Here is a 140,394-nt window from a genome sequence, read left to right on the forward strand (position 1 = left end):
AATGGCAACATTTAACAGGGACTTTTCAAAATTCATATTTTGCTTGCTGATGCTGTCAACACATATTCCTTTCAGCTACAGCTCCACTGGCTCTACATATTTTCATTCCTTTCGGGTGTAAACAGGCCAGGAATCCTGTTTTTCCCTTCAGTTACCTGTATTTCTTCCAAAGTTCCTCTGAAAGTATGTAATGACGTTCAGATCACATTTGCATTCAGATGATGGCATGTTGTTGGAAAAAAACCCTTCAGAGGGGCTGATTAACTTCCTTTCAAATGTTTGGTGTCCCTGACCAAGGGAGCCAAACCAGAACACAGCTCACTGCGTGGCTCATATCTGAGTGTGAAAGCACAGGCTTCTGTATTTTGCATTTTTCCCTCTGAACATTTATGCTCCTTCCAGTTTAGACATGACCTAATGACAGACTGAAGTCCATCTGTTACAATGACTAGCCTAGGACTCAGAGGGAGAGTCCTGTGGATAATTTAGGAGTGCATTTTATAGCTACTTGCAAGCATTTCATTTCAGATCAAGGCAAATATGAGGAGCAGGTGGAAATCTCCTGCAAAAGTACAACCTGACCTACATATGGTATTGTATATTAAAGATATGTATAAAAATAAAACATTAATGATCCATCACAGATGCAACAAAACCCAGATATAAATCTCGCTGCTGGAAAGGAGCTCCATCGCACAAGGCTCAGCTAGAGCTTCATTTGGAACCAGCAATGCTCCTGCCACCTCCAACACTGCTGCCATTCTCCAGCTTTCCTGTGTTTTCTGTAGTTTAACACTCACAGGCCTTTTGCTTTATCACTTGTCTCTCAGTTTCCATGTGTTTTTTGGCAGTCCTGCCTTGTGCTGGCTCCCAGCTCCCCATTACCTCACGCTTTAGGAGCCACGGGCTGCACAGGGTGGCTTGGACAGCACGTGGGGCCACACATGGTCCCGCAGCTGAACTGAATGTCACCAAAGAAATATCAGCCAGCAGACCTTGTACACCAGAATGGCTTCCGTGGATCACAGAATATTCAAAGGAAGCCACAAAGATCATCCAAAGTCCAAACCTTAAATGAATGGCCCTTACAGGGATTGAACCCACAGCCTTGGTGTTATCAGCACCATGCTTTGATTAACTGAGCTACAACACGGTTTTTCTCCAGGGTTTTTTGAGGATCCTGAGGAGGATGGGTGGCAGTGGATGCTGTGAGGTCTGGGAACACACACTTCAGCCCCCCTCAGTACACATTTCCACTATTACCTGACTCACAGGTTGGCCGAGGTGGCTGCCTCTGCTGGGATCCTGCCTATTCTACAGCCTCGCTCAGGCAGTGCCAGGCTTATAGACCTTACAGGGGGATAATGGGGAAGGGGTGATTTGGTTTCATAGAATGACAGAATAGCTGGGACTAGGAGGGACCTCTGGAGGTCACCCAGTCCTGCCCCTGGAGATGGTTTTCTGATCAGGTGACACAGGAACATGTCCAGGGTTTGGATTATCCCAGAGAGGGAGTCTACATGTCCTCCCTGAGCAGCTGGTCCAGTGCTCTGCTGTTCCTCACGTTGAGGTAGAACTTCTTGTGTTTCAGTTTATGGCCATCACTCTTCCTTCTGTCTCTGGGTACCACTGAAAAGAGTCTGGTACTGACTGTCCTTTGATACCCCTTGGAGATTTGCATGGTTTGATGAGATCCCGTCTGAGTTTTCCCTTCTCCAGACTAGCCAGGCCCGGCTCCTGCAGTGTCTCCTCCTCAGGGAGATGCTCAGTCCCTTACTCATCCCTGTTGGCCCTGCCTTTCATCCTCTGAGGGGCCGAGGGATGGCAGCCGCCTCCTGAGGGCACGGCGAGCGCCGAGGAGAGCGGGGCCGCGACCTTACAGAGTAGAAAAAAAACTTTAAAAACGTTTCAGCGCCCAGGCCGTCAGACCATGGAAGGGGCTGCTCAGGGAGGTGGTGGAGTCACCCTCTCTCGGGGCGTTCAAGAGGCGCCTGCATCTGGCGCTGGGTGATGTGGTGCGGTGTTTTAGGGGTTACGGTGGCGGCGCTGGGCTGACGGTTGGAAGAGACGATCTTAAAGCAGTAGATGATCTTCCAACCTGAATGACGCGGTAATTCCCCGTTTCCCTGCTCCCACGGTCCGTTCAGCGCGGGCCAGGGCGGGCTGGCATCACCCCCTTCCTTCCTTCTCTCTCTCCCTCCCTCCCTCCCTCCCTCGGGGGGTAGGGAGGGAGTGGCGCGCGCCCGGCCCCGCCCCGCGGGGGGAGGAGGGAGGAGGCCGCGCGGCGGCCATGTTGTTGTGTCCGTGAGGCGGCGGCGGCGGCCCCGAGCCCGCAGCGACCCCGGCACCCGACAGGACGCCGCGCCTCGGCACGGGCGGGGGCTCCGCGCCATGCCCTGCCTAGCGGTAAGGACTTGCCGGGGTGCCCCTTGTCCCGCGGCGGGGAGGGCCGGCCCGCCGCCATTGGGCCTGGCGGAGCGCGGCCGCGCTGTCACTGAGGGCCGCACACGCCCCCTCGGCTGCGGGTGAGGGGCGGCGGCGGGGCTGGCACGGCGCCCTCGGCCCCGCTCCGCTCCGCGCGGCGCGGCCGGCAGGAGGAGGAGAAGCCGGCCCGGCTCGGCGGCCGCGATGCGGCGGCCTCTTGTCCCCGGGCGGGCGGCGATGCCGGGCGGCCCCGGGCCGGGCCCTGCGCTGAGGAGTTCTGGCGGCCGGAGCAGGGTGGGCTCCCCGGGACATGGGGACTCCTATTGCCCGTGGCCTGTGGGCCTCGCCCGGCGCTGCCGCCCCTCTGCCCGGCTCGCGGGGGTGGCCTCTCCTCGCCGAGCCCGGCCGGGGATCGTCCCGTGCCGCTGGCCGCCGCCGGCCCCTGCTCGGCTGCTCCGGGCGCCGGGGCTGTGGTGTCAGCACAGTTCAGCTGCCTTTGCGCGTGCGGTGCGTGCGGCCGAAATTCCCGTTTTTGTAAGTGGGACTGGTTAAGGTTTTTTATTTATATGGTTTTGGGGCTTTAATTGAGCCTCTTCCCCGTGTTCCTTTTAACAGTCCTGTTCTTTCGCTGGGATATGAGCAGATGTTGCCCTTCCCTGGTAAGTACTTTGCCCCCCCAACATGGAGTTTAAGTTTGTGCATTGAAGTTGTTCCTGTTCTTGCTCTTTTAGAGAGCGTTTTTTGATTAGCAGATGAGAGCTGGTGTTTCTTCACAACTTTATACAGGAAACTGATTTCTTTCCTTTCTGTGCACACTTCCCTTACTGTGGGAAGGTTGGGTGTCATCTTGTAACTCTTGCAGACTTCACGTCTTATAGGCACTTTTCTGAGTGCTTCACGTGTTTGTTTTCTTGTGTGATGTAGCCATGTGCAATAAGGCTTTCTTTTAGAAGAAAAGAACTTGGCTAGTGAATCACTTTAGGTAGTGCTGAGTGGAAGCACAGCTTGGCTTTCTGGGGAGTAGAAAGGCATATTTATATTATTTATATTATGAAGCTGAGTCTACTAGGAAGGGGTGGCAGCATGACAGAAGGAGCTATGACAGGTTTGTTGTAGTACCTGTCATGCTTTGAGCTTCAGATAAAGAACTGAGATGCCTTTTGTCTGCTACTAAAGCATGTGGTATTTGGAAATGAACTTTTTTTGCTGGAGGTTAAAGAGGTTTTATGAAGGAGTACTTGTAAACTGGAGGGGAGGAGGCTGATATCTGATACCTGCTTTGCTTCAGCTGTTACTGATTACAGTGGGTTTGGGAGATAGAAGTGGTGCTTTCTTTCCTAGCACAGGCAATACTAGGCTGTAAGGGTTGAAACTTTGTGCAGATAAGTGAAGGTGGGGCACTAAAATGCTTCAGTGACAAGTGGTTCTGTGCCTGCTTTGGCGCTTGGAGAAGGGCAAAGGCGCACCAACAGTGATTTTTTTTTCTGGGTGTTTGCACTGAAAGGTGCTCTTGTACCACTTGAGTTTATAGGAATGGTAAATTGAGAGCCAAGCTGAGTTCTCTCATTGGCAGTGCTATAGGTGCCTGTCTGGGGTACTGTTAATATCTATTGCATGAGCTGTCTGCACTAGCAATTATTGAAATATCAATGCTAACCTGCGCAAGGAACAACCCATGCAACTCAAAAATGGTACCACAGAAGTGGGATAGGTCAGCTTGACAAGCTCTCATTTTATTTTTTTATTTTTCATAAAAATGGCCATCTGCATCTGGAGGAGACAGAAATGGAGCCTGCCCGGGCTTCTGAAATAGAGGATACAATATTTTATCTCTAATCTCATTCCACCTACGTGCAAGCCAGGATGATGGAGAGAAGTATGTTGTCAGCTTGCAGGAGTAGGAGGAACGTGGCTGTGCAGTGCTTTGCTGGCAAGTAACCTGGAAAAAAGGAGTAACTTAAGGAGAAGGGGATCTTTGGGCTTTTGGAGTAACGGGCAGGAGCCTGGAAAGTCTGATGGGAAGAGGAATTGTCTCTGTGGAGGAACTGGGTTGGCATCCAGCATGGAGTTTGAGATCTTTTCACCTGCACAGCTCAAAGGGCTGTGAAGGCTGTTCCTGCTCTGGTGGCTTCCTATTGGGAATTGTAACTGGGGACAAGAGGATAGGACTCTTCCAGTTGGTATCAGTGGTACCTTCAGAGCACCTGACTCCAAACAGCCAATTTAATGCTAATCAAATCTTGTGAGCAAGAATTAAACATCCAGACACTTAAACATGCATGTATTTCATAGTAGCTTTCACTGGCTGAATCAAAGTAATGGTATGTTTCTCTCAAAACAACTTGTTAGATACTGAATTATCCCAGAAATAATGTGCAACTATTCTGCATTTTCCTCCAGCCTGAGTAGCTGGTGGCATAAAGATCTGCCTGTGATATCCCATGTGGGTTTTGAACTGAGAAATGAGCTTCGTGTCTTGTGACTTCAGCCCTCTTCTAGATATTGGTGCCGTAACTTCCCAGTGCTGTCGGGAAAACTTTAGGGATATTCTTAGGACTCAGTTTGTGCTGTAATTCTTGTGAATAACTGGATTGTTAAAAGGCAAGTATTTCTTTCTTAGTGGTGCTTCAGAATTTCAGGGTAACTGAGAAGGGTTTGCATGAAAGACCTCAAAGTGAAGTTAGTGACAAAGTGAAGAACTCGAAGTGAAGTCAGTGGCAATTCAGGAATTTGAAATACTGACATTTTACTGTGTCTGTTTACTGTGCCCAGCGAAGAGCTGGCACCCTCAGCTCCTGCTGCTTTCCAGCTTCTACCTTGGATGTGTTAGCCCCGAATGGTGCAGGGTTGCTGTGTGCATTGACTTGGAAACGTGTCAGCTGCTTGTGGGATGGGCAGAGGTCACAAACCACAGCCTTCTTTGGTGTCAACTGACCTTATTTGGAGGGCAGCTTTGGCAAAACAGCCCAAACTTTGTCCCTTTGCTTTGAGTAGTTGAGAAGCACTGACAGAATGGACTTGATACCACAGAAATCTGAGGGTAAGCTGGAGAGTGAATAGCCCCGACCTATTCTTACCCTTACCTGCTGAAGTTTCTGGTAGTGGTGTCAAGGAGGTGACCCCCAGTTGGCTGTAGGTTTTCCGGGGGTAATGTGTCATCTCTTAAGGAAGGCCTCAAGTCCATCTCTGCTGCTCAGAGCTACAGGGAGGAGCCAGCTTGTAGTAGAAAGGAAGAGATGCAGCATGATCTTGTTGCAAGCAGGGATATCTCTGACCTTCAGTCTGTTACGAGGTGTCAGGTTGTGCTGCTCTGAGCCATAGGTGCTCTGTTCTCCTTCAGGAAGTACCAGTGTGCACCTGGAAGTGAGGCTTGGGGCTGCAGAGCCATGCAAAGTGAGCTGGGGAGGAAGGGAAGGAAGGCAAACAGGTGGCTTTCTGGAATTTTGGTTGAAATGGGAAAGCTGTTTCTGGAGTCACGAATGTCCAGCAGGAAGCACTGTTTGTAAAGGCTTCACTTAATACACAGTTGCTGATTCCTGGCTTTGACTTGTCTTCTGAAACTCCTCAGACTTGGAATATCTTCATGTGAAGTCTGGAAAGCAGCAGTGGTTTCTGCATGTGAGTGTGGCTGCCGGTTAAGCTGGTAACTGGATGAGTGCTCTGTAGGGCTTCCTGGGGGCCGCTGGATACTTCAGAGGCACTGTTCTTCCTCATGGGTATTAATGCTGAAAATAGTTGCAACAAGGTAACCATGGTAAGATCCATCCAGTGTGTGTATATGCATGAGTGAGGCAGCTAATGATATTGTAGTAGCTATCATGGTGGTGGTGGAACTCTTCCAAACTCTGATAAGAAGGAGGAGGAAAACCCAGGCTCTGCAAAAGACTTCCTAATTAGGGTGTTTTTGGCCTTCTTGGGGGAACTGGATTCCAGAAGACTTGAAGCTGGATGTTCCTTGTTAACTGAACTTGTCCAAGCTGCTGTATTGAATTATTGCTATTTCTGAAAAATTAATACCTTGAGCAAGCTTCCATTGGAAGTTGATTTTGGAGCAATAAATCCATTAGTTTTCATCTTGAGTAGGAATGCAGTGAAGAACTGTAAAGCAGCATTGGTGAGCTGGCTTGGGAACAGGCAGTTGTACATAACCACTTATGCCAGTAATGAAATGTGTTCTCAGTAACACAGCCAGATAGATCCTTAGTAGTATTAACCCCCTTTTTAAAGAGAAATTGAACCAAAATACTGAGTTGTAAATACTTCAAAATGCAATTTTGCAGTTGGATGTTAGTTGAAGAAGGGCAGAACATCAAAGAAACTGAGGCTTGGAGGAGCCCTGGGAGGTGACAAGCAAAGTAAGTTGTCCTTTGCCTTGCTCAGCACATCTTGGTGTTTTTTGTTCATTGTGATGGGCTGACACATGATGATGTAAATGAGGCTGGGATTGCTGTAGGGGGTTTCACCCGAGGTGCTGATGGAGCTGATGCTGTCCCTGCCTTGTGTGGCATTGGTTGTTCACCAAGTGATTCTGCAGTGTGCAAACAGCATGGTGGAGATCAGCTTCAGAGCTGATTCTGTGTCTGATGAGGTATTAGAACTAGTGCTAGATGAGCTTAGCTAGGACAATTTTCCTGTCACCTGTGGAATTAGTTTGAAGCTGGAATGAAATCAGAAACTTGGTGTTAGTCCCAGGCTACTTGGGAAGAGCTGGACTTTCCAAAGGGCAGCCAGAGCAGACCATTCCCTTGGCTGGGGTGCGTTCTTCAGAGGGAGAGCCATAACAGGGAATGTTCAAATGTTTGGGCTTCTGGGACTGGACAGCAGGGAAGGCTGCCATGGGGCTCAGAGCTTCCAGAATGTGGCCTAGAAGGCAGTGAATATGTGGGAAAGGCTTGTAGTCTGTTCCTTTGAAATTTAACTGTCTTCTTCCATCCTGTGTGTGATGATCTCAAGCTGTGTATTCTGTGCCCTCCTCTGTTTGATTTTATTCAAAAAACTCCTGCATCATCTGTAGTGACCTCGTCTTGGGTTAATTTCAGAGCTGAAGTTGTTCTTTACTACGCTGATCTCTAGCAGATATACCAGATTTAACCTCTCAGGTCCTGCTTGGTTTAGCCCTTACTGGAATAAAAATTGGAAAAGACTTTTTCCACCGTAATCTCTCCTTCCTACTTTTCAAGGGAACGTCATTGTCCAAGTAACTTTCCTTCCTGGATGTGTTTCTCCCTTGCTGTGAGCCCACCACGCCCATGGCTAAGCCTTTGGCTTCTACCAAAGGCTCTTGTACCCTGTTTTAAGAAAAGATTTTCATCAGGGAAAACCAGTGAAAATGGTATAAATCTTTCTTTAACTGAGATTTCTGAAAAGAAAGTAGTATGAAATAAATCTCTAGGGTGCCTGTCTGTATGATGAAGTCTTTTGTATATACAAGTCTAATAGTCTCTAAGTATTTTGAATTGTTCTGGTACTCTGAGGTTTAGTTTCTGGAACATGTAATCAGTATGGGGGGAAGTAATATATTTCAGGTTGAATTTGTGGAGGAAGGCTGCTGTATTGCCATAATTAAGTATTTGTAGTTTTTCTTTTGAATACCAGAGATTTGTGCACTGGTACAGACATTATTTATAGAAACACTGGTAGAACAGTTTTGTGTTGCCCTTTTGTGGGCCTCATTTGCTTCTCCAAGTTTAGGACTGCAAACTAAGGCTGCAATCAAAGCATTAATTCTGTGGTGTTACCTGAAAGGACGGAGAAATAAAAATAGTTTCTTTTCCCCTGTACCTTTAAAGGAGAGTTTTGACTTCTCTATCAACCAGGAAAGGGCAGACTCCTGACAAAATGACTCTTGTTTTCTCCAATGCTGCTTTTTCTGCTTGTGGAAGTGCCTGAGGGAAGCTGCTGCCAGGCACCTGAGGGAGGAGAGGACAGAAATCCTGTCTGTGTAGGTTGACATGGAGTCTGTGAGGACAAGATGCACTTGATTGGCTTCTTGAGTGCCCTTGGAGAGCAGAGCAAAGGCAGGACTCGCTGCAGGGCGACTCCCCAGCCCGCCCCGAGAGCAGCCTTTCATGTAGGGCTCATGTGCATCATGAGACTCCCGGGCCCTGTGAGTCTGACTCCTCAGCTCCTCTGAGGTTTGACTGTTCTGGGCAGGTAGGATTGTTATTTTTTTGGGTTTCTGTACAGCTTCAGGATTCCAGAACACAGATGGAAAATCAGATCTTCCCTTGAGTATCTTCCCTGTCAGATAGAGTTTAGCACTGTCTGGGTCAAGGGTAGACTACTAGAATACCGATTTTGGTTTTTCAGTTGCTAGGAGTAGTAATTGAAAGTATTGAGGAATTGAGTGAAACTGAAGGGTGAATTAGAGAAACTGTAGCAAAAAGACTGAGCACATAGAGATTAAAAACAATTTATTTGAACTGCACTGGTAGAACTGTGGCTGTGGAGTTCTAATACCTTCCACATCCTACACAAGATGCTACCTGAGTGAAGTAACTTCAGATACTTTTGAAGTGAGACATCAGTTTTGTACAGGAGATGTCAGAAGGATCCAGTCTGGGGGCTGGTCTGCCATTAAGCTCTGTCCTGTCACTCTTCCGATATCTCTGTCCATTCAAATTGAGTTTAAGTCCAAAGCTGCTTGTGGAAGTGGCTGCCATTAGGTCTGCAGTTGGTGGAAAGTTTCCTTGGTATTTCTAGGATTGGAATGGATGGAAAGCATTTCCCTGGAATATCCTATCCAGTAGTTAGCAGCCTGACTGTCCCTGTTCTCCTTGCAAGTGGATGAGGACAAGGAGGAAGCCAGTGCCTGTCTGATGTCATCTCTTGGAGCCATAATTGACCTAAATGTGTACCTGGGAAAGCTTTGCTTGTTCCATTGCTATCTGCAAGTGTGTAATTGCTATCATGGAAACTTAAAGCGGAGAGACATGAGCTGCTGGGAAGTTGTGCTGGTTCCTGCATCCTTGTTGGGCTGGAGACATTTCTTGGACCTTTTCAGACCTAGTGCTGTATGTGCTACAGCTGGAATTTGTCCTCAATTTTACCTGCCTCCAGCCTTCTCCAGCTAAAATTACTGTTGTCAAAGCTGACTTCTGCTGTTCTGTGGGCCTCATAAGTTCAGGTTTTTCAAATACTTGTATGTCTTCTGACAAAGAACAGATGAGCCAAAATTAGAGGCAGTGTGAAGAAAGCTCTCCTGCTATATCACAGAGTAGCTTGGCTTGAAATTTAATGTGAGCACATTTCACTGAACTCTCTGCAGCCACGTTGCTGTGGTCTGACCAGAGTAGAAACACCTTTCTTTTAAGTGTTTTGACCTGATAGCTTTGATTTTGTTGTTGTTGTTGTATTTGAATTTTCTTTATTTCCTTTTTATTTGCTTGTGAGAACAAATACTTAGTGTAGTGCAGGCATGGTTGAACTTTTGATCCAAGAAACCTGACCAAAATGTCTAAGCAGATTGCATTTCTAAATTGTTTTGATTATTTTCCTTTAATAAATAGAAGCTTGAAAGCAAGTGAAGTGTACTTAATGTAAACTTGCAAATTTTCTGCCATTGCCTGCAGAACTTTTCTTTCCATCTAAACACCATGCATGGTTTTTTAAGAGTGGATAAGCTTTTCATCAAATTAATGACTAATCCTTATCAAACAAGTGTTCATCTTTACAATTAGAGAACAGGAATGCTTAATTGTGTGCTGATTGGTGAACATACTAGTCATGAGTACATTTGAGAATTCAGGTTCTTAATTTTCTCTCACTGCTGGTAGCAGGAATTTGCTGTGAACAGGGCATTATATTCTGGTTGGATACCCATTATAATTAAATTATCATCTTTGTCTATGTTCAGTGAACCTTTCTTTGAGTGACTTCCAAAAGAATGCACCTTTTTGCACTTTGGGAAAATCTGAATTCTCTGAGGAAAAAGGAGGAAGATGGAACAAGGTAAATATTTTGAGGTCTGCTCGGCTTTCCATGTAGGTTTGGCTGGTGGATTATGGTCAAGGCACAGTTGTGTTCTAATGCAGAATACAATAGCTTGCTTGTTTTCTTTTACTTTGGGCTGGAATCTCTTAATCCCTTCAGACTCAAGCATGAGCATCACATGATTTGGAGGTGTTTGGTTAGTGTACTTCACTGCTGCAGAGCATCCCTGGACGTAACAGATGAGTAAATTTGGGCTGCACAGAGAAGCCACATGGAAATTTTCAGTTTTGGAGATCCATGGCCAAGTGTTTAATTTTGTGCTGGGTTGTGTTCTGGCAAAGCCATCTGGTCAGTTAGACTTGTCAGTATGGAAGGATCAGATACCTGCTGTAAAATTCCAAATTCTGTATAAAAGGGATTCCAACTCCAATGTACTAACACTGTACCTGTGTGTTCAGTATCCTACAGTGTTCAAATCATTACAGGGGGATTTGGAGGGAAACCTCCTTGCAGGAAAACTGGTGGTACAACTAATTGTAGGTCCCTTTTTTAGTCTGTGACCACATAGGACATCAGTGGATATAGAGCTATATAAGTAATACACATAAACCCTTGTTAAAGTAAATCAATAATAAATATTCATTAACAGTTAGTTTCAAGAAGCAGTAGCTCCCTGTATAGCTCTCTGATGGTACCAGTGTGTCTGGTCATTGTCATGTTGCTTTTCCCCCCCTTCAGTTCTGCAGGCTTTAGAAGCTGGAACCAAAGTGCCTTGCACTTGTCATACTGGAACTTTGGCTTTTAAATGGCAGGCTGAATGCTGACACTTGATGTGGATGACTGCTAAACACTGACCTGGGGAGAGGACTGGGCAAGGGGTTTTCTAAAATAGAATAGGATTCCCTCAAGTGCTGAAATGTGGGAATGAACTGAGGATGGCAGAAAGACTCCAGTGAGTTAGAAAATGTTGGTTTTGACTCTTGGTGCTGCTTTTTCAGAGTTTGGTCTGTTAAGCACAAAATCAGGGCAGCAGCTTCAGTCCCTGGTTCTACCTGCAACTGGAGGCAGCTGCTTGCCAAGGTGTTCCACTCGCATCAGAAGAATTGCAGAGGTAATTGGGCCACTGGAATCGTGGTGCCTCTATACTTAGCTCATTACTCCAGGCAAATTACCCTTTCCTTCTCCAGTGTTGACTGGCAGGCTGGAGAGCTGTCTAGCTTTCCATTGCTGGGGCATTCCAACTCCTCTGCAGTGTTTTCATTGCACAGGCACTTCTTCCTGTGAACTCTTGAAGGGCTGGTGATAACTGAGCAGCACAAAGGTCTAATGGTGGGAGTTGTAGAGTAATTCACTGAGGAGACAGCAGTGCCAAACCTGCTGTTGTAATCAGCACGGAGTAGAAGGCAGTCTGGAAACATGCTGGGTGCTCTGCTCACCTGTACAGGGTCCTTGGATTCATCACTGCTGGTGCCTGAGCTGGGTGGGTCTGGTGGAGGAGTCAGCCTGGGGAGTTGTGGACAAAGGGTTTTGCTTCGTTTGAGATGTGCAAGACATGTATAGCAAAGACAATAAGAGCTATTTCTTGCTTTCTTTGTGAAGCCTGTTTTTTTACCAAGCTGTTTGTGTACTGTGTATGGTCGCAGTTGTACTCCCCTCCGTGCAGGGTCACACCCAGAGAGCAGCCCCATTAAAACTAATGGTGCTGTTGCATCATGCCCCAGCCCGCCATGGTCCCATTCAGCACTCAGGTATGAAGACTTTTCCTCTTGCATAAGGCACCTTGATTTACTCGGGTCAGGGAGGAAGCACTTGGCAGCTCCCTAAAGAGTAAGTTACAAGCTGCTGTGCCCTGTAGCTTATTTTCTAAACATTAGTATTTCAAGTTATTGTCCAGCTTTCTAAACTGTGCAGGTGCCTGAGGCTGGACCACTGCTCACAGAGGCAGGGATTACCTGAGCAACTCTTGCTGGATACAGATGCTTTCCTGCTTCTAGCATGCTTCTCTCTCTGCTTTGAATACCAAATGATTTGGTATTAGCCCTAGAAGGGCTAAGCCTCATGTATTTGAACATATTTCAAGATCCCCAGGACTGCAATGGCTTAATCTACTTTGTCTCCTTTCAATTTTGAAGTATTTCTAACTACTGTTAATTTTTTTTTTTCTCTTGGTTCTTTCAGCAGAATTCAGCTTTTAGTCTCAACATCAGCCCTTACTGCCATGTGTCAATCCTGGCAAACTAAGTTGCGTGGTAGTTAAGAAATGTTTTTTCTGTAAGTATGCTTTGGGTCTAATAATGTAATTGAGATAAAGGGACTTCACAGAGGCAAGGAGTGGTCAATTAAAACATGCCTAGTCCAAAGAAATTGGTCTGAAGTGACTTAGTTCCTGAAAAGGACAAGAAAGGACTGAAGGATTTTGTGCAAGAAGTGAGCAGGTGGGCTAGGGAGAATCTAGTTTAACTTACACCTTAAAGAAAGGCCTTATGCCAAAACATCATCAAAACCTAATTTGTGTCCTTAAATTCCACAGTTTTTATGCTGCCTCTTGCTGAGACAATTAAGGAATTCCTAGAGCTAGTCTGAATTTCCAGGCTGGGTTTGGAAGGTGACAGCCACTTCTGCAGATGCAGAGAACACTCCAGTCTCTTCAGGTAGGCTGATGAGTCTTGATGATTTCATTGCTGATATATTTGATTTTCAGGTGTCTGGAGATGTGGCTGTGGAGCACATTTGTGGTGCACTTGCAGGTGTAGCCATCTGGAGTTTTGCTAGTTGTGAAAGGTTGACTTTTAAGCTTCCGTGGATTGATTAACAGTAAATTTTAAACTGGTGTTGCAGCACCTGTTTTCTAGAGCTTCAGACTTCCTGTTCGACTCTGGAAAACTTAGGAGTAAGAACTTAGGTCCCTGTGTGGGGTTGCTGTTCTTAATATCTGCTTAACTATTTGTAAGTAATTGAAGTGTGGAAGGTGAAGGAAAACCGTGGGGTCAGTTCAGAGAGGGCTTGTGCAGCTGTGTGAAGATAGTTTTGGTAGGACAACCCCGTGCATCCATCATACCTGCAAAAGAAAACACAAACAGCACTTTGACTGAATAGCTGTTAGTCAGGTTGTGCCATTGTATTCTCCCCTGGGTCATCCTTTGGCGAGAGCTGTTGAAAGCCTTGACTTAGCAGGGTTTGTACATGTTCAAACAAATTTGATGGCTTGAAACTTGTCTGAAAAATCTGCTGCTTGTTAGGTGACTCCTGAAGGGCTGTGACCTCTAAAACTCATGGCTTGGTAATTTTGATTATTTTTAAAATAACATTTTAACCAGAACTCTGAGATTAAACAACAAACTGAGAGTTTATTGCATATAAGAATGTGAAAGAGAGAGTGTGAACCTTCCTGTAGAGCTGGGACTCCATAGATCATGCTGGGTGAGTGACAGCTCAGCTTCTGTATGGAATTCTGAGCATCTTTGCCATGTTAGAAAAAGCTTGTTGCCTGGTGCTGATCTGTTCCTCCAACACTGAGCTTTTTGTAACCTTTAAACTCTTAAGTGTAGGGTAAGAATTTATCCTGCTAAAACCTGCGTTTGTTTGAAGAGTTAACTCCTGCTTGTTCACCTCTGTCCTACATCTCTAGATCTCAGTTATTTAAATACCAAGGTGTGTGTCACTCAAAACCTACCTACCCACCCAGTGAGTTCTTCTTTAGCAGAAAACTAAATGTAACCTGGAGTGAACAAGCAGCTGAGCCTGTCTTGCTGCACCTTTCTGATTCTTCAGTTTTGCTTATGGAACTGCTAAATCAGGATTTAGGAGTTGGTCTGCTGGTGAGTTTTTGTGAAATCCTGGAAATTTCTTCAGATGTTTGCGATAAGTGTCTATCACTTATCTTGAAGTGATATATTTTACATTGTATCTGATGGCAATTTTACAGGTGTGCTTTTTGGGGAGGAATGGGGAAAAGTCCTTATTAATGTCTCATACACAAAATAGGCTGGGTGAATGCTCTGCCATATGCTGGGTACATGGAATATCTTAAAAATGATGTAGGTTGGATGGAAGGGTCTGAATGCTTCAACTCTGAAGTAAGGAATTAGTCTTCTGGTTTGTCTAGTTAGATGTGTCCTGTGTTGAAGCCTCACAGAATTTTCAAGAAGTAGCAGATTTGTTTGGTGTTACATAGTAGGCTTGAATTATATCCTTTTTTAGTACTTTGAGATAGCTTGGTGCAAACCTTTTGCAGAACTGCTGCTCTTACTGAGCTGCTGGAGTGGAGTGAAGTTCATCACAATTCCAGTGTTGTTCTTTCTCTTCCTTCCTTCCAGTGCTTTAGCTCCTTGTCACAAGTGACAGAGTGACAGTGCTCCTTGCAGACCCATTTGAGGTAGAAATCCACAGATCCACCTGTGCTGTGTCAGCCCATTGCCTGTTCAGAGTTCAACACAAAGTCTTAGTGCTGTGCTCAGCATGGCTACACTGATAATCTGAAGGGGATTTTAACCCTTCTAGACCAGGCTTGCTGCAAGTAAAGCACTTAACCGGTATTTTTGCAGTGCTTTGCTGTGTTTCTATGGTAAAAGGGTACCTGTGCTGATGGTGCTGGCTTTGAGCAGCCTTCAGTGGGCACAGATCTGTACCTTGGCATAGGAGCAGGGTAACAGGGCTGCTCCATGCATCCTGTGACTCTGGGGGCTTGGGCTGACCTTCTGGCACAGAAAGGCCTCAATACTGAAAGGATATCCACTACTGGTAATTTCAAATTATCCTTCAAACATGCAGCTCCTGAAACTGTTTTGTATTGGAGGTATTGCTTCAGATGTACTTGAGATTTATGCAGGAAGTGGAAGCAGATGCATTCCTTTTCCTCAGAGCTTTTATTAATTTTATTAACTGAAGCAGTTGAATTGCTGGGTTTTGTTTAGTATTTTTGGTAAGATTTGATACGTTGCTTGATAAACGTTCGTGTGATTTGCACAGATAAAATGTGCTTGGTCCTTGTGGGTGCTGGCTGTTGGATTTGTGGATGTTAAGATGCTTATGTATTTAATTCAGCAGTGAGAGCAAATGCACTGAAACTTCATCCTGGAGAGTTACTTAGTAACGCTGTTTGTCCCTGAGCCGCAAAAAATAATGTGGAGGAAACGAGCAAGGTTAAATGGAAATTGTACAAAACAAAATGTATTTATTTTTGAGCCTCTGGTAGAGATAATAAAGCCTTCAGTGGTTACTGTGCTCAAGTACAAATTTCTCTTTACCTATAGAATCGGGACTTGCCTTTCTTTTCTCTGAGTTATATTTGATCTTGGCTGTAAGCAGAGTGATTCCTCTGAGCTTCCCATCAATCTCCAAGGTGTGATTCCCTGCAAAGCTCTGTCAGGGAGGGCAGAGCATGGCTGGGTGTGCTGGGTGTGAGTTTCTGCAGAGCTCTGGCAGCCCTCTGCCATGGGATCACGTATCAGGCCGGGAGGTAAGGCCACTCTGCCAGCACACTTAATCTGTTTCTGATTTGTTGGGATCTCAGAAACAGAAACAAAAAGCACTTTGTCTTGGCCAGTCTGGAAGACTGACACTTGAATGGCTCTTTGCATTGTCTGTTCAGTGGTGTTGGAGCACTGCTCTGCTGTGAGCACATTGTTATGTGGCACTCACTCCTCTGGCCAGTTCACAGCTTTCCTGAGCATCTCAGAGCAGCAGCTTCACACGAGCCACTTGTTTGACCAGCTCCAAGGTCAGCCTCACAGCGGAACTCGGGGAGACTTCCATGGCAACTGCTGGCCCTTCAGCACAGTGAGTCTGTTCCAGGACTGACTCTGCTGCCTTCATCACCCCCTGGCTGCTGGAGCTCCTGCCCCTCAGTGAATGAGAGCACAGTATCACTGCAGGTACTTTGTCATGGTGCTGAAGAAGCTCCATAGGATCTCTGGAGGTGTGCTGGTTTCTCCAGAGAGTCATTTATGCTTTATTGCTGGGATAATACGACAAAATATTCTGGAAATGTTGCAATCTATGGTCTAATTCTTTTTTTAAAATATTATAATAAATCTTTCTTCTGCGCTTATTCCAAGTGTCAAGATACAAGAAAAATCCCAGAGTCTTTACCTCACCATATAGTTTTCCTGTGGCCATTTTCTAAAACTGTGATTGTCAGGGCTTTTAATTTCTCATACATATGAGAGCCGTGTGAGAATTTCCCTAATACTTGCAGGTGATCATGAAGTATTTGGTTTATCTTTACATAGTTGAGCTGGGTTTCCTACTGTTTATTCCATGCTGTTTAGGTTTCTGTTTGCATTTATCTAAGTTAAACAATAATAATTAACTCAAAGCACTGAACTGATGCAGTTATCGTATTGGGAGAACAAACCAATAGCCATAATGCAATAAGCATTAATGCAACTTCCTGGTAATGAAAATTCCAGTGGCAGAGTACTTGATTTAATTTTTAAGCTTTGTGAAAATAGTGGTTGTGATAAAATGACTTTAACTGACTTTCACTTAGCAGCTGCTTAATGCTAGGAAAAAGCTTGGGGTGTGAGGAAGATTGTTGTGGTTTGATTGTCAATAGAGGGAATGTCTGAGCTCTTGTTCATATTTGAACCCCCAAGCTGCAGTGTGCAGCTGTATTTTTAAATGACTGATACTTCCCCAGACAGTCTGCATGACACTGTTTACTCCCTTCTAGTGAGTCTAGTGTTTTTAAGCTGGAAACTGCAGAATTAAAGACTCTTGGATATTGCTGCCCTGTTCTCCCACCAGACCACGCAGCTGAATCAAGTGTGTGTCTGTCTGCTGAAGTGTGTGGTCAAAATAGGTAAGAGCTGTTCATTGGGGGATAGAATGTGGGACTGCTGAAAAGAGATAATATCTGACACAAAATCTGGCTGTTGGTGAGGAGAATCTGCCTTAGGGTCCCAGGGGCAGTTTTTGTTTGCAGTTGCTGTGGACGTGGCACTGAGGATACTTCCAGGAGGGACCAGCGTCTCTTGACACTGCGTGGCTTTGGCAGTTTCCTTGGCAGGAGAGGCTGGTTAACCAGTACAGCTGCAGCCTCTGAAGGGCCTGCTGAGCAGCCCTGAGCAACTTGGATGTGTTGTGTAAGGACAGCTCTGACTCAGAGGGGAATGTAAGCACGTGGTTCAACTTCAGCAGTGTCAGGGTACAGGCCAGAACGAGAGCTCCCAGCCTCAGCAGAGAGGCCATCACTTCAATCCTGTTACCCTTTTAGATGGCATCACACCTCGGAAAGGTTCCTGCCTTGTTCTGTGCTGTTGTGCATTGGTTGTTGAGTATTGAGGCACCGATAGCAGCTGTGTGCTCTGCTGATCAGCTGAGGGGTGAGAGGGCACTGACTGCTGGCTGAGCACCTCGGGGTGACTCAAAGGCTCAGGCATGCCTGCACACAGATGCTCCTCACAGGGCAATGCTGCTCCATACCAGTTCAGAAGCTTCTCACATGACAGAATGTTGTTCCAAAGTCAGCTTTTCATAGTTTATTGCTGAATTTTCTTATCAGTTTTGCAGATACTGCCGTGAGATGTGTATCTTAAGTATTGGTGCTTTGAGCAGTTATTGAAGAATTGAAGTTGAATGTTTGTGTAACAGTAGTAGGTTTTCCAGCTGGGATATAGTAACAGTATCATGGAATTGAACCATAGTATTAACAGAGCCATTCTAAATATACTGCAGCATTGCAATCCTGACAGTGATTGTGATGCCAGGCCTGGACTAGGAATACATCCTCCATGTGCACACTCATGTGAGAGTGACAGGACAGCACGTGCTAGGCTTGAAGATAGTGTTTCCTTCCGTTTGATAAGGAGTGCAGCACGATTGTCCTTTTGTTTGTGACATGTCACACAGACTCGGTGCTCTGGGGTTGTCCTGGGGTGAGTGCAAGCAGCAGGGTGTGGGGAAATCTTTCCCTTGAATGAGAATTTCTGCAGTCCATGGAGAGAAATCTGCTTCTCTTGGGCCTTTCATTGGCTATGACATGTCAGGGAGATAGTTCTGGTTTTCATCTGCATGAGTAAATCCATCTAGCTTTGGCCTCCCAGGCTTTCCAGTTTTTTCTTCTTGCTTAGGTTTTTAGCTTGCTTGTGTAGTAGTTTATTTCTCATCGGGCAGGTTGTTAGAGAGGAACACCTGGTAAATAATACTTGTAGGCTCTGTAGTGGATTGGTGTGAGCTGTTCAAATGTCTGCTGCTTTCTTACTCCTGACTGCTGCTCCTAATGTGAAGGAAGTGTGGGGGTGTTCTGGACAGGAACATGTGTCCTGAGAGCCAAACTACGGGAAGGGCACTGCAAGGCATAGCTGTCCTGATAGCAGTGAGGACTTCACAGTGAGGAAATCAATAAAATACCAGCTCTGAACACCACCTGAAACTGCCTGGTCTTTTAAAACATACAAACTCTTCAGGCAATCTAGAGCTGGTTTGTTACTGCAGGCAAATGATGACCTGAAGTACTTTGATCTTCCTTGGAGCTGTCCTCCTCACCATCAGCGCTAGCAGGAGATGTTTGTTTTTCACAGAGGAGTGAAGATTTACTTGTACCCACAATGCATAAAGTTCTGTAGTGAAAAGCATTAGTTGAACTAAAAGCGAAAGTGAGGCAGGCTGGAATGCCAAAAGATGGAATTGCCAGTGACTGCTGAAGGATCTAAACCTTCCTTCAGACTTCCCTTTTGATAGGTCCTGGGGTTCTGATGGAGTTTAATAGACAGGTTGACTTAGTAGTGGAGACAAATGCTGAGTTGCAGTGGGGTTGGCACTGTAAAAGAGGAAAATGCGAAGAGCTGACATGCTCTTGCTGCCTTGCAAGCTCGTACCTGTGCAAGGCCTGCACATTAAATGTGGGCTGCTAGAAATCTCTCCCTTCTGTGGTAGCAGAGTGACAGGCTCCAGTTCCTCAGTCCTCCTGCTTGAATTCCTGATTTCTACTGGAGCAGCCTGCAGCCTTGCTCTGGGAACAGCACTGCTGTAGCAGTTGAGTGAGCAGTGGAAGCCTGAGTAAGTACCACTGGCTGTTTCTCAAGTCTGACATCATATCCAAGAATTAGATGGCTCTCTCTCACCATGGGGATAATGAAATAATTCCTGCTGTGTTATTCATTAACTCACATTTCATTCAGTGGCTCCTAAGAGGATAACGAGTACGTTAGAGGTGAACTTGCATAAGACTTCTGACATCCTTTTGATAAGTTAAGTAAGAGTTAAAGCTGTGGCAAAGTGTGGCAGTGGGCCCTCACTGAGGCAGGTGGCCTGTGCTCTGTTACACAAACTGACTTGTGAGCTAATTTAGTGGCTTTTTTTGTTAATGGTGTCAAGAATATAGCCTGCTCTGAAGTTACTGCAGAAATAGCTGGTGCCCAGAGCCAGGTTAGCTGGGCTTCCTGGTACCAATGGCTGTGGCATTTGGTGAAGCTCCCATGCAGCTGGGAGTGCTGGTCTGTTCTGAAGGCTCACCAGGGGTTTGCCTCCCTCCCAAAGAGGTTTGTCCGTGCTGTGCAATTGAGGCAATAAACTAATATAAATAAAAATTAGGCTGTTTGTGGGAAGAATGATGATTGGATATTCAGGTGCCTTAACAATCTGTCTGATCATGTGAGTATTGCTGTGAGTTTGCTGACATCAGTAGTTCATCCCCACAAGTAATAACTGAGGTAATTCTGAACAGAGGCTGCAGTAGGATGGGACACCTGAAGAAATCCAGAATTTCCAGGTGGCCCAATAATATTTTAAATTACCTGGTATTTGTAGAAGCACTGGGTGAGGTGGCTTTATCTGGGAAGAAGTTGTAGGTGGTGGTCTGGTGAGTCAGGCCAGTGCCATCCTGGAGAGGCAGGTGTGTCCCTGCCTGCTTGTGGGTTGTGGTCCTGGCTAGGAAGTTGCTGGGAACCTTTCCAGGTGTGTGTAGAGTTATGGTTTGGGTGCTGAGTACACAACTCCAGGGCTCAGTGCTTGAGTCTGCTGCTCAGACCCCTGGTGGTGGAGTTGTATTTCCCAAACGCAGAGCAGGAATACTATAAAAATTAGGAGCATTCAAAAAACTCAACTGTGGACACCTGTTCTGGGCACAGAAGATGCTTCTGATGGCTTGAACTCTTACTGTCCTTAGTTTCCCAGCTTTTTAAAAATCCATTAACACACAGAACAGTGTGGGAGCACTTGAGTGCTGTGGATCCTTAGCAGAAGAGGTGCCATAGAAGGAGCAGTGCAGGTGGGACTGACCTGTTTCAGGACTCCGCACTGACTGACTGCAGGGTTTCAGAAAAAGGACTGTGTGAAAAATTCGGGGTTCAGGGAGTTCTGTCCTCCCAGCTCACTGGATGAGCATTTATGGGAAGAAGAGGATGGAGGAGGGAATTAAGAATCATACATATTCCAAGAGAGGCTTAGCAGAAGCTTCACAGGTGATCACAGTGTTTTCGTGTAACCCTTCACTCCATGATTTCCAAGTTGATTTCCATGGCATATATGAGCAGAGAAAATACCTGCTGGGTCATTAACACAGGGCTTGGGCTGTCAGCTTTGCCTCCCTTGTTTACTCGTCATGCATTTCCATGTAACAGCTTGGGCCAAAAATCCAGCACTGACCCATGCCAGCCCGTCAAGGATCCCTTGCCTTACAGCAGCACTTCCACACCAGTGCTCTGACTTCCAGAAATATGTGAAATAGTGAAATACCAGAACAGTCCATTCTGTCCTATCTGTTCTTGGAAGATCTGTTTTTCAGCACCCAACCCAGCGGCAGCTGGAAAAGAGAAATCTTTAGTTCAAGCTTCAGGTTGTTCAGGCTGAGCATGGAAGTACGGCTGTAAGTGCTGGTTCATGGTGGCATTTTTATTCTGGAGGCCTCTCCCATCAGGGGAATTCTCATGGAACACTTCTGTCAGCTGGGCCGGGGCTGATGCAGAGATGTGGCGATCACAACTCCAGGCTAATGACACTGAAGTGGTACTTCTAGTAAACAAACATACCTTGGATCCTTGTCCTTCCTTGACAGACTCATCTAAGCTTGCAGCTGAGCTTTCCTGCATAAAAATGTAATCCTCCATCCAGGAGAGGAGTTGGGCTATTTTTTGGGCATTTTTATCTAAGTGAGCAAAACTGTGCAGGCTCTGAAATACAAGACCTGAATGCTGAGGTTGTTCTTGCAGAGAGCTGTTATTTATCTAAATTACAGATGCTTTTTCATCTCAGCTCTGAGCATTTGCTTCTAGATTTGTCTTCACATGTAGAGTTGTGTTACACCAGCTGCATAACCTGCTGAAATAAAGGCTTACAGTAAAAGCAAGGCCCACTTAAATATTCTGAGCATTGTTCTTACCCTTGTTCTGGTTTTGCTCAGAGCATGAAGGGTTCCTTTGCCTTCAAGTATTTCTCTGAAGTTGGTTTCAGATTCCAGCTTTAATATTGGAATTGATTGTTGGGAAAGGATATGCCTGGTGATCCTCAAACCTCATCTGGATGAGCCAAAGAACAACTTGATGGAATGGAATTGTGCCAATGGGGGCTTGCACTCCCTGGTGTGCTGTTCTTCACTCATTCCAGATTGCTCTGGATTTTTTTGCATATTTATTGATCTCGGTTCTTTGTTCATTCCCATTTGCACTGGAAGGAGCAGAAGTCACTTGTGTTTGTTTTGTAATTGGATATTCAGCCTTGGTTCTGTGACAGATCTGGTGGGGAATTGGCGTCTCTCTGAAGGAAAGCTTTCTGGGAAGTTCAGTCCCCCTGCATCTGTTGGCAAGTGTTACTGCAGGCAGCCTGGAGAGTTACAGGAAGGGAAGAAATTCCTGCCCTCTCTTGGTTTGAATTTGGACCAGAGATTGCACCTCATAAGATGTTTAAGCAGGTCCTTGAGTACCTGAGCAAATGGAGGCTCAGAATTGTGTTTGTTCATTTCCAGCAGCTCCATCCTGTGTGTACAGCACAACTCGGGGTGTCAGCTCAGGTCAGGGGCTTTTGCCATTTAATTTCAGCAGAGGAAAGGCAGTAAGGCAGGACCCAAACCCCAGTGTTTATTGCTCCTTATCTGTGTTGTAGCTACTTTTTTAAACCAAAATTTGCCAGATTTACTTTTTCACTCCAAGCAAATGCACCTTGAATATTTTGCCCTTATGGTTTAATGCAGATTTCTCAGAGTTCATGTTCAGTAAGTACAGACTTGGTTTTGCTACTCAGGTGGTTACCAGAGGGTGCTTCAAATGGAATGATAGAGACCAAAAATAGATTGATTTAGTTGATCTTAATTTTTACTGTGGAGTGCCACTTCTGTGTGTTTAATTGAAGCTTGAGAGCTGCGAGTCACAGGTGAGAAATTCAGTGTTACAAATGTGACTTGTGCTATTTTCATGTCATTAGGAAAGCTCGTGGATTAATACACACATTCTCTTGTATGTTTTTCTAATGTGCAATTTAAAGGGGACGTGGTAAATTCACTATAAGGATTGTTATAAATCTTTCTATTCTTTAAAGAAAGGTTAACTCCTGCTGGTTAAGTCCTGATAATGATTTAAATGCAGAAGTTGAAATGGATAACTGCAGTCTTCTGACATACATATTTTTTAAAATCTGGAATTAAATGAAAATTACATTCCCTCATGCATCAATAACAGAGTGAGCTGTGAACTGCTCTGACTTCTGCAATGCCTATGGGAGAGATGTGGATGTGTTGCGTTTGAGTAATGTGCTGAAGAGTCCAAACCTTTGTTTCTTTAAAATGATGATTTATCTCTTAATTGCAACCAAGTCTTTCTTAGTAAATGAGGTTTGTTTTGAGTCACATAGGGAAGGAGTGAATGTTCTCTAAAGGAAAAATCTCTTACATGATTACTTACATTCTTTGTACTATTATTCTTCCTTCTCAGAGTTTGTTGTATCTACCAAAAGGACTGAGTTTCTTTAGGGAAAATAAGTGAGAGAGGTTTTAAATAAGTGTTTGTATATACTAATTAGTTGTGCTTTTGCAAAGGTCATTTAGTATAAAATAGGATACTGGAGGAATATCTCTCTTAGGTGAAAACTGATCTGCTGTAGGGAACTTGGTTTGGTCTGTTTTAAGTGAGCAGGTGGGAAGGGAAATCTTCCTGTTCCCCAGAGAAACTCATTCCTGTTGGAATCGCTGTTTGGATGGCAGGATTAATCAGAGGAGATACAGGTACCCTATAGAATTAATTCCCTTTTCCACATCAGCCAAGTATCTGCTGTTATCCTTGTTGGGAGCTTGGACTTCAATGGATTTTAACTTTAAATAAGATTGTGGCTGTTGAAGCTCTGTCAAACCTTGTTTCTCTAGCAGAGCTACAGTCTGTTGCAGAACTCAGTTTCAGTTCTAGCTGAAACTCTGTTTTGATACACATCCATGCCTCAAGCAACCACAGGCCTTTCTTTGGTGTCTCTGAAATGCCTAAATATATTTAACTTTGGCTTCGTGCTGTTTAGCTTTTTGGAATAAGCATATTCTGTTAATCCAAGTAAATTCCTTACTGGCACTGAATGGCTGTGCAACTCCAGTGTAAGGGAGCAACCCTGTGTACTTTCAATATTATGGAAGTTGTTGTAGAGAAAGTATTTTGGAGATTTGTCCTGACTGAACTCAGCCTCCCTGGGCAATCTGGAGAGATGACTTTAGAAATTGCAGTCGTTCTTGCCTTTGACATACTCAAGATTTGGCTATTGCAGAGCATATACCTTGATTTAGTTGATAGCTGGAGGACTGTTTGGCTTAAAGATACATAAAAGTGGAAAAGTATCCCTTAGAATCAACTAGGTCTGAAGCAGCACTGTTGTGTCTCTAAAGGAATGCATAGTGCAGTGTGACAAAATTAACTGCTCTATTAAAGACCTGTGTACTTCATACCAGATACTGCTAATGTGTGTAATTGATCTGCCAAACCAGCTACGCGAATTGAAGCGCATTAAAACAGTTCTTGAGGCGATCATTAGAGTTGCAGGACTCCTCCATGGGCCTTCTGCCTCCCACATCAAAGGGCTGTGCTGCTTCAGTCCCTGGTGGCTGCTCTGCTGAGGCTTTGAGGAGTTTCACTGCTCCTCACTAAAGCTGGATACTCAGACAGCTCTGTGTCCCTTTCCCGTGTGCCTTCATGGGCAGAACCCTCTTTAAGATGCTTTTTCTTTGCCTGCTGTTTGTTTGAGGTCCATCTCCAGCTCTTATTTAAGTGCAGCTTGTGAGTGGAAAGCAGTATTTTCTGTTACATTTCCTGTTTCTGAAATTAACTGTGACTTTCCACAAGTGGAAAAAGATAGGAATAAACAACTGTCTTAATACTTGGAAGATACTGAGGTGATTTAACTAGAGGAGGGAAAGTATTTGCTTTTCCTTCTTTTTCTTTTTGCTCCAGTGAACTGAGGAGTTCTAAGGCCAGGTTGGATGGGGCTTGGAGGACCCTGGGATAGTGGAAGGTATCCCTGCCTATAGCAGGGGGTGGAACTGAATGGGCTTTAAGGGCCCTTCCAACCCAAACCATTCCATGGTTCTGTGAATCAGCTGACCAGGGAAAAGGCCAGGGAGCAGCACGTGTGCTGGAGGCAGTGTGCTGGTACATTATCCAAACCAGTTTGTCCCTTGTGATATAAATGCAGAAATTAAGAGGAGAAGGTGTCAGAGTCCTTCCTGAGAGTGTCTTAATTCCTGTGGCGTGCCAGAGCTCCTCACTACTGTACCTGGCTGAGGGCAATGCCACTGGGAATCTTCTCCCTATGTAGGTAACTTGACTGGAAACTGCTGAAAGCTTGGAGAAGCTGGAACTGGAAGTGGGCTGATGGAAATGCCTGGTTGTTCTCCCTGGAAGGAGTTACTGCTCAAGTGCAGGGAGGGCAGGACCCTGTTCTGGTAAATCCTGGGTGTGCCTGGAACTTGCTGGATAAGTAGGACCCAGCAGAAAGTGATGTGCAGTCCCTTGAGCTGCTGGGGTTTCCTGACCCAGCTCTTGCTGATCCCCTTATCATGGACAAGCACACTTGGCTTTATCTCCTCCAAATTTGACTCTTGCAGTATTTGCACACGCGGAGCCTCTGGTGAACGGTGAGTGCTCTTGGTGTCTTGGCAGCCTCGTGGGTGATGCCCAAAGAAATGTGTGGAGTGCTCTCTAGGAAGCAGCTTTTTGTGAGCCTAGAAAAGCTACTCTGATCCTTGATTAGCTCCTGAAATGTGCAATTTAGGGGGTCACTTCATCAAAAGGAATCTCTTGTAGCTGAATAAAGCTGTCTCTTAACTTAGGTCAGCTCTTCCACTATGGTTATTTTGTTCTGTTCAGGATTCTTTTGCATGGACTAATAAGGGAATACCTGAACTCAAGGCTTTTCTTGGATTGAATCAATTACTATTTTGTATTGTAAGTAATGCTGTGATCAAACATACTTGTCCCCTGCCATGGTAATTGAAGAGACTTGGAATGGAAGGGCTCTTTATCCTCAGGTTCACAGAATCTGGCAGAAATACATTATTTACTCCTAAAAGCCCCTTCAATTCCCTTCAGTACAGAATGTGTGCTTGACAGCTCTGAAGTGGATCAGGGCTTTGGGAGGGTGCTCGGTGTCTGAACTGTGAACTCTTCCATTCAGACTGAAACTACTTGAATATTTTGCAAAGAAGTGAGCAGGCTAAGAGATGAGCAAGCTAACTGATTAGTTCTCTAAAGAAATGTAATTTCTGCAGGAGCTGAAGTGATTCTTAAGCTGCCTCCAGTTCACTAAATCTGAAGTGTCTTGCAGTTCTTCGGGCTGTGCTGCTCTGGAAGCAAACATCTTCAGGACTGTAGAGTGGTGGTTCCATGATCTGCTCTCTGGGTTAGTTTTGACCTGTATCAAGGAGTTGGAATATACCATGATGGTTCTGAAATGCTGGAGTTGTGTAAAGTAAGGAAGGGAGATGTTTTTTTGGGAGGAGTATGGGAGCAGTACCTTTTCTACTGGCTCACTATGCTTCAGGGAATAGCAGCAGAGTCTGTTTTAAACCAAAACCACCTTAATACCACATCAAAAAAGGCATTTTTGGAGTGTGCCAAAACTTTACCAAGTGCTGGGTTAATTTGAAATATTAACTTTCCCAGTTACATAAAGGTGATCCAGTGCGAGTCCTGGAACATGGAGCCTCCCAGTGGCTTCTATTCCTCGATGAAGGCAGGGAGGGTGGATGTGGGGATCTTCCATGGCCTCCTTGACAGGACAGGTCTTTTCAATGCAATTGAAAAGTTAATGGATTAAAGCTTTACCCATAATTACAATGTGCAAGGTGTGCAAGCAGAGAAACGGATGCCTTGATAACGGCAAAGAAACTTTTGTGTCCTGCCTGTCCCAGGGATGTGTGGCACAGCAGTGCTGGATAAAGGCTTTTGTCAGAGTGTGGACACAGGGAATGGCTTCCTTCTGCCAGAGGGCAGGGCTGGATGGGATATTGGGAAGGAATTGTTCCCTGTGAGGGTGGGGAAGAGCTGTGGCTGCCCCTGGATCCCTGGAAATGTTCAAGGCCAGGCTGGACATTGGGGCTTGGAGCAGCCTGGGACAGTGGAAGGTGTCTCTGCCCATGGCAGGGGTGGCACTGGATGGGCTTTAAGGTTCCTTCCCACCTGAACCATTCCATGATTGCTAGGCCTCTGTGGGAACCAAGGTCCCCCTTAGGAACACCTTGTAATAACTTAGGCATTTATTTCTCAGAGCATTAATAAGTTATTAATAACAGGTATTTGCTATTTCAAAAAAGTTATCTTATGACAAAAGCATCCTGTGGCATTTTGTTAAAGAGATTTTCAAAGTTTTATGCCAGAAAGAGTGTGGTGAAAATGAGGTCAGCTGAGAGCTGTGACTCTGTTGTCCTGAGGAAGTTCAGGGTGGGAGAGGACTCTCATGGGAGTGTATCTTGAAACTCCAGAGCAACCTTCAAATCACATTTGCATATTGAGTCTTCCTATTTTCAAACTTTTTTTCTGTTTTTTATTCCTTGTCAATGTTGGTAGTGTTGCTGTCAGGAAATCCCAACAGGTGAGGAGCTGTCCTAGGCAGTGTGGGATGTTCCTCTGGGAATGGCTGCTGCCCCTTCCTACTGCTGAGGCATTTACAGGAGGGTCTGAGCTACAGCAAGATGTGACTGGAGGAGGGAAGGGGTTTGAAGAAGTGTTTTGGGAGGATGAATAAAATCTTGGAGACTTTGATTAACAGCCACTTCTCTGTGTTTGCTGCCTTCCTTCTAGAGAGGCAGAAAGAGGGGAGGGAGTGTCACTCATGGCAAATGGGCTGTGAGGACCTTAATGGAAAAAAATGGGAACTGTGAGGAGCAAATTATTCCCTTCTTTCTCCATTATGCCTTTTCAAATGGAAGTTTCTGCTGCCTGGTCTAGCCTTGCTGTTTGCTTTGTAACTCCAGTCTGATATTGCCCTGTGTTTCATGGCTCTTTGGTTACCTGTTGGCATAAATCCCCTTCCCTGCACATCTGGTCACCTTTCCAGCTTACAATCTCCACAAATCCACTGGGTCTGTCCTGTCAGCTTCCATGCTAAAATCCAGATTCAGTTCCTTTCCTTTCTTGGGTTTCTCCCCAGTTCAGACTGATCTGTGTAGCTGTTGGTCCTTGGGAGCTGTTCCTCTTCTGTCATGCACATAAAACAGAGGAATATGGAGTAATTGAAATTAAAAAAAAAATTACAGACATGGTACAGAAGATCTCTCATCAGTAAATTGTATCCTGGTTTATGTAGGAATAATTGCAGCCTTTGGATCTCAGGGTTTTATCCAAATGAAAAAGGAATTAAAAGAGAGCCTGAAATTTTGTAAGAAAGTGACATTTCGTTGTGGATTTTGGTTTCAAGCTTGCTGTAGTCTTTTAGCCTGGGTTTTGAGATCAGTGAAGGAAAATACTGCTGTAGAGTCTTTTATCTGGGAGCACTTTCCTAAAAAGCCTCCTTTTTCTGAATAATTAATGCTGTTTTCCCAGCTAAGTATTGATTTTTATTCTTGACATCAATTATGGAAACAATGGACCTTTCTTAATGCAAAATCAAATTTTACTGTACTATCTGTTGCTGTCAGATCCCCAGAAGTGCTTCTCTTGCTTTCCTCTGCTATTCCAAACTCTTTCCTTTCAAGATGTTTTATTTTTTTCTTTAACTTTGAACTGTTGCTTCTGCATTTAATTTCTGAAGAGTGCAAGAAGTGATCTTTAACAAATATGCAAAGATAATCAGCTTAATCAAAATGCTTTAAAAGCAGATTAATCCCACTTCTGAGTGGGAAGATGAAGGAAGCCCAAATGCTGACCTGCCATTAGTGTATGAGTCAGTGCAGTGACAGATGTTGACAAAACTTTTTTGATGCTTTGGACTCTTATAATTTATTTTATTCTTCACTCATAAAGGCAGAGAGAAGAGAAAGTGGAATGAGATCTTTTCAAAATGTTCTGATGCAGGACAGTTTTATCTGTGCTGTGGGAACATGGGATGTTCCATGTAGCTGTTATGCTCTCCCTGTCAGGTGTTTGAGTGTTGCTGTGTGCACACCTTCATATCCAGCTGGAATGATGTCATTTCATCCAGGGAATTGGATGAACTGGGGTTTTTCAGCTTGAGGGTAAGGAGGCTCAGGGGGACCTTGTGGCTCTGCACAACTCCCTGACAGGAGGGGACAGCCAGGGGGGTCGGGATCTGCTCCAGGGATCAGGGACAGGAGGAGAGGGAACGGCCTCAGGCTGGGCCAGGGGAGGTTCAGGTTGGTTATTAGGGAAGATTTCCTCATGGAAAGGGTTGTCCAGCCCTGGCACAGCTGCCCAGGGCAGTGCTGGTGTTGAATCCCTGGAGGGGTTTAACAGCTCTGTGAATGTAGCCCTTGGGGACATGGGTCAGTGGTGAACCCAGTGGTGCCAGATCAGTGGCCTTAAAGGTGTTTTTCAGCCTTAAAGGTTCTGTGACACGTGGCACTAAAAACCAGAAAATGCCTCCCTGAGGATCAACATTCCTCCTTCTCTAAACCGTGCACAGTTCAGAACTTTCTGTGAAGGAGCAGCCTTGTCCCATCCTTCCTTGGGAGCAGCTGCATTCCCAGTGTTCTCATCCCTCTGTGGTTTCCAGCTCAGCCATGAACTGAGCACATCCCCCAGCTGGTGGGCAGCTGATAGCAGCACTGTGTTCCTGCTCCTGAGCACGCTAAGAATTGTGTAAAAATAGCAGGGAAGGGAAGCTCAAATCCACCAGGAAGAACAGATAAAGGAGAGAGGAGAAGAACAGCAACCTGTGAGCTAAAGTGAGCAGGATGCAGCCAAACCTAGAGGTGATGAAATAAATGGGGGGTGTGTGGTAATCCTGTGCAAGAGAAGGTTCCCCTCATGGCAGAACTTGGGTATGTGGGAGCAGTGATATTGGGAAGTTCAAAATGTAAACAGGAATGCAGAACTTCTCATCAAAAACCACACTTGCATAATGTTAGGTTGGGACATGGTATGGCACAACCGCTGTGGAAATGTTGTATTTTGGCAAAAGGAGGGGAAAATGCATCTTCAAAATAGTCAATTAACAGGAAAAAAGCTTCATTTGGTTGTGTTTGTTTACATCTTTATGAGGATACTGGCAGCAAGAGAAAATCTGGTTTTGTTTTTCTCCCCAGTTATTTTTCCCTTGTGCCATTTCCATGCTTATCAAATCATGGCTCTCCTGCTTTGGCTGATAGAACCTTTCAGCAAAGAAACTGTAGAGACAACTTTCCAATCACCTAATTAAACAAACATGTTGATTGAAACTTCTCCAGAGTGCTTTTCCTAGCGATTTGCCAATGTTTTATTAAAATAAATGTAAAGAAAAACACTGTCACAGGCTAAAATAATTTAGATTTTGGAGTTTCTGTAGTCCATCACTGTTCAGAGTAGGGCTGACTTTGATGTTTCATTGGGTAGCCCTTGGAATTCCAGTGGTTGGGTTATGGCCAGGGATGAAAGTTTTACAGTTTGGAAACCATTATTTGCAATTTCCCCCCAGCTGGGTTATTACTTGTGTTTCACTGTATGATTGATATACAGTGCAACTACTCCACTTCTCCATAACATCTTCCAAGAAAAAAATGCCATCAGGAACTGGTGTTTTGGAGATGGCCAGCAGAACTCATAGCAACATTTCTTTTACAGGCAGCTTTCCCCCCTTATTTTGGCAGAAGTTGTTGACTTAGGAAGTGATAACATTGGAGGTTCTTATCAGAGCCCAGCAGCCTTGCAGCAGGAATGCTGATGAGCATGTCAGGGGGTTTGCTGAGCTCTGGCAGCAAGAAAGCGGAATTATTAATGCTTATATTGGAACATTTTTCTCCTGTTTTTGAACTTCTTGACAAAACTCTTGAGATTTGGTGGCTTCTTCCAAGCCTCATTAAACTCAATAAAAAGCCTGTTGCAGATTTTGTGAAGGGCTCTTTTTTTTTTTTTTCCCCCTCTCGTTTGGACTGAAACCACACAAAATCAGTCCAGCTCCTGCACCCGAAATGTGTATCTTGCCTTTTGAAAAGCAAATCTGTGGCTAGAATACTGTCTCTGAGGAGTCATTCTAGAATTGTATAGTCTGCCTTCAGAGCTTTTTTTTGTGTGTTTAATAAACTTGCTCCATATTCCCCTCAAAGGTGACTTTGTATCAATAGGCAGCTGTGAAGCTGAACTTGTTGAATGCACAAGCTGGTACCTCACAGTCAAACTGTGCCCATTCCCATCTGGCTGCTGGGGTTGATTATGGACCCATAAAGTTATTGGGATTGGTGTTTGGCTGTTGGCTGAGAAAGATTTTGTTAAAAATAAAAACAAAGTTGACCTCTGTTGCAGGTAATGAAATGTTGCATTTAGAAACTCTTTTATGAAATGTTAAATGGAAATTTAGCTGAGGTTTTGGACAGCTGGCATTGACACAGGGCTTTTCTGTTAAAGCACATCCTCAGCTCCTTGTTTGTGTAAATATGGAGATTCCATGAGATTCCCTGAAGTGTCCAGCATGTGACATAGTAGAATTCCTTCTGGTGCATCTCAGTTTGTATTAGGATCTTAGAATCATGAAAACCCTTCATGGGAAAGGTTCACCCAGCCCAGCCCCTGTCCCTGCACAGACCCCCCCAACAATCCCACCCTGTCCATCCCTGGTGTCCAAACACTCCTGGAGCTCTGGCAGCCTCGGGGCCGGGACCATTCCCTGGGGAGCCTGGGCAGTGCCCAGCACCCTCTGGGGGAGGGAAGAACCTTTCCCTGATCTCCAGCCTGAGCCTGCCCTGGCCCAGCTCCAGCCATTCCCTGGGTGCTGTCCCTGTCCCATGAAGCAGAGATTGGAGCTGCCCTCCGGAGGAGCTGCTGCCCCTGAGGGATCTCCTCTGCTTCAGCTGAACATTCCAAGTGCCCTCAGACCCTCCAGAGCCTTCCCCATCCTCGTGCCCCTCCTTTGCTCGAACAGCTTTAGATCCTTCTGACATTGTGGTGCCCAAAGCTGTCCCTGGCACTCGAAGAGAGACCACCCCAGAGCAGATTAGGACAACCCCTCCCTCACCCAGCTGGTGATGCTGGGCCTGGGGCACAACTCTTTGAAATGCACCATTTTTGATGCACAACTTTGTGCACTATTTCTTTCTGCTCTGTCAGTCCTGAAATTGTATCTCCTTTTTCCACGTCTTATTTTCCCTGCCATAAGTCATAAACTGAAGGACACAATGAACACAAAATAAAAAAATACTTTATTTCATCTACCAGAATGTGAAAATTATCAGTAGTTGTGGTACATCTAAGTACAGACAAACTATTTCCAGCAGCAGGATTATACACTGGAGACATTAGACTTTCCAGGCACATCCAGATGCAGTGTGCTACTGGGAGAGTATCCAAGTTTCTGTGAAGAGCAGATCTTTGGATACAAGGGAGTGGTGTCCCATCAGTTTGGCTGCTTGTGTGCTTTGGGAACAACTGGGTTAGTCTGGAACTTTTAATTTTAGGGTTTGGGTATTTTAGTGTTAAACTTTGTCTTTCTGATACCATAGGGGACATCTCTTGGTCCTTTGGAGTGACTGTAGGAATGAACCAGAATTTCTCCATGTAATTTTGGAAAAAACATGTATATTTCTGGCACAATATCTCATTTTTGATGCCACAAGTGTTTGTACAGCACTTGAAAATCCAGAAAAAATGTCTTGGCAGGAGTGGCCTTGTGAGCATTGCTGGTCCCTGGGATTTTTGCACCATTGCACATGGGCAGTAAACACTGTTTGGGGGTCTTCATTGGCATTCTTGGGGCCAGAAATGCCAATTGCAGTGTAAAATTAAACTCACTTTGAAGATCAGTACAAATCCACTTGGAAAACTTTCTCCTATAGCTCGTATTGTGGAGTAATTTAGGCTTTGTTCACTCATTTATGAAATTCTGAATGGCTTTGTGGCCACGATTTCAGAACTGCTCCTTGCCAGAAAAGAGGCTTGATCCACATGTATCCATGGCAATCCAGTCCTGGAATTCCCTCTCTGGGCATGTTAAGCTCTTTTTACAACTACAAGGCACTCAGACCTACTCTTTTTCCTCCTGAATTAATCCAAACTCCCCTCACAGTGGAGTGTCTTGTCTAGGCTGCTGGTTCAGAAGTGGTTTTCTCAAGGGAAGTTCATGTTTTAAAGTGTTGTCTTTGTATTTGCAGCTGCCAATGTGAAATATCAGAAGAGAACAGTTGGAACTTTCTGGGACAAGAGAGGACTGTTCATTCTCTCATACTTTGGTAAGAATTGCTTTATTTTGGGAAGATCAGCTGCTTGTTTGTGGATTCTGTGCTCATCATTGATTATTCTCTTAGTTAAATAAAGTGTTTTCCAGGATCTTAGACAAAAATTAGTATTTCACTGAGATGGAGTGTGCAGCCTTTAATTATTGAAAAAGAAGGTTCTTGACTCTTTGTTGTGCCCAAGCTTCAGACACGATTCTTTGTCCTGCTCCTATTCCAGAATAATGTGAAAATATCCACGTTGTCAGCTGCTCTCCCAGTAAATCCTGGTGAAAGTTACTGAGTCCCTTCAGCCTGTGGTGTCAGGAAAGAGGAGAAAACTTCCTGTTAGGGACTGAAACAGGGGAAGTTGAGTGTTTCTCCTTATCTCAGAAATTTCCTTCCATCTGCCAAAAGGGGAGAAGTATTTTCAGTTTGCAACAGAAGCATCTTTTGCTCAAGGTACAGCACATTCCTGAATGTTAAATTCTCAAATTTTCTAATGTTCCTTTGTCAAAAAACTTAAATTCCAAACTCAGAGAGCAACTGTGCTGCAGTATATAAACTGCTCAGGGGTCAGCTCAGTCTGATTTTGATATTATTTTGATATTTGAAATTAATGGAATTCAGTCTGGATGGGGAAGGTAAGGGAACAAAGTGAAATGCTTGGATTCCTCCATTTTCCTCTCCAGTTTTTCCTTTTCCTTGCTGAAAGTCCAACTGTGTTTAAATATATGTGAATTTAAACGTTCCTTTATTTAGCTAATCTTTTTTGTTTAGAATCACTGGCAAACAGATGGTTATTGCTACTCTTAATTATGTACATAATTTAAACCAGAAGGCACATCTGAAACAAAAGGTAATTAAGATGTTCCCATGGAGGCTGAACAGAGTCTGAGGTTACAACCTTTGCTCATCATTTATCCTTTTAAGCAGAATATAAGGATGGGGAATTAGCAAGACCATTCTCTTTTTTGACGTAATTTAACACACATGGAATTGCAGGTAAAAAAGGCAGACAGTGAATTGATAACATCACCTTTTTTTGACCTCAGTCCTGACCAAACCCAATATTTGTACCAATAAAACCAAGTTTCACTGCTCTGTGTATAAGCTGGCTGCTATTTTTATGTGATCCTGTTGATAAGGAGGATTGTGAATTTAAGGCTGCTTTCCTGGCCAGGTTTTCTTATCTGAGCTGTGTTTGTACCTTTCCATTTCACTTCTGGAAATGGGTTTTACTGTCAGGGCAGAGCTGCGGTTGAGCAAAATGAGAATTCTCCTTCCTTTCTGCAGTCCCAGAAGTGATGTGGATCAACCTGAGGATGGGTTTGTGCAGCCCCTTGGTGCTGGGCTGGCTTTGTCCCCAGCTGTCCCTCGGGGCAGCACGGTGGGGAGGGTTCAGGAGTGCTTGGTGGAGTTGATGATACGAGGAATGTTTTTACTTCCAAGGCTTCTAAAGCCAGAAATACCCTTTGAGGTGTCAACAGTCACTGGGATCCTCCTTCTGTTCTCATGGAAAGAGTTTGGTGAACTGGAAATGGGTTAGAAAGCTTTGGCATAGAAAGAATGTGGATTCAGGTGTGGTTTGGGCAGTCCTGAGCAGTATGTGGTGCCTCCCTGTTCCCAGAGCTGTTCCCTTTTCCTTTTGCTCAGCCCTGTGACCTTGAGCTGCTGAAGGGAGTGGGATCAACTCATGGACATGATGGGAAAGGAGTGATTTCTCTCCAAGTATTCACTGTCCATCAGCTCAGAGAGCCTTATTGTAACAGTTCAGTCTTCTTGTTATTTCTGTCAGCAATTTTCAGCACTCCTTTGATGGCAGGGAAGTCACTGAAGTGTTTCACTGATGCCCAGCAGCAGCCAGAGCCAAGTGTTTGCTTTAGAACCAGTCCTATAACTACTTGTACCATTTATCTTGGCAGCATCACCCTTTGGATCTGAAAACCGTGATCCAAACTGAAACAGGCAGATTTTTTTCCCTGCACAGCTTTCCCAAAATTCACCTTAAAAAGGAAGATTCTCACATGGAAAAAGCCACTCTGTCACAGTGTGATGCTGAAGACAGGACTTAGACTGAAACTTGGTACTTTGGGTGGTCTCTGCTGGAGGTTTTTGCTGGATTTTTAGGAGCACAGTTGTAAGATATTTAAAAAGACCCAATTTTCTAGGCTAATACTGGTTTTATTAATATGTAGGTAATTATATGATAAAGTTATAAATGACATATATCTAATTAAATTGAAGTATGAATGATTTTTTTCCAGCATAGTGCCTATTAAATTAAAACTTCCTCAAGAGATACTAAGCAAGCTTCAAATTTGTAATAAAGCAAATTTTAAAAACTAAGTTGGTGTTTCTTTGGTAATTGTGTGTGAAGCTGAATGAGTTCTTTGAAATAACAAGATATTTTTTATATCCTACAATCCTGGAATGAGTTAGGTTTGAAGGGCCCTTAAAGCCCATCCATTCCCAGCCCTGCCCTCTGGCAGAGGGAAGCCATTCCCTGTCCCTCTCCAGGTCTCCCAGGACTTTGTATCTACTTTTTGCATTAATTTTTAGTGAATCCAGGGCAGTTGGAGCTCGATTCTGCTCATAATTTCCCCCTTTTATGTAAATATATTTACAAACACATACTGAAGATATTTGATGTGCAGCTGATGCTCCTTTGCCCTCTGTTAATATTCCATACCATGGATGTGTTTAGGGCTCCCTGCTGTGCTGGGAGCTGATGGATTGAAGTGGTTTTCTCTGTCAGCCACAAGACTGATAATTTGAAATACATTTAGAAGTAAAGTGAGATGTGAACTTTGGATGCGAACTGAGAACTGCCTGCACTCGTGTGATGTATTTTCATTTGTAAATTTTGTGTGCCACGGTCTGCAAACCCCATAAATACCTGAGTGAATCCCTGTTGAGTAGAAAAGGGAAGAACCTACCTGGATTTAAAGAGTTGAGTGTAAAATCAATCTCAAACCCAAATTGTAACTCTTGTATTCACTTCAGTCATTAAATTCATAATTGGGTGATTTGCATAAACCTCAGGACTGTGTTAATATTCTCAGAAAATTTGCAGATGATTGAAGTTTTGGGGGTTGTTGGAGAGAGCAGGTCCCCAGTGTAGTGGTCTGGAACTCCTGGAAAGGTCAGTGCAGGGAAATGGATATTTTGGTCTATCCATGGATATCCAAAATGAGCCATAAGTGTAAAATAAGGATTTTTATCCTAATAAGTATTCCAGTTCATATGCCGTAGTTGAAACAAGCTTGTTCCAGGAGGATCCAAACCCTGTGTTTCACACCAGATCAGCCTAAAGGATCCCAGCAATCCCTTTGGATTTGTAACCCACGGGTTTCTGATTCACCATCTGCAAACAACTTGGGAGAAAATTCCAAGGGATCCAGAAAGATGAACCTGTTTTAATTTAAATTATATAAACTCTGGTCTAATTGCTGTGTTCACACAGGTGTTCTCCCAGCAGCACATCCAAAGATAATTTTTCAGGATGAACAGAAGGAACCAGACACATTTTGAAACAATTTTGGCTCTCAGGAGAGGGAGCTTGTATGGATTTCGTCTTTTCATAATTACTGTTTGCTCTCAGTTTTCTAACAGCTACATTTCACAGTCTTTAAAAGTTAATTTATTTGCCAAAAGAAAATGAATCTTATTTCATAATTATACTTTCCTGATTTTCTAGATTTTAATAAGCAAAGAGCTCAAAGTATTGCAAGTAAAGACGAGGATTCCTCCTCCTGCCCAGGGCCTGTCATGGTAAGCAAAGGGGCTTTATAGGGTCAGTGACAGAGCAGAAGAATTTAAAATGGGAAAAGCATTAGGGAATTAATGTTTACATGTGGGATTGTTGAGTTTTAGGCATAGTGCTAATGCTTTTTGCCTAATGCTGCTATAAATCTTACAGCTTTTAATGACTTTATTAATCAGGCTGTGGGAAGGAAAACTGTTGTTAATGCCAGATTTGTTGTCTAAGGGCCTGTGTTGGAGAGTTTACAAACTTCAGTGAGTTACTGCTCCTGAAATTCTCTGTACACCTCATCCTGTGGGAGCTTTTCCTTGGCTGTGGATGGTTGGGGAAGGTGGCAGCAGGTGCCAGTGCTGCAGGTGACTGTCAAACTTTGTTCCTCAGGATGAGGAGACTCAGCACAGCCTTGAATGCATCCAGGCTAATCAGATTTTTCCCAGGAAGCAGCTGATCCGAGAGGATGAGAACCTTCAGGTAATCACCACACTGCTCCTGTTCACACTGCCTCCAGTTGGTTATGGAGTCTCCTCTAGAATTTTAATTCACAGCACAGAAAGTAATTTTCCTCTTAAATGCTGCTGTGCTGTTGGTAGGACAGAGAACTTGGGCATGTTATTACGAGAAGTTCAGTAGTCTGAAAAATATCACTGCTACCTGTGCACTAATTCCAAGGGTCAGGTTTTACTCTATAGTTTAGAGCTCTGTTTTGGAAAAGCAACACTATGCTGATTAAACACTGTCTTTACATTTGGTTGTTGTGAAGCCAAAAGTCTTCTGTTGCACAAAAGCAGATATTTTAAAATTCCTTCATTTTCCAGAGATGTTTTTGAAATCAGTTTAGTTCAGATGATTTACTATAGAATCATTGAGTAGTTTGGGCTGGAAAGGACTTTAAAGCCCATCCAGTGGCACCTCTTGCCATGAACAGGGTCACCTTCCACTGTCCCAGGCTGCTCCAAGCCCCAGTGTCCAACCTGGCCTTGGACACTTCAGGGATCCAGGGGCAGCCACAGCTGCTCTGGGCACCCTGTGCCAGGGCCTGCCCACCCTCCCAGGGAACAATTCCTTCCCAATATCCCATCCAGCCCTGCCCTCTGGCAGTGGGAAGTCATTCCCTGTGTCCTGTCCCTCCAGCCCTTGTCCCCAGTCCCTCTCCAGCTCTCCTGAAGCCCCTTTAGGCCCTGGAAGGGGCTGTGAGCTCTCCCTGGAGCCTTTGCCAGGTGAGCCCCCCTCCAGCTCTTGCTGCCTGGCTCCCCATGTAGACACTCTTACATCAAGTGAAGAGTTTCTTTGTAATATAAGGTGTTTTTATTTGATCCAAGCTGCTTTTGTGTAAAACCAGATCACTTTCAGGTTGAGCATTTACACTTTCCACCCAGATCAGCTAAACTGGGCTTAAGTCACATTTTTAATTAACCAGGGACAATTTCCATGTGTGGTATAATGAACTGCAGGTTTCTGACTTTATGAAGTATCAGCTTTTGTGCATTTTCATATTTACTGTGAGAAATAGGGAGCAAACAGCTTGATTTGTTCAAGCTCAGCTTTGTAGCATTTAGGGATCCAGCCTAGGCTGGTTACCTGGACTTGCTGGGTGAATAGTGGGGAAAGAGCAGGGAACATTATTCATCCTGGATGTTGTGCCTGCTTTACGATGAATTTAATAACATTATGGAAATGCCACTCTCCATTAAGTAAGGAATGAGAACATAAATCAAGGGCTTTGTCAGCCTGCTTGCCAAAATGTGGGGATATTTTTCATAAAAATTCATTGCTTTCCCTGATGGGGCACTTACTACTGAAGAAAAGTAACATAAAATAAGAGATCATTTCAGAAAAAAAGCTGCAATTAACCTCGGAGCCAACCTTACCTGATGTTCCTCCTTAGCAGCAATAACAGGGCTGAATTCTCAGCAGGCTTTGTTTGATTTCTTGTGCTGCAGGAGGGGACAGGTTTTTGGGAAATGGTCTCTGTAATCAGATTCTTGCTGCCTTCCTGCAGGTGCCGTTCATTGAGCTCCATGGGGAGAGCACAGAGTACGTGGGACGAGCAGAGGATGCCATCATTGCCCTTTCCAACTACAGGCTCCACATCAAATTCAAGGAATCTGTTGTGAATGTAAGTGCTTTCAGGTGTTCTGATCTCAAGGGAGATAACAGAATTTGAGATAAGAGTACAGTGATCCCCCTTGTTAAGAATAAAAATATTTTCTGATGTTCAGATGGATTTCTCAGGGACAATAAATATGTATTTAGTCACCAAAGGGTGACTCAGCAGCTCTGAAAATCAGATGTCATTAGGAAATGTCACATCCTTCAACCTTCACTTCATATCTGGCTGTGTTAGCCACCTGTTGTCCCCAAGCTCAGTGGGGAGAAATAGTCCGCATTCCAAGGGCCTTTTGGAACACCTAAACCTGATTTAGAAGCTTCAGAAGGTGGGAGTGGGTCCAGCTGCTGAAGTTCTGTGCCAGATGTTGGGTGGTTTGAGTGCAGTCTTTGATGTAACAGGTCAGGAGTGGGACCTCACCTTCAATGCATTTCTTTAGGGAGTTTTATTCCAAGTGTCCATTCCTTAAAATGGTTCCATCTCCAACTGCTCTGGTACCAGATGCAGTGAAATGGTGTTGGACAGTCCTGGGCAGTGCTGTGATGCTCACACAGACCAGTCTCACCAGCTGGGACACTTCCAGTGTGGAAATCAAGAGTGTCCTGAGGAATGCCAGGGAATGATGGAGTTCCTTTATTAGAGAAACCATTAGAGCACGAGCTGCACTTCCTGTCCTTAGGAAAATTAGGGATATTACTTTATAGGGTTTTTCAATTCAGTATTTTTGAGCATAGCAAGAATTGATGTTTTTCTCAAATCACATTCCTTGTGTTCGGGGAAGAGTTCACAGAAGCTTGTCAATATTCCCATCTTAATTTTTCTCCCCTGACTTTCACATGCAGTGTTCTGCCTTCTCATTTTGTGTGATATCTCATTACCATCAGCATGATTAACTAGAAATAATCAGAGTATGAGGTAGAGCAGTATATAAATCATTCTTTGTAACCATATATATTGCTAGCAAACTTCTATGAACCCCACTGAAATCCAGGGCTTGGGATGTCTTTAAAGATAAAACATTTTTCAGTAATGAAGAACCATATTTAAATTGTTAATTTTTGGCAGTAGTAATCCTTTTGGTTATTGTTGACCAAAATTCTTGACCAGATGGTGATTTTCCAACTCAAATCTTCACTGAGTACTTTTTGATTAAGTTCATCTTGATTCTTTCCTGCTGTTTTTATGCCACCACAGCTGTTCAGCAAATACCTGTAAGACATTCTTCATTCCTGGGGTGTGGCTTTTCCCTCTTGTTTGGTTACAATTCCCGGGCTGTGAAAATGGTGCTGTGACACCTCAGTGAGCAGCACAGAGCTCCAGTTCACCTGGGCTGGGAAATAAATCCATTCAAAGTTGTTAATGTTCCCATTGCAACAGTGCAGAAAAGGGCTATGTGTGGAGATCTTTCCCATGGATAATTTCCTAGATCACAGTGCTAATAGGAACATGGTGTTTCAAATGCAAAAACAAAAGGTCCCACAGACCATGCATAAACTGGGGGATTATGACATTCAAGGGTGTTGACTTACATTTATCCACAGGATAAAAGTGCAGACTCAACAGGGATCTCTCAGTGCACAGGGGAGGTTTGGTTCCCAGGCCCAACTCTATTGATTCCTTAAGAAAATTTCAGACTTTGCAGCTGCTGAGTGTTTCTGTCTAATCACTTTCCTCCCTGTAAGCTAATTGCATTGATGGGAGAATTAACATTTTAGTGGAGTTTGTAGAAGCATGGATTGCATGTAATCTCTTTCCAATGGTGGATTTTGGACACAGTACGGAAGAAAAGTCATGATTGGGAGGCTTTGATGTGGAGGTGAGTTGTAGTGTGAGCTCTCTCTTGCTTGGACAAATGGTTGGATTGCAATATTCCTCATGTCTATGGGTGTTGTGGTTCATCCCTGCTGGAGAGTGGCATAATCCTTGTCCTCAAGCTATGCTGCCCAAATTCTTCACACTCAGAGCACAACAATTGTGAAAGAAGAGGGGGCTCAGAGGTGGCCTTCAAGACAAACCCAAAGTGTCATCAGCTGTAATTAAAAGCAAAATTTGCTTCAGACACTCTTTGTGGGTTCCATGAAGCTGGGAGGGATGCAGCTCCCTCCACCCTGGAGCCCTTCAGAGGTGTCCTTGCACCCTCAGTGCCTCCATGTGCCACCTCATCCCATGCTCCAGGACACCCAGTCTTGGCCTTGTGCTTGTTACAGCCACCAGCCTGCACCATAACCCTGGCATTATTCCAGCTCTAAGATGGGAAAACAAGGAGGAAATCCCAATTCCAGCTTCCAGGGCCTGAGTGCCACAGGAGATCCTGGAGAGGTTTAGGCCAAATGGGGCACAGGGAGGGTCTGTAGCAGGGTCACTGGTGCTTGCAGCAGCCTGGCCATGATCTACTGCATCCCACTGGGAGTTGTGGGCATGGTTTGGGCTCTTGGGGGAATAGTTTCAGCACTGAAAATGTAACTTTTGCTTTTGCTAACTACAGAGCTGTAATTCTCTAAATATATCTTCTACTGCTCTTAGATAACAGCTCCAGTCATCAAAACCGTTTTGAAAACCCCTCAAAAATAAAAAGTTGAAGTTGTAGAAGGTTGCTGTTATTTAAAATGAGATAATTTCAAATAAGAGACAGTCGGGAGATAGTGCAAGAGCAGAATGCTCCTGTACTCCCTATAATGGGATGTAATTTGCCTCAGATAACAATGCATGTTTATTCTTATAAAGGCAAAAATGATGGCTTCTCCCTGCCTGTTTCCATGCCATTATTAGAGGGAAGTGCCTGCAGATAGAATTGATGGCTCTTCCAGGAATGGGCTCTGGGTGTTGGACTGGCAGCAGCCTGAAGGATGTGCAGTGGAAAGGGAAGGTTATCAGGGAGGGAATGATGGGAGATAATTCCACAGAGCTCTGCTGGGGAAAGAATAATGGCCAAGAAGGAGATTGAAAACACCAGAGGACAGATTTTTATGACTGGGAAGGAAAATTAAAAAGATTAATGGGTAGGTTGTCCTAAAGAAAAAGCTGCAGATAGTGAGGGAATCACTGGTGGGCTGCTGGACGGGAATGGATGGCTGTGGGGAGCAGAGGGCACAGGGAAAGGGCAGGAAACAAGGAGTGACTTTGGAAGAAGGAAATTAAAAATAACACAGGAGGAGAGGAATTAGTTTGTCATTAGAGTGCAGACAGAAGGAAGAAGAGCCACAAGCAGAATGCCAGGAGGCGGGAAAAGGTGGAGAACTGCTTAAATGAAGATGGACATGGGAAAAACCAGACTAAGACAGGGTTTGGGGAATAAAAAGATAACAGACAAAGCAGCTCTGGACTTAAAAAGCAAGTCTGAAATCTTGACTCAGCTGGGAAAGATGCCTTACTTTCCATGTTGGTGCCATTTAATTCAGTGGTAGATTTAAGTAAGTTATTCCAGAATCATTTAAATTGGAAAAGCCCTCCCAGGCTATCGAGTCCATCCTCTGCCCAATCCCCACCTTGTCCTCAGCCTGGAGCACTGAGTGCCACATCCAGGCCTTCCTTGGATACCTCCAAGGATGGAGACTCCAAACCTCCCTGGGCAGTCCCTTCCTGTGCCTGACCACCCTTTCCATGAAGAAGTTCCTCCTGGGAATTATTGGTAGGTCTGTGTGGGGCTGTTCAGTTGTGAAGACAGACTGGAAGATTCTGCAGTCTGAGCTCCATTCCTGTCCATTGATCAGACAAAACTTTGACCATTTACCTGCCTGGCAGACTGGGGTCAAGCAGGTCGAGGCTTGAAAGGAATGAACATGTGAAATACAGGGATCAGCTGTGGAACAGAGCACTTGGTGTGGTCTGTGCTGCACTTGAGTCCTCTGCTGCATTGGTGGAGTCACCCACAGTCAGCCTGAGCTTAGGGAGGGACAGAGGGGCTCTCACAGGAGGGATTCCTCATTTCCTGTCCCCTTCATGTCACTGATTCTGTCACAGATCTCAACCAGTAACAGTGTTGAAAACATGGACAGAATTCAAATTCCAGCTTTATTTGAAATCCAGATTTGAAAACCCAAACTACTGGGCTGTGGTGTCAGACACCCTCTTGCCAAGTCCTGTCCATGGATTTTCTGTCATTTCATGTGCAGGTACAACAGGAGCAGAGTAACTCCAATGTCCCAGCCTTGCTGGGAGCAGCAAGGGAGGGTTGGTGGCTCCAGAGCTGCCTCTGGTTGTGGTCTGACATGGGCTGAGCATTAAAAACTCCCTGCCTGTTGTATCTGGGGGCTGTGAGCTCTGGGCAGTGATTTGAGAATGCTCTGGGCTCTGTCTGAGCTGTTGCCCTGGGCTGTGCCTGCCTTCCCCACAGCCAGCAGAGTTCTCACCCCTCTCCTGGGCACAGCATTTGCCCTGAGCTTGCTCCAGGCATCTTCCTGCTCGGAGGAGGTTTTCCCTTGGTTCATATTTTTGAGGCATCTCTTTTCCTAAAACCTGTTGGTTTTAGTTCATTTCCTTTATTTCTTTCCACCAAAATGAGATACTTTTTAAGTTTTGTGGTGCCTGAGAAGATGCTGTCTTGATTCCTTATCCTGGAGCTTTGATTCGAGGTGACCTTCAAGAACTTGCCCAAGCATGTGGAGAAGCCCTGGCTCTTCCAGCCACATCTTGTAAGCCCCAAGCCAGACCTTAAACTGCTGGATCTTGGTCCTGTGATGGCAAAAATCAGAGTATTTGAATGTTACTAAAGGATAGCAGAGGTTTTATTGCCTTGTGCAATGTCTGTATATTCTACTAAACAGTTCAAACAGCTCTGTGCTTCACATCAATTACCGATATTAGCTAAATTGAGGCAGTTATTTATGACTTCTGTTCATTTAAGGCAATAGTGTACATTTGCCCAAAGAAAGTAAAGTTCCAAAAATAATATTGAAAATTAATATTTTCGTCTTGTGGGTTTTCTCATCTTTAAAGGTACTTGCATATGCTCTCATGTGTTGCCTGACAAACCTGCTGCTGGTTAAACATGTCAGAAAACAGAAGTGTCTATAACTCTATTTCAGCTGGGAAAGATTCAGCATTATCACTCTAAATTCAGCTGCTTCCATTACAAGTGTTGATCTAAACAGGCCAAAGGGTTTTACTCTGAGGAGGAAATATTGGATATTACCATAGAAAAGCATCCAGACTGCAGCAGTCTGTTAAGGGGATCTTGCTTAGCAGTTCTTTTTGAATACTATCAGCTAAAAATATATTAAGATTCCTAAATTTGGACCTATAAGAGAGAAAGCTGCTTCAATGAGAGAGGAGCTGGGGTGTCTGCTGCCTTTACTGCAGCCTTCTCAGCTGCTTCCATGGGATCTCTTCAGGCTTTTGGACTACACAGGTCTGGAGCTGGAATATGAATACCTGGTACCAAACTTAAGAGCTGCTAAAGTAATTCTACATGGATTTCCCTCTCTGCAGATTTCACGTAGCCTACAATAAATCCTTGGGAGATAGGAGAAGAAATTGCTGTTACTGCTGCTTAAATGAAATAATGTGATGTGTTTAATTGCAGGTCCCGTTGCAGCTCATTGAGAGTGTGGAGTGCCGGGATATATTCCAGCTTCATTTGACTTGCAAGGACTGCAAGGTTATAAGGTAGGAGAAGCTCAGTGTTAAAGGGGGGGAATTTACTTTCCACCTACCATGGGCAGGGGGGATGCTTGAAGGAAGTGGGGTTTCTTACTTGATTTCCCTCAAAAGCTTTTTATTTTGTCTGATTTTTATACAAGGTGGACTGTGTGTCTCATTGTTGTGGTTCAGGACAGCATCAAACCTTGCTCTGAGCCCACTTGGCTGATCTTGGTTTTATTCTGAAACTGATTTTAGTCTCACTGTGTCTCTGCTTTGCAATTAGTTATAATACATTGTTTCAATATATTATTGATACATCAATGTCTCCATGTCAGTAGGTACAGAAGTCGATAAAGCCACTGATACACACATTACAAATGTGTTTAATTAAGCTTTGGGAGTTGGAGGCTTCATCCACCCTGCATTTTCAACACCCTTGAGGGTGTTGAAAGTCACTATTCTTGAGGCATGGTAACCTCCTGGAACAGAAAATGAGGGAATAAATGAAGAGAAAGTGAAGGAAGATGGTAAATCCAGGTGTGCAGGCAGCAGTAACTCCTGGCTGTCCTTACCCAGACTCCAGACCTGAGCCAGGGCTCTCTGAGCTGCCCAGACTGAGCTGCACCTCACTGTTGTTTTTTAACTTTTCTGCTGCAGAAATTAATTTGATCTATGAACTTTAATTAAGAAGGGAACATTTATTTTTGATTAAATGTTTGCTGGCTATACCGTTTGTGTAATGAAAGTAGCCCCAGCCATCTCTGAGCACTCAGAATGTTTAACAAGTCAGCTGCTTCCTGAAAGGTTGTTTTTTCACCAGGACTGATTTTACTTCAGAAGTGATATTTAGTTTAATTTGAATTCAGTGTTTAACTTCCTCTTCACTTGTAGCTCTTGACATTTAAGAAAGTCACCCTTCCTCCCTACATTAATTTATTTCCCTTCAGTAGTAGAATGGATACAAATTATTTGTATTTTTGCCATCCTTATCAATTTTCTCTCAAAATTGCATTTCCAGGACTGAGGACTTGATGGTGGTTGGGAGATGGTGAGGTCTTGGGACTGAGACAGGAGAGCTAGAATATATTCTTGTTCTTTTTCATGAGCAAACTTTGTATTTTGAGAAATAGAATCCAAGTGGAGATAATACTTGTTATTTACACCACTAACTTGAAAAGAATTTACGAAGAGTTTAGGGTGAGATGTATCTTGTCTGAGTGTGGATGTTTAATAGAGAATTATCCTGTCTCAGTGAGTAGTCTGGGCTTGCTTTACAGTCAGTGATGGGAAATAAACACCTCAGGCTGCAGTGCCTCACAACTCTTGGGAGATGTTGGACATGGCTTTTCCTTTCCACGGTGTGGCTCTGCGCTGTTTGCGGGTAGGGGAGATAAATCTGCCCCCAGGGAATGCAGATGCCATCATTAACCGGGACTGAGCCGAATGGAAATACCAGGGCAATATTTAAAAACTATAAAATCTTAAAGAAAAACGTCAGAGCTAAATAAATCACTGGTTTATTTATACCATTTTATTCTAAAGAGTCCAGGAATCCTCTTTGAAAAGAAAAGCTAATGTAATTTTAATACACTGCTTTGAAGATTGGTTTCTCCTGTGCAGGGAATATTTTCTCTGCTTGTTGTTAGTCTGTAACATTGGGCAAAGCTCAGTCTGTGCTTCCCAACAAAGCCAGAAAGAGAAGGGTTTAAAAAGGACCTTAAAACTTATCTCATTCCACCCCCTGCCTTAGGCAGGGGCACCTTCCACTCTCCCAGGTTGTTCCAAGCCCCAGTGTCCAACCTGGCCTTGGACACTTCCAGGGATCCAGGGGCAGCCACAGCTGCTCTGGGCACCCTGTGCCAGGGCCTGCCCACCCTCCCAGGGAACAATTCCTTCCCAATATCCCACCTAACCCTGCCCTCTGGCAGTGGGAAGCCACTCCCTGTGTCCTGTCCCTCCATCCCTTGTCTCAAGTCCCTCTCCAGCTGGAGCCCCTTTAGGCCCTGGAAGGGGCTGTGAGCTCTCCCTGGATCCTTCTCCTCCTCTCAGGTGAACCCCCCCCAGCTCTCCCAGCTTTTTCTTGTTTACAGGACTGTGGTTATAGTTATATTATATTAGATTATAATGATATTATAGCAGATTATAATGTGTGGGATAGTTTTCTCAGTCTCCTCCTGATTCCAGCAGTCAGAAGGGGCTGTAGCACATCCCTGCCTTTGACTTGAATGATCTCCCCTTGATTTCATAGGTAACACATGGAGCAATGTCCCCCTCATTTCTGGCACGGCACACCCTGGTTATTCCCAGTCACAGAACATTGCTGCTCAGGCAATCCTGACTCCCTAAGTGTTATTCCCCAGGTTTCATTTCACTGCCCATTAGGGTGCACATGGCAGGAAGTTGTCAGTATGGTGTTTATCCTCACTTTGTGCTCTCTCAGAGCTTTTCATGTTCAGTCTGTCACCTTCTGGAGTGATCTCACTTACCGAAAGTCGCCCGTGCAATGTTTGTCCCTGGGCCAGGTGTCAGTTTTCCACCTTTGAGCAGTGTCAGGACTGGCTGAAGAGGCTGAACAATGCCATCCGCCCCCCGTCCAAGATCGAGGACCTGTTCTCCTTTGCCTACCACGCCTGGTGCATGGAGGTGTACGCCAGTGAAAAGGAGCAGCACGGGGACTTGTGTCGGCCAGGTACGTGGGAACAGCCTTGGGATCACCAAGGCAGCACCTGGATATCCCCAGAAATTAATGGGATGGGTTTGATTCAGTCAGTCGGGTGTAGAACCAACAGCATTTTGTTCACCATGGCAGCAGCTTTCAGTCTAAACCGTATTTTGCTGATTGCCATGTTTTTTGTCTGGAACAGTGGTCTCCAAGATGGATGCTGGGGAGGAGAAGGGAGCTCCTGAGCTACTCCTGAGTTTCGGTCACAGCCACAGGCAATGATCTTTTTTAGTGGAATACCATCCTTGCTGCAGAGCTTTAGAAGCCCACAAGTAAATAAAAGTTCAAACTTGCCATGCTGGTGGTTGTAGCACTTGGTTGAATATAAGAAATCTGATTTCCAGGCACTCTGTGATCTCCTGTCAGACATGATTTACTGCCTCAGGGAAGTGTCCCAGTTACCAGGCTGAGAGATGGTCCTGGGATTCTGTCCTTGCTGCAGAAGCTGCTCTGGAGCTGGGCACAGGCTCTCATGTGTGTGCTGTCTGGGGAGGAGCAGGGATCACACAGTGGGAGGAGGAGCTCCCTGGCCCTGTTCCTTTTCACACAGTTCATCATCAGCTTCTGGAAAATGCCAAAAAACTCCTCAGAGCAGAGTTTCACACCCAGGGCTTTTCTTTCCTAACTGCATTTGGAAAATGGGAACTGGCAGACCTGCAGAGGGCTTGCTGAGTCTTGTCTTCCTTGTTGAAACAGAGGGACTTCAGCCTGATGCTAGGTTAGGATAATCCTGGAATCATGGTTTGGATTGGAAGGGACCTTAAAACCCATCTCATTCCACCCTTTGCCATGGGCAGAGACATCTCCTACTAGACCAGGTTTTTCCAAGTCCAGCCTGGCCTTGGATATTTTCAGAATAAGAAGCAACATTTACCTTTTCATTAACTTTTATCAATCAATTTTTTTTCTTGCAGCTTTGTCTATCAAATAATTTTCTTTACTATAACTTTATCTCCCTGTAGCTGCCTGTGGCTGGGGTCAGATGTTCTCCTTCAAAGAGCTGAATTATAGCTGAAATAAATAAATCACTGTGAATGTGGTTGAAGAAGTCAGTCCCCAGACACATTGTCATTTTTCTTCTATGTCCAAGGAGCCCATTACTTGGTAGATACAGACAAAAGTACTAAAGTACTTCAAAATCCATCCAAGTGTCAACAAAACATATTTTCTGGGAAAAATTTGTTAGCAGTGTCTGTAGTAGTGATACAGGCTCACAGGGTCAGCTTTAATAGGAAGCACAAGACCACAAAATACCTAGCATGTTTGCCCTGGGATTTTGAGAGTGGACTGGGATGCTTCTAAACATGATCAATGTTGGCTCTAAGTGCCTCTTAAAATACCAGCAGTTCAGGAGAAACGAAGAAAATATTAATATTGAGGTTTTGTTTCCAAGAGGAAAACCTGTGGCTTCACAGTAGCTAAAAATTAAGAGGGAAAAATCAAACAGAATATTTGATTTCCATGTAGCTTTATGTGTTTCTCTTAAAACCCACCAGGCTGAGCAGCATTGATTTGGGATATTTCTAGTATTCTTATTTGCTATCCAAAAAAATCCTTAAGGATGTAGCACAACTTTTAAGGTGCAGCTGATGGGGAAGCCCATCCTTGTGGTGCTCCAGTAAAAGAATTAGTGGGATTTTTAAATTTAAAAATCACTGCTAAGGACAAACCTGGCAGAGATTGTTGCCTGGAATGTGTTGTCTAATTCCACCTCTGCTCTTGATAAAGGATCTTTATAACATGGTAATTAATTAAGTTCTGTAATTAGGCTGCTGTCTGTATTCTTAATTTACCTATTTATATTTATTTCTAATTGTTCTGCAGCATGGCATTAAAAATCATTCCAGACATGTGCATTTCATCTTGGAATTAAACATGTATCTACAGATGTCTGGGGGATTGAAAGTCTTAGAGGGTTTTCTAAAATATTTAATGGAAATATGTAATACTTAAAGCATTAATTTTTCAGCAGATTTTCTCCCCCTTGAGTGCTGCTCTGCCTCAGGATTTAATGATACAGTAATTTAAAGAGACAAGCAATGGATGGACTTTCAGACTCGCTTATCTAGTGCTGCTCACATACTCATTAAATTTAGCACTTTTCTTAGCCCTGGAAACCTGGAAATGGTGTCTCATTTTCCAGACTTTCTGTCTTCTTTTTTTGCCATTGTATATTTTTCAATTATATTTTGAGACTTTAAAACAAAAGTGTCTAGGAAATAAATGGGACTCATTCCACTACCTTTAATGTATTAATCCAGTAGTTTGTGAGGCTCTTGTGATTGACATTTGTGTCAAACAATCATTTATGCATTTTACCTGTCTATTTCCACATGACTCACAGAAGAATAATGCCCAGTTTATGTTGGAAAACTGAGATGCTGGATACATGACAGGACTTGCCTGCAGCCATACAGGAACCTGGGGCTGCAAATGCGTATTCAATGGATTGCCCACATTCCAGGGCACATTCCAGGTCTTACCCTTTCACCAGTGCTTCACATTCTTATTGATGAAAATTGTTCTGAACTTCCCACCATCCCACTTGGATTGCTGATGGATCTCAGTTCCTCTGCTGATATCCTTGGTTCTGGTCTGCAGCATTGATTTTTAATGCGAATTTCCAGAAGTTGGTAATTTCAGGCAAAAACTCCTTGTTGGACTCTGGCATTTCTGGAGAGTTGACCAGGGAGAGACATCAGTACAAATGTCAGAATGAGAGTGTGAAATGGAGCTGGTGGGTTTGGATTGAGATATGTGCTGGTTTTCTCTGTTTTGCAAAGTAAGAATCTTAATTCCTGATTTCCCATTCATTTTCCTCCTCTGCTCTTTTGATCCCCAGGAGAACATGTAACTTCCAGGTTTAAGAACGAAGTGGAGCGGATGGGGTTTGATATGAACAATGCCTGGAGGATTTCCAACATCAATGAGAAGTACAAGTGAGTGCTGGGGCTGCTCCTCCACAGCCAAACTGCATCTCAAAACACTCCATTACTGAAACTTCTTTCAACTTCTACAGTTCCCAAGAAGAGACAATCAGAATAATGAATTTTTTGTTGGTTTATAGAAAAAAAATGTGCTTTAAATTATTTAATGTTTTATTAGCTGCTACAGTTTTTTTAGGCTTGGAAATACCAGGTTTTGATGTGGCTTATTAGAGAATAAGCATTCTAAGGGAGATCTTAAGTGAGCAAAGAGTGGAGTTTGAACTTTCTAAGACATTTTTTGTTGTTTCTTATTCTCTAACTTATTACAAAGACATGTATTTAAGAAGAAACCCACACAGGTTTGGAAGAGTTAAATTTGTAGATGAATAATTAAGAGAAAACACTTTCTAAAGTACTCAAAGTGCAGACAAAAGCCCTTTTCAGGCTCTGGAGCAGAGGAAGGTGCTCTGTGATCCCCAGCTCTGGGGGCAGGGTGTTCTGGCTGATCCCTACTCCAGCTCAGAGCAAACCCAGCTGGGATGGAGCAGTCTGAGTTCTCTGCCTGTGCAGGATAATGACTCCCAGCTGGGGCTTGGTGTCCCTGCAGGAGAAATTCTCTGCTTTGGCCTCTGCAAGTCCAGGGATGAAGAAAGCCATCCCTCCATATTTAATGCTGGAGAAGGGGAGTTTATTAACATCCAGGGAGGAAGGAATTAGCAGAAGGGCTGTCAGGTTCCCCCAGTGCTGCTTTTTGCTCTCTGGGAAGTCTGGAGGTGCTCCACAGGCCTGACTTTGCTCCTTCTCCCCAGGCTGTGTGGCAGTTACCCCCAGGAGATCATCGTTCCTGCCTGGATCACGGACAAGGAGCTGGAGAGCGTGGCCAGCTTCCGCTCCTGGAAGCGCATCCCTGCTGTGGTGTACAGGTGAGGGGCAGCTGCAAGAGCCTTCAGCAGCCTGGGAACAGCAGTCCTGGCAAAGAACAGCTGGAATAAGTCATATCTGGGTTTTTTGGGAGGTGCTCAGGCTGCTCTGGGTAAGGCAGATGCTCCACTTGGGAATAACGGGTTGTATTTGGAATTCCAGACACACACTGGAGGAGCACTCAGCATTTGCATCTCCTGCAAATCATTCCTGGGGCAGTCACCCCAGTTAAGATTGATTTTTAACTTTTCTTAATATGAAAATGAAAAAAGAGAAGATGAAGACATCAGAGGAGAACTGATAAATGGCCTCCCTGGCTGAGTACTCCTTTGGCTTTTCCCTGACTCATCTGGCTGATTCTCAGACTGCAGTATGAACAAGGACAAATACCAAAATTACTTGAAGGAGATCTAAAACTCAGATTAAAAATTAATATACAGTTTAGCTCTATCTTCATATTTTAGATCGTTTTAATTATACAGACCATTCCTTAGATTGAGTCCAACAACTCTTCATAATAAAACTGCTTGTCTGAGAGACTGGGTTTTGGCAGCTTCTTTAGTAAAAATACATTTCAGCATCTGTTTTTTTCAAATATTTTGAATTTTGTGGATATTTGGTGGCTGCCCCATCCCTGGAAGTGTCCAAGGCCAGGCTGGACAGGGCTTGGAGCAACCTCATCTAGTGAAAGGTGTCCCTGCCCATGGCAGGGGATGGGATGACATGAGCTTTAAAGTCTGTTCCCACCCAAAGCATTCCTTGGTTCTGTAAACCTGTCATTTAATACCATGGCCCCTTTGCTGGGCTGGTTATCATCCCATAAATCTTTAAAATCTCTTTTAAGACATCAGATGACAAAGGCATTGAAAAGATAATTAATATTGATATTACCTAAGCCTCAGCACCCATTCCTTGTGAACATGGAGTGCAGGAAAGCTGCCAGGTCCTTGGAGCTTGCATTGGAGGAGCCGAGGGTGGGAGAGCTGTAGGCCACAAAACTCTATTTACTGAGCTTAAAGGTTCTTGTTCTGTGAAGGCAGAACAAATTGGCTCATGGCAGCAAACCATTATCTTTAAATCCTCCTGTCTTTCCTCCCAAACAACAGAGGGGTTTAGTGTGGTCTCTTTTGGAATGGTGAAGGAGTTGTTCTCTCCTCTGCTCAGCTCTGGGAAGGAGAAAATGCTTTCCAGCTTATGCTGACTTCTAAAAACCTGGGTATTTTATTGTTACAGTACTCTGTGTGTGTGTATAATATAAATCTATAAAGGAGAATAATATGATTTATGTGTGGGTTTGGGTTCAGCTTTTGGGCCTTTTCTGCAGTTGTCCCATACTTAAGGGACTCCTCACCTGCAAACACACTTCCCCAGGGCAGCACTCCCCCTCCTGTCATCACTGCACAGAAGGAAAGCACTTTGTTCTCATTTCTGGGAACACCTTGCATTCCAGGGATTTATAGAAGAGCAATTTAAAAGTCAAAAGACCACAGAGACTGAAATTGTTCTGTCCCCATGTTCAATTTTTTGCAGTTCCACTGAGGCTCTGGGTGGTAAACTGCACATGGGATTTCATTGCTGAGCTTCAAATCAGGGAGAGAAAAGTGTTTCTCTTTTTTTGCTTTCTTTTTCTTCCTTATCTTGGCACTTAGTAATAGATTTTTCAAGACATCCAGTTCATCACTCTGGGCTGTTGTGGAGCTCACAGCAGTGAGAGGAAGAGGGTTTCTAGGTTGGAGTGGGCTTGGAGCATCCTGGTCTAGGGGAAGATGTCCCTGATCGTGGCAGGGGGTGGAACAAGATGAGTTCTAGGGTCCTTTCCCACCCAAATCATTCCAAGATTCTGTGATTGGAACTCCATATATAGTTTTATATATGTGTATATGTATATATATATATACATAACCCCAGCTTTTTTTCTTACTTTGATGGAGTAAGGGGCAAGAGCTTATTCAGTAGTTTTTATCCATTGAAATTTTTTTGGGACTTAACCGATTTTAGTTTCAGTATTGATCACATTACTAAACCTCTTTTTGCTTTACTTCCGAGGAAAAAGACTTAATCACGACTTTTAAAAAATAAGTCAAATCACTTGTCTCAGATACAGGACATTGTGACAGAGACCAGAGACAGAGGCTGGCAGCAGGAAATTCATTGTCCCTGTGAAGCAGTCAAGGCTGAAAAGCCCAGCGGGCTGATGTGGAGACAAGCTCCAGGACTACTCCATGGGGATTGGACTGTCAGAAATGTTGCTTCCATTCTTATGGTCAGATTTCTAAAGAAATCTCACACCATACCCTGCAGTTTTTCTTTCCTATTTTTGAAACCTTTTCACATATTTCATAGAGTCACAGAAACAGAGATTGGGTTGGAAGGAAACTTAAAGCTCATCTGATTCCACCCTCTGCCGTGGGCAGGGACACCTTCCACTATCCCAGGGTGCTCCAAGCCCCATCCAGCCTGGCCTTGGGCACTTCCAGGGATCCAGGGGCAGCCACAGCCTCAGCCTCTCTGGGAACAATAATTTATGTATAAAAATCTGGCTCCAGAAAATCAGTGTTACAGAGGAGGCTCTTAGAATTGGATAGACGGTAGAGAGGGCTTCCTACCTAGTAGAAACAGCATCATGAGAGCAACCATGGAGCTTCTCTGTGTGGAAGTGTCCTTTAGCCTTGCACTGCTGAGGGCGAGTCCCCACACAGGCCCAGGGATCCTGTAGCACACGGAAATTCCGTTCCTGCCTGGAGTTGCATCCCTGACCTGCAGCAAAGGGATTTCCATTATGGTGCTGATGGTTCAGAAATGCAGCACAGGGAGCAGTTCACCCTTCCTTGCTCTTCCCTGCTGTGTGGTTACAAGGACTCGAGGGATTTATTGTTGTACTCCAGGGTGGTTTCAACATGGGGAGGATGAAGCCTGTGCAGATGTGTACATGCATCCTGCAGCTGTACAACAACATGTAAAGGGCTTTAGAGTTACCTAATGCTGATTTACTCTTGGTTTCTGCAGGGGGCTGCAGGGTTTTTTGTCTCCAGGGAATTTTCCATGGAGGTTTTGCTTTAAGTTCTTTGAGTCGTTTTGTTTTCTGAGTTCCGAGTGATGCCCTCTTATCCCTGGGGATCTCAGCATCACACTGGCTGCTCTTTATCCCTGTGCCCAGTCCAGCTGGAATGAGTGGAATTCCTCAGCCCTCCAGCGTGCCCCTAACTAGAATTGTGTGCTGATTTCTGGTACCTCTGGATGTGGCAGATTTGTGCAGGGCACTGGTGGGGCTGCACAGCCACCAAAGAGCTCATCTTCTGGCCTAATGATTCTTCATTATTTGTACAATGAGAGGCAAGGACCTGGAGATGAAAATATAACTCTTTATGAACCTATGAAAATTATTCTGCAGCAGGTAGTAATGAAATCTGGAGAACATATGGAAAAATAAATGAGCTGCTCTGTTCAAAATAGATTTCTTAGATGTATAATGATGTTTTATTTTCTTTTATTTGTGCAAGCGTAGCGGGGAACTAGGTGGCCTTTCAGTGATTGGCACGTATTTTTCCCTGGACTAATTTGCTATGGGTAGAGCTGTTTGTGGAAGACTATTAATTCCAGCAGAAATCCATTTCCCTGTGCCTGCAGTCAGCTGGCACCTGGTGTAAGAGCCATGGCTTCACATCGCTTTTCCTTTGCCTTGCTTAACGCAGCGTGTCAGTGCTTCCTCTCACTGAAGGGATTTTATATGAAACAATTATAAAAGAGCTATGAAAAATACTTCAGACCCGTATCCCAGCCTCTTTGATCACTTGGAGGCTCTGCACCATGGAGCCTGTCCCTGTATTGCTGTTGGATGAGGAGCAGGAGGCAGCGGTGCCCACGCGGTGCCCGCAGAGACACTGCGGAGGAGGTGCCATGCAGCACCCGGGGTGACAGCTCTGACAGCACAGCACAAACCAGCCTGTCACACCTCCAGAAACATCCATCACAGTGCTCAGAGCCAAAAAGTCAACACTGGCTGCTTTGGGTGGGCTGGCTTCCTGTTCAGGGCTGAGACTGTTGAGATTTGTTTAAAGACTAAGCTGACCCTCAGCATTCTGGGCTCCCTGGTTAGAGGGAAGTGAACAGCTCCTGATTGCCCTGAAGCTCAGCTGGGCAGTTTGTTTGCAGGAAGGCTCTAAAATTTTTTCCTGCATTATAACATACAGGAATTGTAATGGACAGGTGCATGCTTTGGAAATCCAGGGTTCAGGGGGGACTCCTGGGTGAGGAAAGCATTGCCCAGAGACACCTCTGCTTGAAAAGCTGTTATTCCCAAAAATGCATCAGCACCTGGACTGATCCAACAGCATGGGCATAGGGGAGGGGGAATTCTGCCCTGCTCAGGGGAGACCCCACCTGCAAAGCTGCCTCCAGCCCTGGAGTCCCAGCACAGGAAAAACCTGGAGCTGCTGGAGCAAGTCCAGAGGAGGCCACAGAGGCTCTCCAAGGGCTGGAACCCCTCTGCTCTGGAGCCAAGCTGAGAAAGCTGGGGATGTTCACCTGGAGAGGAGAAGGATCAAGGGAGAGCTCAGAGCCCCTGCCAGGACCTAAAGGGGCTCCAGGAGAGCTGGAGAGGGACTAGGCTCAAGGGCTGGAGAGACAGGACACAGGGAATGGCTTCCCACTGCCAGAGGGCAGCAATGGATGGGATATTGGGAAGGAATTGTTCCCTGGCAGGGTGGGTAGGCCCTGGCACAGGGTACCCGGAGAAACTGTGGCTGCCCCTGGATCCCTGGAAGTGTCCAAGGCCAGGCTGGACAGGGCTTGGTGCAGCCTGGGCTAGTGGAAGTTGTCCCTGCCCAGGACAGGAGGTGCCACTGGATGAGTGTTAGGACTCTTCACAACCCAAACTGTTCTATGATCCTTCGACTTAAACAGAGAGGAGCCATGTGGATGAGTGCTGGGATATTTCAGATGTGCCATGGGACAGGGATTAAACATTTTGAGGTGCCCCAGAGCCTGTGTCTGTGCTGCTCTGGCCCCTCAGCCTGCAGTTCTCTGCACCCACAGCTGGGCCTCCTTTCTCCATGGCTGAGCTCCCTGAATTCAGGGTGCTGCAGGGCAAGGTCAGGGAGAAGGTTTGTCCTGCCAGCTGCAGACATTTCGGTGGGGAGTCACAGAGCTGGTGGCAGCAGGGGGATGTGCCAGAATAAAGGCAGTGAGTGGAATTACTGTGATAAAACATTTCAGTCCTCTTTTAATAATAGATTATAGGAGAGAGTCTTCAAATCTTTTTCGGAGTGTGTTTGCAATGGTTCAGTAAGTTTTAATTATTCTAGATCTGTTCTTTATGTGTAGTACAAGAAGCCAAGTTAGATTTAAGGAAATAACTACTTACTCTTCAGGCATGTGAAACAAAAAAATTTTTTTTTTAATGTCACCTCCCAGGATATGACAGTTGTGTCCAGGTTAGGGTGTTCTCGGTTATCCCCCAGCCATGTTGAATTCCTCTCTCATGCCTTGGCTGCTGTTCCAAAACACTGGCCTGCTTTCACTGGCTAACAGGGCACAATATTGAGCAAGAAGATGCTTTGTTTCGTCTTCCTGACCTTGCTTTGACTTTCACCTGTCAGTGACTGTGGTCACAGCCATCATTCTGTAGGGAAGCTGAATCCCAGCCTGGAGATAACAGAATGATGGTCCCCAGTGGGAATTAAGTTACTGGAGCACTCCAGTGAATTTTTTTTGCCCTCTGTGCTCTTCATCCTGATTGTTGATTCTGTATTCCCTCTGTTTTCAGGCACCAGAGCAATGGGGCAGTGATCTCCCGCTGCGGCCAGCCCGAGGTGAGCTGGTGGGGCTGGAGGAACGCTGACGATGAGCACCTTGTGCAGTCTGTAGCCAAAGCCTGTGCCTCAGACTCCAGGTCCAACAGTAACAAGTTAATGAATGGGAATTGTTCCAGAGATTTTTCCAACGGAGGAGACCTCTCTGATGTGGAATTTGGTAAGGCCGTCACCGTTGCTTTTCTGTCAAGGGCAGAGCTTTATGTAAAAGTTTAATCTCCGCTGCTGGAACAGAGTCAATCTGTTGTATTTAGTCCCCATTCTCCAGTGCATGTGCATTATGGGACTGAGGGAATCGTGCTGTACCCAATGTCAGAAGGATCCTCTGAGCTCCTCACCCATTTCCTCCTCTCCAGACTCCTCCATCTCCAATGCCTCAGGAGCAGAGAGTTTGGCAATCCAACCTCAGAAGCTTTTGATCCTGGACGCTCGATCTTACGCAGCAGCTGTGGCCAACAGAGCCAAGGGGGGTGGCTGTGAGTGCCCAGGTGAGAACATTCCTCCTCAGCCTTCCAGGCAATCACTCAAAGAGATCTGCTCCAGTGTGATTACCCTGACACCCTTCAGCACTACCTGTACACTGCTCATCTGTCTGAACATTCTGGATCATGGCAGCCCCCACCCAGCCCTTCAAAGGGCAGGTTGAGCTGTTAATTAGTCTGTTCTCAGGCCATTAACCCAGCTGGCAACAGTGCTCAGTAAATGCTGAACCCTGTGGAATCTGCTGAAGAGCTGTCCCTTGCTGAGTCAGATGTATAAGCTAGAGAGAGACAAAGGTGTCCAATGTGTTCATGTCTAAAACCCCTGAACTTGTAAAACCCACTGGCTGCAGAGGAGAGAACTATTCTAGAATGGTTGTGCAAAATACAACTTCTCAGCAATTCCCCTAAAGCTGAAGCATTTTTCAGTATTTATATCACAGCAACTGCAATCCTGTCTCACCTTGTATGTGTAGTACAGTTGCAACACCACTTTCTGTATTCTTTGGCACTTGTGAATTGGTGGTTTTATAAACAAGATATTATTTATGGTCACTGTTGGGTATGAATGCAGCCTGTTAAAATTCCATGGGTGGAGAGGCTGGAAAAAAATCCGAGACAGAAGAACTGGAGATAAGATAATGAAAGCTCTTTTGACCATTTATTTTTATTTTGGTCTTTGCTGCAATAGCTGCATTTTGATTTGTAGCCACCAGTTAAAAAAATGAAGTTTATATTTAGCACCTCAAAACTACTAAATAGTTCTTCATCAGAGAGTAAAATTTCATAACAGAAAAGCAGAGTATACAGAAAGTTTGATTTTCTTCCTGTATATTGTTTTTTTAATTCTATGGAGGAGGTTTTCAGACAGCTTGTCACCTTCAATAAAACCTGTATTGCTTTTTGCTGCTAAATTTTCTGCAGATACTGCCAGGTCTGCTTCATTCTCTGTATAAAAATAGCTTATTTATGTTGTGCTTTATTTTAGATATAATTCAGTAAAAATACAAAAATCTCTGAAGCTGTCTGAGGCTGCTCCTGGAGTTGCAGTCCCTTATTGTGTTTGGCCCAGCATTTGTTGGGCTGATAGATTTGGGAAATCAAATTATACAAAACAAGACTGGCTCCTGAATTTTCTAGTGCAAGCACTTAGTGTCCCAGATCCTAAATCCCAATTATTTTTCTCCTGTAGAAATGGTCATTTTAGTTACTGTGTGTTCATTCTTGTGCAGACTGAAGCATCACAGCAGAGGGAAGACTAAATCTAGGGAAAACTACTGAACTGGTATTTTATGGCTCTCTTTAGGTGCTCCCTGAGCACTGGTCCTGTCTGTCCAGGCCTCCAGTGTTGCTTGTGCACATCCAAAGTAATTCCATGTATCTTCTGTTTTCCTGAGCTCCCAGTGTTTCTCACATGTGTGATGCTTCCACATACAGTTCTCTTCAGGAGAAAGCAGTGGATGAAGTAACCTTTCAGCCTTTTTGAGAGCTTAGGAAAAGTAATCTGGAATCTGTCTAACTTAAATCCATAACTTACCGATTAAGTATTATTTATGTTTCATATCTTTTGATGTTTGTCAGTCTTTTTGCAAACATTCTGGAATCTGGAGCATGGAAATAGCCCTATTCCTGGAGGTTTGCACTCTGCTTTTTGTAACCTGAAGTGAAACATTTGAAATAAATACAGCAGGACTTTGCTAAATGCTTCCTGTTTTGCTGGGCTGTCATGGCTGGAATACCCAGCAAGCTCCAAGGATTTACAGAATCTTTGTAAACAGATTATTTCATCTGTCCACAGCAACAAAGGGTTTTCTTAACAAAAAAAAAAATCTTCTTTTACAAAGGTAGTTGTTACTTTCTTCTCTCTATCTTGCTCTTTCCCTGCAGAATATTACCCCAACTGTGAAGTAGTGTTCATGGGGATGGCAAACATCCATTCCATCCGCAAGAGCTTCCAGTCACTGCGTCTGCTCTGCACACAAATGCCAGATCCAGGAAAGTAAGTGGAGGTTTGGGCCTTTGGTTCCGTGTTTCTGCACCCACATTCTTCTGCTGGTGATTTTTAAATTGAAATTCAGTGGATTTTCCCTTGGTAATAGTGCTAAGCTAAGTTTTTCCATTTTCATGGAAGTCGCTAGTTTATTCTGATTGAACATAGAAAATTAGTTCTGAAATTAGAGTGTAACCTTGAATATTGATACCGGAATGTTGTTTCTTCTGATGGGCTTCTGAGCACTCACACTTAGGTTGATCTGCTATTCCCAGCTCTTTAATCCTCACCATTGACTCTCCTTTGGAAAATTGTGGTGGTGTTCCATGTACTCCACTCATTTATAATGTCATTTCAGGAGAATACTTTAGAACCCTCCAGTGCTGTGGGGTAACTACCCTGTAATGGCCCCTCACCTTGGGAACTTCTGAGCTTGAGTCCTCACTGTAGTTACCCCAGTCCTGTTTTCCCTCCCAACCCCTGTTTGAAATTTGCTGCTAAAGCCTTCCATGGTTTCAAAGTAGATCCAAACCTTCAGCTCATCCCAGAGTCTGGCAGTTCCTTGGGTTGGATGAAAGTCTTTGTTGCTTCCTCCTCTAGGACAGTGTTAACAAGACAAAAGTGAAAAATGCTCCAGAGTGACACTCACAGCTTATTAAAACAGGAGGTTTGCCGTGATAAACTCAGATGTCTAAACCTGAAAGCATTTTAAAAGAGCAAAAACTGTCTTGCCTGGTTTCCCTCTAGTTGGCTGTCAGCTCTGGAGAGCACCAAGTGGCTGCAGCACCTGTCAGTGCTCCTGAAATCTGCGCTGCTCGTGGTGCACGCCGTGGACCGGGACCAGCGGCCGGTGCTGGTTCACTGCTCCGACGGCTGGGACCGCACACCCCAGATTGTGGCCCTGGCCAAACTCCTGCTGGACCCCTACTACAGGACCACAGAGGTGGGTAAAGTAGCTGGGAGTCATTGGGGTCTTTGGAGGGAGTCTGGCTGTGAAATTATTTCAGGTTTCTCCCCTGGCAAAGGCACTGAAGCTGGCAGGAGTTTGTCACCCATAGTCTGCAGTTACTCCCAGGTGTCGGTACATCTGTAACTCAGGAGTAGCTCACATTCCCTCTGCTGTAAATGCACAGTCATGGTCTGTGCTTCCCCATATTTAGTTTAGGAATATGGAGTACAGAGTGCTGCAATTGCAGCTTCTGCTTCACTCTTGCAGGTTCTCAGCCAAGCACTGATAGAGAGCCCAGCTTTGCTGCATTTCCCAACTGCATGGTTTTCCAGTTTCACATTTTCACTGCCCTCTGTCAGTTATATTTCTCCTGATTTTCCCCTGTTCCATCACTTTTCAGCACTGTGGGATGTGTGCTGGCTGCCTTCCATCTGCCAGCCCACGGGCAAGATGCCTTTGTTGTCCAGAACAGAACTCTGTTTCTGAACACTGCTGTGAGCTGCTGCTTAAAGCCTCACACACACTAGGAGCAGGAGGTGGACCTGCCTTTTGGATGAAAATGTGAAAACTTCCTGGATCCTTTTCTACATGGATTTTAGAAGCTGGCATTCATCAGGCAAAACATGCTGCTCTGGGCACAGGATCTGCTCCTGGTCCTCCAAAGAGTACTGTCCTTCCTGCCTGGGGAGCAGAGTTGTGCTATGCACACTCCGGGCCTTTCCTGCCACCCAGAGCAAACCATAAACTGTAGCTGTCTGTACCAGAAACACTGAGGAAAATGAGTTTTCAGTGCTGTCAGATTTAAAGCTTTTCAGCTGCCAGCCATTATTTTGGCTCTAATCATAGGCTTTGACTCAATAAACATTCTCTACAATTTTTCTTTCCACTAAGAACCAAAACCTTCCTGCTCTTTGATGGATTTCAGGTTCTGTGAGACAAGATGTGACATTCAGCTGCTCACCCAGGCACTGTTTGGGAATGTTCTTTGCCCTTTTCATGAAAAATCACTCAAGTGAACCTTTAATCAACCTTCTGACTGCTGTATGCACAGGCAAGCACCTGCTCTCCCTGAGCTTGGATGTCCTGTTGTGGATGGATGGTTTTCTTTACTGACAAGTGGATCTGACCACCAGTTTCAAGAGAAGTTTTTATATAACTTGTCCAAATACTGGATATCATGATCCAGAGGCTTTGGCAAGATGAACTTCCTAGTTTTCACTGCCTGAATGAGATAGGGCTAATATCAGGATCCTCCCTGCCAGTCACTGAGGACTTAACCTGCCTTATTCCCTTTCCTGTTCGTGTAGTTTGGGAATCCTTATCTGTCCTAATTCCATTTCAGAGCACGGGGCATTAGGGAAAGCAGTAAAGAGAAGTGATGAGCTCAGTGCTGAGGGGAAATAGGAGAGAGGACCCAGTGATTCCCACAAGTCTCAGTCCATCTCAGAAAACTGAACCAAAGAAAAATAGGAGTTCTTCATCTCTACTGTCCTCTCCTCCCCGCAGGGTTTCCAGGTGCTAGTGGAGACAGAGTGGCTGGATTTTGGCCACAAGTTTGCAGATCGCTGTGGCCACGGGGAGAATTCGGACGACCTCAATGAGCGCTGCCCGGTGTTTCTGCAGTGGCTGGACTGCGTCCATCAGCTCCAGAGGCAGTTCCCCTGCTCCTTCGAGTTTAACGAAGCATTCCTTGTGAGTTGGGAGACTGCTGGTTTCATATACTGCTGCTAAACACTGCTGCTAAACACTGCTGCAGAGCCTGAGGGGTGGATTTCCCCACCTTTCTGTGACATTCTGTGTCCAAGGCCAGGTTGGACAGGGGTTGGACAGCCTGGGGTAGTGGAAGGTGACCGTGCCCAAAGCAGGGGCTGGAACTGGATGGGCTATAAGGTCCCTTGCCACCCAAACTGTTCCATTGTTTTTTATATGTATGTATGAATATGTTCTATACATGCTCTCACCTGATAAAAGGAACAGGAAAACTGCCCAGATACAGGAGATAAAAGCATTTGTTTAACCCACAGGGTCTGTTCACTCTTAAAAGCAGGAGCCTTAAGGACTTATTTTAGTCCTTAAAGAAATAAATTATATTAATTGAATAGTCTCACCTAAGAGACGTAAAGCATCCACACAGCCTGAAAAAAACTCTGCTTACTACCAATGCAAACTCCCCCCTGCTTGGATCTTGTTTTGACTTGAATACTACTCCTCTAAAAACAACCTGCTCAATTAATTTTTTTCAGTTTCTTCACTGAAAAGATGTAGGATATAGGAGCTGTGCTTACCTTCTTTGGAAACAGACAGCATTCCTATTAGGAATTCACTCAGGATGCTCTAAGTCAGTTCTCAGATCTCTGGGGAAGTGGCAGTTACAGACTGCAGGACCAGTAGTCTGAAGAGTAGAAGTTTTTATGAAGTGTCAGATCCGCTGAGAGATTTAAGGCACATTCCTGTGATTGTGGCTGACTGGAACTACCACTTGCCAGCTCAGCCGTGTAACTGAGCCCATGTACAGTCCCCAAGTAGCTCAGTTGTGAAATGAGATAGAACAGGTAGTAACTGGCTTCACAGCACATTGCTAATCTCCACAGGCTGGGAGAGAACATACCCGTGGTGTGCTGGCCTTTGTAGAGTGAACCCCTAATTTATTACAGTATTGAACCACTTGTCTTCATTTAAACATCTGAATAATCCCAGGGAAGTCATTGATATGCCTGAAGTTAAGCTGGTGTTCGTTAGGCTGGGCCCAGCACGGAGTGATTAATGATCAGCATTTCTGTGCTGCATGAATGTTTTGTAGCAGAGGAATCGTGATTCTGCTTTGCCTGGCCCGCAGGGCAATGACTTTGTATCAACATGACTTTATGAGGAACAAATATTTTGTCTTTCTATGTTCCATTTTTCCCGAATTTGTTCAGTTATGATTTTAGAAGATTCCGCTGCCCTTGCATTCCTTTGCAATTGGTTTGTAAGGAAGTATGTGAGAAATGCCGTGGGTTGGTGTGGGGCTCTGGGGAGGGGTTTGGTCCAGGAAGGGAGGTGAGGCCCATCCCTTGTGCCAGCTGACCCTGTGTGTGTGTGGCTCTGTGCAGGTGAAGTTGGTGCAGCACACCTACTCCTGCCTCTTTGGAACATTCCTGTGCAACAATGCGAAAGAGAGAGGAGAGAAACACACTCAGGAACGGACCTGCTCCGTCTGGTCTTTGCTGCGGGCAGCAAACAAAGCCTTCAAAAACCTGCTCTACTCCTCCCAGTCGGAATCTGTATGTACCCCAGTCCCCTCCTGTGGGAGAGCCCCGGGGAGCTCCCCCAAACAGCATCCCGTAAATGGGGGTGTCCCAAGAAACACCGCAGCAGTGGGGGATGGTCACCTGGGGTTCAGCCACAGCTGAGATGGTGGCTGCTCCATCCCTGGAGGTGTTCAAGGTTGGGTGGGGCTGGGAGCACCCCGGGCTAGTGGAAGGTGTCCCTGCCCATGGCAGAGATGGCACTGCACAAGCTGTAAGGTCCCTCCCAGCCCAAAGCCTTGTGTGGTTCTCTGAACTATCACCATGGACAGAGAGGTGATTCCTGACAAGCTCAGCTCTCCCTAATGTTCACTTTGGAACACCCAGCTCAGGCTGATGTTTGAAGTCTTGAGTTCATTTTGCTGATATTTGAGGAATGTCAAATGCCACCTCAGAAATTTCTCTGTGCTGGAAATGTGCTTTCTGTGACTAAATATTTTATTTTTTCTAACAGAAACATTTCATTGTTTGATAAATAGACCTCTCTGGAGAACTGAGCTGTGTCAGAGGAGTGACACAAAATTGCCTGCAAACCTAGACACTGTGTCTAAATTAATTTTAAATCTAAACAAAAAAAAAAAAAAGGCTTAGATTATCTAGTGTATCTTTGTTTCTCTTGATACCTTCAGGTTTTCAGTTTGGCTCCTCCATGGTAGGAGCTCACTGAAGTTTCTGGGAAGAGGCTCAGTTGTGTGTTTGGTACCAAGGTCATGTGAGGGATTCAGGGGTGCAGAGCATGGGCAAGAGAGCAAACACCAAATAAGACATCATGGTTAGGACTGCACAGACTTGTATAAATATTTAAACCCTTTTATTTATTGAAATATCAGATGTCATGAACTGAACTGTAAGGACTGTGCAGTGGCTTTGTACATGGCGGATGTGGCTTTCATTTGTTTCTTAGAGCAAAACTAAACCATGACTAAGCAGGAAGGAGTTTTGTGCCCACAGTGGTTGTAAAAAGATGAATTTTCTACTTCCTTGAACCCTCCTTGGCCAAGTGTGCCCTGGCTCTGGGCTGCCACTGCAAGGAGCCCTTGGAGCCTTCCCACCTGACACTCCTGGGGAGAGTTCATGAGGCAGAGCAGACACAGCCTGGGGGGATCTTAAAGCTGTAGATGCCTCTAGATTTCCATTAAAATGCCAGGAGGAGCATAGGAAGGGATTCTCACAGTAACTGTGTGGACAGATCTGTACTTGGGCTGACCTTCTATGCTCTATCCCACTTGGCTCCTGTTCTCAGGAAATACAAGGACACTTCTGCACATGGCAGTTTGGGTAATTTCCTGTTTTGGGTCCATTTTCTTGTGGTTTTACTTGAAGCTTTAAAATGTGCTTGTGATGCAGCTGCACATCTTATAGAGCCAGAGCTGTTTAAGAGCAGCAGCCAACCCACAGCCCTTCACCAGCTCATGCCAAGCAAGCAGAGCATTCAGAGAATCACAGAATATCCTCATTTAGGAAGGGACCCACCAGGATCATACAGTCCAACCCCTGTCACCCCTGTCTCTTCACAGGGCATCCCAAAATCCCACCCCATTCCTGAGAGCACTGTCCAAGCACTCCTGGAGCTCTGGTAGCCTTGGTGCTGTGCCCATTCCCCAGGGAGCCTGCGCAGTGCCTGTCTGGTGGAGCTAGCTATTCCTCTGCTTTTCCATGGGAAAGTTGCTTGGAAAGGAGTGGAATTGCTAAAATGAGCCCAGGTGTTTTTAAAGTGAAGCAGAAGGCATATTCCACAATCAAGGAATCCCTGTAAAGAGCAAGCTGCCTCTTCAAAGAACTTCTGCATGTACACTGAATGTGTACCCAGGAGTGCCTCCTTGGGAGCCAGGCTGGACTGTGGTGGATTGGGGTCCATGGAATGAGTTTAGCTCTGGCATGGTGTAACAACACACCAGAGAACCTCAGCACTCATAACGAGCCACTGAATTCCATCAGTTGTGAAGGTGTAGATTCACAGAGAGCTCATTGCAGGAGTTCATTCAGGAGGAGCTGAAGGCCGGCATTGTTCTGCCTCTGACAGAAAAGGTCATTCTAGCCCCAGGTGTGGCTGATGAAAACCTGTCACCGGTGCTTGGCGTGGTCCCAGCTGAGACCTGCCCAGTGAACTGACCCCTCAGAGCTGAACTTCTCCTGCTGGGAGGCAGCAGCTGACCTTCCCATGTGCTCTCCCTGCCAGGTGCTGTATCCCGTGTGCCATGTGCGGAACCTGATGCTCTGGAGCGCTGTTTACCTGCCCTGCTCCTCCCCTTCCACACCCGCTGACGACACCTGTGCCCCGTACCCTGTGCCAGGCTCTAGCCCCGAAGAGCAGCCTCTGGGCAGGTGAGCCTAGAGCCCAGAAATCCCGTCCTGTGAAGTAAGATCAACAGGGAATATTGGGGGATGTGAAAGGAGAATGTTTGGGTGGGAGAGCAGAATTTCTCCGGGTGTATTGGTGGGACTGGGGTAGGTTTGGAAGCTGTCACATTTCAGGGCTGACAGCATGGCAGAGAGATGCTGGGCAAATAGAGTTAAATTCTGGGTGTCACATAGCCTTCTATGTGAGAATTCCTTCTATCCTTGTGGGATATAAGCTTTCATTGGTTATCTTGAATTTGAGTTCTTTTTCAGTGTTGCATAACCATTTCTCTGTTGTACAGTGACTGAGCACATGTTAATTAGGAGGTGTGACCAGGCTGTAAGCACTGGGGCTTGCTGGTAGAGGGATTAATCTGGGAATGTTTGAAGTCTGGTTGAACATGTTTTCCTGATGGCAAACAAAGGAAGTACTGAAGCAGCTCTGCAGTACAGATGGTTGGAATGTTCTCCTGGATAATACTTCCCACAAGTCCATTAGCTGGCAGATTGTTACTGTCCTAACTGGGGGGCTGGTTTTAAACCACAGTAGATCAGTGCTGTACAAACATCCTCTGACTTGAGAGTGGGATTGTTTGTCCCTTTGCAGGCTACCAAAGACAAGGTCCTTTGACAATCTGACGACAGCCTGTGACAGCAGCGTGCCTACAACCAACCGCCGGAGCAGCGACCCCAGCCTCAACGAGAAGTGGCAGGAGCACCGGCGCTCCCTGGAGCTCAGCAGCCTGGGTCCCCCTGGGGACGACCCCTTCGAGGGGGATGGGCTGGGCAGGCAGAGCAGGGCCCCCATGGGGGCAGAGCTCTCTGTGGCAGCCGGGGTAGCAGAGGGACAAATGGAGAACATTCTGCAGGAGGCCACTAAAGATGATGTTGGGCTGGAGGAGCACTTGAGGGGTGGCCTGGAGGCAGCAGGGAGAGGGGATGAGGTTGGCCTGGATAAGGAGAAGAGAACTGACAATCTGTGTGGGGAAAAGGCAGAGGTTGATACAGGTACCGTAAGGAACAAGCCCACAGCCCACCCACACCCAGCCTCACACGGTGCTGCTGAGCTGAAAGGACAGCAGGACGAGCACAACGGCCCCAGCAGCGCTCTCCAGAAGGCACCTCAGGGAAGAGGACTGCAGGCTGCTCCTTCCGAGGGCTCTGGAAACAGAGATGCTCCAAACAACACGGAGGAGGAAGGTATTGGGAAGAGTGAAGGAGAAGCGGAGAGCCCATACGGCACGGCCCAGGCCAGCCTTGCCTTCCCTTTGACAACCCTGATGGAGGAAAGGACATCCAACATCGAAAGCTCCACAGAAACTTTAACAGAGACCGAAGCAAAGCCTGAGCTGACGCCCAGGGCTTCGTGCCACAGACCTCACCCCTTTGACAACAGCGCTGACGAGCTGTCCCGAACTCTGGAGAACAGGCCAGAGGGGGAGTGCATGATAGAGCTCCAAAAACTGGGATCAAGAGTGCATAGGACTTCTGGTAGCAGCACCACACACCTCCCGATGCCTTCCCCTTGTGCCTTGCCTCTAGCAGACCACAAAGATGAGCTGATGTATAACGGGGAGCTGGAGAACAAACTGGTGGAGAAACCCACGGGACTTACGGCCCCAAAATTCCCCGCCACCAACGGACACTGCGTCAATGGCGAGGATGGGCGCATCAAGGCCTCGCTGAGCCGGCAGGTGTCCACGGCCAGCTGCAGCTCTGCTCAGCTCCACCTGAGGAACTTGCATCAGAAATGGGTGTTGAGCCAGCTCGGGAAGCAGCCGGCCAGCAGCCCGGACCAGCCGACCCGCAGCCACCTGGACGACGATGGGATGCCCGTCTACAGCGACATCATCCAGCAGCGCCTGCGCCAGATTGAGACGGGCCATCAGCAGGAGGTGGAGACCCTCAAGAAGCAGGTGCAGGAGCTGAAGAGCCGCCTGGAGAGCCAGCTCCTCAACAGCTCCCTGCGGCTCAACGGCGACTACGGCGACGAAGTGGTGAGTGAGCGTCACCGGGCTGGACACGGAGCTCACCGAGCCCTCCGCTTCCAGCTCACGGCTCAGGGCCTGGCTTTTGGGCTCTTAGAGACCTCTCCTGTAGAGGGCATACACTGCCTGAGTACTCGACCGTGGCAGATGCTGATGACTGATACTGTCGCTGAACTTCAGATTGAGCAGAATGGTTTATTTCGAGATGGGTGTTGCACAGCAGCTCACACACCGCTGGCCATACCTAAACACCTTCCTTGGCCTTGGTAAAACCAACCAAATACCTGGTTTACCAAACCTCAAGAAAACCAACCAAACCCTTGGTTTACCAAACCTCAGTAAAACCAACCAAACCCTTGGTGTAGCAAACCTCAATAAAACCAACCAAATCCCTGGTTTACTGCTGTGTTCGTGTAGGGCAAAGATTTTTTCCTGTGCCGTTTTTGGGACAGCAGCATAGGATGATCCCTTGGTTCTCTACAGGTTCCAGCTTCACTGGCAGCTCTGCGAGCTCAAACCCATCAGGGTCACACCATCAGATGCTCCAGGTTCAATGACTGAAATAAATTTCTAGAATTCTAAATTAACTGAAATAAACTACCTGAGCTTTTGTGGCAGCTGTATTTCAACAAGGGTTTTTCTCTCAACAAGTTAAGATTTTTAAGGGAGCTTTAAAACCATTTGCGCTTTTATCTGGAAGTGTTTAAAGTTGTAGAGAATTGTGCTTTCCTGTGGGTTTGAGCACTTGCTGTAATTCCTGAGGCTGTTGCAACATCCATCAGAAATTTCCTTTTTCTGCATCATTTATATGCCTGCAAAACTGGGAAAAAAAAGTATTTGTAGGAGGTTCCCAGATCCTGTTTGTTGAATTCACTGTTTAGAAGTGGCAGAGGTGCTGGATAGTCCCAGGTACGTCTGTTGTGAAAAATCCTTGGAGCCTTCTTGGCTCTTCCCATTGGAGATGCAGCACAAGGTGCTCATTTGACTCAGTGTCACTGCTAAAATCTTGAATTCCTTGGAGAAATTGGGTGCTTTGGCTTAATGGATTCTGCTCCCATTTTTAAGGGCCTTCAGAAGCTGCAGTGTAGGGCTGGCAGTGCCTCCAGAAAATTCCCTATTTTTAAGGACCTGATCTCTACCTTCCATTTGTGCCTCTGCAACTTTGGAGTTGCAGGTTTTCCTCCAGAACTCCAGGACTGTCCATTCCTTAGGCATAAAAATACTTTAACTCGAGATTTCTTGCTATTTTGATATATTTAAAGGGCTGGCTGAGTTTTAAGTGAGTTAAAATCCACCTCTACCTGGATGGACTATATTAAGAAAGTATTATTCCCAAAACCTATACACAGAATATACATGGCTCAAATTCTTAGTTTCCCATATGCAATTTGGCTTGTATTTTCCAGAATCTTTGCCAACGAAAGGATAGCTGTATTACTAATTATAGTTTTGAAACACCCTTGGAAAGGAATCAGGACCCTTGAATTGGAACTGTGGGGAGCAGGTTTTGGTTAATCACCCAAAGCCTTCCCAGAACTCTGGAGCAGAAACTGGATTCTCAATCCACTCTGCCTCACATCATCCCATTTCTAGAGGGTCCAGAGCTGCCCTGTTGGGGTTTCTGGGTTTTATTTGTGTGGAACAGGGATCTGGGGGGTTCCATTCAGCTGTGTTTGTTTGCCAACAGACGTCTATTCCCGACTCGGAAAGCAATCTGGATCAGAACTGCTTGTCTCGCTGCAGCACAGAGATTTTCTCTGAAGCCAGCTGGGAACAGGTGGATAAACAGGATACAGAGGTACAGACTAAATCCCTGTAAATTGCTCATTCTGGGATAATCCTAATTCAAATTATCCTCTAGCCTTTGGTCACGTGCCACTTCTTGGGAACTCTTTTCCTTGTGTTCCGCTGGTCTCACACCTGACGTGCCAGTACCTGTGCCTATGAGCCCTCTGCTGCACAACCTCTGGGAGCTGGGGAGGGGGCTCAGCTCAGGATTGTTGCCACTGCCCTGTCCCTGACGCCGTGGCCGTCCCCACAGGTGACGCGGTGGCTCCCGGATCACCTGGCCGCGCACTGCTACGGCTGCGACAGCGCCTTCTGGCTCGCCAGTCGGAAACACCACTGCAGGTAACTGGGACAGGGACAGGGGATTGGGCACTGCTCCTGTCCCTGCACAGCACAGACACTGCTCCTGCCTCAGGGCTGGGGGCTGGAGCAGGGATGTGCTGCCCAGGGAACAGAACACCTCCCGCTGCTCAGTTCAGTCTGTGCAGGGAGATATTTAAAAGCCACATTTGGTGTCTGTTTTACTCCAGCCAGAACAGATCCCACCTTCCTTTCCTCAAACTGGATTTGGAGGCAGTTTAGATTTATACAAAGCAGAGCTTTGTCGTCCCGGCATTCAGAAATACAAGAGTAACATGAAGTACAGGAATAGCATCTTATTTCCATTGCTGGTTGGAAACCTGCTCCTTTCCTTCTCTAACCTTTCTCCCTTTTTCATTAACTTGCCTCTGCAGAATATGAACAGAGCACCTGTGTGAGATTAAGGTTTTTTGGATTATTCTTTGCCAGACCTGTTGCCACAGAGGCTGCAGCAGCTCAGGCAGCAGCAGGGGCTTGATGAAGAGCAGAGACCACATGGCTCAATATGCTGGAGTTAAAGACAGAGAATCTCCGATTTCCAGTTCTGTTTCAAATAAATTCCTGTTCTTGGTTTCTGAACATGCAAAAACTATTACAGGAACCATCATTTAAATAAATCTCAGTTACCACATTTTGAAGCTCTGCTGCTTTTTGAAGTTGCAAAGACTTAGGGACATCGTTTTAGGTTTGTGTCTGGTTTGTATTTTGCTCCATTTAGTTTTGTAAAGTTAACAAAACTCAGGGAAGAAGGAAAATAATCTGAAATCTATTTTTTTTTTTAACCATGCCCATTGTGTTTGTGCAGATTTGTATCCCCAGGGCGCTCAGTTCCCTAAACCTGAGCTTGGGACAACTCCCAGAGCCTGCATCTACACAGGTCACCCACAGCCCCACAAGGAGTTAAAATGGACTCAGGGTTTCAGATCTGGCTAAATCTCCCTGTAGGGTCTTGGCTCCTTTGGCTTCCACATGCTGCAGTGACCCAGCTGTTGGTGAGGCCAGCACCACAAGTATCTCTGTAATAAACATTTATACCCCTCCAGGAGTGGAAATGAGTTGAACCCCACAGTGTAAGGCCTTGAGTGGGGCAAATCTTCCAGCTTCCTTGTTTGCCAATGTTTGCTCCCTTTGCCTGTTCCCCTGAGCTCTCTCTCCTCCCTGCAGGGACACTGACCGAGTTGATCAGCTCTGGTGAGCATTTCCAGCAGCCTCTGCCCGTTGTCCGTCTGCCTTTCCTGGGTGACTTCTCCCAACTAACTCAGCTCTTCTCCCTCTTTGTTTCTCACTTGCCTGGAAATCACCAGAACTAAGCTGGGGGTGGCCATCACGAGCTGCTGGGAATTGGATCCATGTGAACAGCCCTCTGTCCTCACAGAAGGGCTTTTAGGACTTGGCTTTTGGGAGCTTAACTGGGATATGGCTCAGACTAATACTCACTGTCAGTCCATGTGTGTCCTGCTCACTGACAGGAGACTGTTCTGCAAGTTTTATGTTTTATTTTCAATAATTCCCCTTTTTTTTTCTACATATTTTTGGGAGAGGGCCACGTGTTACCAAATAATTCTAGTATTGCTGTGCAGGGTGTTGGCAAAAACCTGCCACTTGTTTTAGAAGGACTGAAAATCCCATGGCTGGAACAGGTGCCACAGAGCTGGTGGAGGGTCAGGATAACCAAAACTGGATGAATATCTGAGATAAGGGATGAGGAGGAGGCATGGGGAGTGTGACTTTCAGACCCCCTTCCTCAAACAAGCAGCATTCCTTTTCCAGCCTGGTTTTTTATGTCTCTTTTTTTACTCTCTGAAGTGAAGCAGGGTCCACCGAGATAGAAGGATGAGCTGTCCAGAGCTTTCCAAAGTAGTGTCAGAGCACCATTGTCTAGGATAAAACAACAAAAACCCCAGCAAATGTTAGGAATGGTGAGCTCCACCAAAGAGATCCTTGTTTTAATTCCTCTGGTTAGTTTTCCACTCATCCATCAGTGAGCTGCTCTGCGATAATCATTCCATGAGTAGTGAGATGGGGCTGTGGGAGCTGTGTGGCACCTCCCAGGGCTGTTCCCACTCCTGCAGGTGCTTCTGACAGGGATTTCCAGCAGGGCCCTCCAGTCTCCAGAACCTCTGCAGAGAGGCTGGTCCCTGTCAGCCTTCACGGGCCAGTAGTGGGGGGGATGTGGAACTGAGGAAATGAGCTCACTGAAGTGGGAAATGGGATTTCTCTGCTGCCTCTCTCCCCATCAGTGACCAGCAGCTGGAAATCTCCTTTCTTGGCAAGGAAGGATTAATCAGAGCTGCTGGGTGTCAGCAGAATTCCCCAGTAGTGTCTTGGCAGCAGCAAATCTCCAGTAACAATAGTAATGGGAAGGGCAAAACCCAGGTCCCTGGAGTGCTGCTCCCTGCTCCTTGTAGGAATTGAGGACAGGGCACACAGGGCTCACAGGTTTTGAGAGGGGCTGCAGAAGGTAATTAATGACTCTGAGCTGTAACGAGCTGCATGTGCCGGTGCAGCTCCGCCAGTGCCGGGAATGCTGCGCGTGCCCACCTGTGCATGGAACACCTGCCTGCCCACCCCGGGCCTTGCATGTTCCTCCTTGGCTCAGTATCCTGGATACAGGAGTGTGGGACTGCTGGAGTGGCTGTGGGGGTAATGGGAGGGTGGCAGCGACAGAAAGCTTTGATATTTCCATGTTTAAACTTTTCCAGCTCTGAGCAGAGCCTGGGAGCAGAGTTTGACTTGCTCACATCCCTCCTGTGAGCCAGGGCTGGACGAGCTGTGTGAGCAGGGCCGGAGCCCCCATTCCCAATGTTCCCCATATTCCCCATGGCCTGGCTCAGCCCTGTGCCTCAGCGTGGCATTGGCACCATGCTGGAGACCAGGCAGAACAGGGCTTGGAGCAACCTGGGACAGTGGAAGGTGTCCCTGGTCATGGCAGGGGTGGCACTGGATGAGCTTTAAGGTCCCTTCCCACCTAAACCATTCTGTGGTGAATGGCAGAGAGCTCTCTGTGTGACAAGAGGGCACATCTGTCCAGCCTGGCTCAGGGCAGTGCTGAACAGAGGCATTTAATGATGTGCAAGTCCGCACTGCCCCTGGCTCCGTGCTCCTTCCTGCACCCACTCCCTGGATCTCTACTCCATTCTTAGGAGGGAGGAGCACAGGCGTTGGAGCTGTCCTTGCCCATGCCCTGACCTGTAGGGAGGTACCTCCCCAGTCCCAGCACTGGGAATAGCTCATTTTACAGCTCAGGTAACTTTGTCAAACTCCTTCTGATGTTTTCCATTTCTCCTCTGTTCCTGATGCAAGGAATTGTGGCAACGTGTTCTGCTCCAGTTGCTGTAATCAGAAGGTGCCCGTTCCCAGCCAGCAGCTCTTCGAGCCCAGCAGAGTCTGCAAATCCTGCTACAGCAGCCTCCACCCCGGCAGCTCCAGCCTGGACCACGAACTGGACAAGCCTATCACTGCCACGTCCAACTGAATTCCTGGCCTGGGAGCGGCGGGGGAGCAGCCGAGCCGACCCTTCCCCACGGACACGCGGATCCCGGGGGGCCGAGGCTGGGAGGCTGCGCGTGGAGGCGGGACAGACCTCGAGGATGTGCCGCTGGATTGTGGGATTCTCCTTTGTCCAGCTCTTCCCCCTTTCCTGCCTGTCCTGTCTGTGTGTCCGTGTCCCCGCGCGTGCGTGTATATATAATAATATATCTGTTTGTTTGCGGGAGGGAGCTGGTGCAGAGCCAGGATCCCTGTGGGTATTTATGTGTCCCACTGCGGAACTGCTGCAGGCCGAGGATTCTGGGGAGCTGGGAGCAGAGGGAGCTGGGCCAGCCAGAGTGCAGAGCCTGAATAGCTGCAGCCTCCAGTGCTTTCAATCACTCCTGTTATTCCAAACCTGAAACTGCTGTTTGGGAACCTGTTGCTGCTAGAAGAGGTGGGGAATCTCCTTCCCCAGAGACCTTTTCCCTCTCTGTTCTCACAGTGGGCTGCCCGAGGGGGTCTCAGTCAGGTTCCTGTGCTGATGGCTCCATACCTGCACGCACAATCTGTGAGGTCTGAGCCCTTGGAGCGGGAACTCCTGGAATGCTGGCTCAGGAATGCATGTGCTGTTGGTGAGAGCCAAGCCAAGCATCACACCGGGCTTTGCCAGGGGTCTGACCATGCAATTCGTGATTCAGTCCAACCAGGACAGGAGCAGACCTCTGCCTTGTCCTTTCCCCATCCGTGTGAGATTCCCTCTGGAAGCAGAGCATTGCCATGGTCAGGTCCTGGCTGGTCACTCGCACTTTACTGGACGATCCAAACGATGGAAGGTGGCCAGGACCCACCAGTATTGCCAGGCTCAGCCTGTGCGGATTGTGCTGATGCTGGGTACCCTCCTGGGGTGCTCCTCCTTTCCCAGGCTGTGTTCAGTGTACTTCAGATAGGAAAAAGCTGCCTGAGGAGCTTAAAACAATCCAAAAATGCATTATGGATTCCCCTTCCTCCTTCTGTCCCAATCAGACTTGCCTCACTGCAGGGTAAAACTCCCGAATACCCGTTTGTAACCAACTGGTAGGTGCTCATCCCATTCCCTTCCCATAGATCCTGCTTAGTGCAATCCGGTAAGGAGGAGAGTAGGTCCTGCTCACAGTGCAATTCCTAGGCAAAATCCCAAATTCTCTGTGGTATTCCCAAGAATCCTGGAGTATTTGAGAGTTTGAGATACAACAGCTCAAAATCCAAGAAACCTTGGGAAAGGAGCATTTTCCTTTCCTGGAATGTCACAATCACATCCAAAGGGAGGCTTACATGGGGAAACCATCTGCCAGAGCTCAGTGGGTGAGGAGAGATGGTGAGGTGGTTGGACTGTGCCCTTCCCACCCTGTCAGGATCCGTGCGCTGGCGTTGAATGTCCAGGAAGGAGGAGGCTGTGTCCGTGTGGGAAAGGGGTCTGGGAATGGACGGAGCCTCTTGGGATCTCTCTGGCACAGGTCTAGAGAAAGAGACACTGAGGGAAAAGCAAAGTGAAGGATGGGGTTTCCAGCCAAGGCATGTTTAGGATCCGTTCCTAACCCAGTGGTGGGGGCTGGAAGAGAGGTACAGGTGTGGCTGCTCCGTTGGAGCGGGACAAGGGAATGTCCGGCTCTTCCCAGGGTGGCGAGGGGGAGGTAGCAGGGCCGGAGTGGGGGGGACACCCTGACCTTGTGTGGCTTTGTGGTGCAGAATCAGCCAGAGCCTCTGCACGTGCCAAGAGGGCCCGCTCCGGGCCGGGGCTGGGATGTACAGTGTGAATAAAAGCTTGCAGCTCTTTAGGCTTTTTTGGATCGATGAAGCACTTTTTTAATTAATATTATTTTTCTTTGTTTGTAAAGGAGGAAGCTGTCTCTCTGTAGCTGTGTACAGAAATAACCCTTCTCTCCACAAGAGAGTAAAGTGCTCCTATATTTTTCATTTTTGTCAAAAGCGAGAAGTAAATACTTTAGAATTGTTAAATATATAAATAAAAGTGAATAAAGTTTAGACTTTTGCATGGGAGCATTTGCTAACACATTTTCTAATTTTTTTTCTTCCCTGTCCCTCGGAGGGGATGTATTGGATGCTCAGCAGGAACACCAAGGCCTTGGAAAAGGAGGCTGCAGCTGCTGCCCTTGGCTTTCTGTTCCACGTGTGTCTTTCCAAGGAACACCAAACTGTCACTCCTAAACTTAAGAGAAAAAATTAAATCTTAGGCTTGGTTTTCCTGGTGCAGGAGTCCCAGGAAGGAGGAAGCGCACAAGGCACACATCCTGCCAGGTTCTGTTGGCACAACCAGCATTTTTTGCCAGGATGGAGAAAGGTGCTAGAGTCTCAGCAACCTCCATATTATGTTTTTGTTTTTCCCCTTGACCATCACATTTATTTCAGTCTGATGATATTGCCCAAATGTAGGAGTAGCCTGGATCTCCATGGAATTCCCCCTGCTCCCAGTGGGGTTTGGCAGTGGAAGCTCCATTCCCACTTGCCTTACCCTGATGCTGGATGGTGGAGCTGTGGCTCTTTGGGAACAAACCAAACTCACTCAGGTTTAAGATCGCTTTTTTCCCAGAAGGTGGAAAACTCAACTGGTCTTGGCTCGGCACAAGGATTATTCCCATTTTCCAAGCACTGCCTGCTCATTCTGGCTGTGCACCGTCATGTCCCCTCAGGTCCCCACCATCATTCATTTCTTCTCTTACGTATTTGAGGATTTGCCCTGCATTCTCAGGGGTCTGAGCAGCTGTGAGGCATGTGGGGCCAGACATGTGTCATCACAAAGACTTTTGAGCACAATCGCTCTGTGATTTGATGGTGTTCATTAAGTCAAACCAGGTTGGGTTTGAAACCAGAGTCACTGGTGGGATCTGGAGTTGAAAAGAAGCAGGAATCATGTTTGGTGGTGTAAGGAACAAGTGTTTCAGTTACGCCTCACAGTGGGATTTCCTACAGCTCCTCATACTCGAGTTTCTCCTGGGTGCTTTCTCAGGAGCTCGTTGTCCTGCAGACGTGAGCCCTGGGCACGGCGCTGACAGGAAGGTTTTGATCTGGGAAATGCCGAGTGTGGTCTCTGCAGGGGCGTCAGAGAAGTTCTGAGCTTTCCCAAGGTGCAGAAGGGCTCCTGCCAGGGGCAGCAGCTCTGCCTGAGAAGAACGTGTCTGAAGGTGTCAAAGCTCATTTCCCCATGATCAATTCTTCCTAAGGAGCCTCCTTCCCTCTTTCCTTTGTTCTGGCTCTCAGACAGTCCATGAGCCTGTCAGGACACCGGTGCTGCTGTCACAACAGGCAGCTTCAGTGTTGCCCCCTTGGGCTGTGGAACAACCTGGGATCTCAAACAGCGTCAAGAATCACTGGGAACTGAGAGCTCACATCCCAGGTTCGACAGCAACAGGGCCCCTCCTGCCAGGGCAGAGGGGAGGTGGCACTGGAGGCAGTGGGCAGGAGGGGTCTCTGGGACCCCTGGGAGGGCTCAGGTCTCAGAGCTGGGTACAGGTGAGGGTGGCAGTGGCAGGTGCAGGATGGAAAACAACGGCTCTGCTAGGGAAGGAAGGGGAAGAAGGTGTTTGGGAACTGCTCCACTCCCTGGGAAAGACTGCAGGGGTGGGATGGAGCCTGGCCTGGGAGAGGTTTTGAGGTGTGGCAGGCTGCAAAGGGCAGTAACCATGTGCAGGAAGTTGAGCAGGTTCAGGGCCTGGAACAGAGGGGTCCTGGAATTATCCAGGATGAGGTTTGGAGTCAGCTCTGCCAGGTGCAGGCCAAGGTGTTCCCCAGTCCTTGGAGCTGACCATCTCTTCCCACAGCGCAGCTGCCAGAGCTCCCATTGTTGCATTTTGGGATTTCAGCTCACTGTTTTTTGAACTTTGACATTTTAAAAATGCTGCTAAAGTTTGACTTTGTTATTTAACAAATCTGGGTTTTAAACCGATTTCCCACAGCTCTGTCACAAAATGATTTTTAGACCTTGCTGTGGCAGCAGGTGATGGGTTTGATTATCCTCTTTTTGGGTAGGATTTATATTAAAATGACATCTGAAGTCTCAATTACTTAGTTGAAGCACATGAAATATTTGAAACCATGCCAAGCTCTGAGGGCAGAGCTGTTCAGCAGCACTGGAAGTGTCAGACCGTCATGTGTATAACAGCCTTTATTTCACTGTAGCCTCAGAGTGAATATTTAGATCTTAATAAATTTGTCGTTTTCCTACATTTTCCTAAGTGATGAGTTCTTAGTCCCTTGTTCTCTGTGTTGGTGCATCTGCAGAGCTCCCAGTTTGAGGGGCTTATTTGTAGGCAAATTATAACTCATATATGAGAAAAAAAATAATCCTGATGTTCAGAAATGTAAAATAGGCTGGGAAGAGGGGAAGCCTGGAAAGGCAGCAGTTGGAGATGAGCCCTTAGGGAGAGCAGGGGATCCCAGGTGTTGATCAGCTCTGCAGACACTTCCAGCCCGTGGACTTTCCCTCCTGGGTCACATCCATCTCCTGCTGTCAGGCACATCTGAGGTTGGATGTTCGGCCATCGCTCAGAGCCCTGCATTGCTCCCTCACTTTCCTGTTCTCCTGAGTTTTACAGGGCACAGCAGCTCCTGTGCATTGACCCCTGTGAGACCTCCAACACCAACCTGCAGGGCCAGAGTCCTGGTGCCAGGACACAGGGAATGGCTTCCCACTGCCAGAGGGCAGGGCTGGATGGGAGATTGGGAAGGAATTGTTCCCTGGGAGGGTGCGCAGGCCCTGGCACAGGGTGTCCAGAGAAACTGGGTCCCTGGATCCCTGGAAGTGTCCCAAGGCCAGGCTGGACAGGGCTTGGAGCAGCCTGGGACTGTGGAAGTTGTCCCTGCCCATGGCAGGGGGTGCCACTGGATGGGCTTTAAGGTCCCTTCCATCCCAACCCATTCCATGATTTTGTGATTCTGTGATGTAGGAGATTTTCCAAACCCAAACCCAATGCTCTTTGTTCCCTGCAATGCACAGACAATAGCAGCCCTTTGCTGCTGGGGCTGGTTCGTGGCGTTTGGGTGATTTCAGGGAAGCTTTGCTTGGCTCAGCCTGGGATCCCTGTGCCAGGACACAGGGAGCCCATGGAGCCTCCTTTCTTATGTCCTGTTGGGTTTACTCCACTCTACTCCTCCCCAGAGCCACCCTTTGTGTCCTTCTGGCCCTGCCATCTTTGAAACTCCGGACAACTCCGATCTCAGCAAACAGCTCCTTCCCCCTCTTCCCACTCAGTGTCTGGCTGCTGTAGCATTTCCCAGCTGTCTTCGGTCTATTAATGCTTTTCTTCTTCTATTAGTAACTTCTTAATTAAAAACTTGTAGCCAGCAGGGCAATACCAAGCAGGTCAACTGATGGGCTGAAGGGAAGGAGAATCCCACAGCCAGTGCTTAGGTGGAGAATTACTGGATTTCAGTCCAAAACTTATGTAGAATTTATGTCAGGATGGATTGAAGCATCATTAGGACACATGCATAGGGAATTAATCAACATTTCGGAGGCCAGAGAGAATAAAAATCCCTTTTTTCTTCAGAATGCTGCAGTTCCTGAGAAGGTCAATGTTTGTGGCCACAGTGGGTAGAAAGGCCTGCCCCTGGAACAAACCCCATCCAAGGGTGGATGTCCATGGTCAGCACTGGAAAGCAGGAAGGTGAACAGGGAAAAATGGTTGGTTTCTGTATTTAATCATTTTCAGATAACATTCAGTTTTATTTTGGTTGGTTTTCTTCAAGAAGTCTTGGCACTTGAAGAGCTGCTGCTTCCAGCTCCTCTCTGGATTTTATCACTGGGGCTTTTCCCAGTGATAAACTGTGAGAACATTCCAGCACCTTGCAATGACTCTCGGGGCTGTGTCAACATTATGAAACCTCAAAACCGTGGATTTCAGCCCGGGGCAGGTGGGGGTCACTCCTGAAGGATTTGGTCTGGCCCCTTGTGGAATGGGACATTCCACCACACCTGAAATTTGCAGGTACCTGAGGATTTGGGGGATTTTTTGGATTGCAACCCACCTCGTGTCCGTGCCGGGGCGGCGGGCGCTCAGAGCCGGCTGCTCCCGAACACCAGGGCGCTGTCCTGGAGCACTGCCCCTCCCCCATAGCTGCCTCTTGCTGACTCCACGGCCACCGGACACAGCTCCTGGTTGCACCACCTGGATGGAGAGAGGGATGGGCTGCGCCAGTCCGGCCGCACTCACGGGGCTGATGCCAACCCGAGCCGTGTCCAGGTGGGATCCTGCCCATCAGTGCGGGAATGGATATCGCCCAAGCAGAGAAAAGCGCCGGGGTTGAGAGAAACTGCTGGTTATTCCCAGCTGTGCTCGTGGGTCTGGCCGTGGCCAGGGGTCGGATCAGTCTGGAGGCGGAGCAAAGCCTCTGGCACTGCCCATGGAATCATCCAGAACGCACAGGGCGGGCAGGGCTATGCCTACCTCAGGGCAGCGCAGACGTCTGTAGAGGAAGCGTCAGGACGAGCAGCGTGTTCCATTAAAAGAGCTCCTGTGGGGGAGTAGGAGGTGTCAGCATTCCCAGGCTCCTGCCAGAACAGCCAAGGGCTCAGGAGAAAAGGGTGGTGGTTTCTTAGCAGTGCTTGAAGGCTGAGCTGCTTCAGCATGAAAGGTGGGCACTGAGATTTAGAGCTCCACCCTTGACCGAGGTGTGAATCAGGTGTCTATGGCAGATTCCCAGCCCTTTCCTGGTCTGGAATCCATCAGCACAGGAAGGACCTGGAGCTGCTGGAGTGAGTCTGTCTGCAAGAGGCCTTGGAGATGCTCCCAGGGCTGGGGTCCGTCTACTCTGGAGCTAGGCTGGGAGAGCTGGGGGTGTTCACCTGGAGAAGAGAAGGCTCCAGGAAGAGCTCAGAGCCCCTTCCAGGGCCTAAAGGGGCTCCAGGAGAGCTGGAGAGGGACTGGGGACAAGGGCTGGAGGGACAGGACACAGGGAATGGCTTCCCACTGCCAGAGGGCAGCGATGGATGGGATATTGGGAAGGAATTGTTCCCTGGGAGGGTGGGTAGGCCCTGGCACAGGGTGCCCAGAGCAGCTGTGGCTGTCCCTGGATCCCTGAAGTGTCCAAAGCCAGGTTGGACAGGGCTTGGAGCAGCTGGGATGGTGGAAACACCCATGGCAGGGGTGATACTGGATGAGTTTTGAGGTCCCTTCCCACCCAGCCCATTCCATGGTTGTGTGATTCCTGTCATTGCCCTGCCTGTGTAGATCCGTGCCAGGCTGTAGGAGAAGTCTCTGGCTGCCAGCTCCATGGTCAGTGCCTTCTCTGAGCCCACGCCTGCCGTGAACTGCTGGAGCCTCCCGATGGCCTCCCGTGTCCTCTGCACAGCCGGGGACAGCTCCTCAGTGCCTGAAGCCAGCTCCAGCTTTTTCTGCAGAGAGAACAACCACAGGAAAATTCTAGTGTGCCAAGGAAGGGGCTGCTGGGACCCTGAGCACACCCAGCTGCTGACAACAAGCTCAGATCTAGGTGGCTGCCACTGGCACAGGTTGAGCAGCCAGGGAAGGGGATGTGCCCAAAAGGAAGGTCCCAGCCTTGCCTTGGGCATGGAGAATTCCCTGTGATCAGAGCCAGCAGGTCACTGTTTCCATTTTGGCTTCCCAGCTGCATGTGGAGACTGGCTCTCATGCCCAATTCTCTCTAACTCTATACCTGCATCAGGGTCCAATTCTCCCAGAGTTTTATTATTACTTACACAAATATGCTCAAGCTGGGTCCAGGCAGGAAAATTCACATTTAAAGGAGCTTTCCTCTGCAAATTGTGTCAGTGGGAAAGGTCCCAGGACAAGAGGAAATGGTCTCAAGCTCCACTGGGAGAGGTTCAAGTTGGATATGAGAGAAAATTTCTTCACTGAAAGGGTGGTCAGGCACTGTCACAGCTGCCCAGGGCAGTGCTGGAGCCCCCATACCTGGAGGGATTTAACAGCCATGTGGATGTGGCACTTGGGGGCAGATGGGTCAGTGGTGGCCTTGGCAGTGCTGGAGAATGGCTGGACTTTATCCTAGAGGGCTCTTCCAACCCAAAGGATTCTGTGATTCTGATTTAGATTAACAATCTAGCTGTGCCAACAGCACTGCCTGATAGCTCCCCTCATTGAGCCAAGCTTCTGTTCTGCCACATCCCAAATCCCTTGTGAAAGCATCAGGGAAACTCTGCTGAGAGAGTCTGGAATTGTTGTTCTTTGGGCACAGCATTCCCACACTGTTCATCTGTGGCTCCTGTGTTATTCCCTGTTAGGAGGGATGGGACACTGCCTGTGTTTGGGGCTGGCCCTGCCTCATGGGCTGTGGTCCCATCTTTTCTCACTCAAACCTCTCTCTCTGAAGCAGGGCTGAAGGATCAGCTTGGAGAGCATCCCCAAAGGATGGATGTGAGCAGCACAGCATGGTGGGAGGTGCTGTTCATTAATTAGCTCCACCAATAACCTGCAGACTGAAGCCTGTGAGCAGCAGCTACACAGAAGGAATTTTTTATGTTTCTGAGGCTTTCAGTGCTGAGGTGATCCCGCAGCTCCTCTTACTGGACCAGAAAATCATCTGGGCTGGGCTGAGCCCAGGTTTGCTCTGTGTTCTCCAACTGCTCAGACCCCAAACTTTCACACTTCCCAGTGCTGCAGAAACACCCCCAGCATGTGCTGGTCAAATACAAGAACAACTCTAGTACAAACATAAAGCCCATAAACCTTCAAGTCCATGGAATACTAACGAGGTGTTCTAAATCAGCTCAGAGGTTGTTGCTAATGAGAATCGCAGGTCCCAAAGGCATCGATTCCCACAGTTTGGGTGGGAGCCAGCATGGCACTGGCTGAGCACAGGGACAATGTGTGCTGCTTGTGGCTGGGACACAGACATGCTGCCACAGCTGGAAGGTTTGAACACCTGGAAATATGGATCAGGAATGTAAAAACATCATTATCCTTAAGGGATGAAAAAAGACCTTGTATTTTCTTTGCTCGCCAATAATTTACTTTTTTGTTTTTGTTGTTGTTGCAATTGCACTTCCTCCTTTCCTAACCAAAAGCCCTGGATCTCCTGGAAGGTTTCTCCATGCTCTCTCTGCACTTGAAATGGAGAGGCTGGGAACTGCTCCAGCAATGCTCGGGGCAGGAGCAGCTCCTGTTCTCCCCTGGTTGCTCTGCTCCAGCTCTGGGAGGAGGCACACACAGCATCACTGCCCCACTATCCCTTACCACCTGAAGTGATCAGCAAAGGAGCTTCAGAGCTCCAGCAGTTCTGATTCCCTCTGTTTTCATGGAGAAATTTTAAAATGCTGCTCATTTGTTTGCTCTCACTGGCTCCCAAGCATTGTGGTCAGAGTGGTTTTTACTTACAACATTAATCATGAGTCTCTAAAAATACAGTGACAGGAGGAACATCCCAAACAGGGCTAAAAGCACAATTTTGTGTCAATGCTTGGAGCGAACACAAGGCCCCACATCAATAACCTCGATTTGTTTCCTGCTGACTGAAAATTGGGGTTGTGGTCTGAAAAGGACCTGAAAACTCTGTCACATGTCTTGAGATTGCAGGGCTGATTTACAGCCTGAGTTACCACCTGAATTGCAGCCCTACACAGAAATTCTTGAGGCAAGAGTTGATTCTGAGCCTTGCACAACACGTGTGGGGCTGGTACTGATACCCTGTCCTGCGATGTGCCCGAATTTCACCTGAAGTGACTCAAATGAATAATCAACAAAAGGCTGTGGGCTATTTCAGAGGCACTTTCCAGACTGTAATTGAATTTGAAAGTACAGCCAGGGCTTTGGCTCAAAATTCCAGCTAATAAAATTTTAGTACAACATGAACTGACTGGCCCTGTGCAATATCCACCTGAAATTCTCACCACAGCAGAGCTGGAAGTCAGGTTGTGTCCTGGACTGATCCCAAACTATGGACTGCAGGGGATGGTGGATTCTGCCCCTCTTGCCCCACTCAGGTGAGACCCCACCTGCAGAGCTGCCTCCAGTCCTGGGGCCCAGCACAGGAAGGACCTGGAGCTGCTGGAGAAAGTCCAGAGGAGGCCACAGAGATGCTCCAAGGGCTGGAGCCCCTCTGCTCTGGAGCCAGGCTGGGAGAGCTGGGGGTGTTCACCTGGAGAAAACAAGGATCCAGGGAGAGCTCAGAGCCCCTTCCAGGGCCTAAAGGGGCTCCAGGAGAGCTGGAGAGGGACTGGGGACAAGGGCTGGAGGGACAGGACACAGGGAATGGCTTCCCACTGCCAGAGGGCAGGGCTGGATGGGATATTGGGAAGGAATTGTTCCCTGGCAGGGTGGGTAGGCCCTGACACAGGGTACCTGGAGAAACTGTGGCTGTCCCTGGATCCTTGGAAGTGTCCAATGCCAGGTTGGACAGGGCTTGGAGCAATATAGGATAGTGAAAGGTGGGATGAGATGTGTTTTTAGGTCCCTTTCATCCCAAATTGTTCCATGATTCCATCCCTGTCTCTCACACTCACTCTTCTCCCCAGGACTTCCTGACTCATAACCTCTAGACAAAATTGTTTGTCACAAACTCGCCTGTGTACTAAAAACCCTCAAAATTCAGTTTCTTATAGTCACATTTTGCAAGGATAGGGAAGTTCTCTATTTCCCTTTTCCTGAGGATAATTACAACTCTTGGTTCCTGCTCCTCATCAGAGCCCCAGCAGCACTGGGCATCTCACCATCAGTAAAAACGGATAGAGAATAAAAGCAAAACCTGGAATTACCCTTGAAATGACCTTCAGAGAACCAAGTGCTGTACAGGTACTAATGCTGCTTTTTGCAAAGCCTCTGACAATGGGCACAAGTCTTGCACACTGAGAACCTTGATGGACAAACATAAAATAAATTGTACTCAGTTTGTGTGCATCAATAAAAAGGAAATGGATTGGAGCAGTAAAAACCCCTTTATGGTGGGTTAAATTATTTCCTCACTATACAAGATTGGGAAGGATGTTTCAAAATGAGCCAGACTCACAGACTGAAAGAATTTGGACACCTGGAGCTCAGAAAGATGTTGTTTATCACCTGTGAGTGAAAAACTGATTCTGGGATAGAAACTCAAGCACGTTCCTGCAGAACTCTGCAGACAGAAATCCCTCCCAGGCTGCCTTTCCAGCACCTGGCTGCCCGAGGCATAAAGGAAAAGCTTAAATTGGCCAGGTCTGTTCCATCCAGAACTGGAGCATCCACACTGCTGAGCCCGACCCAGCCCCTCTCCCTGGACATTCAGCAGCCGCAGTGTGACATGGAAGTGGCATTACTGGAATTTGGAGACCTTGAAGCCAGAACTCACCCCCCTCCAGCGTGATTGATGGGAGCACTGGGGAGCTCGTTAATTAATGAATCTCTGTACTCGTGCTCCTGCTCTGCAGGTCCCTGCTCTGCATCACGGTGCTGTGTTCCTTAATGCTTCCATGATTATCCAGTTGTTGAGCAGCTGGAGGGGCCGTCCCAGCTGCACCAGGGAGGTGCTCCAGGGTGCAGCACAGCACCTTTGTGGGGGTGTTTGTTTAAATTAGTGTTCAGTGTAAGACTGTGGAGGCTGCTTCTTTCCAAATTATTTTAGAGCCTACCCACAGTTCTTTACTTCCCCATCCATTACCTGCAGTGTCAGCCTAAGCAGCTGTTTTCCAACAGCTGGATTTGCCCCCAGCGGATGTGCTCAGTCCTGCACCTGAGCAGATCTGGCTTCTTGTTTGGTGGCCAAATTGTCTGAGGTATTTCTCCTTTCTCAAAAATTGTCTGAGAGGATGGCAAGGGGACCCTCTCCCCTGGTCAGAGAGGTGATGTGTACAGAGCTCAGCTAAACTGGGGAGGTGAGATGGGACACAAGTTGCAAACTGCAGCCACTGTGAGACCTACTCAGGCTCTGGAAAGCTCTGGAAAGTCCAGTTCCCAGTGCTGCAGAAGAAGAGCGTCCCAGACCCTTCCCTTCTCACATGGTCTGGGTGGGAACATGAAGGCTGCACACAACCAAATCCAGCACTCCAGATGCCCAGGATTACCTTGTTGTGCCTGGGCTAACGAGATCTGGACTGCTGTGTCTGGATTAATGTCACCTCTGAGACAACACCCTCTGATCCTGCCTCCTGTCTCGCTTTTTGGGGACACACCAAGCGAAGTGATGCTCCTTCAGCTTCATGAAACTCTGAGCTGCTTTGAACTCTTGTCATCTGAACAGTTTTAAAAGTAGAGCCAGAGAACAGCAAATCCAAAGAGGCAGAAATGGAATTCCTTTGTCTCTTCCCATCTTTTCAGGGAATAAAAATAGAAAGTCATAATGCAATAGATAGCCCTAGTGAGGTTCAAAATTCAGCAGTCCTGTAGTGATTTTCCAGTTAAGAAACAAAACCACAAAATTATTTTGGATTCAGGGAGGTGAGTCACATTAAAAATACACTTATTTTGGTAGCTGTCTTGAGGAACTCTGACAGTGCCATGCTCCCCCCACTGCTGAGCTGAAAGTATCTGCTCACAAGGATCCCAGGATGAGCACTGCCTGCATCCTGCTTTTGGAAGAGCTATTTAAGGAGCAGAATTGTAATACACCATTCCAATTGTTGGAATGCTTGTCTAAACCTTTCACTTTGGGCCTATTCCCTGCCAGTTTCAGACAGGAGCACAAACCCCAAAGAAGGCTCTGCCAAGGTGGGTGAGTCAGGCTGAGCAAGGCTGCAGCTGGGGACTCACCTGCACTGTGGACAGGAATGCAGCCATCACCTGCCCTTGGCTCTTGACGAGGGATCGAAGCACATCCAGGGACAGGATATTGGTTGTTCCCTCCCATATGGACAGAACCTGTGGGGAAGAGGAGACTGTGGAAGAGCATGAGGGAGCCTTTGCAGTGACTGCAGCAAAGAAGGAGAGTGTGAGGGAGCAAAGACACAGGGCAGAAGTAAGGGATATCATGGATATCTCCAGAGATATCTTGTCTCACAAGTGGAAGGGAGCAGTGGAGCTCAGCTCCACTGCCATGCTAGGGAACAGCCTCAGCACCAGGAACACATCCTGTCCTTCCCTGGGGGTGACTGGGCTCAGCAGGAAGGCAGTGAGGGAAGAGCTGCCACACCTGGAGTGAGTCTGGAAGGGCTGTGCTCCCCCTTGAGTGTATCTTTAGCAGGGAACCAGAGTGCTGTGCAGGGGACTTGGTGACACACAGGACCTTCTCCTGCCACCCTCTTACCAGAGTATCCCGGAGTATGACTGGCAAGCCTGTGTCCTCCATGTAACCTTGCCCCCCCAAACTCTCCATTCCCTCAATGGCCACGGCAGAAGCCTGCAAAATGCAGAGAGCTGGCATGATCCACAGTGCCCAAGGGGAAAATCCGACCTCCCACAGCACACAGCAGCTCCTGCTGGGATGAACAGGACCCAGTCAACCTATCTCCTGAGGCAGCTTGGTCAGCTCCTACCTGCAGGAGGAGCAGATGGGGATGAAGCCTGAGTGACACAGGGAGGACCTGCAGGAGCAGCAGCCTCCAGAGCAGGAACTGCTGCAGGTCCTGCAGGTATCCCCTGTTCTCACTGCTGTCACTCACTCCTCTTCCCGGCTCTGTGGCTTCCACACTCTGGGCTAATCAACCTGTTCCATACCTGCTTCCCTGTGTACAGTTTGGCCACTGGGATGAGCAACCTCAGCAGCAGCTGCTCCTGCTCACTCGCCAAGTTGGTTTCAGCCAGGCCCAGCAGGCGAACAATCTCCATAAGCAGCAGAAAGGCCCCTCTCACCTGCACCTGTGAGCAGAGGACAGGGGCATTCACTGGCAGGGATCTTGGACTCTGCTGACTCCAGAACTCCATGCATGAGATTGCCTCCAGGGTAAAATGCCACCCCTGCTTGCTCGGACCCGCAGCTTCAGAGACCTCTGAGCAGCCAAGGCACAGGTATGAAATCTTAAAGGTTCTGTGCCATTCTTGGACACTATGATGCAGTAAAGGGGCAATGTATTTCATCAGGCCTACCTGAGCCTTGACAAAGCTCCTAAAAGGCATTTAGGCCCCAAATACACAACCTTTCAAAAGGTAAGGGTTATGAAATGATGGTCAACCTCTAAGCAGCAGGAGCTGCAAGGTCCGTGACAGATTTCTTCCTGAGCAGCTTACTTCCCTGGCAAGTTTAGATATGGGAAGCATCAGAGTATGGAGTTCTGTGCTGTGGGATCTGCCCTTCCTTTCAGAGGGGAAGTTCTGGCCACAGGAAATGAGATTCTGGAGCCTGAAGTCATGTTTGACAGATGTGGATCACCTTCCCCCATTTTGTAAGAGAATTTTTAAATACTGTTTACAGCCCATCTCCTGGTGCTGGAGCTCCCCGGGAAGTTGGATGAGTCCATACCAGTCTTGGACAAGAGTCAAGTGACTGTGGTGTCAGGCCTGGATTCTGAGCCAAGCACCCAACTTCAGAGGTCATGGATTATCATAGTAAGGGCACTCCTTTCTCTCAGGGAAACTCCCAGGTAATTGTTTAGGATAATCTGAAGTCCAGCAGAGGAGCTAGGTCTGTAATCAGATCAAATCCTACTGGAGAACAACAATTCCCTTGCTGGATCCACCTTGCTGTAGCAGGAATGGCCTCCTAAATCTGAGTGCAGGCAGGCTGGCTGTGCTCACTTACAGCACAGGATTTCTGCCCTCTTTCCTTCCCAACAGGTTCAGCTTGGCTCCCAAAAGCCTCACCTCCATCCGGGCTATTGTCTGCATGTGCAGGGGATGGTCCTTGAGGAGCTTCCCAAACGCCACGCGCTTGCGGGCGTAGTCCCTGCTCAGACTGATCATCCTGGAGGGAACACACACAGGGAACAGTTACACCAGCAGCTTTCCACTCCTGAGCATTCCCCTCCAGTCCCCTCCACTGCAAGAACCCTGCTCAGCTGTACCACAGCTGTAGAGGTCACCCACCCACAGGCCATCCTGCTCCAGCACTGTTGGCTCCAGGCCTGTCCCACAGAGGGGACACTCGGCTGCAATGCTGAGCCCTGCAAAGTCCCCTTGTCCTGACCAGCTGCTCCTCCAGCCCTGGGGGGATCCATGCTGCCTTCACCTTCTCATGGAAGCCACTGCACCAATGACATTGTGGATCCGAGTGATGTTCAGCATGTTGGATATGGCAGCCACTCCACGACCCTCTGCAGAGATCTGCAAGGAACAAGGGCTGATGTGAGCATTTCACATGCCTTGGATAGGGATGGACATGGGAATGAAAATCATGTCAACAGACACATGGACAGGGGCTGCCCACTCTGTCCCAGTCTGCCCTCAGGCACCCAGAGACCTGCTTGTTTAAAATACATTTGTCTCATTTCAGCCAAGTCTGTGGTGTGATATGGATGTGGCTGCCCCATCCCTGGAAGTGTCCCAGACCAGACTGGATGGGACTTGGAGCAACCTGGTCTCATGGAAAGTGTCTCTGCCCATAGAAAGGGGTGGAATGAGATGAGCTTTAAGGTCCCTTCCAACTCAACCTATCCTGGGATTCTGTTTCTATGACCAGAGAAGTGGCTTTTGGAGACCATGTCAGCATGATCTCTGATCATACCTACCTGCACACTACACAAACAGTCCCTCAGCTGGCTCAGGAACCAGGATTAGAGAAATGACCACCCTAAAATAACTCTTTTTTGTTGTCTTCTCTCACATCTTTTCCTGAACTCTTCTGAGCTCTCCCCCACACAGAGCCACACCAGTGAATTGTTCTGTGATGTGGACAGCTAAGCCACAGAGGTGGAAGAGAGGAACTTTTTCAGTTGGGGTCTCAGCTGAAAGCCCCAGGAGTGAGTGCCATGCCAGTCCCCAGGCAGGGGAACTCTTACACACCAGCTCTGCTCTGGCTCCTTGCAGCCACAGCTCTGCTGTTGCCATCTGCCTCGTGCCCAGCTTATCCTTTAGCCTTTGCACCTGGATGCTGTTCAGCTTTCCCTCCTCATCCCGAACCCTCAGGAAGAACAGGGACAGACCTCTGGAGCCCTGGGTACACTGCAAGGCACACCGAGAGAATTTCATTACAATGCAACAAGGAAGAAAAAGAATGCCCCTGCTCCTTCCCCACCCCGTTCCCCATCCAACAGAACTGGCTTACCTGTCCTTCAGCATCTGCTATCCTGGCCAGGGTTAATGTCATATCAGAATCAGCTGCTGATGTGAACCACTTAAATCCATATAGACGATAGGTGCCATCTGGCTGCTTCCTGGCCACCGTCTCCGTGCCGTTTGCTGAAAAAGAGGGGAAAATTTCCTGGTCTTATGGGAACTTCTGTCAATCAACGCTGATTTTACAATATAAGCACCAGCTCCTTTAAGACACTTCTTGCTATGAAGATGGAGCACAGGTTAGCTGTTAATCTCTTTCATTGACTCTTGATAAGAAATGTAGTGTGTATAATTCAGTGCCTCCAGTTCTTTAGGGGTTACCACAGCCAAAAGCACAAAGGGCTCTGTGTGCACAACAGGACAGAGATTGGGTCTTCTGTTGGTGAAAAAGCAGACCTGTGCAGAGGATTTGGATGATTTCTGCTAAAGTCCTAAATCAGCTCTCTGGTTTTTTAGGTTCCCCACATCCTTTGTGTTCAGTTCTCACTGCCATATCTGTTCCCACCCCAGAGCACGTACCAACATCTGAGCCACCCCTTCGCTCAGTCATCCACTGGCCAGAGGTCCAGAACTTCTGGGGGTCACGGGATGTCAGATGATCAAAAGCATTTTTCAGAGATCCAGGAATACCCAGTGACTGTTTGAGGGGAGGGAAAATTAACTGAGATGATCATAACACAAGCTGACATTATACAGTCACCTTAACTGGTATGTTCAGGGCTCAGACAGGCCAGTCTGAAAGCCAGGTGGGTGTTCTGCACTGCAGAGCACCTGCAGGTGCTGCTGAGAGCCTGTGAGCCAGCCCAGCTCCTGCAGCACTGTGCAGAGAGAAGGTGCAGACCAGTGTTACAACACAGAGTCCTGAGCATCCCTATCCCTTTGGATTTCTGGAGAGACAGGTCTCAAATAGCTCACATGCCAGGTTCAAGTACTCTGGATGTCACCAGCACCCAGAGAGCTGCAGGGAAGAGGGAACTGCCCTGTGCTGCTTTAAGTTTTGGTGAATAAAAAGTCCCAGGGTTGGCTACCTAAGGGATATTTTCCTCTAAATCCTATGTAGCCACTGAGGCAAAGCAAAGGGGGTCACTAATATGCAGAGCCCAAAATTCCAATTGGTAACGTCTTGGTGGTTTGGTGAACTTATATCAGGTATGGATCTGGCCTATTATGTCTAACTGCCACTCCACACAAAAATGGGAAAACAAATTATCTTGTAGTAAAAAACATATCATAAGATCATAGAAATACAGAATGGTTTGGGTTGCAAGGGCTCTTAAAGCTCATCCAGTCCCACCCCCTGCCATGGGCAGGGATACCTTCTACTACACCAGGTTGCTCCAAGCCCTGTCCAACCTGGCCTTGCACACTTCAACTTGGGACACCTTTCCAGCTACCTGCACTGCCACAGGTGCCACTTTGTGCAGCAAAGGCCTTATTGAACACAGTGCTGTCAGTGAATATAAAAGCTGGCATGGTCACAGAGGCTTCATCCCTAATGGCGAAAGGCAGTAGGAGACAGAGCTGAGTCACAGAGCAGGGAAGGGCCATGCCCAGAACCAGACGAATCAGTGCTCCTCCATTCTTGGCCAGGGCTCCTGCCTCTAACCAGCAGTGTCAGGACATGGGCTGTGCCCTCAGGGACCAGCCAAGCTCATACCTCAATGACTTTGGCTGCCCCATCAGTCATGGCCAGTGGACAGCTGAAACCTCCAGAGGAGCTTGAGAACAAGTACAGTTTGACAGCCTGGTACAGGCGGCTGGGAGAGGGAAAACAGATGGGTTACACAGCAGTGCAACAGCAGGAGGATAAAATATCTTAACTGGGAAGAGAGGGAAAATTACAGCCAGGACAGGTGAGGATCAGACCACTCATTTCTGAGAGGGCAAAAAATTGTACCAGCCAGGAAGAGGGAAGAGGAGCAGCAGAGTCTCAGTCCTAGTGGGACAGCTAGCAACAGGCCAGCTTGTGAAGCTTTTAACAATAAGAAATGTGGATCTGTCTCCGTGGTCTGGAATACATAAAACCTGCAAGTGAAATCCCACATCTTTAGCTGCATTACAAGTAACACACACAAAGCTGGAGTGGTGCAGGGAACTGCCAGGCCCCACAATCAGGAAGGTGACATCAAAGAATATTATGATCAACTGTGGGCCATTAGTTATGGCTTATCATTGGTGAGGTGGAACATTACAGTGGACAGACAGAGCTGCTGGGGACAGCAGGAGGTGTGCTGGTGTCCATGCAGCATCTGCTACCGGTTACACAACCAGCTCAGTCCTGCAAAACGCTGAATAAACCTTGCTAAGAACAATCAGGAAGGCACTGAGTCATTCCCCATTTCCCCTAGTTACCTCCAGTGTGAGTATCTTCTCTCATAGGCCTCAGCAATCAGCCCTTCTTCTGCTGAAATCTCCTTCATTCTCCTCCACGCTGAGCAGGTGTAGATGTGATCCACGCGCTGCCCCCAAGCATCATACTGCTGGAACACGGGGGGGTTCAGCTCACATTCCCAACTCAGAGGTTGGATCTTGGTATGCAGACGGTTTCCAAACCTCTCCAGGTCCTGATGCACCTCCTCCAGGACCTGTGGTGCAAAAAGGAGAGACCTTCTGCACATCCCAGCCTCAGTCCCAGCTGGAAGGGCAGAGGACTGACCATGTTGTCCTGCAGTACCAGTGGTTTCTTGTCTCTTGGCCCTTCCGTGCATTTCACAACACAGCACAACAGCTCTCTCAGCCTCTGCTGGCACAGCTGTGCTCTGCTGTCACCTTTTCTCTTTTTCCCCCCAAAATCATTTTTTCAAGTAACATTTGGCAGCATGTCTGGATTTCACAAAAGACAGAAGCACTTTAGTGTCAAGGCTGAGAATGACACAGATGCACACAAGCAGGGGGGTTGGACAAGAGAGTCTCCAGAGGTCCCTCAGCTGCTCCATGATTTACTGCTGGAGAAGAATGCCAGGGGAAGGGCTGCCAAAAACAGAATGCCTTCATCTGTACAGGAAAACTTCCAGTGGGCTCAGCAGCTACCTGCCTGTCAGATTAGAAAAGGAGGGACAGAGCAGTTTTCCCAGCTTCAGCCTGCCACACAACATGTCTAGGTTCATATTCCCACCCTTCACCCAGCTTCCTGAAGGATTTGTGCACCCTCGTTTCTGCTGGGCTTGGCTGACCTGGATGGAGAAATATGTCCATAGTTAATGGAGGGAAACCAGCACTCACAGAGTGACACATTCCAACCCCCTCAGATCCCTATTTCAGGGTGACAGGAATTGCCTTTTCCAAGTTCTCTTGCAAGTCTATGAGCAAAGCCAAGTGAAGTTACTCAGATTTAAATAACCTAAATAGTAGATTATTAAAATCAGGCAAGGAGGACCCAACCTCCAACTCTGTTGGACCTCACTGGCCTAAACACATCCAAGACTGTGTTGGGGGTCAAAGAAGCACCTGATTTTCTTCCATGAGAGGAATATTTTTTGCTGTTCTCTGCCTCTCCAGAGATGCTTGTTCCCTCCTCAGTAAAATAAAGGAGACATAATTGCTGCACCCAAAATTGTGCACTTATAAACTCCATTAACTTCCTGTTGATGAAATACAAACATGACTTTTTCCTTTCCCTGCCTATCCCTGTATTGACCTTCCATTAATCTACATCCTGTGTGATTGATTCCTTCCTCCCTCTGCCATTCCATGTGTATGATGAGGATCAAACATACATTGTCCACTCCACAGAGAGGTACTCAGGAAGTCTCCATCCTCAGACCAGACAGTTTTCCTTCAGCAGAACAGTGAAAGAGTGTTAATAATCACAAAACAAGGCAAAACCATGCACAGGAGCCTGGCAGCTGCTCCAGCTCATGCAACATCTGTATTTACCACAGGCGCACACCTCCAATCTTTATCACAGCATGACAACAAATCAAAGGTTGTTTTCAACGCATAACCCAGGAATACAAAGTTCATGAAAGCACAAGAATCTTTGAACTGTTGTCATGGTGGGTATTTCGTGGTCAGAAGAACATGAGCCTACCAAGTAGATCTCTTGGTGTGAGTTCCTACAAGGAAATCATGCAATGATCCCTTCACCATCATCCATATTTTCCAAAACCCTCCAATTGCCTCACTGGGAGTTCATGCCCTGACCACACACAGCCTGACAAATCACTGAATTAACAAAAAAAAATATGTGTTTATTTCCAAGGTGAAACAATAAAATCAAAACTCCTACACTTGTGACTGCTGAATGTCATGTATGGCAGCCTCAGTGCTCCAAAGAATAATCACTGGGATGTGGAGAGGACAAAATCTTTTGGGTCAGGGCTGAGGCTGCTGGGTGGTCTCATTCACACTAATCTCTCCTTTGATGTCTCAAGCATGAAGATATGTGAAATGTGCAAATTAATGCACATTAGGAGTGCAAATAGCTATCTTTTACATTAAAGGATGTGTTTTCAGGGCAGCAAAGCCTGATAGATCCCTCTTCACAATAACAGCCAGAAAAAGCAGCTGCTTAATTTTGTCTTCTCCTTAAATTACCTTAAAACAGATGAAGAAAATTTTTATGCTATTTCAAGAAAATTTCTGTGTTTGACATGGAATAGCCCAACAGGAATCAGCCTCCAGCTTGGGTGGGATACCAAAAGCTTCAGGGGTTGCTGCTGTCCTGGAGAGGAAGGTGTTCCCATGGAGAGCAGGCTCTCAGTGCTGCAGCCCAGGCTTTCCTTTCCAGCAGTGAGGCAACACTGCCCCGCTGGGACCAAGTGCAGAAACGAAAGGGAGATGCTGCTCCCAGTTCTCTGGGAGATTTTGTAGACACTCTTCTCAGTTTGGGGAACGAGTGGAAGCAGCCTTGTTGTACTAGGAGACCTGAATCATGCTTCTTCCAAAGGTGCAGATTAGGAGCAGGATCTTCATGGTTACCCAAAGGCATCCTCCTTTCCTGTCTTCTCTTCTGGCAAGAAAGCCACAGTGGTGCTTAGGGAGACCTCATTTCTCTCTTTTGGGATGGCTGTGGCAAGCTCCCAGCATTGCCACCACACTCTTCCCACACTGTGTCTGCCAGGCCTCACTGACCTGGAGAGCAAACAGGGGAAGTGGGAGCCTGATTGAAAGCCAGGTCCCCTCCCCTCTGTTCACCTGGTGGATTTAGAAGTCATGGCATTGCTTCTGCTGGAATAAACCATGGAGAGAGGTCATGCTCTGCTTCATGAAAACTGCTCCCTGAAAGGTGAGGAGCACTTACGGCCCTTGGGGTGATGGCAGAGGCCCACCAGAGAGGTGAGACACCTCCTCCCATGGATGGAGGACTGGAGGGAAAAGGGAACTAGGAAAAAGGGAACTAGGAAAAAGGGAACTAGGCAAAAGGGAACTAGGCAAAAGGGAACTAGGCAAAAGGTCTTTGGAAAGAGATCAGAAAATGGCCTGGGAAAACACAGGTACTCCAGAAACACTGTGCTCTCCCCTGTCAGCTGAGCAAATGATCATAACTGGACAGACTGGCATTTTCTGTGGGGCTCAAGCTTACAGCGCAGACATCCAGAGCTTGGGCCTCATCCCCCATCTGCACCCCTGAAATCCATACAGAGCCTTTCCTGGCTGATAAATGAATCCAGAAAAGCCAATGACCTGTGCTGAGAATAAGCAAGCCCCAAGGGGCCTTTCCACCCTTTTGAGTACTCAGCTGAGAACAGCCCCAGCCCTTAGGAACTTTCCTTAAAACCCCTTTCCCCAGGAAGAGAGGTAGAAGAACAAAGCAGAGTTTGGAAACATCTTGGTTTGATTCCTCTCTCAGAAATTCCTTTCTCTACATGACCAGACAACAAATGCTCACACTAACTATCCCCAACCAGCATTGCAACACCCAGCCCAGTCCCAGGAGCCCACTGAGCCACTTGCTGTGTGTGTCCTGGCAGTGTTTGTCACTCCTGCCCTCAAACACACGTTTTGAGGAATGCTGATAAATTCCCTCAAGTTAAACACTCAAAGGCACAGAAAGTCTCAGACAACTATTCAATTCAGAGTCTGAAGCAGCAACTCGGCAGAGTTGTGGTGGGTACACACAGAAACACAAACAGACCTTGGGAGGAAGGTGCGTTTTCAAGTAACTCTGAAGTAAAGCGTCTTCCAGGTACTGGTTCCCAGTCTCAGGCTGCTCGTGGAAGAGGGCCTCTGTTTCACTCCTTGCAAGGGGCATTTCCAGATCTTCTAACTCTTGTTTTCCCTTCAGGCCAGCCTGCTGCTCCTGCCCCAGAGTGGTGTTGATTCCTTTAATACTCAGCATTTGGCAGCTGTTCCAAGGCAGAAAGTGACCTGATTGCTGCAGCTTGCAGGTGGCACTGAACCTCCACAAGGGCAAACGACAGGCAAACATGATCCAGCAAAGCCCTGGGGGGTCACGCCTTCAGCTCTCACTGGCAGATCCTTCCTCACAACAGCAGCACCAGTCCTGGTTTGTTTGGGTGTTGTGAAGTTGTTCTTTAAAAAATCAATGAAGTCTTCTCTCCTCCCTCAGGGAGGAGCTTTCCAGCAGCTGTTGTTCAGTGAACTAGGGAAAAGGTCTTTGGAAAGAGTTCAGAAAATGCCCTGGAAAAATACAAGTACTCAAGAAACACTGTGTTCTCCCCTTTTCATAACTGGACAGACTGGCATTTCCAGAGCTGGGGGAACTGGGAACGGAGCGGTGTGCTCTCACCAGCACCCCCCTTGAATTGCTTGAAGTACGGATGAAAAGGAAAACATATGTTTCCTTATCTGAAGGGAGACGGGAAAACTGGTTTAGGCAGATTATTCTGTAAATAAGACAAGAGTGAAATAGAGAACCCATCCTCCTTGCCTAGGTTATGACACTGGCTCCAAAATACTCTGCTCCTTGTGAGTTCTCTGATGCCTTTTAGTTGGGATGGTACCAAGTCTCCCTTTCCCTAGAAAAGTACCAGAGTATTCTAACAACATGCATTCTAGTAACTTAAAACTGCACCTCCTTTGGAATTGCATGCTGCTAATAAACCCAGTATTTTACTATAAAGTGATTTTAAACAGGTATGATTACACTACTGCCCCTGCCACGGCCGTGCTTTTGCAGGACCTTGTCCTTCCCGAATTCCTGGGACAGGGCAGCAGGGACAGGAGCAGATACAGAAGCGAGGACAGAAACAGGGATGGGCACAGGGACAGAAAGAGGGGCAGAGCAAGGGCACGGATAGCCGTGGGAACAGGGAAAGATGACAAGCCACGAACAGGGTCAGGCGCAGGGCAGGGTCACGTCTCCGCCTCAAGGGTGGGGCCGCCCCCGCCCGCCCTCAGCACCGCCCAGGCCCGGGGGTCGGGCGGCAACGCGGCCGAAGGAGCGCAGCCGGGGGTGACGGTGCAGGTACGGGAAGTGTCTGGCAGGCCTGGGGCAGGCCGAGGCTGCGCCTCAGGGGAGCCCTCTGTGCCCTAGAGGATCCCTCAGCTCACTAGAGGGGCCCTTAGCGCCCTAAAGGACCCTTCAGTACCTCAAGGGAGCCCTCAGTGCCCTAGAAGAGCCTTCAGCGCCTCAAGGGAGCCCTGAGCGCCCTAGAGGAGCCCTCAGCACCTCAAGGGAGCCTTCAGTGCCCTAGGGGAGCCCTCAGCGCCTCAAGGGAGCCCTCAGCACCCTAGAGGATCCCTCAGCACACTAGAGGGGCCCTCAGCACCTCAAGGGAGCCCTCAGTGCCCTAGGGTCTCCCGTGCCTCAGGACTCCCGCACTGTCCTCCAGGGGCTCCTCAGGGAGCTCCTTACGGGCCTCTCGGTGCCTCAGGGGGCCCTGGAGTGCCTGAGGGACCCCTCAGTGTCTCAGGAGCACCTCCCGTACCTCACAGCACTTCCCAGCATCTCAGGGGACCCCAAGTATGTCAGGAAGTCCCTCCCGTTCCCCACAGGACCCCCACTCTGCCTCTGTGGCTTCCTCCCGGCCTCAGCCCCACCGACCCCTCTGGGTCTCAAGGGTTCCTCCTGGTGCTTCCCAGTGCTGCTGTGCGAGGGGCAGGACCCGCCTGGGCCTGTGCTTCTACTCATGAAACCCCCAGAAACCTCCCCCAACAAAGAGGAGCCACGGCTGTTTTTTTAAGGGCTGTGGTGCCTCACCTTTCCAACATCAGGCACAAAGGGTAGAGTCAGGGGCGCAGGGCTGTGGGTGTCAAGGGAACAGTGGGTTCCTGAGGATGGCATCTGTTTTTTTCCCTTTTAATACTAATTTTCTGATATTTTTTGATAATGTGTCTGCAGAGTGGGGGAGCATTGGAGTTCCAGGGCGATTTCTGTCCTTCCAGCCCTGATGAGACACTGATGCCAGTCTTATACCTTGTACCTGAATAGCTGGGCCATAATGGGTCAGCTTGGTCTCAGTGGTGCTTCCTCCTCCGTAAATTAATATAGATGTGGTATGGTTTATAAAACATGTTTTCTTATATCTTTGTCTCACCTAAATCAGCTTTATGTAGTTAATAACCTCATGTTGTAATTACAGCACCTTTGTCTGCTTTGATTGCATTTCAGTCCTGTTCACAGTGCCTGGGTAAAAAAAAAAAAGCTACTTTGCTAAAGTATTTAACACGTTAAAAATTTTGCAGGTGTGTATTTGTTTAAATATACTTTTATAGCTGTAATCTGTCCTCATTACTAAATGAAGTGCTAAATTTAGCATAAAAAGCTGTCACCGTGTTCCAATCAACATGTCTTAATGACTGCCAACAAATGGAAATGAGGCTTCCACAGGAAAAAAAAAAACGGCACAAAAGGTGCAAATGCAGAACAAGGTTGGATCAGCTGAGTTGATAAAAGGCTGCATTAGGTCAGAAGTTTAATCACTCTGCCGTGTTTCTGCTATTACTTTAATTGTTACTGGGGAAGTCAACTGGCTGTGGACACTCTGGCAGTGTCCCTCTGGGACCCGTTGGTGGTGCTTCCTTTCATTAACATCCCTGTTTACAATGAGATGTGAAGATCTCCCAGCAAGTCATTTTTCAAACCAGTTAACACAGGCCTTGTTAATTCCAGCTAATGGAAGTTTTTAATCAGTATTGTCAGCTGGTGCTAAATCAAGCACCTCACTCAAGTGAGAAACATGGAATATCCAACATTATTGCCTGTATCAATCAGTTCTCCATTCTGGTAAAAGTAGTATTTTCCTCCTCAATCCAGGCTTGTCTAACTGAAACAATTTGGATTCTCCCTTTTTTTTTTTTTTTTTTTTTTTTTTAACCTTTCAAGGTGTCCCAGAAGAATCATTCCCTTATTCCGGCCAAGACCGATGTTAATGTGTTTCCTGCTTACCCTTGCTAAAATATTAACTGCTATTGGCAGACCTCCAGTTCTTTCACATTCCCCCTTCACTTTTTCTAATGGTTGTAGGAATTAACGTTTGTGGTTTGGAATATGAGAAATGCATTTTGAAGTGGCACCAACTGACACCAGGTGCAGTTGTGGCCCTGAATTTCAAACATTATTGATCGTTTACCAGTGAGTATGAGTTTTCATGCTCTGCAGGCTCAGTGCCATGGAGTAACCTTGATTTGCTTTGCTTTACCTGTCCTGCCTGGCAGTTGGCTTTCAAACTCTGAAGAATCTCATTCTTACTTTAATATTGAAGAGAAATAGCAGTAACTGTGTTTTCTATGTGTTTCATACTTTCTTTATTTTCCAGGGCTTAGTTACAAGTGGAGGGCAGGTCTTTGAAACACAGAATGGCTGCTCAGCAGCTACTCAAGCAAAAGAAAAAGCCCTCTAAGGTAAAAAATTTAAGACATGGTGGTGCAGACAATCTTAGCTCTTAGGTTTGGGACCTGGCATGCCTGTCGCTGTGGAGGTAGGAACATTTTCTGTGGTCTGCACTGTTCTTAGCTGGATTAATTCCAATTCAGTGAGAGGCAGTGTGGGACTCTGACATGATTTGACTGAATAAATGTAGGCTCATTAGGTGTGCACAGAGGTTTATTAGCAGGAATAGCAGCAATAAAGTACTAGAGGAACTAATTTTAGTTCAGTGTCCACTGCATTGTTCGTGTTGGCATCACACAGTGTGTATTTACTGTAGCTCCAGGTGCTGTTTTACATCTTGGAGTCAAAATCACTCTGTTGGCGACTCAGGCTGCTGTCAGAGCTCAAAACAGCAGCCTCTGGTACAGCAGTGGTTGCCACACCAGCCCTGGCATTTGTGTGACTCCACAATTAAAACTGCACACTTTTTTTTTGAGGGTTGGCTGTCTGTTAAGTGGCAGCATTGGTGCAGTGGAGGGGGTGGGAATGTGATGAAGGGGAGGGCACATCCAACCAGTGCACTCTGCGTCTGAGTAATGATGTCAGATCTATTGATCTCTACCCTTAAATCATTTAATCCGCCCACCTCTGACACGAGTCTTCCCTGCCTAGCTTAAACACCCGAAAAGCCTTAAAATTGCCTTTCTGAGTTCCCCCTCTTCCCACCTGCTGAGACTTGTTTCTAAATATAATCTGTGTTACCCTTAAGAAGGTGCTATTTGTGGTTGTCGCCATGCTTTTCCAGGAAGCAGTGCTGTTCCCTGAGAGCATCACCACAGAGCAGCAGTCCCTGGTGCTGGTGAAAAGGCTCCTGGCCATCTCTGTGTCCTGCATAACCTACATGAGGGGGCTGTTCCCAGAGAGCTCCTACGGCACTCGCTATCTGGATGGTAACACCTGCAGTCTGTGCTCTTCCTACTCACTATATTTTACCTATAATCTGCCTAAATCATACACATGGCTGTATGTGTGTGTGAGTTCACTTTGGGTGGGAGTTGGCTACAAATTCTCAAATCTTCTCAAGTCTGGGTGCAGACAGAATTTCTGATAAAGAGCATGGAAGGCAGCCTTGAGCTCCTGGCTTCTCTGTTGGTGTTCCTCTTGGTTTAGTCATTCCTTGCCCTCGCCAGCCCCATGAATTAGGTCTCAGAGCCAGGAGAGTGATTTAAAACTCAGAAAGTTTTAAAAATTTACTCTTACTGAAATGTTTTGGGGTTGTTCTGTTGTTTTTTTTTTTTTGGATCGTTGAACCCTTGAGGTTCACATATTTAGTTTTTATTCGGAGAATGAAATTAAAGTTGTCAGTTTTCATAGAATTGTCGAGTGGTTTGGGTTGGATGGAACATTTTAAAGACCATCAAGTCCAACCCCCTGCCATGGGCAGGGACACCTTCCAGTAGACCAGGTTGCTCTAAGTCCCATCCAACCTGCCCTTGAATATTTCCAGGAATGGAGCATCCACCTTTTCTTTGGGCAACCTGTGCCCTTGTTTTACCACTCTCATTGTAAAAACCATACTTATGTCTAATCTAAATCATCCCTCCTTCAGTTTAAAACAGTTTCATTGTTGGGATTTGGGGTTTTTTCCATGGGAACTATCTCATGTGCTTTGGAAATCGGAACTTTTTAAGGGAAAAATCTTTCAGAACCAAACATGCCACACCTTGTCACATGATCCCAAGAATTAGTGGTGCTTTGATTCATTAATGTCTTTCTGATCATTTGAAGTGTGAAATGTCTCCATGCATTCCAGTCTATTTCTGTGTTGCCCCTTATGGCAGTAGTTGCCCTGAAACACATCCAAATGTACTTTGTATATTTGCTTGAGGTCACAGAAATCCCAAATTGGTTCTATGATCCCCTAATCCCAAAAAGCCACTGGTCAAATGTCTGTCTAGTCCTTTTTGATGAGGGGCATTAACATCTGGCCTGCTCATGACTTCAAGAGCCCCTTGGTTGAATCCTAAGGCATTATTAATCCTCCTTTTCACCTGTAGGACAGGTGTGCCTTTTGCTATTTGAATGCCTGGAAGCACAGGTAGAAGGAGTTGTGTGGAGAAGCTTCACAGAAAGTTTATTGTGAGCACAGTCATTGGGTCATCACTTCACATGGATGTTGGTGAAGTCTGAGTGCAGAAGGGAAGGTGTTGGGGATGGTTGAGGATGGAGTGGAGGAGGGAGGAAAGGATGAAGCTGCTGGTGTTTTGTGATAAAGCTGTAACTCCATCCCTTCTGGGAAAGCCCAGGGCTTCTAAGGAAAGCTCTGACATTTGCAAATCCAACAATAAGCTTGTGTCAGCCCACCTGAGACTCGGTGGAAACCCAACATTTCTGCACAGGAAGGACCTTCAGATAAAGCTTTTTTCCAAAAAAGGGAGGATGGTCTGGCTTAGTTTCAGTGTTTGCCCAAGAGCTGTGATAAGGGTTGTAACTATGTGCTAAATCTGGTTTTGCAGACCTCTGTCTAAAAATTCTCAGAGAAGATAAAAGCTGTCTGGGATCATTGCAGATAGTCAAGTGGTAAGTGAGTAACAGCGAAACCAAGACAAGATTGTGCTGAGTAGCAGACATCTGCCCCTGCATTCTTCTTCTTCCTGAACTGGAAAACATTGTGCCCTGGTGCCAGGGGAGTTCCCACTGCAGCTGGAGCTGCTTGGCCCCCTTGTAAGCAGGACAGAATTAGTGCCTGAGACCATGTGGGTTCAAGGTCTATGGAAGTGTGGGCTGCAGTGAGGTCATAGTCAGGCCCCAAACCACACGTGGCAGCAGAAGTGCAGAGAGAGTGTAAAGACTATCATGAGAGCCTCTCTGTTGTGTTTAGTGTTTTCTAGTTTCACTTTGATAGGGATTCTTGTGCTTGTTTTTCAGTATGTACAATGTTTTATCTCCCTCTCTTAGAGCCCCACCATTTTCTTCAGGGTGTATTTCACAGTTGGCATGTTCCCAACAAGCAGAAAAACTGTCCCTGATGTGCTAAGGAGATACCTTGCTGCGCATCCTTTGACTCCAGGAGTAAATATCTGGCCATTGCTGCTTCAAATAATATTTACTACTTAGAGAAAATCCATTGCTGTAAACTCTGCATCAGATAACAAAGATTTACAAGACCAGACATGTTCAGATGGAGCCGAGCTCTGTACAAGGCTGATGGGAAAAGAGCCATCAGAGCTCTGGCTGGGGAACTGGAGCAGAGCACTGAGCAGGGACACACTCAGAGCCAGCCTTTTTTTCTCCAATCTTTGTCTATGTCAGGATTCAAGCAGGCTCTGGGCTGACAGGATAATGTCCCAGAAGTATAAACAATGCACAGATGCGGAAAGAACGATGCTGCCTTCAGGACTGACCTGAAAAGGACTTCACAAGCCCCAAATTGTTTTTGGTTGTGATGACCCAGTTCCAGAAAAAAAATGCCCTTTAACCCACATCTAATGAGTGTGTTTACAGATCAGGAGATAAATACTGCTGGTTAGTATTAACATGTTTTTTTTTTTTTTTTCCCCTGGCAGGATTCAAGGTTGTTTTGATGCTTTGGAGAAGCAGTATGTAAGTGGGTTTTTTTCACTTTTTAATGGTATGTCCTATTTCTTCATAAAGTAAGGACAAAACTACCCTTCCATTCCTGTTGTATTTCTCTTGTGATCTTTGATGCACACAACAACCTTTACAGCTGTGAGACAGGGGGGAAGACCCTGCCTTGAGTATGAGATTTGGGATTTTATGCCTTGAGCTCAAATCCTGTCCACTGTCTCTAGGCTCTCCTGTCCATGGTGTGGGAACCAATTTGCAGCCTGCAGTGGATTTCCCTTAATTCTGTGCTCTACATTTGTGTTCTCTGATAGAGACCCTGCCAGGCATAGCTGAGATCTGGATCTCCTGCCTGTTTCTGTTTTCTTGAGAGAGATTCTGTACTTCTGCTGTCTTTCATGTCCTTTTCCCTGGTCTTTCCCCTTCATCTCATGTTCTTTAAACCTCCTGGCTTTTCTCTCAGGCTCAGAGTTCATCCCTTTTTTTTTTTCCCTTAATTCACCCAATAAGGTATGTAACTACTTCCAGGGGAAAAAAAAAAAAAAAAACAGCTAGCAAATGCTCATATTCCTTGCTGATTCTCACCTGAAAATTGCCCTGCACAGGGAAAAGCACCAGTTACTGTCCTCTGTGTCAGCACAGTTCACCATCCCAGCTCCTCCAAACCAGGTGGACCACTGGTCGTTCTGACACTGATGACCTGAGTGTTTCTCAGACATTAGTACAACTGTCAGTGTGCTCAAAATAATTAACAGTGGTGTGAACACAGTTTAGTGCTCGCTGACAGCCCTAGGAGGTATTTTAGCCTTTGTTATTTATGAGAGACATAAATTAATTGTCTGACAAGGATTAAGGAAAAACTGAGGGATTTAATGCATGTTTTAAGATTGTTTTTAAGGGCAGTCCCATGTGCAATTCCATGGCAGAGCATACCCTGAATACCTTTGGGGAATTTCCTAGCAGAAAGCAAATATTAACCTTCAGTAGGGATGGGTGCTCTTGTAAAGAGTTTTAAATCAGTATTTGGGGTTTTGTTTGAAAGGAGTCCCAAGGAAGATTACTGATTATAGTGTTGTTTATTGGGAAACTGTGAGTGAAGCCAGGCGAACTGGCCACTAGGTGTTGCTGATGCTGTGCTGGGAAGAATCTGCAAGAAGTGTTTTAACTCCTGGTTTGTTAAGTGTATCTATTCCTTCTCCTTGTGTAGGCAGTGGGGGGTTGATAGGACTTGCTTTTCCTTGCTCACTAAGGTATTGATTTTGTGTTCTGTTTTGATTTTCCCTCCTTAGCTACACGTGGCTGTCCTTGCAGTAAGTAAATGAATACAAAGTGGTTTTCTCTCCCCTCCCCTGCTTGAAAGAGATACAGAGTCAACCCATTTGTGTCTTTAAGGAGAAGCCAAAATGTGTATGATTTTTAATAGAGCTGTGACCTTTCTTAGATACAGTAAATGTGGAGTTCCAGGCTGCATGGGAATGTTTTTGTCATCATGTCGGACTTCTGACTGAGGCCTTATTTGTGTCCTTAAACTCTGAGAGGTCCTTGCATGTGATTCCTGTCATGGAAGCTGCCATGTCATCTCCTTTTCCCCCTGCAGAAGAGTCCTCCTTATTAATCTGATGCTGGAGAAACCACACACTGGTGGTTCCATAGGCAGCTATTGGCCCCAGCCCCCTGCAAAGCATCAGGAGCTTTGCTCACCATCTACTCCGTGCATCATCTGAGCAGTTAAATCCCAGGCATCAATAGCTGCCTGTGAGGGTTGGGATGGGAATTAACCTCATTCCCCCAGTACCGAACTCATGAATGTCTTCTACCTGTCTTTGAAGTGGTAAGTATTGACTGCTGATAGAGGAAGGCTCTTTCCCAGTCATTCCTTTCTCTGATCCCACATTGAAGATAGCAGTCTCTGCTGTAAACTGAAAATATCCTTGTTAGTCACTGGTTCCAGTTGTCCCAGTGAGAATGCCCTCACTGTGCTTTCTTGTAACAGATTTACACCAATCCCGAGGTAAGAAAGAGTCTTAATTAATCTTTGAGGCAGCTGAAGGCATGGGTGAGTACATTTGTATTCAGAGTGGAGGCTTAAGTCCTATCCTGACATAGCTCCTTGGTGACCCCATTTCTGTTCCTGTGCCTTCGCTCCAGAGTGCCAGCTCAGTGAGCTGCATTGTGATCAAACACCCAGCGAGGGCCCACCAGGGCCTCAGGCAGGGCTGTTAGCAGACAACTAATGGGCACGTTCACAGTTTTGTTTTAGTTTCCCAAAGAGAAAAAATGGGAAGTTCAACATTACTCATTTGCAAACCACCTTTTTAACAGCCCTGATGAAAAGAGCTGGTTTGTCATGCAGAGACATGTAGAAGACAGGAATCCCTTCAGACCTGGATGTGTTGTGTAGTGCCTGTCCTTGTCCTCTCTGTGTTCCCTGTTGTGTTCCTGTTTGGTTTTATCTGGAGGGTGTGATCCAGGAGTGAGGGTCTGCATCCATGCTGGAGATCTGAGAACAGCTTCAGACCCTCTGCATCTGAACCTGGTTCCAGTTCTGCTGCATGGCCCCTCAGAGTCTGGGGACAGAGCAAGAGCTGAGCCATGCCAAGGCTAGGATTTGCAAGGAAGGCTCAGAGTTAAGAGCTCAGCCCAGCTTCTACTAATCTACCTCATTGTCTCTGGAAAAAGTGCATTATAGGCATGGAATTGGTGTACAATAGACCTTTTCTCTTGGGGGGAAGCTGTCTGTTCTTCCTAATTGTTTTATTCTCTAATTCTTTTAAATGGCAAATCATCCACTATTTTTGTCTGCCTCAAAAAGACTCCAAGACCAGTGAAATCCAGCAACTTTTTCCCATGCAAAATTGTTTGTACTTCCCTGTGGGAAGAGTCCTCCAGGCCTTTGTCTCCATATAGAGCACAGGGCCAGGTTTCCTTGTGACACTGATCACCTGTGCAGCTTCCCAGTTTTCCTTTAGCAAGGGACACTGGGAGGATTGGCCAGCTCTGGAGCCTTGCTAGAGACTGAAGCTGGAGAGCCAGGCCCACGAAGGAAGTGGAAGGAAGAGGCAGGAAGTTTGTAATTTTGTTGTGATTCTTTCAGTGCCAGGTAAGATGTAGCTGCTAAGAGAATTTGCCAAAGCCTGTGCAAGCAAAAATAGAGTTAAAATTGTCAGCATGTCACTAAATTAATGCTGTGCTCTGGCAGAGAGTGTGAAAGGACTCTCCAAGCTCAGGACACATCTTATTTCTCAAAGTGATCAATTTCTGCTTCTCCTCTCTCTTGTTACATCTCTAGACAGTCACTGAAATGTATCAATTCAAATTCAAGTACAAAAAGAAGGTGCCACAGATGGACATCAGCAGGTAAGGATTTGGGTTGATTTCTCAGTGTTACACTAAAACTGTGCTCCTGAAGCATTAAGACGCTGCACTTTATGATTGCCCAGAGAGATTGTGGACTCCCCATCCCTGGAAGTGTCCAAAGCCATGTGGAGGAACCTGATTTGGTGGAAGGTGTCTGTGCTTATGGCAGTGGGTGGAGCAAGATGAATTTAAGGTCATGCCAGCCCAAACCATCCTGTGATTCAGTGATTTGAGCAGGACCAAGTCATTAAGCAGCTGTAAATACCATCAGAGTTGAGTATATTCACCTTACAGGGTATGAACTGCTGGGAGGATGAGCTGAAATGCTCTTATATAGTACCAGGAGGGCCTCAAAGTATACCTGAGTCAAGGACAGTTAACAGAAATGGTGCCTCATTAGGGAAGTGATGCAGAAACCAGCCCAGTTTTCCAGCTTGCTGCTGTCTCAGCTGACAACAAATGTTCTTGCTCTTCCACCAGCCAGCCTCGTGCTTTCCCATGAAGCTTGCTCAGGTCTGAGCCTTTTCAGCATGATCCTGTGCCCAGGATTTTTTTTCCCCTTGAGTATTTGCATACATGTGTTCTGCTTGAGCAGCCCTGTGTGGGTGACCTGAGAGAACTTTCACTCAGCCCGAGCTGATGGTGCAAAACATGTGGCAGGAAGTAGCAGCTTTGTGCCTCTTTTTGGCACTCTCAGTTAGATATTTAAAGCTGTGTTTAGTAGGCCATAGTCCTATGGAGTTTCAAATAGATGCTATCAAAGACATTGGCTATAAGCAAAGCAAAGAAAAATAATTAACCTGTTTTCACTTTGTTCTGCAGTTGCCACTGGTGAAAGATGGATCTTGGAACCTGCCTGGACAGCAAGAGAGCTCTGCTGTCTTGTGTTCTCCTCAGGAAGCTCCTCCCCAGCACTCCTGGAGTGTGCCCTTAGCTGCTCTTTCTCTAAGCACATCCAAATAATTTTTACCATAAGGCAAAATTATTTTCTTTTGGGCAAATCTGAATTATTTCTGGAATGACCTTTTGGGTGTGCCCTCCATTTCTGCTTCAAAGCTGCTGTTCATTGTCCTCACACTGAGGGGTAGAGGAGACCTGGGATTTGAAAGATGACAGATACTCCTTGAGTACTTCGGGGTTTTAATCAGCCTTACTCATTAATTCCTAGAAATAAGGACAGTCCCCACATGGAGCTTAAGTGTCCATTGTGTCATCCAGGGAGAGGCCAAGCCATCTTCACATCTTGGATGTGCTCTGAAGCTTTCCTCGGAGATTGGCAATGCTGTGACTGGCACATGCACGTCCTGGCAGTCTTTAATAATCCAGAGTTCTAGCCCAGATCAGGGAATTGTGTCATCTTTGCTATCAGCTCCTTCAGCTGATAATGCTGCTTTTTACACCTGCAGCGGTTGTCCTGTGCAAACTTGGAGTTTGCTCTGGGAGCAAACTCCATCACTCTGGGACAGATGTTTTGTGGGGCTGCAGCATCACTTCCATAGACTAAGGGGAAACTTTCTCCTAAATGGTCCTTGCCTTATTTTAGGTGGATTTTGGGGAGATTCCTTGCCCCTGATCCTACTCCTTCCAAGATTCAGTTCCTCATCTTCTGCTTTTTGACTCCTTCCTGCATCAAATTCTCAGTGTTATTCCCATATTGAAGCAGCGCTTGACCTGTTAATTCCTATGGACATCTAATTTCTTTTTTTCTTATGAGCTTTACTTTTGCTATTTCTGTACTGCTAATCCCACAGTTTGTAAAGGTGATGGATATTGCACCTCTGGTGCTGCCAGCATTTCCCTCTCACTCTACATTTCTGAACATGCAGGATTTAATCAAGGACCACAGTGCACATCTAATACCACAGAGTTTGGACTTATGATCTTAGAAGTCCTTTCCAGCCTAAATGATGCTGTGATTTCATACCTTAGGAAGTCAGGCTGTTCCACAGTCACCCCATTTTAATGACCCAAAAAAGGAGTCAACTGAAAGGGAGAAATGGTCCTAATTTGTTCCTTTTTGAGGTTCAGTCATTCAGGTTTACTCTAGGATATTTTTTACTACCTTTGATGCAATTTGGGGTGATTTTGTTGGCCACTCTCCAGCCTGTGTAGTGTCAGGGGTCTTCCAGAGACGTAATGAAGGAGCTACACATCCTATGACCCCTTCTCATTGAAAGTTAGGGAAGTTCAGGTCCCTTAGTCACACAGTGATTCATCTGCTCTGTCTGATGTTAGCTGCCTGCTCTGAGTTGCTCATCTCATCTACCTCACTTTTAATCAAAGAGGAACAAACTCCTCTGGAGTGCTATTCATCCCACTCATGTCACCATGGGTCTCTGTCTGGACTGCTGGCTTGGAGCAGCCATCTGACATTTGGATGGGTGAAAGAGGTGAGAGGAATGCCCCTTCGTCACTGCTGAAAAATGTGCTTCTGAGCTGCTTTTTCTTACATAGAATTGAGTGAGAACATGCAATTCACATCTCTTCAAAAACTGCAGAATGGACTTGAAAATAGCCCCTGTGATGAATCAGCTTTAGAAGAGATCCTCAACTCATTCCTCTCGTTCCTGAAATTGCTTAGGTGAAAGGCACTTGTTTTATGGTCCTTTGATCCAGTTTAATCATGCTCAAACAAGTGAGTCATGACATTTGTATAATGGTTGCCCCAGCTCCTAAGTCTGTTCAAATGTAAATGCCAGGCCTCTGAGTTCGGAGCAGGTGTTCTGCGGATGCCATCCCATCGCTGGAGCCTGTTTCACTTCCCTGTTTATCTGGAGATTACATAAAGACATTGTAGCTTTGTCACTGGTGGTTTCAGACAAGTCAGTGGGTGCTCTGTGTGTGTAATTGGATCGTGAATATTCATGACTGAGGATAACAAATCCATTATTCTTCTGGTTGTAGCAACCACAGGGAGTTTGTGGCTGGGCTGTGCAGCAAGGATGTTAAACAGACCAGCAGGCTCCTGCTCAGGACCCTGTACCTGCTCATGCAGGACCTTGGGCCACTGCCCAATGACATCACCCTGAGCATGAAACTCCTCTACTACAATGATGGTAGGTGGGGAGCAGCGTGTGCCTTGAGGAAGAATTCCATTGCTCTGTAATAAGCGTGAGCCCTGTGAATAAAATAAAGCATAGAAAAGGTGAAATTGGAGAAGCTGTTGGCTGACAGCACTGAGAAATGGTGTAAAAAAGTAAGCCTTTCTGATGCACAGGGTTGGCAGATGTTTTTAGGAGAGGTTTGAAATCCATATAAGAAATACAGCTATGAGGTGTGAGAGGGAGATATCCTTCCCTGTTTTTTTGGGGGCGGGGGGGGCGGATTTTTGAGTTTGTTTCCTTGAGGAACAAGCAATGTCAGGTTTTGCACCAGCACTTTAATAATATCTCAGCATCCTAAAGTAATTTTTTCTTTGAGTTCCCTGATAACGTTCACTCAGCTTATTTTACCCTTTGCATTCTGTCCCTTCCTCTTAAAAAAAGAACAAAAAAACCCCTCAGCCTGGAATATTTTTAGTAGTCGATGTTACTCGAAGCTGGTTCATAATTTTCTTTCTAAATCAGACTAAGGAGAGCTGGACCTCTGTTTCCCTGTCCTCATGGTGTTCCCTCTCCCTGTGCAGTCACTCCCAAGGATTACCAGCCCCCTGGCTTCAAGGAAGATGGCAGCCCTGGTGACCTGTTGTTTGCTGGAGATCCCATCAGCCTGAAAGTGGGCTCAGTCTCCACTGACTTCCACTTCATAAAAGTCAGAGTGACAACTGAGAAGAAGAGGGTGAGGAAGTATGACAGCAACCTGATCCAGAAGAATGGCCCTACTGAGATCTCCCACCAAGGGCTGGACTGTGAGGAAGAGGATGAGGAGACCACAAAGGTATAGAAATAGCTCTATTTGATTCTCACTGGAAGAATAGAATTTATCTAAGAAAAACCTGCTTAAGAGAAGCATTTTCTTCATGGACTTACCACCTGGCTGTATTTTTAGGTTATATTAAAACAAAGCATAATTTGCTTTACAGAATCACCCTTGCCTTGTCAGAGCAGATTCAAATGAGCATGAAGGGGACAAAAATTACACCCATCCAGGCAGGAAAACAGAAGCATCTTCTTTTTGCCTTGAAGATACAGGTAAATGCCCAGTTTCCAAACTGAAGGAGCTTTTCCTTCTGATAGTATTCCAGAATAATGTATTCCACACAATGTCCTGGGTAAGGTCTCTAAGTGCTGTTAATAACAGTAGGTTATTTGAAATATTAATGGAAAAAATTGTTCCCTGTGAGGGTGGGGAGGCACAGGGTGCCCAGAGAAGCTGTGGCAGCTGTGGCTGCCCCTGGATCCCTGGAAGTGTCCAAGGCCAGGCTGGACACTGGGACTTGGAGCATCCTGGACTAGTGGAAGGTGTCCTGCCCATGGCAAGGGGTGGGACTGGATTAGTTTTAAGGTCCTTTCCCATCCAACTCATTCCACGATTCTGCGATTCTCTAATATTTAGGTTTTGGATGAGCAGAGTTTGTCAGGCTGTTTCAATTTTGTGTCAGATCAGACTGAACTGTAACAAAAAGGGGTGGTTGATTGTGCTTGGTTTGTTAACAGAAGCGTTTAATTTTATATCAGCATCATTGCACCTCTTTATCTCAGCAGTTTTTTTGAGATATGGAAGAAATGCCCAGATCATCAAAACGGGGTTACATTATCTCCATGTAACTCCATGTTACATTATCTCCCTGTTCAACAGAGCTCTTTTCCTTCAGCTGTTACAATTTGACTCTTGCTAATAACTTCCATGTGGGAAAATATACATGAAAATACATGAGAGAAAAAAAACCTTTTCTGTGCCTTTAATCAACTCAGCCTCTGCTATACCATGCTGTGTTTGACCTTCGAGGCTCTGGGATATTGCCTGTGGAACAATACCATCTAGTGACAAAATGGTAAATAGCATTGCTGGGATTGCTATTTATCCTACTGCGGTAGGATAAAGCAGCTTCCCTGCCTGTGAAATCACCTTTGCAGGTCTTTCTCCTGCAGATTCCCTGATGACTAATAAGGAATTAACTCATCCTGCCACTTTTGTTGCTCTGGGGATTTTAACAGGATCCTCCTGCTCTAGACAGTCACCTGATCTCATGAAACTGGGGCACTTTGGACACCCCCTCAAATTTCATTGACACTGTCTGAAAGGTTAATAAATATTAACCAGGGGAGATCTCCCCTCCTTTCCCCCACCTCTCACACTTAGGGCATGTCTAGACATAAACTTTGTTTTCTTAGATCCAGGTTAAAAGGGAGATTGTAATTGATAGAGCTGCTGCAAGCTGATGTTGAGATGACACTTCATGCTGAAATATCTCTTTCTAGGAATAAACTGCCACTGCTGGCAGTGTTTGAGAGCAAAGCTTTCACAATTGCATGGGATTTTTGCCTCAGTGGTTTAGTCAGGCTTCCAGATTTATTTTTTTTAATTAAGCACTTTGAAGCTCATTTTTCTTTGCTGTTTGGGTTGCAGGTAGCAAGAAGAAGAGGGGAGTAAAGGAGACAGATGGGATGCCTTACTCAAGGGCGTGTCAGGAGGTGAGGAAGCTTTAGTGGTTCTGAGATACTCCAGGCATGGAGGAATTCACTGCCATGGATCATTGCATCATCAAAGATGACACAAAATTCACTAATATTAGTGGGTTTATTGTGCAGGGTCACAATACATAGGGGCTACAGAATGGCAGAAGGATGTAAACATAAACTGGAGCCATTTAGGAAGAAGCTTTCCATGATGTTTATTCCCTCCACCCAGTACCAGAGCTTGATTCTGTTCTCTGGAGTTGATATCTGTGAGTAACACACACAAACTAAGCCTCTCTCTGTCCCAGTCAAGTCCGTTTACCTGTGGGTGGTTTTGGATTAAGGGTCTGAAATCACCACCCTATTTTAGGTTTGAAGGGTGTATTTTTTGCCTAATACGGTCTTCACCTCTCCCCTTTTGTTTCCAGACTTTCTTTACATGTGAGTCATAGGTACCTAATGAATCCTATCCCTTTTTAGTTACCCCTCTGAGGTAGGAAGAATTATCCCCTGGAGGTACTGATCTCTTTTTTTGATGGTTGTTGGGGCAACCCAAAGAATTAGGATAGACCAGGTCGGTTGTTTTAGATAAGTAAAAAATTAATCCCACCCTGAAGGCTGCGCAGCCAAACCCTGAGTCACCATCAGAGCCCAAACTCATGGGCATGTGCAGAAGTTTGTTCAGTGACATGGCAAATCTCTGAATACCACCAGACTTGCCACTTGATCGTCCTCCCATTCAAATTAGCTGAGAATCATGTGAGCTTGAATGGTCAGAAACTGCATCTTTACAGGATAAGTTAACGAGAGTAGGAAATTGCTACTAAAATTTTCCCCGCCTCTGTTGAAAAGAATCCCGGGGTGTCTAACCCAGACAGCAACTGCAGACTGCAACTCACCCTGTCATTCTAAAGGCATCTTCGAGGTATTTGCCTTGACTCTGGATCTTAGAAGTGAACTTCTGTGCCTAGGCTGGTATTTTTCAAACTTTAACCACATTTTTTTTTCCGTGTCACATCCTCCGCTTTCCCTCTGATCATTGTTTATTCTGTCGTCTGTGAAAACAGGAGCCTTTTTTGTTTGCGACTCATGGTCGCCCCACTGATTCATGCTCTGACCTTCTTTTGGGGCTGTCATGATGGCCAATAGAACACCAGACACCTCTCTCAGCATGTGCATTTTGTTAGAATTCAGTAGCAGGAGTGAGAGTGTCTGAAGGTGGTGGAAACAGCATTAGTTGCTGAAAAATGGAAGAATCACTTTATCCATCATGTGCTTCCAAAGACTTTAAAAAAATCCTAAGCCCTGGGAGATTCTTTTCTTAATGTATTCTTTGATGCTATTTTTAAAATCTCATAGCTTAGAGGCTGGCTAATATTTCACCCAGTTTAGGGAAAAACAAAGTCAAGCCAGTAGTTAGAATCATCACTGCAAAGCCTGCACTAATAAAAATTTGACACTCTTTTCCGTATGAGATGGACTTTCCCTTCTTTTCAGAAGGAAGTGGTTAAAACAAATGACCACTGTGTATTCCATGTGAATCAGGAAGCCAAGCTTGTGGGTGAAGTTTGTCCTGAAAAATGAGGAGAAGCTGGGGTGGATGGTAAGTCTGGGTTAGGTGTTGTCTGACAGGGTCAGGTGTAGGTGAGATGGGGAGGAGCAGACCTGGTGGGGTGTGAATGTGAGCACCTTGTTGCCATCCAGACACTATTAATAGTGTTTTCCAGCTCTTGGGTTGGAATGCCAAAATTTTCTGAGCTAACTGGAACAATTTGGAGTGTCACAGAAAATTGCTGTCTGCACAAGGATTTGATATTCAAGAAGTTCTGAGTTCGAAACCTTTACCCACAGTCACAAGCTGCTTTTGGAAATGTGGGTGAGCACATTTCTGCTCTTCAGCTGAAGTGGATCCTTCTGATTTCTTGGTTACCAAAAATAAAAACTGGAATTGAGTTTATTGGTCATTATCTTGCTGACCTGGAGCTCTTTAGGAAAACCAGGAATGAAAGTATTAAAGGCTTATTTTTGTCTAATCAACATGGGAGAGGCAAAGGATGTGGATCTGCCAAAAGAGAAGCAGGTCCTCCTGCCCAGTGAGACCTGGAACTGGCCTTTAGGAGTGGTCACAGAGAGTCTCTGACGGAGGGCTTTGCAGGTTGGGGAAAAATTTCCATGTACTCCACTGGCATCTTATCTGCTATCTCATGATTGATGATTCTCAGGATCAAATGAGAGCTTGCCCTTTCCCAGCAGAGCATCTCTGTACTTAATCATCCAGAGTAAGGCACCAGCATGTAAAGTAGCTCACCTCTCCTGGCTTCAGGAGTCTTCTGATTGCATCAGCCAAGGGTTTGTCCTGTGCTATCTTTGTGCATCTTCCTTCTTTCCACTGGCATTTTAGGACCTGTGAAGAGTTGGGGGAAACAGAGAATTTCTGCCTATTAGTTTAACTTGTAGAAATCTGCTGAAGAGAATGACATCCTGCACTGAACTTGGGATAACTTCTGAGTTCCTCAGCAAACTCTTCTGTCCTCTTGTAAAGAACATCCTTTAATGTCCTTGTCCTGAAGACTGATTTTGGTCAGCTTTGTCTTCGTGTAAGCAAACATGTTGCAGTGGAATGAGTTTGGAATGAAACAGAACTAGAAGATGAGTAAAATCGGACCATGTGAACGCCTCTGCAGGCATTTATCTCCCATCAGGAAGCTGTGGGCTGAAGTTCTGGGGTGGTCCTTGGAGCACAGTCTCAGTGTGCAGTGAGGCAGCCGTGCAGGGAGCGCTGGTTCACCCTGAGCTGGGAATGGTGTGGCTGTATCAGCACAGCACCAGGCAGCTCTGCCTCCCAAGTTTCTGCCTTCATCAGCTGCTGCTAGACACTGCTCCTGCTGCTGGGCTGGCCATGCCTGTAGGCTGCTGTGGGACATGAGGGAGCGTGTTGACACTTGGCATTGTATGGGTATCCCAGTGGGATCAATGATGGCTCAGGGATTCTGCTCTGGGATTCAATGCCTGCTGTAGGCAGGCAGGCTCCTGCCATGTGGATCAGCTCTCCTGATGGGAGCTGTCTGCGAGTGAGATGTCTGGGAAGAGGTTCATACCTAAGTGTTGTGAATCAGGGCTGCTTCAGACCTCAGAGGACAGTCTGTCTGGCCTCCAGCTGCTGCTCCTTGTGCAGACGATTTGGCTACCTGGCCATGTGCTCTTTCTCCAAGGGACTCTGTGGACATGGACTTTCATGGATGATGTAGTAATGCTTGTCTGGTGTGCCAGGGATCAGTGTCAGTTACCCTGACAGAGACCTCAGAGCCCTTTCCAATGCCCAAAGGAACACCAAGAGAGCTGCAGAAGCTCTTGGAATAAGGGGCTTGAAGGGGCAGGACAAGGGGGAATGGCTTCCCACAGCCAGAGTGCTGGGTTAGATGGGATACTGGGGAGAAATTGTTCCCTCTGAGGCTGGAGAGGTCCACAGGGTGCCCAGAGAAGGTGTGGCTGCCCCTGGATCCCAGGAGGTGTCCAAGGCCAGGTTGGATGGGGCTTGGAGCACCCTGGGCTGGTGGAGCGTGAAGGGGCAGGGGGTGAAGTGAGATGAGCTTTAAGATCCCTTCCAGCCCAAACCATTCCACAACTTCTGTGCCCTGCTGAGCTGCAGTGTTGTACACAGCTTCTTTCTGGCAGTGAAGGTCAGCACAAGAGTGTTCAACTGCAGAACAACAGCTTGAAGATCAAGACCTTTGTTGTCTGATTTTTCCCAGGCAAACCACGTTCACAAGTGCCATGACAGAAGGCTGTTGAAGGATGAAACCTGCCATGTGCAGAGCAATAGGAAAGCATTTTTTTGTGGCAATGTCATTATCTTGAACTTTTGCAGAAGAGTAAAAAAGCAGCAAGGTTTATCTCTGTCTGTCTATCAAGAGAGCTGTATCTGATGAGAAGTTCCCAGAACATTTTCTCCTCCAAACCAGCTGAAGCTACACAGACCCAGAATGAAGAGAGAAAGAGTCAGAAATGAGCTTGCCTCTCCTTCCTTTGAGCTCAGGCCATGCTGGGAGGAGTGAGACAGGGAGGTCAGGAAATTCCTGGCTTCTCTCAGTTCACGTCAGATCCTTAGCTGTATCTTGGGGCCATTCATCCCTTCCATGAGTTATCCCTATCTAGCATGCAGGAAACAGTGATCTCTGCATGCAGAGGTGAGGCCTGTCACCCCACAGATCCAGGGAGACTTAACCCTTGCACCCTCAGATTCCCTGGAGCTCTCGCAGGGACATCTGTGGGAAGACGTGGCGCTTCCGTGCTGGCTGCCATCCCATGTGTTCGTGCCATGCATTCTAGCAGCCAGACCCTCTGGAGAAATCCACATAAATTAAGGTTGGACACATCTAATATCCCATGAGGGGCTGCTGGGTAGCAGCCTAGTAGGCAGAAGGAGTGTGCATTGTCTTTTTCTCCTTGGTTAGAGTTTGAATCAGGATTCTGGGAAGTGATTGTGATCCAGCAATGAGAATGTTCATCACAGAAGTGGACAGTGTGATTGAGAGCCCTAGAGGAGATTAGCAGGAAAGGTACTGATAATTTTGTCTTCTACCAGGAATTTTTGAAGCTTTTATCTATCTATCTATCTATATATCTATATCTATATATATATACATATATATAGATATATTCTGGAAAGATCTGTTCATTAATCCTTTAAAAGCTACAAGACACATAAGGTGCAGAACAGGACGTGAGACAAAAGAGTGGCACTGAATGACAAAGGTTTTATCAGGAGCTGAGGAGAAGGAAGAGGACTGGTGATAGTCAGTGATGTGGTGGCATGGTTTCCTGGGCACAAAAACGTGGCAGCTTTCCACAGCAGCACCACACTGAAGGTGTTCCATTGTTCCACCTGCGTCAGTTGGCTTTCACAGTAACCAGCATGATCCTCCTGCACAGGTGGAAATCAGGATGGATTCCACTGATGTCACTGTGACCATGGCACTGGAAACTGATGGGAGCCCAGTTCTGGGGTTTAACCACGAAGCCACCCCTGTGCAGCTGCCAGGGTCAGCAGGGCCAGCTGGGCAGCAGCAGAGCTAACCAAATTGCTCAGAGCACAGGGAAAAAGGGGGACTGTTCCTCAGGACCTTGTCCTCTCAGGTGATGAATATCTCTAAGGAAGGAAGCTCCCCAACCTCCCTGGGTGACTTTCACCACTACTAGGTTGCCCTCCCAGTAAAAAAATTAAAAGTTTGTCCTTATGTTTAAATGGAATTTCTTGTATTTCCCTGGAAGTGCTCAAAGCCAGGTTAGATGGGGTGTGGAGCAGCCTGGGCTGGTGAAAAGTGTCCCTGCTCATGACAGGGGAGTGGAATGAAATGAGCTTTAAGATCCTTTCCAGTGCAAACCATTCTGAGAATCTGTGATTCTGTCCTTTCAGTTTGTGTCCATCTCCTCTCATCCTTTCACTGACACCATGATGTGTCCTGTGACCCTGGGTTTTTGCTGTGCTTCAGAGCACGGAGCAGCCAGCTGTCAGTGAGCAGGCAGGAATTAGGTTTTAGGGGACCAATCCGAGGAGTCACCGGGTTGATGTTTGGAAGTGACAAGAGTTTGCTGTGCTGTTGAGTCAGTGGTAGCTGCAGCTGAAATCACAGGATACCTCAGGTCATTCTGAATAAGATCCCTGATGATGAGAGTCCCCTGCACAAACTGTGTTGTCCTGACACCTGAGGGTTGCTCTGCCTTATTTCAGCAGCTCAATCTTGTATCTCAGCCCTTATTCTTCCAGCTTGCTCGATGGAACCACACTTCTTTTGACATTCATGTGCTTGTGAATTTCTGGGGATAGTTACAAGATACCAAACAAAACCCTCCATGTCCTGGACAAAGGGAACTCTTCTGAGGGGATAAAATTTACCAAGTGCCAAACCCCAGCATGGGGCAGGCCAGGGACAAAAAGGGACACAGCCGAATGCTCTTGTGCAATTTTAGCTGTTCTGCATAGGATGCCTTGGGAGGCAAAGGACATGTCAGGAGAGCTGTAAATTTTCTTCAGTTTATGCTGGAAATTTTTGGCCGGAATATGTGGGGACACTGGGGATTGCAAATTGCAGAGAACAAAACTGGGTCCTGATTGTGTCTATCTAAGAATAGCTGCATGGCTGTGGTCTGCTCACTCTGTTTTGTCCACCAGTCTGCCTTGGGAAGGCTTTAATCTAAGTCTAATCTATTTTTAGCCTGATATCTTCTCCAGACAACATGCAGCTGTCCTGTGAGTTTTATGCCAGAAATTAGTAACATTTGTATGATTCACAAGTTAGCTGTAGTTCTACAGGAGAACTCCTGCAGCAAAATATTGCTTTTCTACACAAAGTAAAACAGGAGATTCAAACTCACTGTGTGTTCATGGTATGACCCAGACCCTGAACTCCGCCTTAGATTCAAAGTCAGGAGGTCATGGAGCTGCTGCTCCCTTTGCTACTTGCTCTGGGCTTGTCCCACCTGTCAGCATGGTCCCTTTTTAGTGTGAGGGTGCAAGGGGCTGCATCTTGTCCTACCTGCTTTTACAGCACCTGGCTCATCTATGGGGCTGAGGTTGTGTAAGAGGAAAAGCAACATTCTTACAGCCCAAGCTCTGACATCAGTTATTCAAGTGAAGCATCCCAGTACATGGGAAAAAATAGAATTAATTAACTTCGGGAGGCTTTGATTGTATGTTTAATCAGTGGGAGGGATTTCCTGCTTCTCACCACACCACTGAAGAGGTTTACTTTCTGCTTCAAGTCAAATAAGCACATGTTGGATCTGACTTAATCCCCTTTAGAGCAGTTTTTCTGGGGAAGAAGCTGGAGTGTTTGGTTAAGTATGGGAGCTGAAGTAGGACTTGGGGTCTGTTCCTGGCTCCGGGGTCCTACGTGAGCTTGGGCAGGGACAAGCCAGGACATGTTGGCTTCAGTGAAATACCTCTCACTGTTGACATCTGATTCATTGCATGGGTGAATAGTGCTTCTCTAGAGCCCTCCATGGCTTCCTTGGATGTTTTCATTCCTCATCTCAGGTTCCTGTGAGGTGCTCGTGCTGACTGTGGTAAAGGGCAGGAGAGCTGGGGGGAGCTGGAGTGCAAGCAGCTGCTCATCGTGGTTATTTCTCCACCTCGCAAGTATCCTATCCATGCAGGAAATTCTGGAGTAATAGCAACGGGATAAAACCTTCACTGAGTAGCTTTCTGGGCTGTGAAAGATCCATTCCTCAGTAGGGGAAATGAAAGCACAAGCTAGCTAGATTTGGGCTAGAACAGAAGGAGAGCTGCCTCATCCAGGTAATGGGGCTGGGAGACTGGGAATTGTACCCCTGATTTGTGGTGTGGCCAGCAGGACAGGGTACAAACCCTGCAGCTGTGTTAGCGCTGCAGAGGTTTCAGTTGCAGTGTTTCCTCCTCTGGGCCCTTCCCTTAACATAAACAAACAAGAAAAGTAATCAAATGGGTTTAAATTATGCCAGGGAAAGGAAGATAAATAGCTACCAGAAATTAGAGTTGGAGTAGCTGAGTGTCAGGTGAGGAGCTGTAACATAGAGCCGCTCATGGCTCTGTCCTCAAGCAAACACGTTGGGCAGCCTTGGAAAGCTCTGTCAGCCTGACTGTGCAGGATGAGGGAGAACCTGCCCAGCCCACTTTGGCACATTGTTGTTTTCTCTGATTTTAGGGAAAGGAAATTGTACTTTTGCATTAGGCAACATTGTATTGCTCATAATGAGGAGGAGGGAAGAAAAACAATTTGAAACATGATAGAGAGCTGAAGTGAGGCTGCTTCAAAGTATTTTGCTGTTAATCCCTAATCGGAGCTATTTCACACATTAGAAAGGCCATTGCTATGCAGAGATTGCAGAAGCTTCATTCCAAGGTCAGATGGGAAGCAAGCCTTGGTGACGTGAGCGGGGAATTCTATAATGACCACATCTTGTAATCTGGAGACCTTGTGCTCATCCCCGGGATGTGTTCTGGAACAGCTCTTTATTAACTCCTTGTGCTTCCCCTGCTGCAGTTCTGGGGTTCCTCGTGCCTTGCAATGACACTAGAGGGAGGTACTCCTGTTTGGGAGCAGGAATTATTTTAGTGCTCCTTTCCCTCTCCAGTCACCTCGCTGTCATCCAAGTGAACTTTGTTTTGGAGGGGAAGTTCTGTGCCGTGGTGTGTCCCCTCAGCCCAGCTCCAGTGAGAGGGACCACATTGCCAGATTGTGCTTTGTCCCTTCTGGGTGGGCGACAGCACACATTGCTCTCAGCAGCTCCGGATTATTATTGTAGAAATGCAAATATGTGACATGATAAGGAGGATAAGTGAATTTGTCCCCTGGCACAGCCAACACTTCAGCTGTTGTCCTGGCTGTCCATCTCCCTGTGGTCTGTCTGAAGTGTCTGTTCCATTGACTCACTTATATTCTCACATATATTTATCTGTGTTTTTTAACCTCTTGGTTTGCAGGCTCAGAGTATTTCTGGGAGAGGTTGGTGTCATTCTAGAGGGAAGTTAAGCCTTTTGGAAGAAAACTTGGCTTAATTATTTTTCACAGACTCACAGGTAGTTTTGAAGCCTGAGATTGACCAGCTCACACTGAATTCCCTGATGTACAAAAAGAGGGACTGTGTGTCTTCTCCTGAAAGGCTGTGACCACAAACTTGACCTAAGTACCCACTTCTTTTCCATACGTTACAATTATCTGAGGTTGGTGGAGAGACAAAATGGCATATGAGCTATTATATTTCTTAAAGATCTCCTTGCTCCTGCTATTTTCTGTCAGTGATGGGGAGATGGGTGCTGTCCCCTTGCCACCAAACCCAGTCCCTGTCCCCAAAGCTGAACCTGTTGCTTGCACAACTCTTACATTCCCAGCTCCATCCAGTACTCCAGTTTTGATTCCTTGCCTAATTGCTTTTCTGGAGAACAGGATCACACCGAGCAGAGCCAAGAGGATCCAGGCACACACATGACACTTTTGGAAGCTGTGCTTTTTAACTCATGTTGCAGGAGCATGCCCAGTGAGAATGATCCCTTTTTCTGATGGTTCTTACAGATAAACCTCCTGAACCTTGCCTTCAGCCAGGAAGAGGTAATAGGACCTGAGAAGAAAAGGAAGGTCAGTGAACCAGAGAAGTTGCCTCTGAACGGCAGGAAATTATGTTCATTCTGACACACAATACATCTGGAAGGTGTGAGTTTGCATTGTCTGACTGGTACAGACCAGTGTTTAACTGTTCCCCATCCCATGTGTATTTCTGCATGTTTATTTGTCTCATGAAAACTCTGGATTGCCAAGAGACAGCAATGCCAGAACTGTCACAGCATTGTCAACCAGCTGCACTTGTTTGATGTTCTTAAGTTGAGGATTTATCATTCCACATGAATGGTGTCTGTGTGCTTCTTTCTGCCTCTTTCCCTCACACGCCCTGCCCCTCACTGGATAAATCCCCTATTCTGGGGCTGCACTGTCCTGTGCCACTCTGTCACCCCTATTTAATGGCATTATTTGCAGATGAGCTTTGAGGTATCAATGCCAGCAGGCAGCATGTCTCATGATCCACAGCATTGTGCTTAACTTCATCCTTTTTGCTGTTTCCGGAACTTAGATTTTTTTCAAAGAAGGGGTCTTATCTCTGCTGAGTGCAGAGATAAACTAATCTGTACCCATTTTCTGCTGGTGCTGGATGTTTAGGTTTTTCTTCTGACTCTGCAAGTAGAAGTAGTGTTGCCATGACTGTATTGTCAGCTTGTTTTTAAATCAGCACCCCACCATGTGCAGAGGGGCTCAGCACTTGTGTGATATAACTTGTGTTGCAATGCACCCAGTTTAGAACTATCTGTAAGAAAGGTGCCTGGTGGCTGCAAATGCAGGTAAGAGGAACAGCACATGACAAGTATCTGATCTGTAGAGTCTGGAGCTGTCATCTGCTGTGGCAGTGTCCAAGGTTGGCTGCAGACATCAGCCCTTGCTGCTGGAGCAGTGATCTTTCCTTGCCTAAAGCTGCCAGAAGATGGGATTGATGTATCTCCTGTCTCTCTCCCCCTGAGATGTTCTGCCACCCTCCTTCTCCAGGTAGTGAAGTGTTAGAGTGCAATTCCAAAGCGAAACACACAGCTGTCCTCCCTTGGCCCATGGCAAACAGACCCCTGCCCGTCCTTGAGCCCCCTGCAGTATCTGGCAGGTCCCATGGCCTGATACCTATTTCACAAAACCTGCAGAACACAGGAATTCTCCATTTTATCCTCACTTTCACTCCATGTTCTCATTTTTGCAGTTGTGGCCTAATAAGCCAGTTTGTTCACATGCCAGAGCCTGCTAGAAACTTTCCTCTTTCTTGAGTTTTTTCTCATCTAGGAGTGAGCCAGGCTGTGCACGTGGGCCTGCTGTCACCTCACGTCTCTGCCCTGGTACTGCTGGACTCTAAGGGCCTCATTCCTGCAGCTTTGACTGCACCCAAAGCCCTGTTATGCTGTTGGGTCATGCACAGAGGTGAGAGTGAAGCATGGCTGTGATTATTGCTGCTCCAGCAATGTCATCTCCCTCCTCTCCATGTGATTCCCAAGGGTTAGGAGGACATTAGCCTGCCTGGTGCAAACTGGGGGATGCCAAGTGTCCTGTCCCCCAGTGAAAGTGCACACACAGCTGCTGCCAAGTCAACACATGCCTTCACTGGCCCCACGATGCCTTGGTCTTGTAGTTGGGGCCAGGACTCACTGTCTCAGTTCACACTGGGTTCTAATCAGCTATTTTACGGTAATGACTTTTAGTCATTTTCATTTCAGGCTTGGTTAGAAGTAAAGCAAGTGGTGATGAAGTGCCACAGTAAGTGTCTGGTTTTTTTTTTTTTTCCTGCTAAGTTGTGGTTACCATCAAATTCTAAGAAAAGTCTTTCCACTGCAGATTGGAATCATCTAAGCCACTTACACATATCCTTTAATTTATTGGTGATTCTGCTTGGCTAGTTAAAGGTGAAAACCCCTTTTTCTTGTGTTTCAGTCACATTTCTAGTTAATACTCATTAACTGACTTAATGTATGTTACACATCATCAACCTGATTCACTACTGACATAAAACAGAAGCGATTCGTTAGTAACGGTCCCTTGCCAATTAGTGAACTAAATTACATTTGAACAATTTTCTTCAAAGATTCTCCTCCTTCCCTCATGCATCATTTGGTAAGTCCCCTGCATGCTTACAGTAATTGTGTGCGTGCAGTGAAAGGAGACTGTTACCTCCTCAACCAAAAGAAATGAATATGTGATCCCGGTGCTAATGCAGCAGTGAGTAATACAAAGAATCAGCCATCCTCCCTTTGATCGCCCAAAGATCCCAACAGCAATTAAGATTAAAAGCTGCTTTAAAAAATCAGAATATTGGGAACATTCTGTGAGGGGAAAGTGAATGCTCCCCAGGGTTATTCAGAAGAGCAGCAAAGAAGGGGAACCTGTTCTCATTTATCGTGACCACAGGCTCTTTAATTGCTGTGATGTGGATGTCCTCACCTTGCTGAGCCAAGGCTAGGTGAGTGGGACTTCTGGAAATCCTTCCTTCTTTCTGGGACAGCAAGAAGTTTAACAAGAAGAGCAGCCCCTCAGTTTCAAACTGAAAGCCATACTGAAGTCAAACAGAAAACAGTGCGTCAACCACATACTTAAATACCCTGTCCTCAACAGGAAAATAACCCCAGGCCCTGCCACTGTGCGGGAAGCGTGTAGACAGGTGTCAACACTTGGTTTTCACCTGAAAACAGTATTCTTATGGGATTTCCATGGCTGTGTGTGATCTAGAAAGCCATCTGATCACTGCTGCTGCTGCTCTTTCAGTTTCAGAGAGGTGGCAGAGAGAGAAATGAAACATGACCTAGGAGCAGGAGAAATGAAGATGAGTTCACGCTAAAAACGGGCGAGTTCTGCCACTGATTTTAACGGAGTGTGGAGGGGCCTCTATCCATGGTGGTGAAACAAAAATCACTGTCCCAGTGAGCTGAGTGCTCATGTTTTCCTTCCAGTGGATTTAGGAAGTGACCCCAGTGGAATGTCTTGGCTATACCTTGCTCCGAAGGTGTTTAGAAATGAGCCAGTGTTTTCCTGAGTGTAATTCTGATCATCAATCTTTTACCCCAGGGGCTGTTCTGTGAGATTACCATCTCGAGATTTTGGCTGGAAGTTTAATTTTTGTAGGTCCTGCATTCTTCCCCTTGAGTCAGCAGGTAAAGTATGTGGCTGTGGCCTGCATTTGTCATGCCACAGGGCTGCCATTCTTGGGGGCCGAGGCCCTCATGCCAAAAGCATAATGTCACTCTGCTGGAATCCCACCCACGTGTGTCACTGGGCAAGGTCTTTTCTGTTAACGGTCGAGTAAAATTTCACCAGGCTTTTGTTGTCATCACGAGGTAAGTAAGAGGGATTTGCATCTGAGCTGGCACATTTTCCAGAATCAGTTTCCAAGGCTAATTTAAGTCTGGTTGGCATGTAGATCTTTCCTTTAAGCGGAGGCTGAGATTCCGAAGGCTCACAGTTTTCCATAGGAAACGCCGCCCCGGGTATCCATGTGCCAGACGGGCCTGTTTGGCATTTCCCGGAGCATCAATGACCCACTGTTCTAATGCAGAATCGATTGGCTGATGCTGTGAATACCTGGCTTTGGGGCTGGCTCTACATTGGAAAAATAGGAATGCAAATACTCTGGCTGTGATCAGTGGATTCTACATTCACATCCCTGGATGCGTCCAAGGCCAGGTTGGATGGGCCCTAGAGCAACCTGGGATAGTGCAAGGTGTCTCTGCCCATGGCAGGGGTTGGGATGAGATAGGCTTTAAGGTCCTTTCTCATCCAAACTGTTCCACAGTTCTGTGATTTAACATCCCTCATGGCTCTTTATAAGAAAAGCACCTTTTTGGAGGGCTTTGAGCAAACACCAGAGGGAGAAGGGGGATGTGGGAGGCAAATTCAAGGTACCAGTTTCTTTCCCAAGCATGTCATGCTATATATTCTGTTCATGCCACTTGTGTTTCTCTACAGGACGTGCAGTGAGGGGATGTTTACTCTGATGAAAGTCAGGGCTTGATAACAGGAAACCAAGTCCTTTGTGCAGTAGATTGACCTTGAATCACACACAGACCTTTTTTCAGTAACAGAGGGTAAGACTGTGTAAAACACAGGGAAATGGTGTCTCTAGAAAACAAAACTGGCATTTGGAGTTGGCTAGAATGTGCCCAAGCCTCTGCCAGCCTCAGCTCCGTGAATGTCAGCCTGAGCAGGTGGTCGAGGCGCAGCCACGGCTCAGGGCCCTGTAGGAGAATCAGAAGGACAGTTGCTTTTTGTCCTTGAATACTTTTCCTTAAAACTTCCCTCTAGACAGAAAAACAAAGCTGCATGTGCCTGTGGTGAGGAGCAGTGCTGGGATGCAGGAGACCCTGCAGTGTGGGGGCATTCAGCGGTTTAGGGAAAGACTCCCTCCCTCCCACTCTTCCCCCACACAGGGAGTGCTGGCCTTTGGGGCAGGAACCATCCCAGGAGCCCTTGAAGGGTTTGATCTGTTGGATGTTTCCAAGTGCTTCCTGGGTGTTATTAAAACAGCATTGCAGGATGCAGCTCCATTAATAACCAGTAATTCCAGAGTGAAGTAGTTCTGCTTACATGCAAAAACCTACATGCAAAAACATGCTGAACTCTGCTCACACATCTCCAGCTGTTCTCTGCTTCAGCTCTCCAGGCACAAAATCACAGAATGGTTTTCATGGAAAGGGACCTTAAAGCTCACCTCATTCCTTTCCCTGCCATGGGCAGGGACATCTTCCACTAGCCCAGGCTGCTCCAAGCCCTGTCCAGCCTGGCCTTGGACACTTCAGGGATTCAGGGGCAGCCACAGCTTCTTTGGGCACCCTGTGCCAGGGCCTGCCCACTCTCACAGAGAAAAATTCCTTCCCAATATCCCACCTAACCCTGCCCTCTGGCAGTGGGAAGCCATTCCCTGTGTCCTGTCCCTGCAGCCATTGTCCCCAGTCCCTCTCCAGCTCTCCTGGAGGCCCTTTAGGTCCTAGAAGGGGCTCTGAGGTCTTCCTGGATCCTTCTCCTCTCCAGTGAACACCCCCAGCTCTCCCAGCCTGGCTCCAGAGCAGAGGGGCTCCAGCCCTTGGAGCATCTCCATGGTTTCCTCTGGACTGGCTCCAGCAGCTCCATAGTCTTGTGCTGGGACTCCTCAGCTGGAGGCAGCTCTGCAGGTGGGGTCTCACCATGGAAGTTAATCCCCATCTTCCAGTCCCAGTATCTTCCCTGCCACTAGCTGAAGACTGGCTCTTGTCCATCGAAAGCAGTCACTTGCTTTTGTTCGTTCATTCCTCCTAGAGCACACAGTCCCACATCAGCAGGGCTCTGGTGACTCCCAGCTGTGTCCCTGAAGCAATGGGCTGGCAAGGGACAACACAGGTAGTTACAGCCTCTGTGTTCTCCTGAAAGCTTGGATCAACTTCCCGTGGGTTGTGTTAGTTTTCCTCCAGAACCTTTCCCTGACCTGGCTCCCTTCATTGCCTACAGGTGATGAGAGTGGAAGGGGAATTATCTATGAAGCAGGGACCCCAAGGATCTCTTGTTTTGACAAAAACCTCCACCTTGCCCAAGCTCAAGAGGAGCCAGAACCTGTAGAACAGCACATAAACTCCCTGGAAATAATTTGGTGTTATTCCATGGCAAATCAGTGCATGTTTCAGCACCTGGGAGATGCTGGCAAGCAGAACATTCAGGCACAGCTGAGTTGCCTGTACAATCAAATATTTCCCATTCCTGATGGTTGTTACCTGGTTTCCCTGCCGAAGCACTGGTATTACACTGAAATAAAAAAGGAATCATGCCAGTTGCCTGACACCATGGTCTTTCTGTTTCCAAAGAGCTGCACAGAGAGTTTAACTGGAAGCCTTGAAACAGGAATATCCAAAAAAAACGCAACCCTAACTCCCAGAATTTCTGTACATTTTAGCTAAGGCCAGATGGGCTCATCCAAGTATACTTTGCTGCATGTTTGAATTTTGGGGAAGCGTTTTGTGCTTTAAACCTTTTGGTGACTTGGAAATCTGACCCACAGTCAACTCACTCTATTTCTGTAAAGGAGATCCAAGGATTTGACATGGATGTGTCAATTTTCTGCTTTTAAAAAAGACGTCAGCCTGCAAGTAAACTTGCCATGGCAGTGGTGTGTTGGAGGGCCATTACCTACTTATTTCCAAAAATTATTTAGCTGACTGGCTGGCCGCCTTTCCTTTTTCCCAGGCTCTTGGAGAGAATGTAAGAGCTGAGCTACTTGGCTACAAGAGATTTTCTCCTCTGGATTTGGCAGCTGCTCATTCCAGAAGAGCAGCAGCATATTTGGCCACTGATTGCAAAAGAAAAGGGAAAATCATTATTTTTTCATTTTGCTTTCTTAACTCTCCAGTGGGAGACATTGACTATTTGGGTGACCCTCATTGCTGCAGCATTGCTAAGGCCTCCCTATTCCTTAAAAGCTAAAAATTAGGATATTCAATTCTTAAAAATGCATATATTCCCCTTGGCTGGGCTCGGAGCAACCGGGTGCCAAGTGTCTCATTGTGTCAGGCCTTACACAGCAGCGCATTCAACGTCACGGCTTCATGAGTCAGGGTTTTCTGTCTGAAAAGGATCACGTCAAGAAAACCAGGACAAAAATTCCCTGAAGCCCAGCAACAGAGCGTGCTGTGTAAGAAGCTTGTTGGGAAGGAGAGCGAGATGTGATAGGCAGATCTGCCCGCCTGGGCATCCTTCCACACTGGACAAAGGCAGCGCTGGGTGACGGGTCAGCGAGGCTCCGTGACTCAAGGGCTTTGATAATTGCTCCAGGAGGACCTCAGCGTGTGGGCCTGGCCAGACCTGCGGCAGCATCATGGCTTTGCTGATGTCAAGGCACCTTTGAAGCCACTCCATGAGTGCCTCGTCGCTCGCATTGCTGGGCTGAGCACACCGTGCAGCACCGTGGCTCCTGTTCAGACCTGCCAGAATTGCACAGAGCTGCCGGAGCTCCGGGTGTTGGATGTGTTACATCACAGGGGCTCTGCTGCTGTCACCACCAGCCCTGTCTGCATCACTGTGGCAGGAAATGCTGCCCGTGGGCAGGCTGGGGTTTTTCAGCTATTTCCCCTGCTTTCCATTAGTAATTCCATTAATCCATCAGCACCTATTGCATCCACAGGTCACAAGGTGCTTTGTAAAGGAGGTTGAACGTCTCATGTAGGAAGGGACAGGACACAGGGAATGGCTTCCCACTGCCAGAGGGCAGGGCTGGATGGGATACTGGGAAGGAATTGTTCCCTGGGAGGGTGGGCAGGCCCTGGCACAGGGTGCCCAGAGCAGCTGTGGCTGCCCCTGGATCCCTGGAAGTGTCCAAGGCCAGGCTGGAAGGGGTTTGGAGCACCCTGAGCTAGTGGAAGATGTCCCTGCCCATGGCAGGGTGTGAAACAGGATGAGTTTTAAGGTAAATTCCAACCCTAATTCTATGATCTTTATGCCCACTATAAAGAGAGAGAAGCTGAAATTCAAAGTGGCAGTGACTCTCCTGAGGCCACAATTCTGCCAGCCAGGAGTGATTTGACAGAACTCAGTTCTTTGAGGTGCTCTCAATAGGCACTTCTCTGCAGTTTCTGATGTGTAGATTTCTGTGAGGAATTTGTTCGTCCGGAATATTACTGGAGAGCCTTGTAAAGCAGGGAAATTTGGGAAATTAATTTTCCCTAAATTCAGCGCTCTACTGGGGGCCATCTCACTTTCTCCTGTGATCGGCATCTTAGTGGTGATATTTGGTATTTGAGGGAGGCATCAAAGAGAGGTGCGTATGGAGGGATGTTGCTGAAGCTGAAACCCTTTCTGTTGGTGCACCCACTCCAATCTGAGGTGTTTGAGAGCTCTGACTGAAGGCCAACAGCCTTGAACTCCGTATTTGGTCGATGAAGAGAGATCAGCTCTTTCCCAGGGTGATTCAGAGTAGAGACATACTCTCCTTTTGAATCACTGAAGGAAGCCTTTCATCTCTCTCTGCTATCTGCAGAGGGACATCTTCCCCCTAACACTGGACTTTGAAAGAGCTGCTGTGGATCCCATCTGCATCCCACTGGTCTTGACCAGCAAAGCCACTGGACTTGCTCCTGTGCCCTTGTGGGGAATGCTCAGGCACGTTATTTTGTGTCTGCACTGAGGAGGCTTTGCACCTTCCTCTGTAGCATCTGTTGGGAGTTAGTGCTGGAGGCAGAGATGAGCTGGATGGGCTTTAGGTCTGATCCAACCATTCAAGTCTTCCTTTGATCTAGAATAACATTTAGCCATCGCTTACTGGTGCAGGAAGGACAAGGATTTTGCTGATTTCAGTATTTCTGCAGATTTTTTGAGAAACAAAGATTTACTTTCTTTGGGTTTAGTGAATCTGGAGATTAGCACTGATCCCCATGAATCCTGCAGTGTGTGCAGGATTCCTGGGAGTTGTGTATGGATGGACTCCCTGGGTAAGCACAGCCTGCCTTGGGCAGACTCACGAGGTGGACGTGAGAGAAGATGGCTTGATGTATGACAGTGGAGCAAAGATGGAATGAGATGGGAGTCATTGGGGGGCTGAGATTTGGATTGTGTTCAGGTGGTTTTGCTGTCTGTTTCCAGTTCCTCTGAAATTTGATTTTCTGCTGAAAAGTCTAACTCAGGAGGATTTGTGTGAGGACACTCAGGAGCCACACTGAATTGGAGGACTGTTTTTTGAGCCTTATCTGTGGTATTTTCTGGAGAAGACAACAGGTGAACGAGGGTGATAAAATTCCCCTGGCTCCAGGCTCTGCTTCCAGGACACAGCGAGGGCAGCGCTGGCCTCCTGAAGCCAAGGCAGGAGGGAAAAGCTTCATTCCTGGGAGCCCACCTGCTCTCCCTGCTGCTGCTTCCACAGCCAAGGAACATTCCTTTGCTCAGGAAAGCAGGAGCTCTGTGCCAGGCACTGCCCCCACCTGCGTGGGCTGGGAGGAAGAGGAGGCCAGACATGGCAGCTGCCCCTCGCCAGGCAGGAGCTTAAGGAGAAAGCTGGATCCCTTCTGAGTAACAGTGAATTCCTAAGCCAAGAAAGGGTGCAGATTCTCTTTGCTAGGAGCAAGGCAAGTCTGTTCTTGGTGGGAAGTTCCTTCTCGGAGGCTCACCTGAGGAAGAAGGAGGGGGATATGGGAACAGCTGGGCTGCGTGGGACTGTGGGGCTGCAACCTGCTCTGTGATGGGACAGGGAGCAGTGGAGTGATTTCCCTGCAATGTCGGGATGTCTCACCCATGAACATGAATGAACAAAAGTGGGGGAGGACCTTGGGTTTCCCCTTGCCCAAGGTGCTCTGATTCCTGGTGCTTTCCCATTGAGACTCAAAGAGAAGCTTTGATGCCCCTCTCAAGCCTCTTCCCAGTGTGGCACAGAGCCAGGAAGGATCCTCGTGGATCCAGGGACTCGGCTGTCTCCTGCATCAAGGGTGGGCAACATCAAACAGCCTCCTCTGCTCTTTTCACGGGATCACAGAATAGTTTGGGTTGAAAGTGACATTAAAGCCCATCCCATTCCCTGACCATGTCCCTGCCATGGGCAGGGACACCTTCCACTATCCTGGGCTGCTCCAAGCCCTGTCCAGCCTGGCCTTGGACACTTCCAGGGATCCAGGGGCAGCCACAGCTTCTCTGGGCACCCCGTGCCAGGGCCTGTCCACCCTTACAGGAAGGATTTGCTGCTCAGTATCCCACCTAACTCTGCCCTCTGGCAGTGGAAGCCATTCCCCCTTGTCCTGTCAGCCTCGTAAAAGTCATTCTTGTAAGTTCCATTTAGGACCTGTAAGGCTAGATTAGGGCAACAATTAGGTCACCCCAAAGGTTTCTCTTTTCTAGGATGAGCAATCCCAATTCTCTCCTCCTTTCCTCACAGCAGAGGGGCTCTAGCCCTTGGACCATCTTTGGGGCCTCCTCTGGACTCTCTCCAGCAGCTCCATGTCCTTCCTGTGCTGTCCTACCCTAGAGCTGGGGCAGCTCTGCAGGTGGGGTCTCACCGGAGTGGGGCAAGAGGGGCAGAATCACCCCCCACTGCCTATGCTGGGGGATCAGCCCAAGGCATGGAGGGTTTCTGGATCCAGTGCACATGGCTGGGGCATGGCCATTTCTCACCCACCAGCACCCCAAAGTCCTTCTCCTCAGAGCTGATCTTGATCCCTTCATCCCCAGCCTGAACTGATCCTGGGGGTTGCCCCAACCCAGGTGCAGCAGCAGCACTTGGTCCTGTTAAACCATGTGAGATTGCTGTGGATCCATTGCTTGAGCTTGCCTAGGTCCCACTGGATGACCCTATCCTTTGGGTGTGTCACTGCACCCTCAGCTCAGTGTCATCTGCAAAGCTGCTGAGCCCTCCATCCCTTCGTCTACATAATTACTGTAGATACTAAATGACACTGGTCCTGGTATGGACCCCAAAAGTAGCTGCAGTTGGGACTGAGAGATGCTCAGGCTCCAGTAACCTGCAGGATTCCACACAGTGCCTTCCTCCTGCCCTGCTCCTCAGGGCTTCCCCGTGCTTGGACCAAATTCCTGGGCTCCAGACCAGGCTGAGCACCTGAAGGTTCCATGTGCCAGCACCAGCTGGTGGGTAGGTCTGGCTCTCTCCCAGCACACGGCATCGGGAGCTGCAGGCTGACCCCGTGGGGCTGCGCCTGCCTCTGGCACCCAACACATCCCAGCGGGAATGGCAGGTGGCCACCAGCCAGGATTTCAGGCTGGGATGGAGCGCCCTGGCCTGTCCCTCCCTGCCAGTTGCCTGAAGTGCCCCGAGGCAGCAGCCTCGCAATTCCGAGCAGAGGAAGTGGCAGCCGCACGTCGAGCCACTCCTGGCAGCGCCACGGGTCACTGGCAGCGCCACGGGTCACTGCCAGCCCCGCCGGCCGCGCTTCCTTCCCCTCTGGCTCCCGGGAAGGGAAGCTGCCCCAGCAAAGTGCCCATCAGCAAAAAGGCTGCGGGTGCCGCAGGGACACCCAGCTGCCTTTTGGATCGGCGCCCAAGGAACTTGGCAGGAATTGCGCCAGAAGAGTGGAATAGCAGAGCTGGGAGAGCCAGGGGATTTGGGAGATATAAACAGGATGAATCCAGCCACGGGGCTGGGGACAGTTGCTACCTCAGGTTATTTTTTGGAGGTGTTTGGGTATTTCTAGGGAACTGCCCTGCCTGTGTTTTCTGCCCAGCTGGCTCTCTCCTCCCCTGTGGTTATGGAAAGATGTTTTTCAGCCAGAAGTGTCTCGGTTCCGCAGCACTCCCCGCGAGCCGTGTGACACTGCCTCCAGCACTGGGATCGGTGCTCAGTGCTTTCCCACAATAGGCCGGACACTGCTGTGAAGACGCCAAAAACCTTCTGGCTCCAGAAGGGATTTAGCCCAGCAAAGCCTTTCTGCTGCCTGAATTCAACCCCTCATCCTGCCTTGTCCGAGTCATTCTTGCTTCCATCTTCTCTCAACCGAGCTGCTTGCACATCCCAGCTGGGAAGCTGAGGTTGGGAGAAAGTCTGTGGAATTGTGGAATAAAGCTTGGAGATGCTGTGGTGAGCAGCTCCTGTGTGGGAGTGAGCTGCCTGCTCTGCTCTACCTGTCCTGTCTCTTCCTGGGGCTCTTCCACTGGCAGCAATCCTGGAAAATCAGGAAAATCTCTCTTGAATGTTTCTTGCTGTGGTCAAAGCCCAGAGTGTCTTGTCCCACCCTCCAGTGGCAGGCAGCAGATTGCTGCCGTGCTCCACCACATCCCCTGCATCTTCCACTCCACCTTTTCAGGCTCAGCAGGCACTGGGCTTTTCCCACCCCTCTGCCAGGCTGTTTCCTGTCCTGAGTCAGGGCTTTCTCAAAGTGATCACCTCATCCCAAGAGCTGGTGGCCAGTGAAGAGTGGTTCCCATGCTCTGCCAGCCGCTGCCAAAGTTTCTGCCAGATCCTGCTCATCCCCGCTCTGAAGCCTGCTTGCGCCAGCTCAGCTTCCCAGTGGTCTCCTGTCCCATCATCGAGCAACATTTTGGTGGTCACCATCCAGTTCAGCCCCTAAACTGGTGCTGACACCTTTGCAAGCAAACAGATCTGTGCCCAGCAGTCTCCTCCAGCCAGATGCCACCAGCCATGTGCCTACTGGGAAAGGGTGGCATCTCTACCCCCACCTCTCTCCAGGCGTTCCCTGCAGAGCTCGCGTGCAGGCAGCTGGAGGGAATCAGAGGAGCCACTTAGAGAAAATCTGGGCAAAGACAAGGGAAAAAAAAAAAAATCCTGGGACCTGGCAAGATCCTACGCAGTTTCCATGAGAAATCCAACGTGGCCATCCAGCCCGTCTGCGCTGGAGCATTCCCAGGCCTCTCCCTGGGTCAGTGGCGTTGCCAATAACCACCCAACTTTCGGCAGAGCCCCGACCAAGTCTGGTCTCCTGCGCATGGCTCCAGCGGCTCCCGATCCCTTTCTCCCTCCCTGCTGCCAGTTCCCAGCTGCCCAGGGAGCTGCCTGCCTCCCATTGCTCCCGTGACATATTTATTGCTATCAGTTTAGTCTTTAATTTCCTTTGTTTCAGAATATCTGACGGCGCAATTAAGAAGGCCCGAAGGGAAGCGTGTGTGTGCTCGGTCATCAGACCTGTGGTTACCGTCTGTCTGGAAGCAGCGCTGGAGCGGGGCTCAGGAACAGCTGCCAGGCTTCCAGGCTTGTTTTCATTTTCTAAGAGGTTAACTGAGATCCCGACGCGAAGAGACACCCGTACACACCCAGAAACCCCGCCACACACACGGAGCCACACGCACCCGTACGGAAACACACACATAAACACAGATGTGGGCCGGCACGGGGACATGTAAACACAGCCCTGTGCAGAACCAGCCCCGGGAACGTGGGATGGGACCTGTGTTATCCCAGCTTTTCACAGGTCGTGGTGTGGCAGGACGGGGCTGCTGCGCGGGGAGCAAGGAGCCGGTTGCACCCTGCACCTCCGATCCATTAAGTGCAGCTTGTTCTGCCCCAGCTCCGGCACGGTGGGGCAGGTCCCTCCCGCTGCTCGGCGGAGACCTTCTAGGGGAAGAGCCCGGTCACAGTAGCTGCAAAGAGGCACAGCTGGGGCTTGTTTCCTCCCGGGCTTGGCTGCAAGGCGAGCATGCGAGGATGTGGATGAGCACAGGGTCGGGGTTGTGGAGCTCTCCCTGCCTGCACCGGGAACCGGGCTGGGCCCCTCTGCCCAGGTGTGCTGGAGGGGGCAAAGGAAGCTTTAATATTAATTACAGCAAGGTTGAGAAAGGAGAGAACCTTTCCCTTTGTCCCTAGGGATTGGTGAACCCTGAGGGGCTGCAGCTCCTGGTGCCCTGGAGACTGGTGGTGATGGGGTGATGGGGACTTATGGTACTGGGATGATGGGGATTGGTCCTTTTAGGGTGATGGGAACTGATGGTACTGGGGTGGTGGGGCACTGGTTCTGGCGGTTGCTGGGGAGGATTTGGACAAGTGTGTCACGGTGATGGGGGCCAGTGATGTCAGAATAATGGTGACCTGTGGTGCTGAGACGATGGGACCAAAGGTATCAGGGTGACCTGTGAGCCCAGGGTGATGAGCACCTCAGAGAGCCAGTGCTGCCCCACAACAGGCTAACACATGGCAGTACCAAGGTGGGGTGTTTGCCAGCACAATTTGGCAACACCAAGGTGGGGTGTCCACAGCTTCCGCATGGAAAATCCCATCCCAGGGCCTGGAAGGTAATCTCACCAGGGCTGCCAGGAAGAAACAGACTTCGCCCACCCATCACTGTCCTTCCTGCCCCAACAGCAGAGCTCATGTGAGAAACACCAGGCTGGGAAAAAGCTAGGAGAAATCTTTCTAGGAGCAGGTTCGTGCCTCACAGTGCCCAGCTGCAGAGGAAGAAAATCTCTGGTGGCTTTTAAGGGCTGGGTTCATGCTGCTGCCGTGGGGCCTCGTTTAGAGCTTGCTTCTCTCCTGCTTCTGCCTTCACAAGACATGTAGGAACTTCCTATCTCTGGAGCCTCGGGCCCTTAGTCAAATTTGGTTGGCAGCCACAGGCGCGCACACGCTCGCCCGGCGGGATTGCACGCACACCTTGTTTTCTTAGGAAACAAGGGGAGCGTGACCCAGGCTGGGTAGCGCTTCATTCTGCTGTAATAAATTAACGTCAACTGTTCTGGCCCTAAAACCTGCCCCAGATGCAATGAAAGCCAGGGGAAGAAGCTTGGCATCCTCGTGGGGAGCTCAGCCAGGTGAGGGAGCTGTCGCCAAGTTCAGTGGGACACCCAAGGTGCTCATTGAGACTCAGTCCCTGCCTTACTGTGGGCATGGGCTGGGGTTCCTCAGCAGGGGGGTCCTGCTTGTATTGGGTGAAGTCCTGAGCAGGGAAATAAAGGGTGGGACATCTCCAGTTTTAACTGGGAGTGTCCCCCTGTTCCCCTTGGTGCCACTGGGATGGAAATGCTGCTGTTCCCTGGGATCAGAGAGTGTGGGGAGAACAAAGAGCAGGGACAGACCCATCAGTCTCAGCCAGGGCTGTGGCCCATCTCCCCTTAATATCGAGAGTAACTTCTGCTTTCCTTTTCTCTGTTTCTCTGGGATCCTCCACTGCCTTTGCTGACTCTCTGAATTAGTCTTAGTGGCAAAAGGGTCAGCAGGGGCTCATCTTCCCCCAGAGCTGCACTGATATGCAGCCAAAGGTGGCACAACCCCCTTGTGCCCCTTGGGGCTGGGGACCACCAACTGGAGCAGCAGGAGTGGCACAGGAGACGTGTGCCCTCTCTGTGGCCCCGGCTCCAGGGACCCTGGGGACCTGCCACAGCTCCTGCTTAGTCCCAGGGCTGGTCCTTCCCCACCATCCCCACCATCCTGACGAGAGTCGCCTGCTCTTCTGTGAGACTTCTTGGGATTTGCTTCCAAACAATTTTCTTCCTATTTCTTCACCGTTGCCAGCCCTCTGCCTCATCCCAAAGTGCTCTCCCTTTCGTTAGGTGAGTTCTTCCCCTTGAGCCCTGATTTCCCCCTCAGGGCCAGGAATTATCTAGGTTCAGACCATCTGAAATGCCTTGTTAAGCAGATGTGTCTCAAACAGCTTCAGCCTCACAAGTCCTGCTGAATTTTGGGCTTTTGGCTCAGTCTTTAAGGCAGATTCCACATCCCATGAGACTCGAGCAGAGCAGGACTGGAAGAGCCAGGATGTTCACTCCATTTTAAACACTGATGACCGGGTGCTCTGCATGCTGAGGCTTTGGCAAGGGCACTGAGCACTCTGTCGAGGCTCCTCCATCAGTGCCAAGTGCAGCCGGGGCTGCGGAAGTGCCCCGGTCTCTGTTGGAGGGCGATAGCTGTGCCGAGATAACACCGCTATCAGACCCCTGAGGCTGGCCCCGCCCGTCGCTGCAAGGCAGCACAAAGCGTTCCCTCCTCGAGGGAGAAGGGTCCCTAAGCCCCGTGAGGGAGTTCCCCAGCCAGCCCCTAGTTGGGATGCAGCAAGGAGAGCCCTCTCCTGCAGCTCCCCAGGGCTGCAGTTGACCGCGCTCCAAAGCTCATTCACCATGAGACTGAACACTTGCTGACCAAAGCTGCCGACAAGGGTCTCGGGGGACCACTGGGGATGTGTCATCCTACTCCCGAGCCAGCCCCGAGCTCCAGTGGTGTCACACAGAGAGTGGCTCTGCTGGGGGGTCCGGATCCTGGCCCCTGCCCTCCCCTGGCTCTTGCGGGTCTGTGCCAAGTCCCCTGCTGGGCACGGGGGCGGCTCTCGGAGCCGGGTCCTGCGACAGAAGTTGCGTTCGTCTCGCCTCCAGCCCATTGTCTTGTTTATTTGTCACGGTTGGTCCCCTATTAGGAGTTTGAGCCGTTTGGGACAAGGAACTGTTTCTTCCCATGTGAACGTGCGGTTCCCGCTCCGCCGGGCTGTGATGTGGCCGGCGACCCGCAGGACCATCTGCTATTGCAGCAACAGTGCCCGAATGCGTTTCAGATGGGCTCGGCTCTGCTTTCCGTGCTCGGGCCGGCAGCCAGTCGGGGATGGAGCCTCCAGCCGGCCCTCGGGATGCGATGTTCCTGTCCTCGGGGACCCGGCTTGGGGACCTGCTGGGGAGATCGTCACCAGCCAAAGGCGTCTGGCCAGTGCCGAGCCTTGGAGGGGGACCCTTGGAAGGGAAAGGGGCTCTGCCGTGGGCACCAATGGGTCCGACCCCAGCCTGGGTGCACACAGGTGAAGGCGGGATGCTCCACCTGGGATCTATCAGGGAACAACCCGACCGCCACCCCCAGCTCTGCCGGTGAGGTCAGCCCCGCTGGGGATGCTCCCGCCGGCTCAGTCGCGGGGATGCAGCGCGGGTCACCCCGCAGAGGGGACGCGGAGCCGGCGGTGCCCCAGCCCCGCACCTGCCCCCGCGGACGGCAAGTCCCGTCTGGCCGGTGGCCCCGGGGCAGCGCAGGGCCCGTCCGGCCGGGTTCGCGCGGCGTCAGGCAGCACATGATCCGCGCCGCGGGGCCAAGGGCTGAGGTCAGTCAGTCACACCCAGGCAGCGGCACTGACTTCACCGCGGGCAGGAGCAGCTCCTCACGTATCCCGCTCCCCGAAGGCAGCGCTGACCCGCCGCTCGGGGCCCATGGTCAGGCCGCTCCGTTATCGGGGCGCGGGCATCGCTCCCATCGGAATGGATGGCTCCCCGGAGCCCTTCCTGGCTCTCGTCCCGGCCGACATCGTTTCTCTGGTCCTGGGGCCGAAGGGGAGTCACTGACAGGGTCCTGCCGGTGCCGCTGGGGGAGCCGCAGCTCCGGTTCCTTCGCGGTGCTCCCGGTCCGGCTCGCGGGCTGGCCCGCTTCCCCGGGGCGCCGGCTGGGTGGGATCAGCCGCTGGCTGAGGTAATTGAAAACCCTTTCCATCTCTCCCGAGTCTGGGATGAGCAGAGCAGCGCGTCTTGCCTCGCTGGGGCGATGGCACGAGCCGGGGGCCACCGTCGACCCCGACTCCAAAACCTCAGGGGAAGATAGAGGAAGGGATTTGGAAAATTTTAGGGGCTTGTCCACGCGTTTCCAGGGGAGGAAGAGTTAAACCTTCGTCTTCTGCTAATGAGCCTTAACTGGGAATGACCCGACACAGGGGAGAAGTGAACCCATTGTCCTCGCCTGTATTTGACTGTCTTCCAGAGAGACTCATGAAACGCAGAGCCGGGGCGTGAGTTCCCGATTTATGTCAGGAGGCTGTGATTTATTCTATTTATTTATTTTTGCCATCTGGTTGGGGAGGGATGTTGAATGCAAGCGTGAGAAATCCAGATGTGCACAACTCCCCGCTCCCAAGCACCCATCGTCCCCAGCCCAGCTCCCGGCCCCGCTAAGCCCGAGCCTATCCCGGGCCCTGACACCCCTCGAGCTGCCCGGGGCGGGTTGGTGGCACCCCATGGCACCTGCCACATCCCTGGCAGGGATGAGCTGTGGGTATTGACACAAGGAAGAGCTAAATTTGGATGTCCAGCTCTGGACATCCCAGCATAGGAAATGTTGGCCATAAAATGCCTTGGCAACAATAGCCATGGGGACACCTGTGTGTTCCCAGCTGCAGGGTCAGGGTGACCCTGGCAGCCATCAGGGTGCCATGGTGACAAGTGGTGCAGGACCTGGCCCTGGGGCATAATGCCCATCGAAATGTGATGATGCCCTGCTGCCCTATGCCTGTTGTTTTTTGGGGGTTGTATTGCTTTGAGTGCATTGTATACCACGGTGCAGGCAGCAAACTGGCCCCACAAATGGGCTGCAACCCCAAAATGGGCATCCTTCAGGGCAGGGACATGGGAGACAGCCAGGGTCCCTGCCCTGGTGGCAGGCTGGATGGTGGAAGAAAGCCGCATCATGCATGGGGACACACTGTGACATCCAGGGATATCCCTGCATGCCTGGGCTGTGGGATGGAGGAGCCCCTTCTGTTTTGACATTCACCCCTTCCCTGCAGGGACAGCAAGGCCAGGCTGGAAATGGACACTACTGGCCCTGCTGTCACCATTGGTGCAGCACAAGGCTGCCACCGGCACAGGGCAGTGCCAGTCTGGGTCAAACCCACGCTGTGAAATCTCCCATAGGAGCTGGGGGAGCACTGGGCAGCACGAGCCTGCGGGGCAGGAGAAGATGGGCTTAGGGGGCAACTCCTGGATTTCTGCAATGATCTTTAGGTCGGGGCTCCTCTGAGACACGAGAGATGATCACACAGGATCTTAGCTCATCCGCTTGCTGTCTCATGCCTGGGAGGTTTGGCCAGTGGCCCAAGGGCTCTGGAGGAGGAGGAAAATTTCATCATCCTGCTCCAACGTCTCCTGTATAATCGGCCTCTTGTTAACTGCTCCAGCCCCATGCAAGGCGCTCACTGAGGACTGGGGCACTGATACAGCCTTAGGTGGTCTTGGCCGTGGCAAAACTCTGCTGAGCCTCTCCCAGCACAGCCTGGGAAGTGGCTGTGATTTTATCTGGTGGGTGTCCTCTCCACCTCGCACATGCTGCCTCAGCCTCTTCCCAGCTTTTCTCCGTTTTCCCAGGAACTTCCAGTGTTGCTAGAGTGGGGGTCCTCCCATCACGGTGCTCCACACATTGGGATGGTCCCCTCACCATGATGGTACCCACACCACAATGTTTCCCATGCCAGGAGAATCCCTGCAACAGGAAGATCCTTGCATCTCGATGGTGCCCACATCTTCCCAGCACTTTAGAGCAGCTGGTGAGTGTCAATTTAAACATCCCCCTCAGGAAAATATATTTCCAATAAGCCATCCCATAGGAGGTGGGAAGGAACAAGGTGACAGGGGACTGTGATCCACAGCGATACCCTGAGGGGTTTTGGGGCAGCCCCGAGGGTGCTTTGGGGGAGCAGAGGTGTCTGAGGGTGAGCACAAAAGGGACCCAATGAAGAACAGCCAAATACAGTCTGTTTCTATGGGTTTACTTTTAAAAAAGTAGGGCAAGAAGTATAAAAAAATAAATATTTAAATAGAATTCCACTAATATATTACCACAAATCTTATTAATAATTATTAATTATTATTAATAATAAAATTATTAAAAGTTAGTCTAGTGCATGCTGAGCTGTCCAGAGGCAATAAATAACCCTTACAGCCCGCTCTGGTGCCAGGAGCGAGCCAGCGCCACCTGCCACCGGTCTGGGGCCCATCCTCACGTCCCCACGTCTCCTTGTCCCATTCCCCCATGCCAGGGCTGCATTCAGCCATGCAAAGCCCAGCTCATGGCTGTTAGTACAGAGCTCTTCCAATGGGAAAAGCACTTTTCCAAAGGAGAGGACATTCTGTGCCCCACGTGCCTGCGCGGGGGGATGATGCTCCACATTGAGGTGACTGTCCCACACAGGTGTCCTTGTCCTGGGTTGGACCCAGCCCCAGCCAGCACAGCCACCAGTACCCTCAGTTTGGCTCCCTGCAGAGGAGCCCAGCCTTAAAATGTTCAGTGGGAGAGTGTCCCCATGTCCCCATGTCCCTGACAGCCACTGCATCCCAATGTCCTTCCTCACAATCCTTTTTCCAGGTAAGT

At 47.5% G+C, this 140,394-nt stretch overlaps 3 protein-coding genes across 12 annotated transcripts; 2 read left to right on the forward strand and 1 right to left on the reverse strand.

Moving 5' to 3' along the window:
- The first annotated feature begins 2,282 nt into the window (after window positions 1-2,282).
- MTMR3 (myotubularin related protein 3) lies at window positions 2,283-75,577 on the forward strand. Of its 6 annotated transcripts, none has more exons than XM_062504481.1 (22): window positions 10,280-10,374; window positions 12,535-12,627; window positions 12,887-13,007; window positions 32,996-33,073; window positions 36,756-36,829; window positions 37,203-37,292; window positions 38,821-38,937; window positions 44,450-44,532; window positions 47,031-47,197; window positions 50,073-50,169; window positions 50,967-51,080; window positions 56,843-57,048; window positions 57,245-57,376; window positions 59,255-59,366; window positions 60,105-60,300; window positions 61,813-61,998; window positions 63,399-63,569; window positions 65,773-65,918; window positions 66,541-67,930; window positions 69,609-69,719; window positions 69,963-70,051; window positions 73,373-75,577. In XM_062504481.1, the coding sequence occupies exons 5-22, from the start codon at window positions 36,827-36,829 to the stop codon at window positions 73,542-73,544; spliced, it is 3,582 nt and encodes a 1,193-aa protein (XP_062360465.1). In that variant the 5' UTR covers window positions 10,280-10,374; window positions 12,535-12,627; window positions 12,887-13,007; window positions 32,996-33,073; window positions 36,756-36,826; the 3' UTR covers window positions 73,545-75,577. The 6 variants fall into 6 exon arrangements, with proteins under 6 accessions (XP_062360467.1, XP_062360465.1, XP_062360466.1 ...); XM_062504482.1 differs by having other exon boundaries at window positions 10,286-10,374; window positions 12,538-12,627; XM_062504483.1 differs by lacking the exons at window positions 10,280-10,374; window positions 12,535-12,627; window positions 12,887-13,007 and adding an exon at window positions 2,283-2,406.
- A 3,653-nt stretch (window positions 75,578-79,230) lies between these two features.
- Window positions 79,231-96,251, reverse strand: LOC134050796 (acyl-CoA dehydrogenase family member 11-like). 5 transcript variants are annotated; one of them, XM_062504135.1, is made up of 14 exons: window positions 95,702-96,251; window positions 91,978-92,210; window positions 91,283-91,382; window positions 90,145-90,262; window positions 89,615-89,748; window positions 89,353-89,511; window positions 88,580-88,674; window positions 88,216-88,315; window positions 87,133-87,273; window positions 86,723-86,815; window positions 86,230-86,337; window positions 80,756-80,927; window positions 79,981-80,047; window positions 79,231-79,701 (listed from the first exon to the last, which is right to left on the reverse strand). In XM_062504135.1, the coding sequence occupies exons 1-14, from the start codon at window positions 95,993-95,995 to the stop codon at window positions 79,590-79,592; spliced, it is 1,926 nt and encodes a 641-aa protein (XP_062360119.1). In that variant the 5' UTR covers window positions 95,996-96,251; the 3' UTR covers window positions 79,231-79,589. The 5 variants fall into 5 exon arrangements, 4 of the variants coding, with proteins under 4 accessions (XP_062360119.1, XP_062360120.1, XP_062360118.1 ...); XR_009933739.1 differs by having other exon boundaries at window positions 79,635-79,701; window positions 79,981-80,378; XM_062504136.1 differs by having other exon boundaries at window positions 79,231-80,378.
- Window positions 96,252-99,327: 3,076 nt separating this feature from the next.
- Window positions 99,328-121,232, forward strand: HORMAD2 (HORMA domain containing 2). Its single transcript, XM_062504495.1, has 12 exons — window positions 99,328-99,372; window positions 100,146-100,290; window positions 101,857-101,920; window positions 102,907-102,943; window positions 104,215-104,235; window positions 104,919-104,936; window positions 106,215-106,282; window positions 109,187-109,338; window positions 109,908-110,158; window positions 110,304-110,412; window positions 111,791-111,855; window positions 120,891-121,232. Exons 1-12 carry the CDS (start codon window positions 99,328-99,330, stop codon window positions 121,005-121,007), a joined length of 1,092 nt encoding a protein of 363 aa, XP_062360479.1. The 3' UTR covers window positions 121,008-121,232.
- Window positions 121,233-140,394: the final 19,162 nt, after the last annotated feature.

This window comes from Cinclus cinclus, chromosome 17, assembly GCF_963662255.1.
Source record: "Cinclus cinclus chromosome 17, bCinCin1.1, whole genome shotgun sequence".
NCBI lineage: Eukaryota > Metazoa > Chordata > Aves > Passeriformes > Cinclidae > Cinclus > Cinclus cinclus.

Coding starts and splice junctions, on each gene's coding strand:
- HORMAD2 (XM_062504495.1), top strand. CDS start 99,328: ATGGCTGCTCAGCAGCTACTCAAGCAAAAGAAAAAGCCCTCTAAG. Junction 100,291..101,856: donor CGGCACTCGCTATCTGGATG/GTAACACCTGCA, acceptor CTGGTTTTGCAG/ACCTCTGTCTAAAAATTCTC. Junction 110,159..110,303: donor AGGATGAGGAGACCACAAAG/GTATAGAAATAG, acceptor TTTGCTTTACAG/AATCACCCTTGCCTTGTCAG.
- LOC134050796 (XM_062504134.1), bottom strand. CDS start 95,995: ATGTTTGCCTGTCGTTTGCCCTTGTGGAGGTTCAGTGCCACCTGCAAG. Junction 91,383..91,977: donor AGAAGATACTCACACTGGAG/GTAACTAGGGGA, acceptor TCCCTCTCCCAG/CCGCCTGTACCAGGCTGTCA. Junction 89,512..89,614: donor TAGCAGATGCTGAAGGACAG/GTAAGCCAGTTC, acceptor TGTGCCTTGCAG/TGTACCCAGGGCTCCAGAGG.
- MTMR3 (XM_062504479.1), top strand. Junction 47,198..50,072: donor CGGGGACTTGTGTCGGCCAG/GTACGTGGGAAC, acceptor TTTGATCCCCAG/GAGAACATGTAACTTCCAGG. Junction 70,052..73,372: donor AGTCGGAAACACCACTGCAG/GTAACTGGGACA, acceptor TCCTGATGCAAG/GAATTGTGGCAACGTGTTCT.